Source organism: Salmo salar, chromosome ssa09, assembly GCF_905237065.1.
Source record: "Salmo salar chromosome ssa09, Ssal_v3.1, whole genome shotgun sequence".
Taxonomy (NCBI): Eukaryota; Metazoa; Chordata; class Actinopteri; order Salmoniformes; family Salmonidae; genus Salmo; species Salmo salar.
Genome location: NC_059450.1, coordinates 2539017 through 2683195, shown reverse-complemented (window position 1 = coordinate 2683195; position 144179 = coordinate 2539017). Strand labels below are relative to the sequence as shown.

At 43.7% G+C, this 144179-nt stretch overlaps 2 protein-coding genes across 6 annotated transcripts; one reads left to right on the top strand and one right to left on the bottom strand.

The window, feature by feature from the left end:
- The first annotated feature begins 107 nt into the window (after positions 1-107).
- Positions 108-49898, top strand: LOC106610611 (GTP cyclohydrolase 1). The gene is given in 8 exon segments (XM_014210015.2): positions 108-369; positions 371-398; positions 401-643; positions 17958-18067; positions 31543-31598; positions 47852-47883; positions 48252-48336; positions 48818-49898. Coding segments are annotated over 8 exon segments (774 nt in total). The 5' UTR covers positions 108-276; the 3' UTR covers positions 48945-49898.
- A 10360-nt stretch (positions 49899-60258) lies between these two features.
- On the bottom strand, positions 60259-143856 carry LOC106610612 (protein Smaug homolog 1). Of its 5 annotated transcripts, XM_014210016.2 has the most exons (14): positions 143569-143856; positions 139871-140487; positions 96004-96585; positions 85680-86033; positions 83733-83843; positions 82275-82384; positions 81798-81884; positions 80552-80795; positions 79791-79876; positions 79503-79621; positions 78496-78697; positions 74867-74993; positions 62677-62760; positions 60259-60871 (listed from the first exon to the last, which is right to left on the bottom strand). In XM_014210016.2, exons 2-14 carry the CDS (start codon positions 140064-140066, stop codon positions 60843-60845), a joined length of 2331 nt encoding a protein of 776 aa, XP_014065491.1. In that variant the 5' UTR covers positions 140067-140487; positions 143569-143856; the 3' UTR covers positions 60259-60842. The 5 variants fall into 5 exon arrangements, with proteins under 5 accessions (XP_014065491.1, XP_014065492.1, XP_014065494.1 ...); XM_014210017.2 differs by lacking the exon at positions 83733-83843; XM_014210019.2 differs by lacking the exon at positions 85680-86033.
- Between the last annotated feature and the right edge of the window lie 323 nt (positions 143857-144179).

Below are 144179 nucleotides of genomic sequence, written 5' to 3'. Positions count from 1 at the left end.
GAGCAGTGCATGTTCTCCATCTGTTTACCGCAGAAAGAACGTGACGTACTCAAAATGCTCGACCAATAGGAATGCACAAGGATTAGATATTTATAAAGCCAGTGGGTACTACCAACGCGTGCTGTTTCAAATCATTTTACACGTTCAGCTGCAGCCAGTGTACTCGGTAGGTGCGCTCTAAACAAAGCTGAGTTTGCGAAGCGAGAACACTGGAAAGCGCATCTTCCAAGACAGAGAAAAGGTGAACGTGAAGGGACCTCTCGTCAATTCTGATCTATGGAGCGCTCAAAACAGAGTCACGAAAATCAAGCTGACAGTAGACCGACTACAAACGAAAGTTCTCTAAACGGACACTTTGACGGCTTGGTAAAAAAAGACACCCGGAATGTGGGATGTCAAGTGACGGGGACCGCCGGTGAGTCGAGTTCGCACACAGGGTCGTCAGTCGTGGAAAACTGGAAGCATGAGCGCACCCGAAGTATAGAAGACAACGAGATGAGCTTGCCTAGTCTGGCAGCTGCCTACACCACTATTATCCGGGGACTCGGGGAAGACCCGCAAAGACAGGGACTTCTCAAAACTCCGTGGAGAGCCGCAACTGCCATGCAGTTCTTCACCAAGGGATACCAGGAGAAAATAATAGGTGAGTCAGTTCGGAATGCCCTTTTTCAAAACTCCAATATTGTCAACAATCTCCTATGTTGGCAAAAAAGTGACATCTCACCATTTAATTTACCTGAGATTTACATGTGGTATTTAGATGTCATTGACTTGGTTACCTAACTCTCATCTAAGACCTATGCAAATATGACATTTTATGGTGCTTATCTGACCATTACCCATCTGTATACAGTACCAGTCAAAAGTTTGGACACACCTACTCATTCCAGTGTTTTTCTGTATTTGTACTATTTTCTTTATTTTGCTATTTTCTACATTGTAGAATAATAGTGAAGACATCAAAACTATGAAATAACACATATGGAATCATTTCGTAACCAAAAGTTTTTAACAAATCAAAACCAGATTCATGAGGTAGTCACCTGGAATGCATTTCAATTAACAGGTGTGCCATGTTAAACATTAATTTGTGGAATTTATTTCCTTCTTAAAGCGTTTGAGCCAATCAGTTGGGGAGGGATGGGTATTATACAGAAGATAGCCCTATTTGATAAAAAAACAAGTCCATATTATGGCAAGAACAGCTTAAATAAGCAAAGAGAAACGACAGTCCATCATTACTTTAAGACATGAAGGTCAGTCAATCCGGAAAATGTCAAGAACTTTGTTTTTGGGAGTGCACTTGAAGAAATTTTCAATCAAGCGCTATGATGAAACTCTCATGAGGACCGCCACAGGAAAGGAAGACCCAGAGTTACCTCTGCTGCAGAGGATACGTTCATTAGAATTACCAGCCTCAGAATTTGCAGCCCAAATAAATGCTTCACAGAGTTCAAGTAACAACACATCTCAACATCAACTGTTCAGACGAGACTGCGTGAATCAGGCCATCATGGTCGAATTGCTGCAAAGAACCCACTACTAAAAGACACCAATAATAATAAGAAGTCACTTGATTGGACCAAGAAACACGAGCAATGGACATTAGACCGGTGGAAATCTGTCCTTAGGTCTGAGTCCAAATTTGAGATTTTTGGTTCCAACCGCCATGTCTTTGTGAGACGCGGAGTAGGTGAACGGATGATCTCCGCATGTGTGGTTCCTACCATGAAGCATGGAGGAGTAGGTGTGATGGTGTGGAGGGTGCTTTGCTGGTGACACTGTCAGTGATTTATTTAGAGTTCAAGGCACAGTTAACAATCATGGCTACCACAGCATTCTGCAGCGATACGCCTTCCCATCTGGTTTGCGCTTTGTGGGACTATCATTTGTTTTTCAACAGGACAATGACCCAACACACCTCCAGGCTGTGTAAGTGCTATTTGACCAAGAAGGAGAGTGATGGAGTGCTGCATCAGATGACCTGGCCTCCACAATCACCCGACCTCAACTCGATTGAGATGGTTTGGGATGAGTTGGACTGCAGAGTGAAGGAAAGGCAGCCAACAAGTGCTCAGCATATGTGGGAACTCGTTCAAGACTGTTGGAAAAGCATTCCAGGTGAAGCTGGTTGAGAGAATGCCAACAGTGTACAAAGCTGTCATCAAGGCAAAGGGTGGCTACTTTGAAGAATCTAAAATATATTTTGATTTGTTTAACACTTTTTTTGTTACTACTTGATTCCTTATGTGTTATTTCATGGTGTTGATGTCTTCACAATTATTCTACAATGTGGAAAATAGTAAAAATAAAGAAAAACCCTTGAATGAGTAGGTGTGTCCAAACTTTTCACTGGTACTGCATATAAACACTCACAGGACAGAACTTCATACATTCAATTAAATTTGTTGTTTTTGTGAAGCTGTACAATATTTATTATAAGAGCTACAGATTCATATTTAGTGCTGAGCTGTACAAAATAGTAAATCATTATTGGCACTGGAGAGACCGAATTCACTCAAATAATAAGAAATATTAAATTGACCAATGTGATTTAGGCAGTCAAGTAGATAAAGACTACATCAAGAAGGAAGGATGCACAATTATGTTCATCATACATTTATAGACAAGTAACCCAACCCTACTAGAAATATGGTGTTGTATCTCAGATTCTCAATTGATGTACTTTCCCCCCATCTATCTGTAAAATCCCCCTGTCTACACAATACCCCCATCCCTCCATCCTTACAAAATAAATCATGTGCACATCCAGGCTAAACAAATCCCCTGGTCATCCTGACCAGACCATATTGGTTCTCTTTTCCACGGTTGGGACTGTTTTAGTGGTGGAGCTGGGGAGCTGCCCCTCTGAATATTATTACCCCTCACCCTACCCTCCTCTCATCTGGAGTTGGTTTCATGTGGAGCACTTTGAGGCTCTGTGTATTACATTTTGGGAGAGAGACACACACAAGGAATGTGTTAGTAGCGCTCTCTGGCTCTCCGGAGCATAAAAACATGCATCTGGAATAGCTTGAGAATGCTTGGAACCTGCCTGGTTTATATGTACTCAATGCTCTTTCCTCCCTGTTTGAGGTATGTGTGGTTTGGGAACATGAGGGGACGAACCAAACTGTAAACCCTGCAAAAAGTGAAGAGTCGTGATGTGTGTGTGTTCAGCACAGACATCAGTGGTCTTCTCCCCCTTTTTGGATTGGCTCTTATTTTGCACCACCCCTTTGTTTAAACGCGCAATGCGGGACTAGCACATGCCGTGTGTGTGTGCCGTGCATATGTGTCTTCATGAGTGTCTTCAATAGGGCCGGGACTATACCAGTATAGCGATACGGGTTAGTATCATGGAAAGGAAACAAACCTCATTATGTTGTCATCCAGAGTCACATTTATTTATTTTCCAAGCACTCAATGTTTTTAAAGGAGCGAAGAATTGTCTGCTTCTTGTTATTTAATTTTTTTTCGCGATACTGGTATCGTCCCGGCCCTAGTCTTCATGTGTGCATGTGTCTGTGTGTGCTCATGAGTGATTAGGGAATACAGGAAGTGAGTTTGAATGATTCAGCACTGGATCTTCCTACTCCAACAGTGGACACACACACTATTTGTAAAAAATTCTCACTTTGTTACAGAATTTCCACTTAAAATCCTTTTTTCTGACCAAGACTGTCATTTTCATGTGCTAATAAAAACATTCACTCATGTTTGATGTGCAAGACAGGGTGTGTAAAGGAATGAAAATCAATCCCTATGATGCTCTGTCCTTATTTTCATATAGTGCATTATACAGTTAGGGCATTATGAACAGGCCTTATGAATCTAGTTGCATTGTTTATATGCTATTGGGCAGTTATTAGCACCTATGTCATGCATGAAGAATAGCTCGTAAGGTGTTATAAATGTGCTTATAATACATTGAAGTGGGTATTCATAGGAAGTGTTACTGTTCATATTTATATGATCCTATGTATGCATGATGCCATCTTCATAATGCATTATAAGCAAACACTAACACATGAATACCATGTGCTTATAAAGCATTGTTTAGGAATTATTACCATTCATGTTTATGTATGATGCTAACACTCACAGGCCGGCTCATATCCTGTGGCAAAAATGAGGGGACATGAACAGGTATAGGCCAATCAAAACTATTGACTTTAAACAAAGAAGAAGGAATGAGGCGTGGAAATGTCAATGTACGGTGTAGTTAAGGTGCATGAATCTGTGTGAACATGACTGAGTGGAAACTAAGTAAACCTACAAGGGAACCAACAAAACAGGATCATACCTGGAGGAGCAGAGAGTGGTTAGTGAAGCAGTTAAATACCCTGAGCCCATGTGGCTCCAATCACACCAGCTCCAATCACTAACGACCCTCTGCCTGCAGGAGGAACCGCCCCTGCACTGCAGAGGGGCCGTGACACCCCCCTCCTTAAAATGGAGCGTCCTACCCTTAATTACATCTAAACGTTCCGCTAGCGGAACACCTGCTCCAATATTAAATGATGGGCGTGGCGCAAAATACAAAGTCCTCGAAAATCCGAAAACTTCCATTTTTCAAACATATGACTATTTTACACCATTTTAAAGACAAGACTCTCCTTTATCTAACCACACTGTCCGATTTCAAAAAGGCTTTACAGCGAAAGCAAAACATTAGATTGTCAGCAGAGTACCCAGCCAGAAATAATCACACACCCATTTTTCAAGCTAGCATATAATGTCACAAAAAACAAAACCACAGCTAAATGCAGCACTAACCTTTGATGATCTTCATCAGATGACACTCCTAGGACATTATGTTATACAATACATGCATGTTTTGTTCAATCAAGTTCATATTTATATCAAAAAACAGCTTTTTACATTAGCATGTGACGTTCAGAACTAGCATACCCACCGCAAACTTCCGGTGAATTTACTAAATTACTCACGATAAACGTTGACAAAAACAATTATTTTAAATATTATAGATACAGAACTACTTTATGCAATCGCTATGTCCGATTTTAAAATAGCTTTTCGGTGAAAGCACATTTTGCAATATTCTGAGTAGATAGCTCGCCATCACGGGCTAGCTATTTTGACACCCACCAAGTTTAGCCCTCACCAAACTCAGATTTACTATAAGAAAAATTGGATTACCTTTGCTGTTCTTTGTCAGAATGCACTCCCAGGACTTCTACTTCAATAACAAATGTTGGTTTGGTTCCAAATAATCCATAGTTATCCAAATAGCGGCGTTTTGTTGTGCGTTCAAGACACTATCCGAAGGGTGACGCGTTTCGTGACAAATTTCAAAATATTCCATTACCGTACTTCGAAGCATGTCAAACGCTGTTTAAAATCAATTTTTATGCGATTTTCCTCGTAAAAAAGTGATAATATTCCGACCGGGAGTCGTTGTTTTCGTTCAAAGACTGAAAATAAAAACATGGAGTCTTCTCGTGCACACGCCCCCAGTCTCATTGTTCTCAGATCGACCACTATCCAAATGCGCTACTGTTTTTCAGCCATGGCCTGCAAAGTCATCATTCACCGTTCTGCCGCCTTCTGGGAGCCGTAGGAAGTGTCACGTTACAGCAGAGATCCTCAGTTTTCAATAAAGAGAGTGTAGAAGGCCAAGAAATGGTCAGAGAGGGCACTTCCTGTAAGGAATCTTCTCAGGTTTTGGCCTGCCAAATGAGTTCTGTTATACCACAGACACCATTCAAGCAGTTTTAGAAACTTGAGTGTTTTCTATCCAAAGCTAATAATTATATTCATATTCTAGTTTCTGGGCAGGAGTAATAATCAGATTAAATCGGGTACGTTTTTTTTATCCGGCCATGAAAATACTGCCCCCTATCCATAACATGTTAACCCAAATTACGACCCAACATATTTAAAACAATCCAATCCCCTAGCTGACTGTCCGTCCTCAAACTCAGCAGCCCTGGTACCTGGGGAGCAATTTAAGAGAAAAGAGGTGCAGACAGCCCGCAGGGGTCAGCAGAGAGAAAATACAAACTAGGCTAAAGGAGCACGGGACAGAGCATCAGCAATGATATTATCCTTACCACTAATGTGTCTAATATCGAGGTTGAATGGTTTCCCAACGCATCAGGCGCTGGTTGGGATTTTGCAGGGACTTCAGAAAAATAAGTGGGTTGTGGTCAGTGAACACAGTTATAGGGGTTAAACCAGATCCAGACCTCGAAGTGCTGTAAAGCCCAAATGAGACCTAAAGCCTCCTTTTCAATTACAGAATAGTTTTGCTGATACTTACTAAATTTCCGGGAAAATAAACTGACTGGACACGCAACATTGTCATCATTTTCCTGGAGAAGCACAGCCCCAGCACCGATTTGACTGGCGTCTACCTGCAATTTGAAAGGTTTCCCAAAATTTGGTGCTACCAACACAGGTGCCAAACACAAAAGAGCCTTAACTGCATCAAATGCCTCTTGACACTGGGTGGACCAGAAATTCCACCTTGGCCTTCAACAGATTGGTCAGTGGGGACACTACTACCGAAAAGTTTACAGAAAGCACGGTAGTAACCCGCCATTCCCAGGAAGTGCATCAGTTCTTTCTTTTTGGAGGGCTGTGGGAACTGCTTCACAGCCTGGACCTTGGCTTCCAGGGGACAGACAACACCCTGACCAACAACCTTGCCTAGGTATGTGACTGTTGCTTTGGCAAACTCACACTTTGCCAAATTGATAGTCAACCTGGCCCACACCAGTCTTTCGAACAGGGCTTGCACTTTACAGACATACTCCTCCCAAGAGTCTGAGTAGATGATCACGTCGTCCAAATACATGGCACACCCTTCCAGACCTGAGACCACCCGATTCATCAGCCTCTGGAAGGTGGCTGGAGCATTCCGCAACCCGAAAGGCATCACTGTATAAGAGAACAAACCAGATGGAGTTATAAAGGCAGCAATCTCACAAGCTCTTTTGGTAAGGGGTACTTGCCAATAACACCTTTAAAAGATCAAATTTGCTGACATACTTTGCTGACCCAACTTGATCAATACAGTCCTCCATCCTAGGAAGAGGGTAAAGGTCTGCTTTAGTAGCATTGTTAACTTTCCTATAATCAGTGCAAGGTCTGAAAGTGGAATCAGACTTTTTGACCAGAAGACAGGGTGAAGCCCAATTTGAATAACATGGCTCCGCAATACCATTGTCCAACATATACTGCACCTCTGTTTCCAATTGAAGTCTCTTCTCCTGAGATGCACGATAAAATCTGTTTGATAGGCTTAGCATCTCCGATGTCTGTCATGCTCAATTAAATGGGTTTTCGATAGTGTCAGAAAACAAAACAGGGTAGCTTCTAATAAGAGCTACCAATTCATCACGTTTCTCAGTCTAAATGATCTACCAAAACAAAGGTTTTTCAAAGTCTGGGAGTTTTTCAACCGACCTTGTAAGACCTCATCCGAAACCCTAACTACCTCCTCTTCCCCCTCCACAAAGTTAAAGCCACAAGATGCAGTGACTGGAGCAGCAGTCAACGCTGACCTCACCGCTGGAGTGCCTTCCACTTTGCTTAGATCACGGGAGTGATAACATTTTAACAGGTTCACATGGCTTACAACCAGGTTTGGCTTGCTTGTGCGCTGACACGTATGACAAGTTAATAAACTGAGCTACATCCCGCTTTAAACGTGGCCAGAAAAAAAATAACGGAGTATGCGATTATACATTTTACGAACACCCATATGACCTGCCACATCACCATGTGAAGTTTGCAACACTTTATTTTGCAAAGTAGTAGGTACAACTATTTGAAACACTGGTTCTCCTAGACCCTGATCATAGTGTGGAACCCATTTCCTAACCAACAGCCCATCAAGAAGAAAATAACACTGAGCACTACTCCTCACCACTGAATCAGGAACAACTTTATCAAACAGATCATCCAAAGTAGTATCGGCCTTTTGCTCAGCTATCAATGAATCTCTAGAACTAGTCAACTGTTCTGTCTGGAGTTTGACTGGCAACTCAAGACTTTCTGGCTTACTGTCAACCTTATTACGAGAGGCAGCGCAGGTAACAGCACAAACTGGAAATACCTCAGGAGACACAGTTGCGATCTGAAGATACCCTTGCTGGGGACACTGAAGGTTGCTTCTTAAAGATGTTTAGTTTGCCATCTGCCCACACCTTACTACCTGCCAAGTCATTCCCCAAAATCATGTGGACTCCCTCTACTGGCAACTGGGGTCTAACCCCAACATCTACATCACCCTCTACCAGACCACATTTTAGGGTAACTTCATGTAAAGGAGAAGAGAATGGAACTAAACCCATACCACGTACCATTACACATCTGCCAGTATCAGACTCCTTAGAGAACGGCAAAACAGATTCCAGAATAAAATAATCTAAAGCTCCAGTGTCTCTTAAAAGATCTTGATTGAAACATTTTGGTTGCCATCTACCAGGGACACTACACCATCTGAAATAAAGGCTGAAATATCAGTGGGAAGACTGAGAATTAAACTCAACTAGTGGCTGAAAAAAACTCACCCTGGTGGTCAGAGGCTGTAACAAAAGCTGCCATCACAGCAGGTTTAACTTGACCTGACTTTTTTGACTTAAGAAGAGGACAATCTTTCTTCCAATGTCCTTCAACTAAACAGTAGCGACAGGCATTAGCATTAACCGGTGCTTTAAGTCCTCCAGACCCAAACTTCTGCTGAGGCCTTTGGAAAGAAGCTCCAAAAAAGTGACCTACTATTCCTAGAAGTAAAGTTATTTTTATGGTACATGTCACTGTTTGACTCAAAATGGCTTTTATGTGTTGCCTGTACTCATCTGCAAGGACTGCTGCATCACTTGGAGACTTAACTATGTTCATTCATGTATGTAGCAACCTGGTCAGACAGAATTTCTGAACTGTTCTAACACAATCAAATTAGACAGACCCTCAAAAGTACTAACTTCAGAAGCAGTACACCAACGATTAAATGCAGAAGTCAAATCACAAACAAACTCAGAATAGGTTTGTGAATCTAACTTTTTTTCTTTAACAAACGTTGACGATATGCCTCTGGCACAAACTCGTAGACCTTCAGAACTGCTGATTTAACTTTAGCATACACTTTACCGTCAGCTACACTCAGTGCTACAAAAGCCTCACGTGCTTTACCTGTAAGTACACATTGCAACAACATAGTCATATCCAAATCTGACCAAGATCTAGCTTCTGCAATACGCTCAAATAAAGCAAAGTATCTTGATCTGACTCATCAAATCTAGGCAACAAACGAAGAGTCTGTGAAACATCAAACTGTGGTAGTCCTTCTGGTCTATTAGCGCGATTGAGAAATGCTATCTCCAACTGCATTTGCAACGGCTCCCACTGCTGCTCAAAAGTTAAAGGGCTAGACTGAAAACTTGTACCTTCACTACTAGCAGACTGACCCCAAACAACACCCATTTCCCTAAGACCCTGCTTTAATTTAGCTTTAACAGTCTCTTTAATTGTTTTATCAACAATCTCAATCTGATAATGTTCTGAAATTTCAATTAACTGCTCCTTAGTACACAACTCTAAGGCTACCTCTGAAGGAGCTTGAACAAAACCACTGAGAATGGAAGACATTTTCCTCAACCAATACAACTATTACAAATGCTCCCAAAAAATACACAACTCACCTGCAGTCAGTCTGGGTTCAAGGACAGGAGCCACACCCCACTATCCTCCAAAAAACAACTAACTAACTGGCCCTGGTCTTCGTGCAGTCACAAGTGGTGGGGTTTTATGCACACAAAACCAGTGGAGTGGTAAAGACAACCAGAACTGGCGGCCCCCCCATAACCACGGAGGTGCTCCCGAGCCGATGTAGGGGAAAAGGAAGAGGGAAGCTCTACCCACGTTCACTGCCACCTAAAACAAAAACACCGCAAGCCTCCTATTGACACTCGCTGATAAGCCTGAACAGGAGAGGACTCCCACTTGAACAAAAACCCAGAGTGAATTGTTAACCAAATTTAGCTACCAAGCTAACTGAACACTTGGCTCTCAATGCTCTCTTCAACAATTGGCCCAACCAAAACATCCCCTCAACCAAGCAATTCATTTGGCAAACTAAACTAACCCAAGGTAACTATAAAACAAGTCAAATAAGCCAAATTACAAATAAACAAAACATATCAATAAGGCAGACAATCTAGACAAAACCTTAACCAACTATGACAAAATGTTAAAGTAAACTAAAATCCTAAAGTACAATTAACTTCAACTTACGGATGAGCCCCCACTTGTCACAGGCCGGCTCATAGCCTGTGGCAAATATGAGGGGACATGAACAACAGGTATAGGCCAATCAAAAGGTTCTTTATTGTAAACCAAAAAACTATTAACTTTAAACAAAGAAAAAGGAATGTGGTGTGCAAATGTCATAATGTAGGTAAGGTGCATGGATGCATGAATCTGTGTGAACATGACTGAGTGGAAACTAAGTAAACCTACAAGGGAACCAACAAAACAGGATCATACCTGGAGGAGCAGGGGGAGAGAGAGTGGTTAGTGAAGCAGTTTTAAATACCCTGAGCCCAGGTGGCTCCAATCACACCAGCTCCAATCACTAACGACCCTCCTCTGCCTGCAGGAGGAACCGCCCCTGCACTGCAGAGGAGGGGCCTTGACAACACACATGACCTTCCAAGAAAAATCTGAATGACAGATCCTTCAGAAGTGCATTTGAACAGAGGCCTGTAAGCAATATGCATGATCTCTCCTTTCACCTAATTAGGAGGTATCCTTCCATGTGGACTCCTCTTTTATAAAGAAAGAAAAGCCCACACTAGGAGCCATTCATTGAGATTGATGGAGGAGTGGGAGGCTGTGTAATACTGTCATTATCTCAGTCACTTGGGAAGACTGGCCTCAGGCTTTAATGTTGTCATTAGGTGTTGAAGTGAAGGGGCAGGGGGAGGACGGCACTCCTTCAGGGGGTTGAGAGAGAGTGGGGGACGAGGGAGAGAAAGGGATAGAGGAGAGAGCAAAGACTGGGAAAGGGAGAGACTGTGAAATGGGTAGGGAGAGGAGAGAAGAGGATGAGAGGGAAAGGGAGAGCGTGAGAAAGCTGAGTATGAGCCAACACGGCCACCAGCCCTCTCAACCCCTCTGCTTGACATTGAACAATTTGAGGTGTAACCATAGAGACTCATTGTGTGTGAGGTTGTTTGTGTTGGTGTCATAATGTTTGTGATTGTGCATGTGTGCCTGCGTGCGTGTTTGTGATTGTGTGTGTTTGTCTGAGATGACTTGGGGAGATGCTGATTTGGTTTCCTGTTCTTTTCCTGTGTGTGTGTGTGCATCAGAATAGTGGTGGCTGCATCATGTTATGGGTATGCTTATAATCGTTAAGGACTGGAGAGTTTTTCAGGATACAAAATCAATGTAATGGAGCTAAGCACAGGCAAAATCCTAGAGGAAAACCTGGTTCAGTCTGCTTTCCACGAGACACTGGCAGATGAATTCACCTTTCAGCAGAACTATAACCGAAAACACAAGGCCAAATCTACACGGGAGTTGCTTACCAAGAAGACAGTCAATGTTCCTGAGTGGCCGAGTTACAGTTTTGACATAAATCTGCTTGAAAATCTATGGCAAAACCTGAAAATGGTTGTCTAGCAATAATCAACAACACATTTGACAGAACTTGAAGAATTGTAATAAAATAATCAGCAAATGTTCCACAATCCAGGTGTAGAAAGCTCTTTGAGACTGACAGAGAAAGACTCTGCTGCCAAAGGTGCTTCTATACAGTATTGACGAGGCTATGAATACTTATGTAAATTCGATATTTCTGTATTTCATGTTCAATAAATTTGCAAAAATGTACAAAATATTTTCACTTTGTCATTATGGGGTAATGTGTGTAGATGGGTGAGTTTTTTTTATTTAAACCATTTTGAATTCAGGCTGTAACGCAACAAAATGTAAAATAAGTCAAGGCATATGAATACTTTCTGAAGGCATAGGTCTAAACATGCATAGTCCGTCATCGAAACTTGGTTAGATGGTGATGACACTTAAAACACCCTACGATGTATGGAGAACCTATTACCGTTTTATTTTGTTGTTGTTAGCCATGATCTCATCATCATGGCACCCAAACCTGGCAGCTGCTGCTCATTCAGGCAACGAGACGACAACACTGCAACAACCCCGCAGGGCCGTGAAGCAACAAGTCAGACAGTTGGCTTACCACAGAAACGTTCCTCCCAACCTCCGTATATAGGTGACCAGGAAATTAAAAACCTCAGTCAGGGAGAAAGGAGGGCGCGTCCCCACAAACCGATATAACCGTTAGATTTATTTAAACAATTATATGAGCTCCGCTACGAGGGAAAACAAAACAAAGAGTGGTAGGCCTATATGGGGTCGAGACATAATTACAGTGTTTGCCAGAGAGAAACAACAGTATTTGCCCCCTTTCTGATTTTCTCTATTTTTGCAACCAAAACCTAATATTAGATAATTGGAACCCGTGTGAACAAATAAGACGATGTTGAGACTTACATAATTTAAATTAATTAAATAACACCCAATGCCACTGTGTGAAAAACCAATTGTCCCCTTACACTCAATAACTGGTTGTGCCACTTTTAGCTGCAATGACTGCATTCAAACGCTTCCTATAGATGTTGATCAGTCTCACATCCCTGTGGAGGAATTTTGGCCCACTCTTCCATGCAGCACTGCTTTCACTCAGTGACATTTGTGGGTTTTTGAGCATGAACCACTTGTTTCAGAAGGTCCAACATTTCAATTGGATTTAGGTCTAGACTTTGACTTGGGCATTCCAGAACCTTGAATTTGTTGCTTTTCAGCCATTCTAATGTAGACTTTCTTGTCTGTTTTGGTCATTGTCTTGCTGCATGACCCAGCTGGCTTCAGCTTTAGCTCACGGATGGATGGCCTGACATTCTCCCTGGATGGGACACCAGATGCTGTTGGAAGTGGTGTTGGAGGGCCAATAGGAGGCACTCTTATCGCTGGTCATCTTTAAAAAATTTTTTTTATCCCAATTCTGAGATTACATTTTTCCCAGGACATTCCCCAGGACATTGCCCTGTGTAAGGTGCCGTCTTTCGGGTGGGATGTTAAACGGATGTCCTAACTCTCTGTGATCACTAAAGATCCCATGGCACTTGTAGGGGTGTTAACCCCGGTGTCCTTACTAAATTCCCAATCTGGCCCTCATACCATCATGGCCACCTAATCATCCCCAGCTTCCAATTGGCTCATTCATCCCCACTCCTCTCCCCTGTAACTATTCCCTAGGTCATTGCTGTAAATGAGAATGTGTTCTCAGTCAACTTACTTGGTAAAATAAGGGTTAAATAAAGTAGAGCGCCACCATTAGGTCAATTTTTTTTATTTTGGAACAGTGACATATTTCAAACCTAGACTTTCAAATCTCTTATTCCCCAACATGGGTACAATTGGGGGTTTTGCCTTGTGAAAGCCTAACACTGTAAGATCATATTTTATAACATAGCCAGTCATCTTGGCAGTAGAACAAGCTTTCAAATCATTCCCACCTGATCCAGATTGCGATTTAGAATAGACCGTTTTGGATTGTGTGATGGCAGGGTTGTGTTCCAAATGAAACAACGACAAGTGTAGTTGCTCTAGTTCCTCAACGGCACAGCTAGGAGAGTTCAAAAAAGTACCTTTTTATAGTTGAAGACTTTTCTTTGAGTCATAAAAGTGCTGATTAGGAACTGTGCACACTTTGGAGAGGTGTGTGTGTGTGTGTGTGTGTGTGTGTGTGTGTCCACTTGGGGACACCAGTTAGTCCTCTCACTCAAACCCTTGTAATTGTTTTGGTCTTATGTTGCACCTACTCCACATTTTCCAGGAATAGTCTTATCATAGTACTGAATATATCCAGAGTATTTTCAGATTTCTTTATCAACAAATGCTTCAAAAAGTAAATTAAATGTAAAATGCACACAAAATCAACAGTGTAATGATTGGATTCAGTCTTGTCAGGTGAACTGTTGTGTACTCACCTTTTGGTCTAATAATTTCCCCATTATCTCCAAACTGTTCCCTTTCAAATGCTGCCATGGTTATGCATATGCTTTTAATATTTCTTCTGTAAGAATAATTTCAATTTAGCCCTAGAGGTCTTCAAGGCTGACCTTTTTTACAAGGAGCACGTGAAAAATAGAGGTGCACACAAAGATATTAAGGAGCGCAATAAAAAATATTTGCGATATTCATTTCTTAATTTTTCTAGGCACACTGGTGCTCCTAAACTAAAATTCCAGGTCGCACAGTAAAATATTTAGGAACATATATATGAGTAAAATGGTCAAGCTCTGTTCTGCATGGAAGTGTGTCTCTCGCTCACTCAAATGCTAGGCCTACTATAGGTCCTATTTCCGCAACATTCAAATGTACAAACATTATTGATTTTGATTTTAGCGTGTATTGATGGTTTAACGAGACATCAGCTGGTGATAATATAGTGCCGTCGATAGTTGCAGGAGGCCCGTTGTTATTTGATTATATTCCAATTGGCTACATTCTGTAGGCTATCCGCTAGCCTAATCAATGTCACATAATGAAAGGTGTGAAAACCGATAATGGGCATCTGTGTTCCCATGGCTGATTTGATGAGCTGATTTGGGCCCTCAGTTGATTGACAGATGTAGGCCTACTGTAAAACAAACTTTCCTCCAGTGTGGATGCTCGTCCACTTTTGATAGTTAGGCTACAGTATGTATAATTTGTCAATATAGTTTTGGTCTTTGGTGTGATTGAAAGCCTGTATTGTTTGGCTTTAATATTTCATTTTGTAAAGCTGTCAAGGTGTTTATGCATTTGAGCTTATCCAAAGGCGATTTTGTTGAGCTGTGACACTTTTTTGTTTGATGTGTAAATTGTCAGACTATTCATTTTACTTCTTGAAAATAGTGAAATAAATGCAATTAACTTGTGGGCCTAATGAAGGCTCAGCCTGGTCACTATCGCAAACTCTTGAGACTCAGAGCGTGCTGCTTAGACCACTGTGCTACAGCAATTCACAATGCTTTGGCAAGTACTAAGAATACTATGAATACTGAGGATACATGGGCGGGTTGTTTTGTATTATTTTGGTTAACGCTTTACTTGACACCCATAACCATGTCATGATATGTCATAACACCTGACCTAACTTGTCATAACCTGTTAAAATATGGTCATAAGACTGTCATGGCACATATATTTAGACCTGTTGTGATATACTCTATATTGTGTTATTTATGGCTGGTTATGACACCTACATAAGAGTGTGTAAACCTACCACAGTAGTTATTTTATGACTGGTTAAAGGTCTTACTCACATCGGCTACAGAGACCGTGATCACACAGTCGTCCGGAACAGCTGAGGCTTCATGTATGCTTCAGTGTTACATGCCTCGATGGAAGCATAGAAGTTGTTTAGCTCGTCTGCTAGGCTTGTATCGCTGGGCAGCTCATGGCTGTGCTTCCCTTTGTAGTCTGTAATAGTTTGCAAGCCCTGCCACATCCGACGAGCATCGGAGCCGGTGTAGTACGATTCAAACTTAGTCCTGTATTGACGCTTTGCCTGTTTGATGGTTCATCGGAGGGCATATGGATTTCTTATAAGCTTCCGGGTTAGAGTTCCGCCTCTTGAAAGTGGCAGCTCTGCCCTCTAGCTCAGTGCGGATGTTGCCCGTAATCCATGGCTTCTGGTTGGGGTATGTACGTACGGTCACTGTGGGGATGATGTCATCGATGCAATTATTGATGAAGCCAGTGACTGATGTGGTGTGCTCCTCAATGCCATTGGAAGAATCCCGGAACTTATCCCAGTCTGTGCTAGCAAAACAGTCCTGTAGCGTAGCATCCGCTTCATCTGACCACTTTCGTATTGACCGAGTCACTGGTGCTTCCTGCGTTTGTTTTTGCTTGTAAGCAGGAATCAGGAGGATAGAATTATGGTCAGATTTGCCAAATGGAGGGCGAGGGAGAGCTTTGTACCCGTCTCTGTGTGTTGAGTGAAGGTGGTGTAGAGTTAAAAAAGAAAATATATATATATATATATTTTTTAATTTTAATTTATTTACTATTTATTTTTTTACCTTTCTGGTTGCACATTGAACATGCTGGTAGAAATGAGGTAAAAACGGATTTCAGTTTCCCTGCATTAAAGTCTCCGGCCACTAGGAACACCGCATCTGGATGAGCGTTTTCCTGTTTGTTTATGGCCGTTTATGGCTCATGGAGTGCGGTCGTAGTGCCAGCATCGGTTTGTGGTGGTATATAGACAGCTACGAAAAATACAGATAAACTCTCTTGGTAAATAGTGTGGTCTACAGCTTACCATGAGATACTCTACCTCAGGCCAGCAAAACCTCGGGACTTCCTTAGATTTTGTATACTAGCAGTCATTTACAAATATACATAGACCGTCACCACTTGTCTTACCAGAGGCCGCTGTTCTATCCTGCCGAAAAAGCTTAAAACCCGCCAGCTGTATGTTATTGACGTCGTCGTTCAGCCACGGCTCGGTGAAACATAAGATATTGCAGTTTTAATGTCCCGTTTTTAGGATATACTTGATGGTAGTTCGTCTATTTTATTATCGATCGATTGTACGTTGGCTAATAGGACCTTCTCTCAAGAGAGAAGCACGAAATTTAACTTCACTAAACTTTCGACAGTTTTCCACTTTAGTTAACACTATCGACGTTTTCACTCTACTGTGGAAATTCTGATCAAATAAACACAATATTAGACACTTTTAATGTAATATAACAAAACAAGCATGATTTAGCATGCTAAACTAACTGTGCAAGAGATTTTCTTGTAGGCAGAGCGCATTGGAGTAGGATTCTATTGCATTGACAGGCACGACTAGACTCGGGCACATACTCTACACAGACCTGTGCGCCATAACCAATCAGTGCTGCAGTAGGCCTATATGCAAATAGCCATTGGCATTTATGGATCTGTGCCATTTATCTTTGAACTGGACTGTGTTTAGTCATGAGTAGTTGTGCTTGTTTTGAGATCAAAGTGAGAGCTGTGTGTAGCCACCTGTGCACATTTGTTCATATTCTTTGCTAATTAGTGAGTTATTAGCCCAGTTATAGCTAATTTCTAGACAGTGGGGGAGTTTGCCTTCAACAAGTGCACAAAATGTGTGTTTAAAAGGGCAAGTGTTGTATTTTGAGACGTCTTGAATAAGCTAAGTAGCCAATAGGCAGAGGGTAGCATAATTTGTCTGATTCTTTGTAATAATGGTATGGGAATAATAATGAATTTTAATTTGTTAATTTTAACATGTTAAAATGTTATGGAGTGTTTTTTTTCTCCATTGTTTTTGATGGTAGGCTACCCTGGTAGGCCTATATTATGATCAAATAGCCACAGTTGTCTACTTGGCCACTGTTAACTTTAATTTAAAGAGGGTACAGCCTCAATGTTCACAGTAAATGCGCGCTGGAAGTTTTCACAAAGTTCAAGTTTGCACTCTGCAGACCTATGTTCAGATATTCAAATTTACCCCTGCGACGAAAGATGGCACAACCAGTTATTGAGTGTAAGGGGGCAATTACTTTTTCACACGGCGGCATTGGGTGTTGCGTAACTTTTGTTTATTAAATAAATTAAAGCAGTATCAATATGTTGTTATTTGTTCACTCAGGTTCCCTTCATCTAATATTAGGTTTTGGTTGAAGATCTGATAACATTCAGTGTCAGAAATATATGCAAAAATAGAGAATCAGAAAGGTGGTAAATACTTTATCACGGCACTGTATGTCATATGGGATGGAGGGAGAGTGATTTAGGTTGGGGGGGCTGTCTCATCTGAGTGTCTCGTCAAGGGTCTCGAAGCTTTATGGTGTCGACTCGATGGCCCTCGCACTCATCCGTCTCACTCTCATTTTCTTTTGCTTCCGCAGATGTACTGAACGATGCCATCTTCGACGAGGACCACGATGAGATGGTTATCGTGAAGGACATCGACATGTTTTCCATGTGCGAGCACCACCTGGTGCCCATCTTTGGCAGGGTAATATCACACACACACACACACACACACACACACACACACACACACACACACACACACACACACATGCCCCTATCAGCACCACAGATCCACACCAGTCCAAAGGTGTACAATTTAATCACCAGTTATGGAGTATCTCTTCCAGAGGTGAGACCAAGTCATTGTTATACAAGTCACAAGTAAGTCTCAAGTCTTAGCGCTCAAGTCAAGTCCCAAGTCAAGACAGGCAAGTCCGAGTCAAGTCTCAAGTCCTAAACTTTGAGTTTTGAGTCCTAAACAAGTCATACTGTGCTCTTCACCAAATGTAATACCATTTCATATTTTCAACAAGTGTAATAGTATATTACATTTACGCAAATCATGAATGCTTTTAAAAATTTCTATATATTTATTACTTTCCAAATAAACGTTATATTTCCATGGAAATACATGGGTAGCCATGAGAAAGATACACCCCCCCAATAGTGATTGACTATTGAGGATTGTTATGGGGCGCAATCGGGTGATGTAGGCTTGTACACAATCATCCAACCTTAACACACACACACTCTCTGTGTGGTTACAGTAGGCTAACGTATGTCAATGGTTTTAGGAACAGCAGTAACATCAGGCAGGATTTAGGCTACCAACTGCCTAGCCAGTTGTAGCTCAATCTTGGGTACAACGATCACGTTCCCGGACTGACTGACTGTGTGGAGGCTCATTGATTTAACGTTACGCTAGCCTACATGATACACCAGTAAAGTAATAAAATATATAGCTGTCGGCTATATTAGCCACGACTTACCGTTCTTTGTGCAGCTTCAAATGTCAAACAAAGCTGGAAATTGTTGCGCCTCCGTCTGTAATTTTCTTCCCGCATGTTTTGCAAGTTGCAATCCGTTTTTTGTTGATACAGCGTCGTCTTTATATCCGAAAATAATAATTTTGGGCATCATCTTTCCAAGGGCTCCATCTGAATTCACCCGTCGATGTTCCTCTGAACTGCCACGCACAACTTTTTCTCAGCTGGCACAATTTGATTGGCTGCTGTCCGATTCAAACTGTAAGCCATTAAATGAAGAGTTGATGCGCTGCACACTTTTTTTTTAATAGCATAATTTATATATATATATATTTTATATTTGGGCTTCGGGAGGGTATCAAGTCAGGTCGAGTCATAAGGTCCAAGTCAAGTCACGAGTCATTGGTGTTAAAGTCAAAGTCGAGTTGCAAGTCATCATATTTGTGACTCGAGTCTAAGTCATGTGACTCGAGTCCACACCTCTGATCTCTTCTACTTTGGATTCATCACACATAACCCAAAAGGTACATTACTCAGTGGGAGATATTTGGCACATTACATTATTTTCTGATCAGTTTTTATGTATCTCTTTGGTACTATTTTCACGTGTGTGGTACATTTTCACAACTCTTAGTACAAAACTCCAAACTGGTCACACTTATAATGTAATGAGAACATTGGTTTAATCACCAAAACACAACATAATGACATCTTTTCAATGTAGTCATTTTAACTACCAGTTAATCCAAAAACAAACAATGTAAAATACGTCTTTCAAATCGCCCTTAGAAGTGCTGAAAGTGGGCCTCCCGAGTGGCGTAGTGGTCTAAGACACTGCAGTGCTCGAGGCGTCACTACAGATCCGGGTTCAAACCTGGGCTGTGTTACAGCCGGCCGCGACCGAAAGACCCACGAGGCGACAATACTGTAAATTACAATAGATTACACCGTTTTCACATTAGGCAATACACTTACATTACCAAGAAAATGTATAATTTCCATAATATCTATACAATGTGTAATCAAAGGTGTGATCAATGAAGACATCCTCTAAAATCATTCTTGCAAAAAAACGGATATAATTGCAACATAGGTGTACTGTCTGAAATTAAATGAAACAAATTAATGAAAATAAAACAATGTTCAGCACGCATTCATTTGCATCAAGCCTGTCTTAATCATTTGGCCATAAATTGTCATCCCCTTCACCTTGACAGGCCTGATCAATTTCATTGAGTTTCACAATGAGGTGTGCAGCGTTGAAGGATCCAAGTAATGGCCTATGTCCTACCACACCATCTTCAGAGATAGCTGCGCACATAGAGATGTTTCCCCCAAGTTGTCCTGGCACTTGGACGGTCGCCCGTACGCTCATGGCGCTGAGTTTTGGCCAGGTTGAAGCCCACTTCGTCAACAAAGATATGCTTGTTATGGTTCACAGCAGTATCAAGCACCATCACCCTCTAAAAATATATTTTGGTCAGTTATTTTTACAGTATAGTTCCAATATGAAATTGTGACGTAGCATGTGCATTAAATAGTAACAGTAATACAGTATATAGTGTGGTACCTGAAAATACTCGGCCTGCAGTTGTTTCACCCGGTCGCTGTTTCTCTCAAAAGGCACCAGGAAAATGTGTTTCCTAGATACCTGGTTCCTCTTCAAAAGTCGTGCGACTGTTGATAGGCTGATGGATGCCACATTGGCAAAGGTGTCATCGTTCTCTTCAATGACCTGCTTTATTTCAGACAGCCGTACGTCATTCCTGGCCCTCACTGTTTCCACCACTGCCCACTCCTGCTGGTTGGTCAGCACATGGCCACGGCCACCACCATGGGGTCTTCTGTCAATTCTGAGGGTAGAACAGAGTCTACTGTCTATAGATCATACTGGAAGAATACTGTGAAATGTTTTGTGAATTTACATGCATTATAATATGTCAATTACTGTATATGTAATGATAAAGCATAGTGCCTATCCTGCAGATTTACCTGTTTTTTTTTGTTTGTTCTCATGATCGAATTGACAATTGATCTTTTCAGATTGGGGTAAACTAATCTGGCAGCCTCTGCTATGGTAAGGCCTCTGTTTATTAGACACAACAGTTCCCTGCCATCTGGCTCCCTCTCTCTGATGTCCACCTCTTTGACAGTGCCCATGCCTACTTCTTTGACCTCTTTGATGGGGCCCATGACCACCGCTTTGACCTCTTTGATGGGGACCACCGCTTTGACCTCTTTGACAGTGCCCATGCCCACCTCTTTGACCTCTTTGATGGGGCCCATTCTCAAAATCTATATATAGTAGACAAACCAGTTTAAAATCTATCGGTTTACCAAACAGTTAAGTGATTAACCATTAAGCACAGTTGGATTAGGTGATGGTCAAATGTATTTAAACATATGAGAAGAGAATCATATGAAAAGTATTGTGAACATTGCATTGTGAAAGGCAATTACTTCATATGAAAGGTGTTTCTAGATGAAGGTTTGGTGAAAAGGTTACTGTGTGATGTCGTGTGTTGTACTTGTGAAAATAGTACCAAAGCGATAAAAAAACTCAAAGACGTCAAATAATGAGATTACAACCTCACGGTCTCTGCTACAACCAGAAAAACATATTTTGAATTCCTTTTACAACCAGTAAACAACCTGACCATGATGTCATAGAAGTCCTTTGAACCTGTTTTTCCTGCTGGGTAATACTGTATGTTTAATCACTGAAAGTGGTAAAGTGGAAATGTTGTTCACAAAACAGTCAGGCGGTTTTGTGGATTTTCTATCTAACGCCATCCATTTACATTACATTTAAGTAATTTAGCAGAAGCTCTTATCCAGAGCGACTTGCAGTAGTGAGTGCATACATTTTCATACTGGCTAATGATGCCCAATGGCGACCCATCATTCAGTTTTGAGCCCCACCTGTTTTGCATGTTATTTTGGCATTAATATGTGTCACTTATTAGTTTGCAAACAATGTGAAAAAGTAATTGAGTTATTAAAGCCGCATACGAACATTCTCTTTTTTGCTTTCTTGAGGAAAGCAGCTCCAAAATGCAGGTGTTTCAGCCTAGCTCAGTGCTTTCTGTGGTGGTGGGACAGCCAGTGGAAAATACAGAGGGTATGGGTTGGTAATGTTCTCTAGTTGCACCGTGATTGGCTCAATGTCTGTCACTCATGGGGACACTATGTCACCACAAAATATATGGGGAGAGCTCGATAATTCAAGCCACTTGGGTGCTACCAGAGTTATATTAAAAGTGCCCATCAAAGAAGGCTCAAGGTCAAAATCACCCTGTGGCGTACTGCACTAGCTTCGAATAGTCCCCGCGATATGCATCTTTTCAGGGAAGCCAGGAACCAATACACACAGTCAGTTAGGAAAGCAAAGGCTAGTTTTTTCAAACAGAAATTTGCATCCCGCAGCACCAATTCCAAAACGTTTTGGGACACTGTAAAGTCTATGGAGAATAAAAGTACCTCCTCCCAGCTGCCCACTGCACTGAGACTAGGAAACACTGTCACCACTGATTAAATCCATGATAATCGAGAATTTCAAAAAGCATTTCTCTATGGCTGGCCATGCTTTCCACCTGGCTACCCCAACCCCGGCCAACAGCTCTGCACCCCCCGCAGCAACTGGCCCAAGTCCCCGCCGCTTCTCCTTCACCCAAATTCAGACAGCTGATGTTCTGAAAGAGCTGCCAAATCTGGATCCCTACAAATCAGCTGGGCTCGACAATCTGGACCCGGTCATCCCCCTCTTCAAAGGGGGAGACACACTCGACCCAAACTGTTATAGACCTATATCCAGGGCAGGTAGTTTGCACCCGGTGATGTGTTGTACAGACCTCACTACCCTCTGGAGAGCCTTCCGGTTATGGGTGGAGCAGCTGCCGTACCAGGCGGTGATACAGCCCGACAGGATGCTCTCGATTGTGCATCTGTAAAAGTTTGTGCTTTTGGTGACAAGCCGAATTTCTTCAGCCTCCTGAGGTTGGAGAGGCGCTGCTGCGCCTTCTTCACCACGCTGTCTGTGTGGGTGGACCATTTCAGTTTGTTTGTGATGTGTACGCCGAGGAACTTAAAACTCTCCACCCTCTCCACCACTGTCCCATCAATGTAGATTGGGGGCTGCTCCCTCTGCTGTTTCCTGAAGTTCACGATCATCTCCTTTGTTTTGTTGACATTGAGTGTGAGGTTATTTTCCTGACGCCACACTCCCTCACCTCCTTCCTGTAGGCCGTCTCGTCGTTTTTGGTAATCAAGCCTACCACTGTAGTGTCGTCTGCGAACTTGATGATTTGAGTTGGAGGCGTGCATGGCCACGCAGTCATGGGTGAACAGGGAGTACAGTAGAGGGCTGAGAACGCACCCTTGCGGGGACCCAGTGTTGAGGATCAGCGGGGTGGAGATGTTGTTACCTACCCTCACCACCTGAGGGCGGCCCGTCAGGAAGTCCAGGACCCAGTTGCACAGGGCGGGGTTCAGACCCAGGGTCTCGAGCTTAATGACGAGTTTGGAGGGTACTATGGTGTTAAATGCTGAGCTGTAATCGACGAACAGCATCCTTACATAGGTATTCCTCTTGTCCAGACGGGTTAGGGCAGTGTGCAGTGTGATGGCGATTGCGTTGTCTGTGGACCTATTGTGGCGGTAAGCAAATTGGAGTGGGTCTAGGGTGTCAGGTAGGGTGGAGGTGATATGGTCCTTGACTAGTCTCTCAAAGCACTTCATGATGACGAAAGTGAGTGCCCCAGGGCGGTAGTCATTTAGCTCAGTTACCTTAGCTTTCTTGGGAACAGGAACAATGGTGTCCCTCTTGAAGCATGTGGGGACAGCAGACTGGGATAAGGATTGATTGAATATGTCTGTAAACACACCAGCCAGCTGGTCTGCGCATGCTCTGAGGACGCGGCTGGGGATGCCGTCTGGGCCTGCAGCCTTGCGAGGGTTAACACGTTTAAATGTTTTACTCACGTTGGCTACAGTGAATGAGAGCCCGCAGGTTTTGGTAGCGGGCCGTGTCAGTGGCACTGTATTGTCCTCAAAGCGAGCAAAAAAGTTTTTCAGTCTGTCTGGGAGCAGTCATCATCATGAATCACGTGGACAATCTACTGGCAAATGCTTTTTAATCCTTGTCATATGAAGAGAAATTATAGATAAGTATCGGTGCCATTGGACATAAACATTACACAAGAAGTTTGAAATCGCAAATTCAACAATGAGTGGTTTGGAATGAATCAGTGGCTAACTGCAAGCTTTGTAAAGCGATCACTAGCTGGCTATTCAGTGGAGTGGGTGTGTGGTCCAAGTCTGGGTTTAAGGGTCTCTTTTCCAAGCTTAAATGGATAAACATTCAACACCATGGGCATTGGCCATGCTGTCAATCTAGCATGACCTTTGTCGCATTAAATACAACTGGAAACTCAGAATTGGGAAATCTCAGACTTCAGTGAGTTCAAGACAACTAGGAACTCTGGGGGGGAAAACGAGCTTTGACTGGGGAAAATTAGTTTAGAACAGTCATCCAACTCAGAATTCCAAGTCGGGAACTCAGACCTCTTTCTCGACCTCCGACCTGAAGATCAGTGACGTCATGATTCAACCTTGTTTTTTTTTTTGTAAGTTCCCAGTTCTCTTCAAAGCACCATAAATCCAGAGAATGCCTGCCTTTAATTACAAAGTTTGATGACAAAATTTGCCTACAAGGACCGCCGCGCCACCTTCCTGTTCAAGTGAGCACAGCACATCAAGGTGAGTCCAAAAATGTATTGTAGGCTGCTGCATAAATTGTCATTTTCCAGGGGGATGTGTATCCTGTAGCTAAGAAAGTAATACAAAGTGTATGTTATGTAGTAATCTGTTTGTAGCCCATGTGCCTCACCCTAATTATTTGGGCCTTTGCCCCCTCATAATTTAGCCTACTGTTCTGACTTGGTGGTGCCTGTTTTGGAGAAATGTAATCATTGAATATTGTAAGAGCTTTCATTGTCTGCTTATATGCCCCCTTTATTTATCCTACGGTTCTGACTTGGTGTACAAGAAGAATACTGTAAGAACGGCCCATGTTCTGAATTCTGTCGATGTACATTTCAAAAGTGCTGAACAAATAGTTATATTGACTACGTTCGTCTTAGCTCGCTCATTAACCTCTATGGGCTAGGTGGGACGCTTGCGTCCCACCTACTCAACAGCCAGTTGAATCCTGTGGCGCGTTATTCAAATCCTTAGATATGCTATTACTTAAATTTTTCAAAAATATGACTATTTTACACCATTTTAAAGATAAGACTCTCGTTAATCTAACCACACTGTCCGATTTCAAAAAGGCTTTACAACGAAAGCAAAACATTAGATTATGTCAGCAGAGTACCGAGCCAGAAATAATCAGACACCCATTTTTCAAGCTAGCATATAATGTCACAAAAACCCAAACCACAGCTAAATGTAGCACTAACCTTTGATGATCTTCATCAGATGACAACCCTAGGACATTATGTTATACAATACATGCATGTTTTGTTCAATCAAGTTCATATTTATATCAAAAACCAGCTTTTTACATTAGCATGTGACTAGCATTCCTACCTTTGTTGTCTTCGTCAGAATGCACTCCCAGGACTTCTACTTCAATAACAAATGTTGGTTTGGTCCAAAATAATCCATCGTTATATCCAAACAGCTGCGTTTTGTTCGTGCGTTATAGACACTATCCTAAAGGCTAAATAAGGGTGACGAGCATGGCGCAATTCGTGACAAAAGAATTCTAAATATTCCATTACCGTACTTCGAAGCATGTCAACCGCTGTTTAAAATCAATTTTTATGCCATTTTTCTCATAAAAAAGCGATAATATTCCGACCGGGAATCTGCGTTTAGATAAACAGACAAAGGAAAACAAAGCATTCGGTCGAAGCGGGCACGCGCCTAAGCCCATAGTACTCTGAGTGGCCACTTGCCAAAAGCGATAAAGTGTTTCAGCCAGAGCCTGCCTCGATATCGTTCAACGTTTTCCCGGGCTCTGAGACCCTATGGAAGACGTAGGAAGTGTCACGTTATTGCACAGATCCTGAGTCTTCAATAAAAAGAGCCAAGATGAAACACTACTTCTCAGACAGGCCACTTCCTGCTTGAAATCTTCTCAGGTTTTGGCCTGCCATAGGAGTTCTGTTATACTCAGACACCATTCAAACAGTTTTAGAAACTTTAGGGTGTTTTCTATCCAAAGCCAATAATTATATGCATATTCTAGTTACTGGGCAGGAGTAGTAACCAGATTAAATCGGTAGGTTTTTTATCCAGCCGTGTCAATACTGCCCCCTATCCCCAACAGGTTAATGTTTAATTATGCCATAGTTTGTACATCTCAATTGTCAGTAGAAGCCACATTTGTTAACCTCTCTAGGGTATGTGGGACGAAATCGTCCCACCTACTCAACAGCCAGTGGAATCCCGTGGCGCGTTATTCAAATACCTTAGAAATGCTATTACTTCAATTTCTCAAACATATGACTATTTTACACTATTTTAAAGACAAGACTCTCGTTAATCTAACCACACTGTCCGATTTCAAAAAGGCTTTACAACGAAAGCAAAACATTAGATTATGTCAGCAGAGTATCCAGCCAGAAATAATCAGACACCCATTTTTCAAGCTAGCATATAATGTCACATAAACCCAAACCACAGCTAAATGCAGCACTAACCTTTGATCTTCATCAGATGACAATCCTAGGACATTATGTTATACAATACATGCATGTTTTGTTCAATCAAGTTCATATTTATATCAAAAACCAGCTTTTTACATTAGCATGTGACGTTCAGAACTAGCATACCCACCGCAAACTTCCGGTGAATTTACTAAATTACTCACGATAAACGTTCACAAAAAACATAACCATTATTTAAAGAATTATAGATACAGAACTCCTTTGTGCAATCGAGGTGTCCGATTTTAAAATAGCTTTTCGGCAAAAGCACATTTTGCAATATTCTGAGTAGATAGCCCAGCCATCACGGCTAGCTAATTTGACACCCACCAAGTTTGGCCCTCACCAAACTCTGATTTACTATTAGAAAAATTTGATTACCTTTGCTGTTCTTCGTCAGAATGCACTCCCAGGGCTTCTACTTCAATAACAAATGTTGGTTTGGTTCAAAATAATCCATAGTTATGTTCAAATATCCTCTGTTTTGTTCAAGACACTATCCGAAGGGTGACGCGCCCGACGCGTTTCGTGACAAAAACATTCTAAATATTCCATTACCGTACTTCGAAGCATGTCAACCGCTGTTTAAAATCAATTTTTATGCGATTTTTCTCGTAAAAAAGCGATAATATTCCGACCGGGAAACCCTGTTTACGTTCAAAGACGAAAAAATAAAAACATGGTGTCGCCTCGTGCACGCGCCTCAGTCTCATTGTTCTCTGATCGACCATTATCCAAAGCGCTACTGTTTTTCAGCCAGGGCCTGCAAAGACATCATTCAGCGTTTTGCCGCCTTCTGAGAGCCTATGGGAGCCGTAGGAAGTGTCACATTACAGCAGAGATCCTCAGTTTTCAATAAAGAGAGTGTAGAAGCCCAAGAAATGGTCAGACAGGCCACTTCCTGTAAGGAATCTTCTCAGGTTTTTGCCTGCCATATGAGTTCTGTTATACTCACAGACACCATTCAAACAGTTTTAGAAACTTTAGGGTGTTTTCTATCCAAAGCCAATAATTATATGCATATTGTAGTTTCTGGGCAGTAGTAATAACCAGATTAAATCGGGTACATTTTTTATCCGGCCGTGCAAATACTGCCCCCTACCCTAGAGAGGTTTTAAGCAGGTCAGCCATATCAGCAACGTTTTTTAAAAGGGCTGTAAATGAGGCTGAATTAACTGTTTCGCTGCCATACAAGGCTCCGCTGATAGCCAGGTGTAGCAGTGGTAAGGATTCACTCTATGGTGCTGAAAAGACAGCTTTATGTAGGCCCTAACAGTTTGTGGGCACCGTTTGTCACCGTTATAGTGCAATTAATGTGTTGTATAGTGGCTTTGCTGGCATGCATCTAAACATTTTTGGGGGAGTTTGCCCCACCAAGATTTGCATGCTAAAATCGCCACTGATGATGCCACAATTGTGAGAGGAGTTTTTGTCTACTGATGAGCCTGTAATTGAGCCCAGCTGTGATTAAACTACTGGTAAATACAAATGGCCCGCAGCACTGACCAAGGTTGTGTTCCAAATGGCACCCTATTGCACTACTTTTGACCATTGCCCATAGGACTCTGATAAAATGTAGTGCACTATATTGGTGAAAGGGGTGACCTTTGGAACGCCATGCAAATCAGATGAAATCCCATTAGCGGGGATTCAAGTGAGACATGCTTGCCTCTGGAAATTCTCCTGTTTGACATTTAGTACCGTAGACCTAGCATCTTGCCCTCTATTCTCCCCTCATCTTACCCTGCAGGTGTTTGCCATTTAAGACAAAGAGGGAGGCAATTTATACTTTCACATCCCTTTCACGCCTGCAAATGGGCCATGATGATAGAGGGAGCAAGCGTTACACATACACACACAGACTGTGACTTTTTCGCTTTGTGCTGTGTGTGTGTTTGTTTGTCAGCAGCTGGCTGTCAGAAGGCCACTTTGTTTCCGTTCATCTCCTTCCCCCGCTGATAGCTCCCTGTCGTCGTCACAAGCGCTAGTCGCCTCTTATCCACGCACTCATCTATTTCCCTGCACGTCTATCCATGCTGCCCGCTGAGTGCTATAATGACTCACCGATTTCTCCCCGCCAACTGAAATATGGAGCCGTTTGGTGCTCTTTTTTTTTCATTTTCGTCACGCCTCCAGTCAGTCAGTTGTCTTTTAATAACGATGTTAATGTTTGTCATCACCTCGCGACAAGTTGATATTGTTTTTCATTGCGTTTGGCTTTAATCTATACCTTTACACCGCATACCTTTGAAAAACCACGAAACCCATCTCTGAACCCTACTTTGAATCAAACTTGAATCCCCTCTTTTCGAAGTGAAGTGAAAGTGTTGTTTATTTACCCAGTTCAGAAATGCGCTTTTTAAAAGTGCAGCAGTGAGCCCGAAAGGAAGAAGCTGAAGAGCTTGGACCAAGATAGTTAAATGACGCCGTCTTTATCACAACCAACCAGAAAGAGGGGGGGGGACAGGAGAGGAGGATAAATCCTTGCATGCATGCCCTTTCTCTCAGCCTGTTTCATCAAATTGCTGCTGACATTTGAATGGAGGATGGAGGGTGAGGGGTGCCACTTAGCCTCCCAGTCATACGCAGAAGCAGGCTCAACCAGTTGGATGGGGAGGAGAGTCTCAATCTGCTTTCTAATCTTCTATCTGTTGCTTATTTATCCACGGGCAGACATGACTCCCTTACCTCCCCTGCACTCCTCCGATGACCTTTAGGTAACGTTGCCTTTTGTCTTGGCGTCTTATGATTCATGTCTTTACATGCCTGTCATGGTGAAACACAAATGTTTAGCTTGCCTTCATACTGTATGATGCAGTGGCGGTCAGTGCCGTTTATGATGAGAGAGGATGATTTTTTTTTTTTTATGAGCACGGCCTTATTTCTATTACAGCGTGTTGGATGACTGTCATTCATATTCCATTCACCCAGTTCAATGCAACATCGATAGGTTTAGGCTACTACATAATACTCTAATTTTCCCTATACCCATCATGAGGTTGAACCTAGCCTATGAATTAAAGTTTACAACGTAGGTGCACACAGGTCGAGAGAAGAATTTGAGATTGTAATGCACTAGTTAGAAGTGTCGGAGTCAGGCGCAGGACACATGGATGAGTGTAAACAAAATACGTGTTTACTAAAATGCATGAATAAACTTCTTCCATTTCCAAAACAGGAAACAATCACCGACAAGACAAACAGGAAATGCAGAGAGTTAAATAATAAACATAATTAGGGAAATCAAAAACAGGTGTACACAATAAAGACAAAACCAAACGAACAGTGAAACATCGATCGGTGGCAACTAGTAAGCCGGTGACGTCGACCGCCGAACGCCGCCCGAACAAGGAGAGGGGCCGACTTCGGCGGGAGTCATGACAGACAGTGACACATGTCAATACCGCCTTGCACACTTGCTTGCACCTAGCTTATCTAGGGTGTAATCATTAGTCCAACAGTATATTGGACAAATTCAAGTATTTCTATCCATGTTTCGTTTGCTCGACAGAATCAGCGGAATGAATACACCCCTGATCACGCATAAGGGTTTGTTTTCATAAGAGGTTGTTTTCATTCTAGCCTCTTCACTCTCCTCTCACCTTTTCCCTTGGTTTGTGGACTTCAATGAACAACACATCAGCTCTATTTGACCAGGTGAAAAAACCTTTCCAAGCCCAAACCATGTCATAACCGCTACACACAGCCTACATCGTTGTCCCCATATCAGCTAAAGTAACGTTCTAGTCAACATAGCTAATAGAACTAATGTGTTAGTAAACCCGCTACAATCATATGGTAACATTAGTGTATAGTCAGTAAGCAGATAGACCGGCGGGCCCTGGTGGCAATAAATTAATTAAACCAAAAGCTTACCTTGACTTGGAAGAGTTCCAGTGTTGTATTGGATAGTCATAGCCAGCTAGCTAACATAGCATCCCTCTGTTTGAATGTTTGGGTGTTTGAGTATCTAAACTAGCCAGCTGCATTGGCTAGCTAAGTAAGTGAAACTGAAAGTTTTAAAAAATCTCTCTCTCTCGCTCGCTCGCTTCTCCTTCATTTTTGAAGAAATTCATTTGTTGAAAACTGTTCAACTATTGTCCTTCTCTCTCTCTTTGAGTGAACTACTCACCACATGTTATGCACTGCAGCGCTAGCTAGCTGTAGCTTATGCTTTCAGTACTAGATTAATTCTCTGATCCTTTGACTGGGTGGACAACATGTCAGTTCGTGCCGCAAGAGCTATGATAGGTTGGAGGACGTCCTCTGGAAGTTGTCATAATTACTGTGTAAGTCTATGGAAGAGGGTGAGAACCAAGAGCCTCCTAGGTTTTGTATTGAAGTCAATGTACCAACTGACCAGGTGAATCGAGGTGAAAGCTATGATCCCCTATTGATTTCCCTTGTTAAATCCACTTCAATCAGTGTACATGAAGGGAGGAGACAGGTTTAAGAAGCCTTGAGACAATTTAGACATGGATTGTGTATGTGTGCCATTCAGAGGGTGAATGGGCAAGACAAAATATTGAAGTGCCTTTAAACGGGGTTTGGTAGTAGGTGCCAGGTGCACCGGTTTGTGTCAAGAACTGCAACGCTGCTGGGTTTTTCACGCTCAACAGTTTCCTGTGTGTATCAAGAATGGTCCACCACCTGAAGGACATCCAGCCAACTTGATACAACTGTGGGAAGCATTGGAGTCAACATGGGCCAGCATCCCTGTGGAATGCTTTCGACACTTTGTAGAGTCCACGCCCCGACAAATTGAGTCTGTTCTGAGGACAAAATGGGGGGTGCAACTCAATATTAGGAAGGTGTTCTTAATGTTTTGTATGCTGTACATTGACATACCAGTTGGGTCTGTCTTGGGAATTGCAGAATTTGGGGCAACATGATTTGCTGTCTGTGGTTGTGGATATGCTATAATAAGGATCTTGGATATCACTAATGACAGACATGGTCTCTCTTTTCTCCCCCAGGTCCACATAGGCTATCTCCCCAATAAAAGGGTGCTGGGCCTCAGCAAGCTGGCCAGGTAAGAGAGTATGGACAGTTTAACAGTTTGTTTGCTATTGTTGTCAAAGATATAACAAAACATTTAATGGGTCAGCACTCTGCACACAAAAAGATGTCGCAAAAAGCTTACCTAATTTTTCGTTTTTCTAAATAATGTTTACCGGTTCAGGGATAGCATACCCAAACGTTTCGACTTAATAAGGATCCGCCCCTTTTTTTCAATTTTCGTCTAAAATGACATACCCAAATCTAACTGCCTGTAGCTCAGGACCTGAAGCAAGGATATGCATATTCTTGATACCATTTGAAAGGAAACGCTTTGAAGTTTGTGGAAATGTGAAATTAATGTAGGAGATTAAAACGCATTAGATCTGGTAAAAGATAATACAAAGAAAAAACATGGGTTTTTTTGTATTTATTTTGTACCATCGTCTTTGAAATGCAAGAGAAAGGCCATAATGAATGATTCTAGCGCAGGCACAGTTTAGACTTTGGCCACTAGATGGCAGCACTGTATGTGCAAAGTTTTAGACTGATCCAATGAACTATTGCATATCTATTCAAAATGTTGTATCAATACTGCCCAAATGTGCCTAATTTGTTTATTAATACATTTTCAAGTTCATAATTGTGCACTCTCCTCAAACAATAGCATGGTATTCTTTCACTCTAATAGCTACTGTAAATTGGAAAGTGCAGTTAGATTAACAAGAATTTAAGCTTTCTGCCCAAATCAGAAATGTCTGTGTCCTGGGAATTTTTGTTTCTTACAACCTCATGCTAATTACATTAGCCTACGTTAGCTCAACCATCCCGAGGTCGGGACACCGATCCTGTAGAGGTTTTAATACCCTTCTTCAGTGTGTAAGTATTGTTAGCTATTTAAATTCTTGTCAATATACCAGGGAACCGACCAAGTTTCCGAATTCATATGACATAAAATAATAACAGGAAGGTTGAATATTGTGATATTGGAGGGATTGGGATTACCTAGACTTGTGCAGTATCATCATGTGTGAATATGTAATCTGTTCTTCGAGAGTCCTTCAGACAGTACAGTACGGTCACTTATTAAATAATAGGAACTAGAACACTTAGCGGTGACGCGTCTGAACTAAGAACCTGACTCATGTTGTAACTCAGAGTAAGCTGGTCCTGGGTTTAGTGGGTTAGTGGTACATTAGCTTCTACAATGTAGCATTCGCATAACATAGTTTTAGCATAGCGCTAGTGTTTGCGGTGGGGCTGTTTAAGTGGAGAGGCTGCTCATGGTGGAGCTGTAAGCTGATTAGGAGTGTGTAAGTGACAAGCGAGGACTCTGATCCCACCTGACCCCAATACCTGAGCCCCTTTCACTAACGCCTATTCTTACTTCCCTTCCCTGGCCTGGAGTCTCACTAACGGACATCTCACCAGGCACGCACGCAGACAGTCACGCATGCAAACTTTAAGCACATGGTCTTATACACTCTGTTAGCACACAAGCGGATACCCCAGTGCTTACACAAACACATAGACCACATAACACAATATATTTCCAAATCACAAAGATACCTCCAAGGGATGTGATTGACAATACCTGTATAGTGGAGTAATATTTGTATATATGTGCATATTATACATTTCCTTCAGAAAGTATTTACACCCCTGGACTTTTTCTACATTTTGTCGTGTTACGGCCTGCATTTTTACTTGGTTAGATTTTGTGTCACTGTCCTACACACAATACCCCATAATGTCAAAGTGGAATTATGTTTTTTGAAATGTTTACAAATTCATTAAAATGTAATAGCTGAAATGTCTTGAGTCAATAAGTATTCAACCCCTTTGTTGTGGCAAGCCTAAATAAGTTCAGGCGTAAACATGTGCTTAACAAGTCACATAATACGTTGCCTGGACTCACTATGTGTGCAGTAAGTGTTTTTTGAATTACTACCTCATATCTGTACCCCACACATGCAATTATCTGGAAGGTCCCTCAGTCGAGCAGTGAATTTCAAACACAGATTCAACCACAAAGACCAGGGAGGTCTTCCAATGCCTCACAAAGAAGGGTACCTATTGGTAGATGGGTAAAAATAATAAATCAGACATTGAATATCCCTTTAAGCATGGTGAAGCTATTAATTACACTTTGGCTGATTTATCAATGCACCTTTCAAACTAAGATATATTTTTCTACTAACTTAAGCATCACGCCAACTTTTTGCCTACTTTTGCCGGCGACAAAGCCTCTATTTTTATTTCTGCCAACCGACCTAGTCATGATTGTGGTAAAGTTCTGCGAACGGCTTAGTATGAAATGTAGCTGTAATGCTGAGGCTGCATTGGCACGCACTACACTCTTAAACTCTTGAAGGTTGCTAGGCAGTGCCCGTTATCCTCCTTCCTCCTGTAAACTTTGCGAGGCATGTCACTTCACCCATCTCTTCGCATAGCCCACCCCATACACTGTTTTACATTTACATTTTAGTCATTTAGCAGACGCTCTTATCCAGAGCGACTTACAGTAGTGAATACATACATTTAATTTCATGCATTTTTTTTTGTTTGTAGTACTGGCCCCCCGTGGGAATCGAACCCACAACCCTGGCGTTGCACACACCATGCTCTACCAACTGAGCTACAGGGAAGGTTTTCTTAACCACAACAAGGTGGACCCATAAATAATTAATAAATATCACCGAATGACGAAAATATTGGAATAAAGTAGGCTAATGCAATTGAAGGCATCAAATTGTTGCTTACTGAAACTCCAAAAGTCATCCAATTGTTATGATACATTTGAAGCAGTAGCTTACCCGCGTGTTCACCTATTTCAGCACCTTTTCGCGCTGCTTTGAGACAAGTGTGAGGACTCGTCTTGATAAATCAACCAATGTCAGATTTTTGTTTTCATTGGATCTCCATTTGGATATAGGTTAGGCTACATTTAGGCTGTAGAAATGTTAGCTAAGTTGAGGTGAGTACTGCTAATGATCCTCTTTAGTTGGCTCATGTATTAGCCCTGATCACAACATTTTGACAGCATGTTATGTAGTTTAACAAGTGGATTATTTTGCTCTTCACTCTCAAGTTGCTGAGTAGTCTAGGTCTACTTCCAACCAAAAGCCTGTGACTCATATTTATCAATGTGATTTTGTTTCACTGGATCTCCGTTTGTATATTTGGTTAATTCTCTGGCTGGGTAAATAAGTGGAGGTGGTACAGCTCATCTATTTGTTTTCTCATCTATCACTGATCAGAAACATTTTGCATGCAACAATGTTGCATAAATCAAGTGTACAGTTGAAGTCGGAAGTTTACATACACTTAGGTTGGAGTCATTAGAACACGTTTTTCAACCGCTTCACAAATTTTGTGTTAACAAACTATAGTTTTGGCAAGTCGGTTAGGACATCTACTTTGTGCATGACACAAGTCATTTTTCCAACAATTGTTTACAGACAGATTATTTCACTTATAATTCACTGTATTATAATTCCAGAAAATGATGTCATGGCTTTAGAAGCTTCTGACATAATTTGACTCAATTGGAGGTGTACCTGTGGATGTATTTCAAGGCCTACCTTGAAACTCAGTGCCTGTTTGCTTGACATCATGGGAAAATCAAAAGAAATCAGCCAAGACCCTTTAAAAACAATTGTAAACCTCCACAAGTCTGGTTCCACGTTCATCTGTACAAACAATAGTACGCAAGTATAAACACCATGGGACCACGCAGCCGCCGTACCGCTCAGGAAGGAGACGCGTTCTGTCTCCTAGAGATGAACGTACTTTGGTGAGAAAAGTGCAAATCAATCCCAGAACAACAGCAAAGGACCCTGTGAAGATGCTGGAGGAAACGGGTACAAAAGTATCTATATCCACAGTAAAACGAGTCCTATATTGACATAACCTGAAAGGCTGCTCAGCAAGGAAGAAGCCACTGCTCCAAAACCACCATAAAAAAAGCCAGACTACGGTTTGCAACTGCACATGGGGACAAAGATTGTACTTTTTGGAGAAATGTCCTCTGGTCTGATGAAACAAAAATAGAACTGTTTGGCCATAATGACCATTATGTTTGGAGGAAAAAGGGGGAGGCTTGCAAGCCGAAGAATACCATCCCAACTGTGAAGCACGGGGGTGGCAGCATCATGTTGTGGGGGTGCTTTGCTGCAGGAGGGACTGGTGCACTTCACAAAATAGATGGCATCATGAGGAAGGAAAATTAAGTGGATATATATTGAAGCAACATCTCAAGACAGCAGTCAGGAAGTTGAAGCTTGGTCGCAAATGGGCTGTATGTGGACTTTCCAACAAGACAATGACCCAAAACATACCTCAAGATCCACACAGAAATGGTTCTGTGACAACAAAATCAATGTTCTGCCATGGCCATCTCAGTCGCCGGACCTCAATCCAATCGAAAACCTGTGGGCTGAGTTGAAGAGGGCAGTTGATAAGCGCAAACCCAAGAGTGTGAAGGATCTCGAAAGGATCTGCATAGAGGAATGGTCCAAAATCCCTCCAAATGTGTTCCTTAACCTTGTCAAACATTACAGGGTTCCATTGAAACATTAATAAAGTACAGTATTTTTCACATGTTGGTATTTTGAGTTTCTCTATAATTATATTGTTTATATTTGTTAAAGTATTGTTTGTGCATTGCCAGTCAGGTGTGCCAGTAATTTTGGAGCCCACTGTAAAACAACACTTGGCGAGTAACTGAAAGGCCTTTCTATTTATTGACAGAGTGCGCCTGTCCGATGGTGGGAACATGATTCAATCGCGCTGATCTGGATCTAAATGGAACAAGAAGACGTATGCATATTGTCGGCCTATAAGTATTTTTGCAATATAAATATGATCGCTAAGATTGTGATAGCCAGCTCGTTTTACGCCATGTGTACACAGTTGACAGGCATAGGGTAAAGGCACTTCTCGTTGTGGCTGCACTGTGGATCTTATTCCTTTCATTTCTGACGTTGTGATAGACATTTAATCCGTACCATTATAACCAATGCACAGCAGGACGCATGTATATCGTCGGCCTACAAGTTATTTTTGTTTGCAGTAGAAATATAATCACTAAGATTGTGATGATAGCCAGTTCGTTTTACAAGTGTGTGTGTGTGCACAGTTGACAGGCATAGGGTAAAGGCACTTCTCGTTGTGGCTGCACTTTGGATATTATTCATTTCATTTCTGACGTTGTGATCGCCATTTCATCCGAAACATTATTACCGATGCACAGTTGTCTGATTATGCATATGGAATAAATGCACTTGTAAATAGTCATGAAAATGTACTATTTTCTTAGCACCCCCACGTATTGGTCAAGCCCCAAATTAGCACCCGGAGAGAGAAAATCCTGGCGCCGTGCCTGGAGTGTAATGTTTACTGTTCATTTTTGTTTATTATCTACTTCACTTGCTTTGGAAATGTTAACATATGTTTCCCATGCCAATAAAGCTCTTGAATTGATACTCTCAATGTAAGACCCTGTAGGCTATGCCTGCTCCCTAACAAAGCAGAGTAGGATCGAAAAAGTATGGGCTTGCCTTGGGCTCTGTTTCAATATAACTTTTTTATATGACAGTGGTTCCACACGTTGCCGTGATGCAAGTTGTGTGGGGAAAAATATAATTTGTATTTTATTCTGTTATGTTTCATTATATTCTTAGAATACTATAAAATATGTGTGTTGACTGTGGTCAGGGTAGCCTAAGCGGGTCTTGTCTGTTTAATGAACATAATAACGATTGATTTCATGTGCATGACACTGCCATGTAGCATATAGGCTGTACAGACCAGTGACATAATTCAACTCACAATATGCCAGTCTATTCTTTTGAAAATACATTTTATTAGTCTTATGTTTCTGAGGACTTGCCTAAAACCAATGAATAATGGGATTATTTGTGATTCAATTGATCTATTAAAATAGGCGCCTACCCACATTGCCGCCCCACGTCTGCTCCCACTCCTGTACTTGCTGGCATGTGCACAGGAGATACAAAAGGCTTATCCCGGTAAGAATGTGGTAAAAATGGGACTGTATGAATTAGGCTCTAAAAAAACATTGCCATATATATTTTTTTACTAGCCAAATACAGTAAAGTCTGCCTGTAAAGGGTACCAGTCACTACAAAGATACAGGCGTCCTTCCAAACTCAGTTGCCAGAGAGCGAGGAAACCGCTTAGGGATTTCACCATGAGGCCAATGGTGACTTTAAAACAGTTAGAGTTTAATGGCTGTGATAGGAGCCAACAATATTGTAGTTACTCAACAATATTGTAGTTACTCCACAATGCTAACCTAATTGACAGAGTGAAAAGAAGGAAACCTGTACAGAATAAAAAATATTTCAAAACATGCATCCTTTTTGCAATAAGGCAGTAAAGTAATACTGCAACAAATGTGGCAAAGCAATTAACTTTTTGTCCTGAATACAAAGTGTATGTTTGGGCAAATCCAATACAACACATTACTGAGTACCACTCTTCACATTTTCAAGCATAGTGGTGGCTGCATCATGTTATGGGTATGCTTGTAAACCTTAAGGACTGGGTAGTTCAGGATAAAAAAGAAACGGAATGGAGCTAAGCACTGGCAAAATCCTAAAGTGAAAAACTGGTTCAGTCAGCTTTCCACCAGACACTGGAAGATGAATGAATTCACCTTTCAGCAGGACAATAACCTAAAACACAAGGCCAAATCTACACTGGAGTTGCTAACCAAGAAAACAGTGGATGTTCCTGAGTAGCCGATTTTACAGTTTTGACCTAAATCTGCTTGAAAATATATGTGAACACCTGAAAATGGTTGTCTAGCAATGATCAACAACCAATTTCACAGAGCTTGAAGAATTTTAAAAAGAATAATGGGCAAATGTTGTACAATCCAGGTGTGCAAAGTTTTTAGAGACTTACCATAAAAAGACTCACGGCTGTAAACGCTGCCAAAGATGGTTCTAACATGTATTGACTCAGGGGGTTGAATACTTATCTAATCAAGATATATTACATTATTTATTTCAATTTTTTTTACAAATGTTGGAATTTTTCTTCCACTTTGACATCAGTGTTTTGTGTAGATTGTTGGCAAAAACAAATGACACCTAAATCAATTTTAATCACACAAAATGTGGAATAATTCAAGAGGTGTGAACACTTTCTGAAGGTACTGTATATACCTCACATGCGACCCATGATAAGACTATGCAATTAGCTTATTAAAATGTTTATCGGAGAGAGAAAAAGTGTATTTTACTAGCGCATGTCAGGAACAAAAAAAGAGAAAGAGACAATGAATCTGAGAACCCTTTATAACATCTGAGTAGTTGACCAATAGCATTACTGTTGAGTTAACTTCTAATCAGTTATCAGACCTACAGGATGTAAAGACAACAGAACCTCTCCTCCTCGCTTATCTGCGTTGTTTGTAACTTTTTTTTTGTTGCTCTTTTTGTACATAATGTTGCCGCTACCGTCTCTTATGACTGAAAATAACTTCTAGACATCAGGACTGCGATTACTCACCACGGACTAGCAGAATCCTTTTTCTTCTTTCACGACTCTGACGAGCCCGAGGCGAAGGATATACAGCTCCCTCGGGAACAGGCCCTGACCCCAGTGATCTGAGGGATGAGGAGAGGAAGAAAGAGAGGCTGGAGAGCGGGCTGCCTTCTGAGAAGTCGGAGGCGATCGAATAAAGCCCCACTCCCCTCAATTCTGCTCGCAAACATGCAATCTTTGTACAATAAAATGGACGAGTTATTGGGAAGATTAAACTACCAACGGGACATTAAAAACTGTAACAGCTTATGCTTCACGGAGTCGTGGCTGAACGAAGACAATATCAACATACAGCTGGCTGGTGATACGATGTACCAACATGATAGACCAGCGGCGTCTGGTAAGACAAGGGGCGGCGGTCTATGTATTTTTGTTAACAACAGCTGGTGCACAATATCTAAGAAGTCTCGAGCTATTGCTCGCCTGAGGTAGAGTTTCTCATGATAAACTGCAGACAGTTTTAAAAAAAAAATCTTTGTAGCTGTTTACATACCACCACAGTCAGAGGCTGGCACTAAGATAGCATTGAATGAGCTGTATTCCGCCATAAGCGAACAAGAAAATGCTCACCCAGAGGCGGCGCTCCTAGTAGAAACGGAATGCAGGGAAACTTAAATCAGTTTTACCAAACCTGGACCACCTAGACTCCACACACAAAGATGCATACAAAGCTCTCCCTCTCCCTCCATTTGGCAAATCTGAGTACACCACATCAGTCATTGGCTTCATCAATAATTGCATAATTACATACCCCAACCAGATGCCATGGATTACAGGCAGCATCTGCACTGAGCTAAAGGCTAGAGCTGCTGCTTTCAAGGAGCGGGATTGTAACCCGGAAGCTTATAAGAAATCCCGCTATGCCCTCCGACGAACCATCAAACAGGCAAAGCATCAATACAGGACTGGGATCGAGTCGTACTACACCGGCTCTGACGCTCGTCGGATGTGGCAGGGCTTGCAAACCATTACTGACTACAAAGGAAAGCACAGCCGTGAGCTGCCCGGTGACACGAGCCTACCGACGAGCTAAACTACTTCTATGCTCGCTTTGAGGCAAATAACACTGAAACATGCATGAAAGCACCAGCTGTACTGGAAGACTGTGTGATCACGCTCTCCACAGCCGATGTGAGTAAGACCTTTAGACGGGTCAACATTCACAAGGCCGCAGGGCCAGACGGATTACCAGGACGTGTACTGTGAGCATGCGCTGACCAACTAGCAAGTGTCTTCACTGACATTTTCAACCTCTCCCTGTCTGAGTCTGTAATACCAACATGTTTTAAGCAGACCACCATAGTGCCTGTGCCCAAGAACACTAAGGTAACCTGCCTAAATGACTACCGACCCGTAGCACTCATGTCTGTAGCCATGAAGTGCTTTGAAAGGCTGGTCATGGCTCACATCAACACCATCATCCCAGAAACCCTAGACCCACTCCAATTTGCATACCACCCCAACAGATCCACAGATGATGCAGTCTCTATTGCACTCCACACTGCCCTTTCCCACCTGGACAAAAGGAACACCTATGTGAGAATGCTATTCATTGACTACAGCTCAGCGTTCAACACCATAGTGCCCTCAAAGCTCATCAATAAGGTAAAGACCCTGGGACTAAACACCTCCCTCTGGAACTGGATCCTGGACTTCCTGACGGGCCACCCCCAGGTGGTAAGGGTAGGTAACAACACATACGCCACGCTGATCCTCAATACAGGGGCCCCTCAGGGGTGCGTGCTCAGCCCCTTCCTGTACTCCCTGTTCACTCATGACTGCACAGCCAGGCATGACTCCAACACCATCATTAAATTTGCCGATGACAGAACAATGGTAGGCCTGATCAACGAGACAGCCTATAGGGAGGAGGTCAGAGACCTGGCCGTGTGGTGCCAGGACAACCTCTCCCTCAACGTGATCCAAGACAAAGGAGATGATTGTGGACTACAGGAAAAAGGAGACCGAGCACACCCCCATTCTCATCGAGGCTGCAGTGGAGCAGGTTGAGAGCTTCAAGTTCCTTGGTGTCCACATCACCAACAAACTAACATGGTCCAAGCACAATATGACAGTTGTGAAGCGTGCACAACAAAACCTATTCCCCCTCAGGAGACTGAAAAGATTTGGCATGGGTCCTCAGATCCTCAAAAGGTTCTACAGCTGCAGCATCGAGAGCATACTGACTGGTTGCATCACTGCCTGGTATGGCAACTGATCGGCCTCCGACCACAAGGCACTACAGATGGTAGTGTGAACGGCCCAATACATCACTGGGGCCAAGCTTCTTGCCATCCAGGACCTCTATACCAGGTGGTGTCAGAGGAAGGCCCTAAAAATGGTCAAAGACTCCAGCCACCCTAGTCATAGACTGTTCTCTCTGCTACCACACGGCAAGCGGTACCGGAGCGCCATGTCTAGGTCCAAGAGGCTTCTAACAGCTTCTACCCCCAAGCCATAAGACTCCTGAACATCTAGTCAAATGTCTAACAAGACTATTTGCATTACCCCCCTTCTCTTCACACCACTGCCACTCTCTGTTGTCATCTATGCATAGTCACTTTAATTAACTCTACCTACAGTCGTGGCCAAAAGTTTGGAGAATGGCACAAATATCAATTTTCACAAAGTCTGCTGCCTCAGTTTGTATGATGGCAATTTGCATATACTCCAGAATGTTATGAAGAGTGATCAGATTAATTGCAAAGTCCCTATTTGCCATGCAAATGAACTGAATCCCCCCAAAACTTTTCCACTGCATTTCAGCCCTGCCACAAATGGACTAGCTGACATGCCAGTGATTCTCTCGTTAACACAGGTGTGAGTGTTGACGAGGACAAGGCTGGAGATCACTCTGTCATGCTGATTGAGTTAGAATTAAAGACTGGAAGCTTCAAAAGCAGGGTGGTGCTTGGAATCATTGTTCTTCCTCTGTCAACCATGGTTACCTGCAAGGAAACACATGCCGTCATCATTGCTTTGCACAAAAAGGGCTTCACAGGCAAGGATATTGCTGCCAGTAAGATTGCACCTAAATCAACCATTTATTGGATCATCAAGAACTTCAAGGAGAGCGGTTCAATTGTTGTAAAGAAGGCTTCAGGGCGCCCAAGAAAGTCCAGCAAGTGCCAGGACCGTCTCCTAAAGTTGATTCAGCTGCAGGATCGGGGCACCACCAGTACAGAGTTTGCTCAGGAATGGCAGCAGGCAGGTGTGAGTGCATCTGCACGCACAGTGAGGCAAAGACTTTTGGAGGATGGCCTGGTGTCAAGAAGGGCAGCAAAGAAGCCACTTCTCTCCAGGAAAAACATCAGGGACAGACTGATATTCTGCAAAAGGTACAGGGATTGGACTGCTGAGGACTGGGGTAAAGTAATGTTCTCTGAATCCCCTTTCCAATTGTTTGGGGCATCCGGAAAAAAGCTTGTCCGGAGAAGACAAGGTGAGCGCTTCCATCAGTCCTGTGTCATGCCAACAGTAAAGCATCCTGAGACCATTCATGCCTGGGGTTGCTTCTCAGCCAAGGGAGTGGGCTCACTCACAATTTTGCCTAAGAACACAGCTGTGAATAAAGAATGGTACCAACACATCCTCTGAGAGCAACTTCTCCCAACCATCCAGGAACAGTTTTATGACGAACAATACCTTTTCCAGCATGATGGAGCATCTTGCCATAAGGCAAAAGTGATAACTAAGTGGCTCGGGGGAACAAAACATCGATATTTTGGGTCCATGGCCAGGAAACACCCCAGACCTTAATCCCATTGAGAACTTTTGGTCAATCCTCAAGAGGCGGGTGGACAAACAAAAACCCACAAATTCTGACAAACTCCAAGCATTGATTATGCAAGAATGGGCTGCCATCAGTCAGGATGTGGCCCAGAAGTTAATTGACAGCATGCCAGGGAGGATTGCAGAGGTCTTGAAAAAGAAGGGTCAACACTGCAAATATTGACTCTTTGCATCAACCTCATGTCAATAAAAGCCTTTGACACTTATGAAATGCTTGTAATTATACTTCAGTATTCCATAGTAACATCTGACAAAAATATCTAAAGACTCTGAAGCAGCAAACTTTGTGAAAATTAATATTTGTGTCACTCAAAACTTTTGGCCACGACTGTACATTTACATACATATTACCTCAACTAACTGGTGCCCCCGCACATTTACTCTGTACCGGTACCCCCCTGTATATATTGTTATTTTTTACTGCTGCTCTTTAATTGTTGCTTTTCTCTTATCCATATTTTTTGACACTGCCCTGTTGGTTAGGGGCTTGTAAGTAAGCATTTCACTGTAAGTTTATTTATATATATTGTTTTCACTGTATTCGGTGCATGTGACTAATAAAATTTGATTTGAGATGAGGGAGTTGGTGAGATTATGCAGAAATGGCTGACTTCCTAAAACAACACAAAGGAAATTCTTGCATACAGTGTAAAGATTCACTTTGGGGGCTCCCCTACATAATCCTTCCTTGAACACATCTAAGTCTGCATCAGACAGAAGAGTGCAACCTTCAAGCTATCACTTCGTAAGTGTCCTTTTGGAGGGTAGAATTTGTTTTCTTTAGACATGCAAATGTCCTTAGGTAACACCTTCCTGCAAGCAAGCGAGGAAGGAATGCTCCTATTCTTTTTCGTATGAGCAAAATAACTAAAAGTTACTCAAAGATATCACAGATTAATTCACATTTCAGTTAACATAAAGTCTGTTGATCTGATTGGATTGGTCAATAGCAATTTCAGATGTGGTTTTATCAAGCCAGTCAGATGAATATACAGCAAAATATATAAAAAAATCACTGCATCATAAAGACAGTATATTTTAAAATAAAACTCAAACTCTCCTCCATTTGAGAGAGAATGAATTCACCTTGAAAATTAGAAAATAAATAAAAGAACCAGAATTTTGAAATAATCAAGAACAATTCTTGAAGTTACATAGAAATTCTGGTTCTTAAAAAAATGATTAGTTTTTATTTATACAACGGGTGGGTCTAATGCTGATTGGTTAAAACCGCATTCCAGCCTGTGTTACCCCCGGCTAAATCTATGACGTTAAAATGCCTATTTACTCTGTTCCATCTGATTGTGCAATCCACTCTCTCATCAGCCTCGCCAAGCAGCGTATAATCTTGATCTCCACTATAAAAAGCATCTCGACATTATCTCACATTTCTTTTAGACTAACATTTAGTTTTCAACAGCGGAGATTCGTATAAACCTTGCGGTCTGCCTCTCCGACATTTACAACATTGTTTCAATATTCAAATTCTGTCTCCAGCTGTCCCATAGTAATGAACGTGTCAGGACGAGACGGACAGGCAGGCAGTGTTTCTCAGCAAGGCAAAATTATGAATCAACTGGCATAATTTTTATGGATATATGCAAAGAAATTTCAATTGAAAAAAGGTACAGAATTGTGATTGTGTTAGCTGTGTTGTTGGCTTGCTCCACTGAACAACAGTGTCCTAACGAGAGAGCACATTTTCTATGTCAGGCGAAATTGCACCTCATTAGCTCATTTGTTATGGATGTATCCAAATGTCACTAGAAAAGAGCTCAAACGAAATGCAAATGCAGCTACTTTACTGTTATTCTGGCTGCACTTTTTGACGTCACTAGTTGGCTAGCAAGCAAGGGATAAGAACGTTGCCAGCCAGTACGGTTGTATCACATGTATCACACTCCGTGATTTGGAGTCCCGTAGGGTGGCGCACAATATGCCCAGCGTCGTCCAGGTTTGGGCGGGGTGGGCCGTTATTGTAAATAAGAATTAGTTCTTAACTGACTTGCCTAGTTAAATAAAAATGCATTTTAAAAAGTATGCAATGGAGCATTTAGAACGAACGATTGGATCACGTCCTTAGATATAGAACAAAAAGAATGAACGAGCCAATAGAACAAATGACCAGCCGGCTTGGAAAGCAACCTTAGATTTGTGTCAGGACTACATCTTGTGGAAGGATGAAATAGTATGAATACATTTCTCAAAAGAACGTTTTAAATAAAAATGTCAATTATTATTTGAATATGTTGGTAACCCGTTGTATAAAAGTGATAATGCCATCTCGGGCCTAACACCCATGCCAATATATCCTCCAAACACTGGCTTCTTGGGCATTATGACTTAAATATCGGGAAATCGAATGGAATAAACTCCAATTTAGTCCAAAGTATTCGTAAGATATATCAAGTCAGAAGTTACCATTTACTGTAGTGGGGTAATATTTGATATGTGTATATCACTAGGCTACCTGGGGTGGCAGGTAGCCTAGTGGTCAGAGCGTTGGGCCAGGAACCGAAAGGTTGCTAAATCGAATCCCCGAGCTGACAAGGTATAAATCTGTCATTCTGTCCCTGAACAAGGCAGTTAACACACTGTTCCTAGGCTGTTATTGTAAAGAATTTGTTCTTAACTGACTTGCCTAGTTAAACAAAGGTTCAATTTAAACAAATAATTTTAAAATCATATATACCTCACATGCGACCCATGATAAGACTATGTAATTAGCCTATTAAAATAAAGATGATTTAGCAATGCGCAAGAGACTAAAGTTGAGTTACAGTAATAGGCATTCAAGAAATGTCTGTGAATGGAATTCTAAATACAAGTGTATTTAATTACTTTGTAAAATGACTGAAATCATATACTGTACAAGTAACACACATTACAAAACATTTATTCTAGGCATGATCAGAGAGGGAGAGAGATACAGTAAGTCATAGCCTGAAAGGCCATGCCCCAAGAGTCCATGGGGTAGAGAGAGAAAGAAAGAGAGTGTCTCACCAGCACAGGTCAGGAACAAAAAAGAGGGAGAGACAATGAATCTGAGACCCCTTTATAACATCTGAGTTGTTTGGATTCAAAATTGGAGTTGTTGACCAGTAGCATTACTGTTGACTTAACTTCCAATCAGATGTCAGACCTACAGGGTATAAAGACAGCAGAACCTCTGCTTCTTAGAGGTGAGACAAGAGGGGGTTGGTGAGATTATGCAGAGAAGACTGACTTCCTAAAACAACACTAGGGGATTATTGCATACAGTGTAAAGAGTCACTTTGGGGGCTGGGCTGTCCTACACCTGCAGTACTTTTTTTTTGTAGAGTACACTTGAGGTATAGGCCTCTATGAAGTTAACTCAGTTTGGCTTTGCATCCCCCCCCAAAAATGAATGAGCTTCTTTGAGATGGATGCAACACCTTTCTACCTTCATATCGATGCATCTGCCCATTTGAAAGTCTTCGTAATCCTCTTGTTCTGTGGCATTTTGCTGCGCAGAGTGACAGAGCTACAGCGATAGGAGAGGTCATGTTTGGAAAAGAGCATTGGGTCAAAGTGGAAGAGATGTCAGACTATAACGAGGCTAGCGTGACCCGCCCCTCCTACTCACGTTGACTCACTGGTGGTTTGAACGTCCAACTGGTTCTCAGTATTAGTAGCTAAGTTTCAATCCAATTGGTGAAAGATTTTCATGCAAATATAAAAAAATCTACATAAAAACAATGTGCATTTTCCCACCAGAGATGTTTCCATCAAATTGACTTGTTGCGGATAAAAGGCTGTGCGTGACGATGTGGTGCACATAAAAAGAAAATGGGGAAAGAGTAAGAATAATGTCTGCACTCACTACTGTAAATCAATCTGGTTAAGAGTGTCTGCTAAATGACTAAAATGTAAAAAATTATAATAACTTTTGCTGTTAAATAGCCATGTACTGAATATAATTTTTATATATTCGGTACCTGCTCAGTTCTTGGCACGTGCGCTCCAGCCAACGGCTTCATCACAGATACAGTGCGGGTGTAGCCTACGTGATGAGATTATTATGGACAAAAGAGCAAGATTATTTTTATTTGTCAAACGGCAGCCAAGCATCAATCATGTCATCAGAATAAGATCCTTGATAGTTATTGGAAATGAGCATCACGCTCATCACTGTGCACTTTCAACCCCCAGTGAAGTATTTCATCTGTAGCCTAAAACTGCATATTTTCCTGAGTCATAGTATGAGGACCACACAAACATACCATCTCATGACTCCAAGTTTACGTCGATATAATGGTTATTATATCAATATTGGCTCATAAATATAATTTTACAGACACAAAAAGATCCCATCATGTCTAAAGTATTTTGTTTTGTCGACATTTGGAAAGTTTACCGACAGGCCTGTGGTGAATGTTGACTTGGGGCTTATTTAAATCAATCAAGTCATTTCAGAATATTCTCAATAAAATGCAAAAAGCAGTTTCTTACCACCATATACATAAAAAAATCACAAAGTTATTATTGGTTGTGAAGAAACACTGTAGCAGATAAACTCCTATTTTAGATGGATCATCCAATTTCACAGTCATTGTGTATGCACAAATTATGCATAATCATTGCTGTGATGGATTTTATGTCTACTCTTTAAACACACAAATTACAACAGCACACTTGTAAAAGCGCAATATCTTAGGAACTTCAACCTGTCCGAACCAATACAAAACAACCTATTTGACTGACACTGTAAAATGCGACCTCTGTTGTGAAGAGCTCCCATGTCTCTCTCTCGTCTCCACTCTGTCCCTGAAGAATGTGTAATCCCTCTTTGTCTATATAAGCCTCTCTGTGCCTCTCATTGTAAATCCTGCCACTTGGGTTTTTCCCATGTAATCCAAGTATTTCATCCTGCCTTTTCCCCTCATGTCTCCCCAGGATTGTTGAAATCTACAGCCGTCGACTGCAAGGTACTTCCATACGTTTTAATAATCAATTTATACACTTGATAGTTGACAGACAATAAAATGAGCTGCACCTAGAGCTTTTGTGTATTTTTGTTTTATGTAACACTTTACATTAAGTTGTTCTTATACCTGTACACTTACACTGTAATTACTACAGTAATGACATGTGAGTAATTCCATTAAAATTCTAGAACCTTTTGGAGATGGTCAGTTGGTTGACTGGTAACAGTGCTGTTGTTGGAACCTAGAACAAACCTTACCAATAACCTGCCATGAACCTACCATGTCATGGGCGATGATGTCAGAGGTTTGACTTTGCTCTTTGACATTCTCTGACTTGGACCTTGTTTTATTGGTCTGTTCTCTTTCAGTTCAAGAGCGGTTGACCAAACAAATCGCTGTGGCGATCACTGAAGCTCTGCAGCCTGCTGGAGTGGGCGTCGTCATCGAGGCAACGTATGTCTCTTTCTCCCTTTTTTTGTTTTTACACTCACCACTGATATTAACAGGCCCATACATACAGACATTAAAGATACACTATGGAATTTTAGTTGCTAATCGTTTGTCCATTTTTTTTCTGGAATGTAGGCTGGATGGTGCATACACATAAATGAATATTAATACATTATCTCACAAATCCTTAGGAAAACAATATGCTTTTGCTCACAAGGTGTGCTCTTTCTGTTCAATGTGTTCATTTCTGGACAATATTTCTGTCCATTTAGGTGTACCCCCATAGGTAAAAGTACCTTATTGACTTTTTAAAATGATGCAATAATGGCAGTCAAAATACAAACACGCACAAATGAAACCAAAGATAAAGGGAGAGGCGATATCTGGACAATCTTCAATGTGTCATTAACAGAACATTTGCCATACACCCAAATCTAATAACTATAACAGTAATGGATAATGATGCCTTTCTTCCTGCATGCAGTCACATGTGCATGGTGATGAGGGGGGTGCAGAAGATGAACAGCAAGACTGTGACCAGCACCATGCTGGGGGTGTTCCGGGAGGACCCCAAGACACGGGACGAGTTCCTCACCCTCATCAGGAACTGAGAGGGACGGCTGGCCCACAAACCTGCTGCCCAGCCCAGCGCAGCGCAGACCCCTCTCCCTGTCGCCTGCCTGGAGCTAGAGCCGTCCACACAGTAGTTTTGGTACGAAGCCTAGAGTCCGGGCTTGCAAAGTGTGTGTTTGTCTATCCCTCCACCCCCTTCCAAATAATCACACACGTCACATGGTCGCATGACATAGCTGTCTTGTGTTTGTATCAAATCAAAATCAAATGTATTTATATAGCCCTTCTTACATCAGCTGATATATCAAAGTGCTGTACAGAAACCCAGCCTAAAACCCTAAATAGCAAGCAATGCAGGTGTAGAAGCACGGTGGCTAGGAAAAACTCCCTAGAAAGGCCAAAACCTAGGACTTGACAGTCTTGACATTCTTGACAACCTAGGACATGACAGTGTACATGACAGTCTTACTAAACGGTGTCTGTCAGGTGGCTGGCTTAACCTAAAAATGAATAGTTTGGATCAATGATTAGTGTTTCTTATGGTTGCTTAAAATTTAAAGGACTTTGATCCTGTTAAACATTTTTTTTGTAACTTTTCATTATTTTGAACCTCCAAGTACGGTAAAGATACTTACACCTACGTAGAAACATGCTAACATTAAAATCAATGTTTTTTTTAGAAACATTGTTTTATTCTTTACTTCTTTCCTGATATATTTTTGCAAGATATCTTTATCCAAAGTAAGCTAGGCCCAGGCCCATATGTCAGTTTTACTTTTTTATTTATTTTATTGGACTTTTATTTAACTAGGCAAGTCAGTTAAGAACAAATTCTTATTTACAATGACAGCCTACCAAAAGGCAAAAGACCTCCTGCGGGGACGGGGCCTTGGATTAAAATATATATTTTTTAAATACAGTGAGGGAAAAAAGTATTTGATCCCCTGCTGATTTTGTACGTTTGCCCACTTACAAAGAAATGATCAGTCTATAATTTTAATGGTAGGTTTATTTGAACAGTGAGAGACAGAATAACAACAAAAAAATCCAGAAAAACGCATGTCAAAAATTTTATAAAATTATTTGCATTTTAATGAGGGAAATAAGTATTTGACCCCTCTGCAAAACATGACTTAGTACTTGGTGGCAAAACCCTTGTTGGCAATCACAGAGGTCAGACATTTCTTGTAGTTGGCCACCAGGTTTGCACACATCTCAGGAGGGAATTTGTCCCACTCCTCCTTGCAGATCTTCTCCAAGTCATTAACCTCTATGGGCTAGTCCCACCTACTCAACAGCCAGTGTAATCCCGTGGCGCGATATTCAAATACCTCAAAAATGCAAAAACTTCAATTTTTCAAACATGACTATTTTACACCATTTTAAAGACAAGACTCTCGTTAATCTAACCACACTGTCCGATTTCAAAAAGGCTTTACAACGAAAGCAAAACATTAGATTGTCAGCAGAGTACCCAGCCAGAAATAATCAGACACCCATTTTTCAAGCTAGCATATAATGTCACATAAACCCAAACCACAGCTAAATGCAGCACTAACCTTTGATCTTCATCAGATGACCACCCTAGGACATTATGTTATACAATACATGCATATTTTGTTCAATCAAGTTCATATTTATATCAAAAACCAGCTTTTTACATTAGCATGTGACTAGCATTCCCACCGAACACTGCCGGTGAATTTACTAAATTACTCACGATAAACGTTCACAAAAAACATAACAATTATTTTAAGAATTATAGATACAGAACTCCTCTATGCACTCGCTATGTCCGATTTTAAAATAGCTTTTCGGTGAAAGCACATTTTGCAATATTCTCAGTAGATAGCCCGGCATCACAGGGCTAGCTATTTAGACACCCAGCAAGTTTAGCATTCACCAAAGTCAGATTTACTATAAGAAAAATGTTATTACCTTTGCTGTCTTCGTCAGAATGCACTCCCAGGACTTCTACTTCAATAACAAATGTTGGTTTGGTCCCAAATAATCCATTGTTATATCCAAATAGCGGCGTTTTGTTCGTGCGTTCAAGACACTATCCGAAAGGGTAAATAAGGGTTACGAGCATGGCGCATTTCGTGACAAAAAAATTCTAAATATTCCATTACCGTACTTCGAAGCATGTCAACCGCTGTTTAAAATCAATTTTTATGCAATTTTTCTCGTAAAAAAGCGATAATATTCCGACCGGGAAATCGTTTTTTATTACAAAGAGAGTGAAAGTAAAAGCATGCTATACATTTTTGACATGTGTTTTTCTGGATATTTTTGTTGTTATTCTGTCTCTCACTGTTCAAATAAACCTACCATTAAAATTATAGACTGATCCTTTATCAGTGGGCAAATGTACAAAATCAGCAGGGGATCAAATACTTTTTCCCCCCACTGTATATAAACATAAGACAAAACACACATCATGACAAGAGAGACAACACAACACTACATAAAGAGAGACCTAAGACAATTGACTAATAGTATGCATTTAAACTTGCCTTGAGCCAAACTTATTCAAAAGTGCCAAGTGCCCTTTTCACATGGCATCATATTCCCGCTCAAGCCAAATGCATCAAACCCATTCGTCAAACAATCAACACTTTGGTCAATCTGTCAGCCGGTTACAAGGCTCAGTCCTGGTCTACTGTAATTATCTTTAACTAGTAAAGGAAGGAGAGCAAAATGCTCGCTTTCAAATTTGGTAGCCACCGCTTTAAATACAGCATACCGCACCCTGCACCTTGGGGGAACTAACAATGATGGCTTTCTGAGGGTTACTGAATAATATCCTCTACAGGATCGGTGTCCCCCCGCGGGACGGTTGAGCTAACGTAGGCTAATGTGATTCGCATGAGGTTGAACAAGAACATTTCCCAGGACATAGACATATCTGATATGGGCAGAATGCTTAAATTCTTGTTAATCTAACTGCACTGTCCAGTTTACAGTAGTTATTACAGTGAAAGAATACCATGCTATTGTTTGAGGAGAGTGCACAGTTATGAACTTGAAAATGTATAAATAAACCAATTAGGCACATTTGGGCAGACTCGATACAACATTTTGAACAGAAATGCAATGGTTCATTGAATCAGTCTAAAACTTTGCACATACACTGCTGCCATGTATTGGCCAAAATCTCAATTGCGCCTAGATTCTATATTGGCCTTTTTCTTGCATTTCAAAGATGATGGAACAAAAAACACATGTTTTTTTCTTTGTATTATCTTTTACCAGATCTAATGTGTTATATTCTCATACATTAATTTCACATTTCCACAAACTTCAGTGTTTCCTTTCAAATGGTCTCAAGAATATGCATATTCTTGCTTCCGGTCCTGAGCTACAGGTAGTTAGATTTGGGTATGTCATTTTAGGCAAACATTGAAAAAAAGGGTCCGATCCTTAATTAACTGTGGTGTTCAAATTATGTGAGGTGATGTCGCTGTTAGTTTTGCAGTTGTTCTATAACCAAAGGACCAAGGTTTCCAAGGGTGCAGTTAAAGTGACTGGACGATAACTGGCTAGTGCAATGAAGGATGATCAGATGGGACTAAAAAGTGTACATTTTAGGTCATCCTGTCTTAATATGGACACCCTACATTATTCGCTAATAGTCTCACTCACTATTGTAGTTATTTGTTGAAAATGTCACAATAGTACAGATTCACAGACGTGTGACTGATATAGTCTGCTTTCTCTGTATCCCCCAAGTGGGTATTTCGCCATTCAGAGAGGATTTCTATTGGGCACCCCTTTGTATCTCTCTGTAAGTCATGTAGGTCTATGTGCGTGGGTATTTGTTTGCGTTGGCCAGCCCAGTATATATTCTGCTGTCCATCTGCCTTACTGATTTTTCGCTTGATGCGTAGTGTTCACTTCCGACGATGAATTTGAAGAGACTAGACGCAAAGGAATCGGCTGTCTCCACTCATCTCTTGGTAAAGAAACACGTTTTACTCTCTTATCCTTCTCATGTCAATTCTGTTACACTTCTAAATATCTACGTATGTCAGTGTATAAATGTTTCAGAATTGTAGTTAACTTTTTAAATGTAAAAAATATGCTGCAGTTTAGAGTACAGTACATCCCTCTTTGCTACGTCACACATATTGTATGTATGCAATTTCATGTATTATCTCAGCAAATTAGGGATATTAAAATATAGTAACCTATATAAAAATGGTAAATAGGTATAGTAGCAAGGAACATATATGCTGACGAGCGGTATATTTTTTTATTTATTGGAAATATATAATACTCATATTGAAATGGGAAGGTTTTAACCAATGTGATTTGGTCATTGGAGTTGTGTGTGTGTGTGTGTGTGTGTCGGGGGCTGGAGTAGATGAGCGCTATAGTCAGACAGCTCCTGCATCGTCTCTGTGGCCTTCTTTAGAAGGATTTGTTCTTTGGGTTCCTTTACTAATGTCGTTTACATTACACTTCTGTGTTCATTTGAAAGAGTTTTCAACAAAGGAAAATAAATCTGTATGTGTGAACTAGGAACATGGGTACTGTGCTCTTATTTGTAAAGCCCCGTTTATACCTGGTGGTAACATGCCTGTCCTGATCTTGTCCACATTCTGATTGGGCTCACATTTTTAGACTGGTCTAAATAATTAAAATAACTGGTTGTGATCACAGGATGCTAGCATAATATAACCGGTGCTTAATGCTGTGTTGGTAACCAAGTGGGAATTTACAAAATACGACTGGAAAAATCCACTTGAATAGCCTTTCAACTGATAATTACTAGCGGGGAACTCGTCAATCATCCTGTGCTCCTACTGCTCCCACATGCTGACCCCTGATCTCACATACTAAGGAAATTACCTCTAACTACATTTTTGGCAGTTAAATGCAACAAAACATTATTTATGAAAAGCAATATTTATTTTATTTAACCTTTTTATTAAACTTGGCAAGTCAGTTAAGAACAAATTCTTATTTACAATGATGGCCTACCGGACGACGCTGGGCCATTTGTGCATCGCCCTATGGGACTCCAAATTATGGCCGGTTGTGATACAGGCTGGAATGGAATCAGTCTGTAGTGACACCTCCAGCACTAAGATGCAGTGCCTTAGACCGCTGCGCCACTCGGGAGCCCCATATACAGTATACTGGACAAAAATATAAACACAACATTAAAGGGTTGGTCCCATGTTTCATGAGCTGAAATAAAAGATCCCAGAAATGTTCCATATGAACAAAAAGCTTGTTTCTCTCATGTTGTGCACATCCCTGTTAGTGAACAATTCTCCTTTAAGATAATACATCCACCTGATAGGTGTGTGATATCAAGAAGCTGACTAAACACCATGAGGACTATTTCTGTCTGTCATAAAGCCCTTTTGTGGGGAAAAACTCATTCTGATTGGCTGGACTGGTCCCCCAGTGGGTGGGCCTGGCTCCCAAGTGGGTGGACATATGCTAACCCATGGCTGCACCCATAGATTAGAACCTAATGAATTTATTTCAATTGACTGAAATCCTTATATGAACTGTAACTCACAAATCTTTGAGCATGTTGCGTTTATATTTTTGTTCAGTATAGTAATATGGTTTTTGAACACATTCTCAGTTCCCCCTCACACTGTCAAAACCACTATGCAGATGTCGGCTAAAGCGGATCGGATTGAATAGAGCCCTTAGTTTATGGTTTACACAGCTTGTTGGCCATTAGCCAATCAGCATTTCTCAACGAGTTCAAAGCACACGTATGCATCCCACCTCCCACTTGGTTACGAACGCAGCACAAGACACCCAGATAACTGAACATTGTGTTCACTTGCTATGGAGGTGCAGGGATTTGTTTTTGAGAATGAGTCAGCTTTTTTTAGCTGGTGTTGTGAAGAGCAGTACCCTCCATAACTGGAACCCGTCTCTTGGCAACAGGTTTTATGAATGTGCTTCAGCTCCTCTGATTCGTGGAATTTTTGGATGAGCAGCCAGTAGAATCGTCTCCTGCTATGGTGTGACCTCCCAGAATGCAAGACGTATCGCTTTCATTAGAAATTGAATTGAGTAAAAAAATTACAATTATCCAGACAGTTTTACAAGTTATTCTTTAATACTTTTTTTTGTCTGTGGTTATCACAAAGACGTCAAGCATTTTAACACAGACCCCACAAAACAAAACATTCAGTATCTTCCGCTCTCCCATTCTGACTACATGGCAACCACTCTCCCATAGACAAAAACAAACACGCAAATACATTTACACAGAGGAGTCTCCATAGATCCATGTAGAACAGGACAGATGACCATCTACACTTGTTCTCACTAGCCAAACCCTGCCCGATGCAAGTAGCCAAGTTACAGGAACACAGAACCTGAGACAGGCTTTTGGCCAGGCATCAGGGCCGAATAACAGCAGCCTCCATTGGATCGGGCCATGCCATTTCGCAGCATTTCTGGTATATTTGAGAAGACGTATTTTACAGTTACAGCATGACGCGCTTGCACACACTCACACACATACATCTGTTTGTTGTACAATTCATAACTTCATATCAGCATTGAAAAGTACCTACAGAGTACAGAAACCAAAAAATATGCTGACAACAATGCTTCCATATTGTTGTCTGAAAACGCGACACCAACAAGACAAGTTTCAAAATGTCCTCGAGGAGCTCGTATGCAGTTTGGAGGATGCCACCATTGTAACTGTCAACATAGCTCTAACTGGGTTGCTTCATGTAATAATATTACAGTTTTCTAAAGTCCATATAAAATAATTTACATTTGGGGTAAATGTCTCGAGTACAAAAAAGGCACTGCCATTTGTTATTCAAAATATGACTTCCCAGCCTTGTGCATGCATTTCTAAAATTACCCCCCCCCCCTTCTTTTCTTGTTTTTTTGGGGGGCTTTTGAGTTTTATTCTTAAACATAAACAATTTTTAAAATATATATGTAAGCCTGCAGTCAATACAGGATATTGGCTCTTTGATAAACAAATGAAAAGCACAGTAACATGGTAGAACCTTTGTTACAGTATGGATGACTTTGAGTTTTCACCCCCCCCCCCCAAAAAAAAATAAATCTCGCCATCGAATAATTAAGCGATATTTAATGTGCAGAGTCTATGACAAAAAAAGAGTAAAAAAAAAAAAGTGTCAAGTCTTCATTTACACGAAAAGAAAAATAATATATTTGGAATATTATCATCTAACTGTTAATACTGCAGTGTGTACAGCAGCTCTCTCTCATCTCAGAGGGGAGGAGCCCTATAGAGTTTGGATGCACTTTGGAAAATAAAAAAATAAAACCTTTGAGGAGTCAAAGTCTGATCCACAGCTGCAGTAATATATGAACGACATTGACTCCTCTTCTGTTTACCGCCTCAACACTCTCTCATAGGCACATACTGTAGTGTACACGACATGCAAACACACAACCTCATGGGCACTAGTGAGCGTGTACATCCCACCCTAGCATGCTCTATCCCCTGCCCTGCAGTTGTTGCCAATCTTATGGATGGGCTACTTAGCTTAGCCTTCCACTGTGATGTCATCAAGAACCACACAGGTGGTGGTTAGCTTAGTAGGCACTGGTTGACCATTCCCATATGGCTAGCCCTGGACCTTCAATACTCATAGCCAAAGTCTATTAGCTGACAAAGTAGGAAGGGCCTTATCCCACACAAATAACCCCAGATGAACCACGTCTCTTGGCAATGTGTCAAAAGGGTTGTCACCCTCTATCCAGTTTGTTTTGCTGGTGGCTGGATCAAAAATGGAACTTTGCAAAGAGAGCATCGAGGGGTAACATTTCTATAAAAGAGCACACACAGTATTCAGTCATTTGGCCAACCAGGATATAATAAGCATTCACAAAGCATCAGAAAAAACACACAAATCCCAAGAAAACGCCGGTTGTGCCTCTTTCCTCCACTATCAAAAACAACAATTTGCGATTATAATGTAGTTCAAAACAAAAATAACTATTATTTGAGATGTACTTATGGTCACCAGCCATAGTAAGTTAATACATATGGTACTTTAAATAATACATCTATATGAATACAATAATCAACTCTGCAACAGTAATAGAAAAGAATAAAAAATAAATAATGATTTGAATCTGCTAATAGTATTGATTCATATGGCAGTGACAAGTGGCTCTAACTACCATGTACTGTGTATCCACTGATGCTGCCACTAAATATTTTCCAAGCCATGCCACAAAAGGGTCCATGCCAATTCATGCTTTATGCACCATTCACCTTCCCAGTTAAGGCCATGCGTTTTTAGTGAGTGCACTTCCTGAAGCAGTGACGTTTGGCTGACTGAAAAGTCAGTGACATTTTGTCAATAACAGGTTACAGGTTTGACTAGGTGAGGTTGTCAGTTGTCAACCCTACCTTTTGACAATATGGTTCAGTCCAAGAACTTCAGTTCAATGTGCACTAGGGGAGTGGGCTGTAGTTCTTGTGGCAGAGAAAGGGGGGTTCTCCGCCACCAAGAAAGGGTGCATTTGGCATGAATCTTGTTTCATCTCACTACTCGAGTTCACCTCCCTTTCTCTGAACTGCAAAACCCTGAACTTTTTCTTTCCTAACACTTTGCTTCTCCCCACTGATGAAGGTCTATGGCACATACTTGGCATTTCTATTGCTGCACCTATTGGAATTGTTATCGATGGATTAGCTGTAGTAAAATATCATGGCACCAAGTGCAGAACAAGAAAACAAGACTCTTTTTAAGAATAAAAAAAATTACAAAATAACCCTCACAAAAACACAATTTTGAATCGCTCCAAATTGATTCCAACTTGGGAAAAACCAACCAGGATGCCCATTCAGGCAAAAAACATCAGCATGACCTTCCATGCACAAAAAACCCATACAGAGCCAAACTGTTATAACTAAACTTTTAAGAGCTTATTTTAACATTAACCTACCCTTATAGTCTGTCATGCAGATAACAATGAACAGAGGATACATATAAAGACTATAAAACAGCAAGAAATCAAAGTGCCTGGCTGTCGGTAACTGCTTTTGGCCACCAGGTGGAGGTAAGTACTAAAAAGAGAGCAATCTCGGGGAGTAAAACTACTTTTAAACCCTTGCAATGCTGCTTGAGGGAAAGGAAACCTCCTCAGCAACCTTCTCATTCACTATGGCTACTTCCTGATTCTCCTGTCCTCTGTATACATCCCTGGTTAGCATTTTCTCCTTCCTCCTTGATTCAGAACATCTTTGACCGTCTCTTACTTCCTAGTAAGATTGGGAGCATACAGCATTCAGCGCTATATCATCTACCCTGGACTGAAAACAAACAAGTAATCCTCATTCTAGATCACAACAAGACCCATTGAAAATACTCCAGACCCACACTCACTAGCCCTAATTATAGACTAGGTCACACAACATTGTGCACCTGTTATAGGAACTTCGCTCCAGACAAAGCCCAAGCAAATGAACAGCAACTTTCAATGCATAGTCTGCCGGTACAAAGGCTAAAATAAAAAAATATATACACACTACCATTCAAAAATTTGGGGTCACTTAGAAATGTCCTTGTTTTTGAAAGAGCACATTTTTTTTGTCCATTAAAATAACATAAATTTGATCAGAAATACAGTGTAGACATTGTTAATGTTGTAAATGACTATTGTAGCTGGAAACGCCTCACAAGTTCTCAACTGACAGCTTCATTAAATAGTACCCGCAAAACACCAGTCTCAAAGTCAACAGTGAAGAGGCGACTCCGGGATGCTGGCCTTCTAGGCAGAGTTGCAAAGAAAAAGTCACATCTCAGGCTGGCCAATAAAAATAAAATATTAAGATGGGCAAAAGAACACAGACACTGGACAGAGGAACTCTGCCTAGAAGGCCAGCATCCCAGAGTCGCCTCTTCACTGTTGACGTTGAGATTGGTGTTTTGCGGGTACTATTTAATGAATCTGCCAGTTGAGGACTTGTGAGGCGTCCGTTTCTTAAACTAGACACTCTAATGTACTTGTCCTCTTGCTCAGTTGTGCACCGGGGCCCCCACTCCTCTTTCTATTCTGGTTAGGGCCAGTTTGCGCTGTTCTGTGAAGTGAGTAGGACACATCGCTGTACAAGATCTTCAGTTTCTTGGCAATTTCTCGCATGGAATAGCCTTCATTTCTCAGAACAAGAATAGACTGATGAGTTTCAGAAGAAAGTTATTTGTTTCTGGCCATTTTGAGCCTGTAATCAAACCCAGAAATGCTCATGCTCCAGATACTCAACTTGTCTAAAGAAGGTCAGTTTTATTGCTTCTTTAATCAGAACAACCATTTTCAGCTGTGCTAACACAATTGCAAAAGGGTTTTCTAATGATCAATTAGCCTTTTAAAATGATAAACTTGGATTAGCTAACACAACGTGCCATTGGAACACAGGAGTGATGGTTGCTGATAATGGGCCTGTGTACGCCTATGTAGATATTCCATTAAAAATCAGCTTTTTCCAGCTACAATAGTCATTTACAACATTAACATCTACACAGTATATATATATATATATACATATATATATATACATATATACATATATATATATACATATATATACATATATATATATATATATATATATATATATACATATATACATATATACAACATATATACACACACACACACACACACACACACACACACACACACACACACACACACACACACAGGTATATATATATAATATGTCATTGGCCGGTGTAAAAGATGAGTTTACCCTGAACTTTACCACAACTCTGCTAGGCTATTTTCCTCTGTCTTGTTTCAAATCAAAGTCCCTGCCCCTGACATGAATCCATCATCGCTAAAGTCCTCTTCTCCTCCTTCCAAAACACTTGGCAGAGACCATCCTGTGTTTCTCCACTTTCATTTCCCCTCCTCCCATCTCTCCTCATGCCTCTCTTTTCCTTCTACACACCTCCGCCGCATCCCTCTCTCTTTTTAGCGTTCTCATTTTCACACAGTTTGGCTCCTGGTAAAGGAACAAAAAGCAAAAAAACAAACAATGAATAAGTCTGTGGTAATAATGATAGCTACTGTGGGACGTTAGCCTATAAAGCGACTAGTACGGGTAGTATGTCACTGCTTTCCAAAAAGTTACAACAACAAAAAAATTCAAGAGATAACATTCATACCTGAAATGTAGAAATGTTTCGGTACCCTTGATAGTAGCATCTTGTGTAAACAATACATGTATAAATGCTTTTTTTTTCTTCCTGTCACCTATACAGAGCATAGGGTTCTCCCAAGCCTTTTGAAAAATGGCCTCCCTAAAACTCTCCCAAACAGTGGGAGGAAAAGCCAAGGCCTCTCTCACAAAGTGTCCCACATTGTTTACTTGGCTTGTTTGTTTTTGGCTCAGTGACACTGGGAGAAATGCTGACTGGTGTGAACTGGTGTGGGAATTGTGTTACTGGTCTGTAACTGGGACTGGAGGTGAGGGTAGAGAAGGGAACAGAGTCTGGAACTCTGTAGCATGTACTACAGTACCCATAATGCACAACCCTCCCCATTTTAGCCCAGGGCCATTCGGTTGTTGGCTGATGCCGACCCAAGTGATGCTACAGTATATCTCCCACAGCTCGGCAGAGTGCACTCCTCAGGCACTGTTGTGGGTAGTTATACTGGGTGCGACACTGTGAGGAGAGGAGTCTGTACTGCCTTTCTTATCTGTCACTGAAGCCCAGATTCTTATGAGGGTGCTGGGGCATAGCTGTGTTTTGTCGAGATGGTAACATGCCAATTTACTGCTGTTTAATCGTGGCGTGATTTGGAGCTCGCCCACCCCCCTGGTTGACCTCTCCCATTGGCTGTGGGGGCACCTGATGGGCAGGTGGGGTGGGGGGGGGGGGGGATTTTGGGTGTTCGGCGAGCCTCCTGGGACCAGCTCAGTCTCTCCTGGTCTCCTTCAGGTCCTCCTCTCAGATGGTGGATGTGCGGTCGACTCCATCTAGACACACAGAATCGAGGGACACGGGACAAACCATCACATATGAATGAGAATGACACAACTGGACAAATATAGATGGAATGTTTCAAAGACAAAAAAACAACTGCTGCATCTTGACTGGCTGGACAAACAGAGGACCAAATGGTTGTCCCGGGGTGTGTCCCAAATGGCACCCTATACCCTAAATAGTGCACTACTTTAGACCAGGTCAATGTTCAAAAGTAGTGCACTATAAAGACAATAGGGGGCCATTTGGGACATGGTCCCAGTGGTTCAGACAGAGTGAGTGAATAGTCAGCTGAAAACCCTGCATTACTACATTCATCAGGGTTATGTGCTTTGCAGTACTGTAGCACTAGTTGAGCTGGGTATACGTGCTGGATGTGCTTCTACACAGCAAATGTGTGTGTGACCAGCAGTACCAGAAACCAGAGGCAGTCATTGGGGGAGGTTAGAGACCCATGATGGACTTTCTTTGGGTCTTCGGGCTTTAGAAATGCACTATATAAATCCTATGCATCATAATGCACCCTATAGACCAGGGTGCATTACCTACAAGCGGTTTCATAAAGACTTACTATTACTGGAGTTCCTGTGTGTGGCCCAGGGTCTCATGACATGGGCTGCATCCCAAATGGCACCCTATATAGTATACACTACACTGGTCAAAAGTAGTGCACTATAAAAGGAATAGACTTCCATTAAAGTCATATATAGGCACAGTTTCAGATGCACCCCTAGCCCTTACACCCGGCGCAAGTAAGCAAAATGCTAATAACTCCACCTTTCCCTCTGATAGGCTAGATGAAACTTTCACCGTATTGGATATACATCCTTTCAGATCTACAGAACAGCCTAGAAGGTTAGGGGCTGGAAGCATGCCAATTAGGGAAATTACTTGACAACTTTCTGTCAAATTGGTCAAAAGAGGAGAGAGATTTGATCATTATTAGAGCTGGACGTGGTATTGCTGTATTTGAGCATGTCAGAGCTTTCTATTGGACATCACTTACTCTATTTGTAAAGAAAGGCTCAGGGGCATTCCATTCACCATGAGTACTTTCCTTCTAATTTCTATTCCGTCCATTCAGTATGTTTCAGAGAGGAGAAGGGGCGTAGGGGTATAGCAGAGAGGAAGGGTCCTGTCTGAGACTGGCATTCCTCAGCTTCCCACCTCTACTCTGGGATTGTGTGTGTGGGCGTGTCCAGTCCACGCAAAAACACACACACACACACACACACACACACACACACACACACACACACACACACACACACACACACACACACACACACACACACAATGCGCTGCTTGTCCACCTCAGCTCTGCGCCGAGCACTGAGGGCTACTGTCTCTGCGCTGGTGAGGCCGGGGAGAGAAAAAAACAGCCCCTTTATTCAAAGCTCAACTCCACTTATAATGGGAACGGTTACTGCATTTATCCAGCTCCCTTCCCGTCTCCTCCTCTCCTCGCAATACGTGTGGATTCATTGTGAAGTCACACCCTGGCTACAGGCAAACGTGGGTTCAAATATTATTTGATTAGCTGGAATTCCAAAGTTGTCTGTTTTTTCTGTGCATGTGTATATGCTGTGTAGACAAAGTAGTAAAGTACTGGAGTGTGTGTGTGAGAGAAAGAGCGACAGAGAAAGTGTGTGTGAATCTGTGTGTGTGTGTGTGAGCGCTCGTTTGTATAAACCAAGGGGTACAGTAGATTGACACAGTAGTGTGTGTGTGTGTGAGTATTGACAAAGTCCAGTAGTAACTGGAGTGTATGTGTTCATGGTAGTTGTGGTGCTCTTACCTCCCAGAGCGTGCTCCGTCATACTCAGACACAGAGACTCCAGCCGGTTGTTGATGTCTGGTTCAGTCACCGGCACCTGAAGATCTGGAGAACACCACCATGTTACAACAACATACACACAACCAACTACCTGGAGATCAACACCACCACCTTACAACAACATACACACAACCAACTACCTGGAGATCAACACCCCCACAATGTTACAACAACATACACACAACCAACTACCTGGAGATCACCACCACCACATTACAACAACATACACACAACCAACTACCTGGAGATCAACACCACCACCTTACAACAACATACACACAACCAACTACCTGGAGATCAACACCCCCACAATGTTACAACAACATACACACAACCAACTACCTGGAGATCACCACCACCACATTACAACAACATACACACAACCAACTACCTGGAGATCAACACCACCACCTTACAACAACATACACACAACCAACTACCTGGAGATCAACACCACCACAATGTTACAACAACATACACACAACCAACTACCTGGAGATCAACACCACCACGTTACAACAACATACACACAACCAACTACCTGGAGATCAACACCACCACAACGTTACAACAACATACACACAACCAACTACCTGGAGATCAACACCACCACAATGTTACAACAACATACACACAACCAACTACCTGGAGATCACCACCACCACATTACAACAACATACACACAACCAACTACCTGGAGATCAACACCACCACCTTACAACAACATACACACAACCAACTACCTGGAGATCAACACCACCACCTTACAACAACATACACACAACCAACTACCTGGAGATCAACACCACCACAATGTTACAACAACATACACACAACCAACTACCTGGAGATCAACACCACCACCTTACAACAACATACACACAACCAACTACCTGGAGATCAACACCACCACCTTACAACAACATACACACAACCAACTACCTGGAGATCAACACCACCACCTTACAACAACATACACACAGTGTGACGGCCCTGAATGTTTCTGAACCGTCTCAGTGCTTCTCCTTCCAATAGGGCGCTTCCCCTTTAATTCCCAATTAAATAGCCAGCATCAGCTGCGCAAAAGTGGAGTTGTGATGGAAACGTGAATGAGGATGTGTTCAACCCTCAGTTCTGAAGCGTCTCTCTTCCATTTGTTGTGTTGCTTTAAAAGTGTGCTTTGTGTAGCCTAATAGCAAGTTTTACCCAGTATCGGATCCACCGTTGCGTCCGTGGACTACACCTCTCCGTTGTTTTTCCGTGGCCTTTCTCCGCTGGAGATCTGTCGGCGGATTGGCTTGTCTGACTGACCACAACCTTATGTATACGGTATTTCATTTGTTTTGGTGTGATGATTTATGTAGTTAGTTGTAGTTGAGGATTTACTAAGATGTGATACGCTTTATAGTTGTGTGATAAAATATTTGTTCTTTTGATTGTATGATTGACACTGGGTTTACGCTATACTGGGATGAACGGACAAACATTGCGTGACTAAGGTCACTTGAGTTCCCTGAACTTGTTTACCGGGCTGGACTCTTTTTAGGCCTGAGGTACAGGACATTTCTGGAGGAACTAGAGCTGTTTAAAGCTCATTATTGTATATTGTTATATGTTTGTGTGTGATCATTTGTTAGTAATACAACCACGCAAAAGAATACAGTTGTTTTGTAAGTTATTTCCAATGTTTTAAGGGTTTATGAAAAGTGTATTTCCATCCTGACTTTTACATGAGTCCTTTGTATTGGTGTAGACTTGACGGACCAGATGGGACTCATTCCCTCCCAAACTAAAAGGAGAAACCAATATTTTCTCTGGTAGGCACAACCTACCTGGCACCCCGATAATTGATAACCTCAAGTCAAAACCGTTACAACAACCAACTACCTGGAGATCAACACCACCACCACGTTACAACAACATACACACAACCAACTACCTGGAGATCAACACCACCACAACGTTACAACAACATACACACAACCAACTACCTGGAGATCAACACCACCACAACGTTACAACAACATACACACAACCAACTACCTGGAGATCAACACCACAACGTTATAACAACATACACACAACCAACTACCTGGAGAACACCACCACAACGTTACAACAACATACACACAACCAACTACCTGGAGATCAACACCACCACGTTACAACAACATACACACAACCAACTACCTGGAGATCAACACCACCACAATGTTACAACAACATACACACGATCAACACCCCACAACGTTACAACAACATACACACAACCAACTACCTGGAGATCAACACCACCACGTTACAACAACATACAAACTACCTGGAGAACACCACCACAATGTTACAACAACATACAAACTACCTGGAGAACACCACCACAACGTTACAACAACATACACACAACCAACTACCTGGAGATCAACACCACCACATTGTTACAACAACATACACACAACCAACTACCTGGAGATCAACACCACCACAATGTTACAACAACATACACACAACCAACTACCTGGAGATCAACACCCCCACAATGTTACAACAACATACACACAACCAACTACCTGGAGATCAACACCCCCACAATGTTACAACAACATACACACAACCAACTACCTGGAGATAAACACCACCACAATGTTACAACAACATACACACAACCAACTACCTGGAGATCAACACCCCCACAATGTTACAACAACATACACACAACCAACTACCTGGAGATCACCACCACCACGTTACAACAACATACACACAACCAACTACCTGGAGATCAACACCACCACAATGTTACAACAACATACACACAACCAACTACCTGGAGATAAACACCACCACAATGTTACAACAACATACACACAACCAACTACCTGGAGATCAACACCCCCACAATGTTACAACAACATACACACAACCAACTACCTGGAGATCAACACCACCACGTTACAACAACATACACACAACCAACTACCTGGAGATCAACACCACCACAATGTTACAACAACATACACACAACCAACTACCTGGAGATCAACACCACCACATTGTTACAACAACATACACACAACCAACTACCTGGAGATCAACACCACCACAATGTTACAACAACATACACACAACCAACTACCTGGAGATCAACACCACCACATTGTTACAACAACATACACACAACCAACTACCTGGAGATCAACACCACCACAATGTTACAACAACATACACACAACCAACTACCTGGAGATCAACACCCCCACAATGTTACAACAACATACACACAACCAACTACCTGGAGATCAACACCACCACATTGTTACAACAACATACACACAACCAACTACCTGGAGATCAACACCACCACAATGTTACAACAACATACACACAACCAACTACCTGGAGATCACCACCACCACGTTACAACAACATACACACAACCAACTACCTGGAGATCACCACCACCACGTTACAACAACATACACACAACCAACTACCTGGAGATCAACACCACCACATTACAACAACATACACACAACCAACTACCTGGAGATCAACACCATGTTACAACAACATACACACAACCAACTACCTGGAGATCACCACCACCACCTTACAACAACATACACACAACCAACTACCTGGAGATCAACACCCCCACAATGTTACAACAACATACACACAACCAACTACCTGGAGATCAACACCACCACGTTACAACAACATACACACAACCAACTACCTGGAGATCAACACCACCACAATGTTACAACAACATACACACGATCAACACCCCCACAACGTTACAACAACATACACACAACCAACTACCTGGAGATCAACACCCCCACAATGTTACAACAACATACACACAACCAACTACCTGGAGATCACCACCACCACGTTACAACAACATACACACAACCAACTACCTGGAGATCAACACCACCACATTACAACAACATACACACAACCAACTACCTGGAGATCAACACCATCGTTACAACAACATACACACAACCAACTACCTGGAGATCACCACCATCACCTTACAACAACATACACACAACCAACTACCTGGAGATCAACACCCCCACAATGTTACAACAACATACACACAACCAACTACCTGGAGATCACCACCACCACGTTACAACAACATACACACAACCAACTACCTGGAGATCAACACCACCACAATGTTACAACAACATACACACAACCAACTACCTGGAGATCAACACCCCCACAATGTTACAACAACATACACACAACCAACTACCTGGAGATCACCACCACCACGTTACAACAACATACACACAACCAACTACCTGGAGATCAACACCACCACATTACAACAACATACACACAACCAACTACCTGGAGATCAACACCATGTTACAACAACATACACACAACCAACTACCTGGAGATCACCACCATCACCTTACAACAACATACACACAACCAACTACCTGGAGATCAACACCCCCACAATGTTACAACAACATACACACAACCAACTACCTGGAGATCACCACCACCACGTTACAACAACATACACACAACCAACTACCTGGAGATCAACACCACCACAATGTTACAACAACATACACACAACCAACTACCTGGAGATCAACACCACCACGTTACAACAACATACACACAACCAACTACCTGGAGATCAACACCCCCACAATGTTACAACAACATACACACAACCAACTACCTGGAGATCAACACCCCCACAACGTTACAACAACATACACACAACCAACTACCTGGAGATCAACACCCCCACAATGTTACAACAACATACACACAACCAACTACCTGGAGATCAACACCACCACAACGTTACAACAACATACACACAACCAACTACCTGGAGATCAACACCACCACGTTACAACAACATACACACAACCAACTACCTGGAGATCAACACCACCACAACATACACACAACCAACTACCTGGAGATCAACACCACCACGTTACAACAACATACACACAACCAACTACCTGGAGATCAACACACCCACAACGTTACAACAACATACACACAACCAACTACCTGGAGATCACCACCACCACAATGTTACAACAACATACACACAACCAACTACCTGGAGATCAACACCACCACAATGTTACAACAACATACACACAACCAACTACCTGGAGATCAACACCACCACAACGTTACAACAACATACACACAACCAACTACCTGGAGATCACCACCACCACGTTACAACAACATACACACAACCAACTACCTGGAGATCAACACCACCACGTTACAACAACATACACACAACCAACTACCTGGAGATCAACACCACCACAATGTTACAACAACATACACACAACCAACTACCTGGAGATCAACACCCCCACAATGTTACAACAACATACACACAACCAACTACCTGGAGATCACCACCACCACGTTACAACAACATACACACAACCAACTACCTGGAGATCAACACCATGTTACAACAACATACACACAACCAACTACCTGGAGATCAACACCACCACGTTACAACAACATACACACAACCAACTACCTGGAGATCAACACCACCACGTTACAACAACATACACACAACCAACTACCTGGAGATCAACACCCCCACAATGTTACAACAACATACACACAACCAACTACCTGGAGATCAACACCACCACGTTACAACAACATACACACAACCAACTACCTGGAGATCAACACCCCCACAATGTTACAACAACATACACACAACCAACTACCTGGAGATCAACACCCCCACAACGTTACAACAACATACACACAACCAACTACCTGGAGATCAACACCACCACGTTACAACAACATACACACAACCAACTACCTGGAGATCAACACCCCCACAATGTTACAACAACATACACACAACCAACTACCTGGAGATCAACACCACCACATTGTTACAACAACATACACACAACCAACTACCTGGAGATCAACACCATGTTACAACAACATACACACAACCAACTACCTGGAGATCACCACCCCCACAATGTTACAACAACATACACACAACCAACTACCTGGAGATCAACACCACCACGTTACAACAACATACAAACTACCTGGAGAACACCACCACAACGTTACAACAACATACAAACTACCTGGAGAACACCACCACAATGTTACAACAACATACAAACTACCTGGAGAACACCACCACAACGTTACAACAACATACACACAACCAACTACCTGGAGAACACCACCACAACATACACACAACCAACTACCTGGAGATCAACACCACCAATGTTACAACAACATACACACAACCAACTACCTGGAGATCAACACCACCACAACGTTACAACAACATACACACAACCAACTACCTGGAGAACAACACAATGTTACAACAACATACACACAACCAACTACCTGGAGATCAACACAATGTTACAACAACATACACACAACCAACTACCTGGAGATCAACACCACCACCTTACAACAACATACACACAACCAACTACCTGGAGAACAACACAATGTTACAACAACATACACACAACCAACTACCTGGAGATCAACACCACCACATTACAACAACATACACACAACCAACTACCTGGAGATCAACACCACCACAATGTTACAACAACATACACACAACCAACTACCTGGAGATCAACACCACCACATTACAACAACATACACACAACCAACTACCTGGAGATCAACACCACCACAATGTTACAACAACATACACACAACCAACTACCTGGAGATCAACACCACCACATTACAACAACATACACACAACTGTGACGACCCTCCCACTCTGTCTGCCGTATGTTCTCTCTTTGTTCTTGTTTCCTTATTAGGATGCCGGTGGGCGGAGTTGGAAGGGTCGTCAGCTAGATGGGAAACACCTGGGCTCGGGTGTGTCCCAGGATAAATAGACCTCTTCCAGTCATTGGGGAGACTCTCTCCACGCAGACACCTTGTTGTTTTTGGTTGTGCTAGTTGTGGTATCTAATAAATATATATTTTTGATACTCCCTGTCTCCACGTTGTCTCCCTTTTGTTGCGAACTCTGCGCCGGTTCGTAACACAACCAACTACCTGGAGAACAACACCACAATGTTACAACAACCAACGTTCACGCAATTTACTATGGAAGGGTATACTACAAACAGAATCAATGAGTTAGCTAGATAACTTTGATAAACAACCAGAAATAACTATTGATTTTCTGGTTCATTAAGAAAGTGGAAGAACTTGACTGGCCTGCACAGAGCCCTGACCTCAACCCCATCGAACACCTTTGGGATGATTTGGAACACCGACTGCAAGTCAGGCCTAATCGCCCAACACCTATGCCCGACTTCACTAATACTCTTGTAGCTGAATGGAAGCAAATCCCTGCAGCAATGTTCCAACATCTAGTGGAAAGCCTTACCAGAAGAGTGGAGGCTGTTATAACGACAAAGGGGGAACCAACTTCATATTAATGCCCATGATTTTGGAATGAGATGTTCGACGATCAGGTGTCCACATACTTTTGGTCATGTAGGGTATGTGATCAAAAACAAACGTAAGCAAGATTGAAATGATGATGTTTTAGTGAAATGTATCTGTTTGGGCTTCTTGTGCAGTCTACAAATGATTTGTAATTATGTTCCGGTCCCCTGACCATCCAGTCAATAATAAGTCGTCCCGCGGCTGAATGGAGTGGTTGATCCCTGATCTAAAGGTCTCAATCCTATAATACCTTCACTTTTCCTGACATCACCACCCCCAGTTGGCAACGGACAAGAGGGTATTATTGTGGGCTCCAAATCCCTGTCTCATAACAATCACTTCCACTCTACCACGCCGCTTGTGCCGTTCTTAATCTGATTACACTACACCGCCAATTAACCAACTGTCTCCATATTACACCCCTTAAATACAATACCCAGTCATTGGGTTATTCGCACCGGGGTGGTTTCGCATGCGTGTGGTGTGTCTACTTCTCAAGTCTAAAGTTACCTGTTCTGCCACAAGGGGGACCCCCAACCTCCCAAAAAACCTTAGAAGTGACAGAGGGTCAAATGCTTACTTGCTAGCCGAGCAGCCCCCTTACTTCAGCTGTGAGCTCCTATCACGGGGGGGGATATCTAGGCTAACGTTCTTTAGCTGCTACTGCCTGCCTTGCCCAGGGCGGCTGTGAAAATCCCTTGGGGGTATAGAGAAGAGCGGAGTTAGGCACTCGCCGCCCCTCGGCTAGACAGACAGAACAGTCCGCCACCGGCTATTTTTAGGTCTCAAATCCTGTCCCCCTCCACACACACACACTCGTGTGCTCACATGCTTGTGCGCATTTTTTTGTTGTTGAATTTATAGAATCAATAATTTAAAGAAGGGAGAGATGGAGGGTGAGAGTGAGAGAGTCCTAGCTTTCCAGGCAGCTACATACTCTGGCCACCTCAGAGCATGTGCAGTATATGTGTGACTCAGAGAGGGAAAGAGAAAGAGAGTCAGAGAGAGGCCGAGAGCGAGAGCGGCCGAGAGCGAGAGAGGCCGAGAGCGAGAGAGGCCGAGAGCGAGAGAGGCCGAGAGCGAGAGGCCGAGAGCGTGAAGAGAGAGGCCGAGAGCGTGAAGAGAGATCCCGAGAGAGAGAGAGGCCGAGAGAGAGAGAGAGAGGCCGAGAGAGAGAGAGGCCGAGAGGCCGAGGGCGAGAGAGAGAGGCCGAGGGCGAGAGAGAGGCCCAGGGCGAGCGAGGGCGAGAGAGAGAGGCCGAGGGCGAGCGAGGGCGAGAGAGAGAGAGGCCGAGAGAGAGAGAGCGAGAGAGAGAGAGGCCGAGGGCGAGAGAGAGAGAGGCCGAGGGCGAGAGAGAGAGAGGCCGAGGGCGAGAGAGGGCGAGAGAGAGGCCCAGGGCGAGCGAGGGCGAGAGAGAGAGAGGCCGAGGGCGAGAGAGGCCGAGAGCGTGAAGAGAGAGGCCGAGGGCGAGAGAGAGGGCGAGAGAGAAAGAGAGGCCGAGGCCGAGAGAAAGAGAGAACGAGGACGAGAGAGGCCGAGGGAAAGAGAGGCCGAGGCCGAGAGCGAGAGAGGCCGAGAGCGAGAGATGAGAGAGAGAGAGAGGCCGAGGGCAAAAGAGAGGGGGCGAGGGCGAGAGAGAGAGAGGCCGAGGGCGAGAGAGAGAGAGGCCGAGAGCGTGAAGAGAGAGGCCGAGAGCGTGAAGAGAGAGGCCGAGGGCGAGAGAGAGGGCGAGAGAGAGAGAGGGCGAGAGAGAAAGAGAGGCCGAGGCCGAGAGAAAGAGAGAACGAGGACGAGAGAGGCCGAGGGAAAGAGGCCGAGAGCGAGAGAGGCCGAGAGCGAGAGACGAGAGAGAGAGAGAGGCCGAGGGCAAAAGAGAGGGGGCGAGGGCGAGAGAGAGAGTGGCCGAGGGCGAGAGGCCGAGAGAGAGGGCGAGGGCGAGAGAGAGAGGGGCCGAGGGCGAGAGAGAGAGGCCGAGCGAGAGAGAGAGGCCGAGAGAGAGAGAGAGGCCGAGAGAGGGAGATGCCGAGCGAGAGAAAGAGAGAGGCCGGGCGAGAGAGAGAGGCCGGGCGAGGGAGAGGGCGAGAGAAAGAGAGGCCGAGGGCGAGAGAGAGAGAGGCCGAGGGCGAGAGAGAGGGCGAGAGAGAGAGAGGCCGAGAGAGAGAGCGAGAGAGAGAGAGAGGCCGAGGGCGAGAGAGAGGGCGAGAGAGAGAGAGGGCAAGAGAGAGAGAGGACGAGAGAGAGGGCGAGAGAGAAAGAGAGAACGAGGCCGAGGGCGAGAGAGGCCGAGAGCGAGAGGCCGAGGGCGAGAGAGGGGCCGAGGGCGAGAGAGAGGGCGAGAGAGAGAGAGGCCGAGAGAGAGAGCGAGAGAGAGAGAGAGGCCGAGGGCGAGAGAGAGGGCGAGAGAGAGAGAGGGCGAGAGAGAGAGAGGGCGAGAGAGAAAGAGAGAACGAGGCCGAGAGCGAGAGGCCGAGGGCGAGAGAGGGGCCGAGGGCGAGAGAGAGAGAGGCCGAGGGCGAGAGGCCGAGAGAGAGGCCGAGGGCGAGAGGCCGAGGGCGAGAGAGGGGCCGAGGGCGAGAGAGAGAGGCCCAGGGCGAGAGAGAGAGAGGCCGAGAGAGGCCGAGGGCAGAGAGAGGCCGAGGGCAGAGAGAGAGAGAGGCCGAGAGAGAGAGAGGCCGAGAGAGAGAGAGGCCGAGAGAGAGAGGGGCCGAGGGCGAGAGAGAGAGGGGCCGAGGGCGAGAGAGAGAGGGGCCGAGGGCGAGAGAGAGCGAGGCCAAGGGTGAGAGAGAGGCCGAGGGCGAGAGAGAGAGAGGCCGAGGGCGGGCGAGAGAGAGAGAGGCCGAGGGCGGGCGAGAGAGAGAGAGGCCGAGGGCGAGCGAGAGAGAGGCCGAGCGAGAGAGGCCGAGGGCGAGAGAGAGAGAGGCCGAGTGCGAGTGAGGCCGAGGGCGAGAGAGGCCGAGAGAGAGAGAGGCCGAGAGAGAGAGAGGCCGAGGGCGAGAGAGACCGAGAGAGAGAGAGAGAGGCAGAGAGTGAGAGAGGCCGAGAGAGAGAGAGGCCGAGGGCGAGAGAGCCCGAGGGCGAGAGAGAGAGAGGCCCAGGGCGAGAGAGAGAGAGGGCCAGGGCGAGCGAGGGCGAGAGAGAGAGAGGCCGAGGGCGAGAGAGAGAGAGGCCGAGAGAGGGGCCGAGAGAGAGGCCGAGAGAGAGAGAGAGGACGAGAGAGAGGCCGAGAGAGAGAGAGAGAGGACGAGAGAGAGAGAGGACGAGAGAGAGGCCGAGAGAGAGAGAGAGAGAACGAGAGAGAGAGAGGCCGAGAGAGAGAGAGAGAGGCCGGGCGAGAGAGAGTGAGGCCGAGAGAGAGAGAGGCCGAGAGAGAGAGCGAGAGAGAGCGAGAGAGAAAGAGAGGCCGAGAGAGAGGGCGAGAGAGAAAGAGAGGCCGAGGCCGAGAGAGGCCGAGGGAAAGAGAGTCCGAGAAAAGAGAGGCCGAGGGCGAGAGAGGGGCCGAGGGCGAGAGAGAGAGAGGCCGAGAGCGAGAGAGAGGCCGAGGGCGAGAGAGAGAGGCCGAGAGCGAGCGAGAGAGAGGCCGAGAGAGAGAGAGGCCGAGGGCGAGAGAGAGGCCGAGAGAGAGAGAGGCCGAGAGAGAGAGAAGCCGAGGCCGAGAGAGGACGAAGCGAGAGAGAGAGAGGCCGAGGGCGAGAGAGAGAGAGGCCGAGGGCGAGAGAGGCCGAGGGCGGGAGAGAGAGGCCGAGGGCGGGAGAGAGAGGCCGAGGGCGGGAGAGAGAGGCCGAGGGCGGGAGAGAGAGGCCGAGGGCGAGAGAGAGAGGCCGAGGGCGAGAGGGAGGCCGCAGCGAGAGTGTGCGAGAGCGAAGGGAATGTGTGCCAGCCACCCTGCACAAAGAGACTCATTGTAACAGTCTGCTGACTCTTCCCTCTCTCCGTTCTTCCCTTCCTCCGTCACATACTGCTGCATTCCCTCTTTCCCCCTGAAACTACCCTCCCCCTTCTTCCTCTCCATTCTAAAAAAGGGGGGATACACTTTGGTTCACCATGAAAGACAGAGGAGGAAGTCCCCGCTGTCACATTGATGTCCATTTTGTCCTGCGGCTACAGCATCCAACTGTTACCGAGCAGAGCATTGACTTGAATGGGAATGTCTGTTCTGGTTATTCTATTTTTATGAGCCTGGCGGCCAGCATTGGGGGTAATGGGACCAGTGTATCAGATGCTGTAATGCCACACACACACACACACACACACACACACACACACACACACACACACACACACACACACACACACACACACACACACACACACACACACACACACACACACACACAACAACAGTCTTGGGTAAAGCTCCCTGCAATACATCATCATCCTCAACACACTGCATTTAACGCACCAGGAACAACATCTCTCAGCAGGTTAACAAAGAGGAAGGTACTGAGGATGCTAGGCTGCTAAGAGTTTATGGAGACAGATGTCGACACAAAAAAGGAGAGAGAGGGAAAGAAAAAGACAAAGTGTGAGTTCGAAAAAAAAGAGGGACAGGGTAAGGTAGAGAGAGAAAGGGTTACCTTGTACAGTAGGGTAACGTGTAATAGTGTAACTGTGTGTAGGTTTCTCTTACCAGACTGCTGGAACATGACCATGGTGTGTGGCGTGGTGTGGACAGGCAGGGAGCGGGTCCTCTGCACTGAGCTGTGGGTTCGGCTGGGCATGCTGTTACTGCCCCCGGGGTTGGCGAACCAAAGACCCTGTTGGACAAACTGATAGTCAGACAGGCAGCCACAACAGACCGGTAGGCTGGATACTCATATCTTTGGATCATTACAGACCGAGACTCACACACACACTCCAGTATATCTTTGGATCATTAGAAACTGGCACAACAACCCTAATAATGGGTGCCACAAATCTAACCACTAACAGACATTGCTGGGAAATATGTTAACAGTGGCAGTTCATCCACTAAGGCGTTAGGGGCTGGCTGTGCCCCACTTGTGATTGGTCAAAAAAAATACCCCCACACACACACACATACATACATACATACATACATACATACATACATACATACATATACACACACATATACACACACATATATACACAAATAGTGTGGTTAATTTGTGTACATTTTACAGTTTCAAATATGTCAGTCTGGTTACCTATCCTCTGCAACAGCGTTCGAACTGCTGCCCAGTGCTTGGATTACATTGCTTGTTATTGGGGGGGGCACTGAGATTGCAGGATTTCATCACATGATTTTCTTGTGTATTAGGTACTGAACAGATGGAGCGGAGCATAAGAGAAGACTGCAATGAACTTGTAAAATAATCATGACAGTCATTGGAAACCAGGGACCTGAACCAGACGTTCACATACCGTCATACAGGGGGGGGGGGGCAGGTAGCCAAGTGGTCAAAGCGTTGGGTCAGTAACCGAAAGGTTGCTAGATCGAATCCCCGACCTGACAAGGTAGAAATCTGTCGTTCTGCTCCTGAACAAGGCAGTTAACACACTGTTCCTAGGCCGTCATTGTAAATAAGAATTTGTTCTTAACTGACTTGCCTAGTTAAATAAAATAAATACATTTATTTATTATTTTAAATACAGTCAAAGGACAGTGGGATATGCTCGCTAGAACCTTCTTGCGGATCTGGTAGGATAAAAAAAAACAAGTCTCTGTGCCCCCTCCCTGCATTAGATGCTAGCTAGTGGACACTAGCTACTGGCAAGCTAGCATACAGGTAGATAGCTTGCTAGCTGGCATGCTCAACAAGTCTAACTAAAGTTACTGGCGAATGCATTATGCTTGTGACATTATGCTAGCTTGCTATCCCCTGTTAGAGGAAAAAATCTGAACTTGTTCTTGTTGCGTTTTCCCTGTGCTTTTGTTAACGATGCACTCAGGTGCTGGCTGCGAGCTGCTCGTTCAAAAAAATATATCTATTTTGGTTATCAAATACCCCCCGCCCCAGGTATTTAGCCAATCAGCGGCCGCCACTGTATGTTAATGACCCTACGACGCCACAGTAATATGACAAACATCCCACACCTTGGCACCCAGGGAATTGTAGTTTCAGATCCTTAGACAAACTACCGAGTGCACAAGACTTAATGCTTGTAAAAATGTTCATTTATATTGATTTAATTCTTATACACACACTTGACTGCAGAATGACTTCTAGGCGAATGGTACCGCGGTAGCACTAAATGCACAGGAGAGGCTACCTGTTGGAGAGGCTACCTGTTGGAAGTATACAGCTTAAATCATGTGCAATGTACATTTTGGTTCAACTCTGATAAAAATGGACTCGCATACATTTTCCTAAAATCAGTTTAATTGGGACTTTATCACGTAACGAAATGCACACCCGGGGGGGTGGCTTTATAAGTGTGTAAAAACTGGGGCGGGCACCCCAGAAGTGTTACCTCTCTAGCCTATAACTACTGAGCCGTTATACAGTCAACCTTAGATTCTTCTCTCCCCGTTTAGCCTCAAACTACTGACACTAACTGCACGGATTCCTCTCTGTAACCTGCCTATTATACATTCAACCTCTCTCTTCTCCTGCTCCCTCTACACGCTCTCTCCCCTAACCACTCTCTCCCCCACTCCCGCTCTCCTTACTCCCTCTCTGTCCGTCTTGCTCTCCCCCTTTCCCCGGCCCTCCCGTACAGAGGGCCAGCGGAAAAAAAGGAAATGCCTGTGCACTGTTCTCACTGCCTGACGAGCTCATTCTCTCTCTCTCTCCGCCCTCCCTCCCTCTCTCCCGGTCGCCCATCCCCCTTCACCACCAACTCCCTAACTATGACTCACCCTCGCTCTCTCCTTTCTTTTAATACACACCTTTCGATCCTGTCCAAACAAACTGTCCGACGGAGAGAGTGTGCGAAATGTGGAGGAAGCGGTTTGGAATTTCCTCCCATTGTAAGGATGCCTAGAAAAATGCTGAATGGGAGCAGAGCAGACGTGTGCGAGTGCCATGTTATCACTGCTGCCGACTAGAGGACCGTTCCACTCAGCAGTAGTGATGTAGGGCCTGTGGAACGCATTTGACCAGACCTATGAGTTACAGCCACTTCACCCAACACTTTGCTGTTGAATTTTTCCCCCTTATGGTTGTGTGTTTCTATGACTGTTTTTTACAACTCTGTATTTCACAGGGAGGGATCATTCGTGACAGATGCTGAAAGAGGGAAAATGTGGCTAGGTTTGGACTTCTTCTCTGTGTGGTGGGACGATTCCAGACACGTGATCAAGTAGTGGTTCTCTCACTCTTTCCTTTCTCCAGTTATTATATTATCCCCCAATGCATATTTAAGCAATAAGGCCAGAGGGGAAAGAAGATACCTAGTCAGTTGTCCAACTGAATGCATTCAACTGAAATGTGTCTTCTGCATTTAACCCAACCCCTCTGAATCAGAGAGGTGCGGGGGGGCTGCCTTAATCGACATCCACGTCATCGGCGCCCGGGGAACAGTGGGTTAACTGCCTTGTTCAGGGACAGAACGGCAGATTTTTACCTTGTCAGCTCGGGGATTCAATCCAGCAACCTTTCAGTTACTGGCACAACGCTCCTACCCACCAGGCTACCTGCCGCCCCTAGGAGGTGTGGTATATGGCCAATATACCACGGCTAAGGGCTGTTCTTACCCACGACGCATTGCGGTAATCAGTTTATCATAGCAATAGGTGACCTCAGGGTTTGTGATATATGGCCAATATACCACAGCTAAGGGCTGTGTCCAGGCACTCCGCATTGAGTCGTGGTGGGGAACAGCCCTTAGCCGTGGTATATTGGCCATATATCACACCCCCTCGGGCCTTATTGCTTAAATACACAGCTCCTCTTGAGACTGAGAAGACAACAATGCTTTTTCATCTGGGGCCCTTTGTATCACGACCCACTACTGTAGCAAACCAAATTGACGCTGACGAGGATTGTTTGTCTTTTCATTGAGAGGTAGACTAACTCCACAATATGACATCACGAACAAATCCACTCAGATCTACATGAATGCCCAAAATGGAGATACGTGCGCTAACTTCACACATTGATGCCAATCGGAGACTTGAGCACGCCGCTATGTGGGCAGGGGCTAGGAGAACATTCCCAACTATCATCTTAGTCCAAAGGGAGACTCCGCAATCTGGCATCACCAAATAAATAAAACACCAATTGCCTGGGCTATGGGTGGAGGCCAAGTGCCTATTGGCTAGGAGAAAGTTAAAGTCAGAAGTGTCTCCACCTGTCGTCCCTGCTTGAGGCCAGTGGGGGTGCTGCTGGTGCTATGTGGCGTGGGTCCCAGCAGGCCCGGCCTGGCACCGGGCAGGCTCCGTGAAGGCATCTGGAACTGGCGCAGGCTGCGACGGGCCGCCGACACGCTGCTGCTGCCCCCCACGCAGCCCGCCGTAGGGAGAGAATTGGACTGGCTGAAGCCCCGGCTACTGCTGCATGGGAGGAGAGAATGCTCTGATCATCATTTGACCTTTTTCCCAATATTTTGTAGACCATTAGGAATTACATTTTACATTTTAGTCATTTAGCAGACGCTCTTATCCAGAGCGACTTACAGTAGTGAATGCATACATTTCATTTCATGCATTTTTTTTGTACTGGCCCCCCGTGGGAATTGAACCCACAACCCTGGCGTTGCACACACCGCGCCAGCGTCGCCCTCTCTCCCCGCGCCAGCGTCGCCCTCTCTCCCCGCAAGCGCACCAGCGTCGTCAGCGTCACCCTCTCTCCCCGCGCGCGCGCCGGCGTCGCCCTCTCTCCGCTGCGCGCCGGGCGTCGCCCTCTCTCCGCGCGCCAGCGGCGCCGGGCGTCGCCCTCTCTCCCCGCGCCAGCGGCGCCGGGCGTCGCCCTTCTCTCCCGCGCCAGCGGCGCCGGGCGTCGCCCCTCTCTCCCGCGCCAGCGGCGCCGGGCGTCGCCCCTCTCTCCCGCGCCAGCGGCGCCGGCGTCGCCCTCTCTCCCCGCGCCAGCGGCGCCGGGCGTCTCTCCTCCGCGCGCCAGCGGCGCCGGGCGTCTCCCCTCCGCGCGCCAGCGGCGCCGGGCGTCTCCCCTCCGCGCGCCAGCGGCGCCGGGCGTCTCCCTCCGCGCGCCAGCGGCGCCAGCGTCACCCTCCGCGCGCGCCAGCGTCACCCTCGCGCGCGCCAGCGTCACCCTCCGCGCGCGCCAGCGTCACCCTCCGCGCGCCAGCGTCTCCCCTCCGCGCGCCAGCGTCTCCCTCCGCGCGCGCGGTCTATAGCCTACCTCCTCTGCGCCCGGTAGCCGGCCATGTCCAAGAGTGTCTTCCTAGGGAACGAACGGATCAGCTTCTGCACCTGTTGTTTCCACGACAACAGTCGCTTCTTCTGCGTCTCCGTGAATGCCTGCGGGAGGAGAGGGGGAAGGAGGGGTTGCAGGGCCAAAGAGAAGGCGAGAGCATGACTCAGGGTTTTTCAGAAAATATAGAGACGTGCTAAATAAGGGTCTGAAGAAGTGTATAAAGGAAAGTCTTGTCAGTCAGGTGTGTATGTATGCGTGTCTGTGCGTGTATACCTCGTGAAGAAGGCACTTGTCAATGAGCTGCAGGTAGGAGCTGATGTTCTCTTCGTCCGGCCTGGACACCAGGAGCTGTGTGCAAACTGGAGAGAGAAAGAGAGGAAAGAGTGAGGCCAGGGGACTTTGATGACACAGAGGGGGTTTGAGCCAAGAGGAAAGCTCAGGGGAAACCTGGCCCCACTGATTTCCATCTTCCACATTTGTTCTGATATGGCCACTGTTTGCTCAGCACATAACACTGACATGGTAATGGAGAGGAAGGGCAGTCAAGAAACCAAAAGGCCCCATACTAGAATGTTCCTTATACCACCCTTAAAGGGGCAATTTACTCAAAAAGTTTTTCATTAGTCCACTTTTGATGCAGTCCCAAAAAGTGTGAATGTCAGCATTAAAGTTTAAGATATATTGCTTTCAGTCTCCTGCTGCCCAAAACGAAGTAAACGCAAAAAGCCTATAATGTTGTCTTTTTCGTCATCAGACTTTTCCAGGAAGTAGACACAGGCTTTCTATCAGGCTAGCTCTGACACTCATGTGCAAAATAATGATATTTTGAGACCACATCGATGGTGGATTGGTGAGCAAGAAATTATTTTTTTCTCTCGATTTAAATACCCCTTTAATATTGACCACATTGTGATCCCAGGTGTTCGGTTTCTTTCAGTGCAGTCTCTCAGCAGCACCTACATCAAATGTGTTGTGCGTACGACAACGTTTACGTCAACTTCACTTCCCAACCTATGGGACTAGATCCTCTGTACCTTTGCCCATGACGCGGGTGAACTGGCCGGGGATGTCCCCCTCAGCGATGAGGGTGGTCCCCGTCTCCCCTTCCCCTCCCGGGGCGGCGCTGCTCTTCCCCTCTGGGCTCAATAGGGGCCTGTGTGCGGTCGAGGAGGGCGAGCTGGGGGACGACTCATCGCTGGCCACCGCCTTGATGGGCGTCAGGATCATCTGGTGGAGCTCGGCGAGAGGGCCACGCAGGTTACCGCCCTCCAACACATCCTGGGAGAGAGAGGGAGAGAGTGAAGGGGAAAAATAATACAAGAAAGTGATAGAGAGAGAAAGTTGAGAGAGTGACGAGAGAATAAAGGAATGAGAAAGGAGAGAGAGGTCACAAAGATGAGGGAAAAGAGAGGAGTGAAAAGAAAGGAGAAGGTAGGTATAGCAGGGAGAAAGTCAAATCAGCATGATCGATATGAAGGCGCTTCTTTAACATCGAAGACACACATCAGCGGCTTGTACGCGTGGAGGCCTGGAGATGCTAAATGTGTTTATGCTAATTAATGGTCATTTACCGCGAGACCACATTAAGCTGCAGACAAAATGTCATGACCACAGCCCTAGATGTTACCAAACATTTCCGGACCGTTACAGTAAGGGAGGCAATTATGCATAGTCCTATTCAGAGGAGAATCATTCTAGAAGTCTACGTCAGAGTCCTCTCTACACCAGCAGCTGTCAGGTGGGCGACGGGATACCAGCCATGAGATGACTAGGGAAAATAAAGTAGTTCCAAAAATACACGCATGTTTCGCTCCTATCCTGTCTGCTTCTCAAAGTGAAAGGAGAGCTTCCCTCACTTGGACATCTTCCTAGTATTGTTTTCACCAGTCTTTTCCACGACGTGCAGATGGAAGGGAGAAGTTGAACAGAGGAAAAAGAGAACGAGCAACTGTCCTAACTTCAGTTGACTGACCCTTTAGAAAGGAAGACAAAAGCTGACCACAGTTGTCCTCCTATTTCACTCAAGCCCAATCCCAAGTCGACCCCTAGACCCTATGCACTCACAGATCTGAGAGGATTTGACTGGTGTAAGCAATATGGTAATAGCTCCACTTGTTCACAACGATATTGCTTATACTGTACCTATCAAATCCTCTTAGCTTGCCACAAGTACACAGGGTGTAGGGTTTAGAGGTTGATTTGGGATTGGGCCTCCAGACATTGCAGAAGCTTTGTGACAATTCACTCAACCTAATAAAGTTGACAACTTTCACCGCTGACCTTCTCTAGGCAACGCAGCATTTTCTGACGCTCCTTCAGTTTCTGAATGCTGATCACTATCTTGTGCCGTGCCCCTTTGGTGACATTCTGCAGGAGAAAAACACCATTTCACTCTTTCAACATTCCTTCATCACACACACACCAACGACATGTTAAAATACACAGTGAAACTAATAATGAATTACTCAGTGTTGAAACTGAAAATATCTATCACTTTACTTAGAGCCTGCGGTTATAATGCTTTATAACTTGTTATAAGCATGAATGAGCCGTTATAACGTCTTATTTGTAATGCTTAAAATACCGGTTCATGTCTATCAGCTCTTTTATGAAGACAACTTTGTGGGAAAAGTACAGTACTAAAAACTGAAGGCAATGACTTTCAATGCCCTAACATTTGCTGTTACATTCCTAGTACATTTTCCTTAGGTATTCCCATAGTTAGAATAAGCCATCTATGCTCTGGTTACTACTGACCTGTGATTCCAGCTGCTGTTCGGTCAGTGACATCATCTCGTCATACGTCATGGTGGAGAAGAGCGCCGCATATTTGTGGAGACGGAGGCTTTTCAGCCAGGCTGGCACATCTGTAGGCACACACACACACACACACACGTCAGACCAATGTCACATGTCTAGGGCACAGCTGGAGTAAGTCAGGGAGTCAGTGTAATGGCACTGACCTATGACATCACAGATGGGGTAGTGTCCTCCTTTCTGGTAATCCCTCTCACCATTAAAACTGGCCTAATGGCTCAGGGGTGTCCCAAATGGCACCCTGCTCCCTATTAAATACTTTACTTTAGACCAGGGCCCATAGAGCTCTGGTCAAAAGTAGTGCACTATATAGGGATAATGTGCCATTTGGGAACCTGCAACTCTAACCTTTCCTGTCAAAGCTGTGACGTAAACATTGATACAAGAGACCAACTCATATTTTGGTCGCTAGCTGAGAGAGTTTTGGTTCTATGACCATTAGTTGACTAGAAGCGTAAAAAGAAAAACTATAGCGCTTGCTATGGTTGTTGTGTGGTGAGAGTGCAAATGTCAATTCACTTAGCGGTCTTTCACTTTACTGCTTTAAATCATGTTTCATTGCCACTTCATAATTGGTAACATTGAATTTTAACAGTGTACTTCACACCAGGATGCAAACGATAGGCTCTAAACAAAGAATAAAGCCTTCTTTCAAAATCTTTGACCCTAAGCAAAGACTTAAAAATCTAGAAACCGCCACTGTTAGCAGGATGGACCGTTCAGGACCCGTATTCACAAAGTGTCTCAGAGTAGGAGTGCTGATATATAATCAGTTTGCGTTTTATATCGTAATAAATAAGAGTATACGGACAGGAGGACGGACCTGGTCCTTAATCAGCACTCCTGCGCTGGACACGTTTGGAATATAGGTGATGGATGGAACGCTTCGGGGGAACTAATATTATATATATATATATATATTAGCAATGCTTAGTAATCTCTATTCAAAGAACTCTGGTGGGAGTTGACTGTAAATATGCTGGTGGTTTTTATTAACTTTCCCCCCAACAACACAAACAGGCGAGTCATCTCACTCTTCCTGTAGATAGCTAAGGTGAAGTTAAGTTCAGGGTCATGTTCATTAGGCACCCAATGGAAGAAAATGGACTGAAACAGGGAGGGACTACCTGGACTATGAAACACAAATGTTCCATTTCAGTTGCAAAACGTTTTCAAACATTGTGTGCCCTAATGAACATGACCCAGAAGACGACTTGGACGCTATGTCAGTTATCTTTAGATTTTACTTATCAGAGGGGGATGTGGTGCCAAGAAGCGTCACTGTACTGTATGCCGGCAGGCAGGGACTGTTCCGATTTGAATGTCAGTCTGGATAAGGGGAATTTGCTGAACTTATACGTGTTAATGGTAGTGAGGGTCAAGCAGTGTTTCCCCTACCATTGTAAAGCTGGGGCAGGCCCCCCTGCCCAACTCTGTTGGTCCCCAGAGGGCCTGGATGTTGCTTTGGGGGCCTTTGCGCCACGCCTGGACAATAATCTAAGGGAAAGACTGGGGTAAAGAAGTGGGGAAACTTGTGAAAATGCTTCAGCCGGCATCAACTATAAAGCCCCCGATTGATGTTAAGTGATCAGGTCACACACACACCATTTATGGAGTGATATTAATTCCAACATACATTTGATCTGAATTCATTCATCTTGAATTTGTATTCATAAATTGAATCAACTTGTGCAATGCAAAGTAAAAAAAAATGATTGAGTTCAAATTCAATTTCTGAACACAAATTCTAAAATGATTAAATTCGTATAACATTTGTGTTGGCACTAATATCACCCCATACACCTTTCCTCACATACACTTTTCTCAAAACCAAATAACGAAACAATTCACACAACTATCCCGATGAAAAACCAACAGCGGCTTGAAACGAGAGGTAAGAAGTCTGATCACTCAAACAAAACCATCATTTTCATGATGTCCCATACATTTGGCTTCAGGGTTATATGGGGTGTATGAACCAGATGTCACTGTATCTCCGTGTCATGTCCTGAGACTGAGCATGCGACAGGCTCTAAAAGAAAGCCACCCCTGAAAGATGTCATCGGAGACTGACTGGAGCATGTTTGCTTGTGTCCTGGCATGTTTGCTCCTGTCCTGTCTGTGCCCCGCCGTTGCTACTGTAGTCAAGACTTATCCGAGCCCTTAACATGAGCGGCAGTGGTGCATAACAACTTAAAATACCACGCGGCAGGTGTCTTGTTTCCTGTTGCCACGTTCACTCAAATATGTGCACAGACAAGACATCAGAGATAGGTCTAATAAGTGATGAAACCATAGAATGTGATATATTGAACTATGTACAAAAAAAAACGAATCCACAAAGTACCATTGATGTGACCAATGTGGTGCTTTTCTGTAGGCTACATTCAGTATTATGTGACAACAGATGGGATGTTCATTTCTAAGAAAGGGAAGCTGGGGGAAGGGGTGGCTTGTGAACACCTGGAAAAAAGCAAGTTGCTTGTTTGGCCCGAGGACAAGGTTGTAATTGGGGGGGGGGGGCAACCAAACCAATCAAAGAGGTTACCAGGGGTCATGAGTGATCTTTCACAAAAAATAAATAAATAAATAAATAAATAAATAATAATAATAATAAATGGCCAAACAGGACAGGTCGATTCACCCTGCGAGAAACCACATTTCCTTCTCTTCCTTTCTGGGAAATAATCCCTCACACACCAAACATACGGTTTGAAAGGAGTTTCTGGAAAACCTTATGGGAGAATCTCAATTGCATACTCGTCGCGTCCGCTCTCCTCACCTCTTTTCTCAATTTATAGTGTAGTGATCTGGTCATTCATAAATTTAAAAAAAATTCAGTTGGAACAGAGCTTTTGTCCTGGTCTGAGGAGAGTTATTGTTAAAGAGGTGTTCTAGGGAGACTTTCAATTGCATACTCCTCATGTTCTCTCTCCTCGTCTCTTCCTCAAAACCCATTGGAGGAAAAGGTCAGAGTGGAGGGAAATTTGGCTTTCTCATCCAATGGGTTTTGACAAGGAGGCGAGGAGAGGGTACACGAGGAGTATGTAGTCGTGTCTCCCTAGGACACCTCTTCAACAATAACCTCCTCAGACCAGGACAAAAGCTCTGTTCCAACTGACATTGCGACTGATATTTAGAAGTTTTAAAATAATGACCAGATCACTACACTACAAATCGAACCCACAACCCACAAGATTGGTCACCTCAAAACAAACAATCGATGAGGGACATGCTGAAGTGAACACCCTCCACTCCCCTAGCCCCCAGCCCCCATGGCTGCCTCCTCCATTGCTACTCTGTCCACTGCGCCTACGCATGAAAGCGGTGGAGTACCGAACTCACCCCTCATGCAGCTGCCCTCCTCGTGGAATGTGCTGCTGCGGTGCAAGCCTCCTCCATCCTCCAGGTGCTCACTGCCGCCGCTGCCTGACGACGCTACGCTGTTCTGAGGGGAGAGGGGAGCGTGGTGAGGGTCGGTGGGGGCCAGCCCCAGCCCTCCTCCTCCTCCTCCTCCTCCTCCTCCCCGGGGACCGCGCAGGTCCTCCTGGGAGAGCCAACCATGACCCAGACCCAGGCCCAGGGCTTGGCCGCCCGACGAGGAGGAGGAACTGGCCAAGGAGCTGCCGCTCATCGGGGGGGTGAGGGACACCGAGCGCTTCAGGGGGCTGTGCTGCCCGCCGCCACCGCCGGACAGGACTGCAAGATACACACAAGAGACAGGGGGGAGGGGGAGGCCCAGACTGTTAGAAAGGGGCTCAGCGGTCTGTCTAGCATGATACTACTAGGACAACACACTGTGTTAGCTAGAGAACTAGTAGGGACATATGGACATGGTGAGGCCCAGACCAGACATGAGCCTTAGCCCCCTGCTCAACTTTGATACTGTAATCAATGTATTGATGACAACAACCATTCACAATACACGGTTCCCCAGCCAGAAGTCCCTGTCTGCACCAGAGGGAAGTAGGCTAGTGGTGATGGAGCTCTAGTGAGTGGTGAAAGCAGCTTTTCAGTCAGAGCGTCTGGATTATGGAACACACTGTCAACCAGTGAGAGAGAGAGTACAGTACCTTCGCTAGCTTTCAGGAAAGCCTGAAAAAGTGGCTGAAGACAAACCAGTCATGTTAACATGAAGACACTTCGACTCTTAAGATTTCAGATACTGTAGGACCAAGGGACATATAAACACTGATGTAATATTATAATTATAGTCTATTGTTGTGTGTGTGTGTGTAGTTGAAGTCGGAAGTTTACATAAACCTTAGCCAAATACATTTAAACTCAGTTTCACAATTCCTGACATTTACTCCTAGTAAAAATTCCCTGTCTTAGGATCACCACATTATTTTAAGAATGTGAAATGTCAGAATAATAGTAGAGAATGATTTATTTCAGCTTTTATTTCTTTCATCACATTCCCTGTGGGTCACAGAGCTGGTGTAACTGGGTCAGGTTTGTAGGCCTCCTAGCTCGCACACACTTTTTCAGTTCTGCCCACAAGTTTTCTATAGGATTGAGGTCAGGGCTTTATAATGGCCACTTCAATACCTTGACTTTGTTGTCCTTAAGCCATTTTGCCACAACTTTGGAAGTATGCTTCCGGTCATTGTCCATTTGGAAGACCCATTTGCGACCAAGCTTTAACTTCCTGACTGATGTTGTGAGATGTTGCTTCAATATATCCACATAATTTTCCGTCCTCGATGCCATCTATTTTGTGAAGTGCACCAGTCCCTCCTGCAGCAAAGCACCCCCACAACCGTGCTTCACGTTTGTTCTTCAGCTTGCAAGCCTCCCCCCCTTTTCCTCCAAACATAACAATGGTCATTATGTCCAAACAGTTCTATTTTTGTTTCATCAGACCAGAGGACATTTCTCCAAAAACTATGATCTTTGTCCCCATGTGCAGTTGCAAACTGTAGTCTGGCTTTTTTATGGCGGTTTTGGAGCAGTGGCTTCTTCCTTGCTGAGCGGCCTTTCAGGTTGTGTCGATATAGGACTCGTTTTACTGTGGATATAGATACTTCTGTACTTGTTTCCTAAAGCATCTTCACAAAGTAGATATCCTAACCGACTTGCCAAAACTAGTTTGTTAACAAGAAATTTGTGGAGTGGTTGAAAAACTAGTTTTAAATGACTCCAACCTCAGTGTATGTAAACTTCCGACTTCAACTGTGTGTGCGATTAGAGAGATAGAGAGACACAAAATGTGAAAACCCCTTTCAAATTAGTGGATTCGTTGCTGACAGGTGTATATATAAAAAATAAAATCGAGCACACAGCCATGCAAGTGACTTTCAACGTAGCACCATCATAGGTTGCCACCATCAAATTTCTGCCCTGGTCAACTGTAAGTGCTGTTATTGTGAAGTGGAAATGTCTAGGAGCAACAACGGCTCAGCAGCCACACAAGGCCACACAAGCTCACAGAAAGGGACTGCCGAGTACTGATGCATTTAGCGCGTAAAACTATGTTCTTGGTTGCAACACTCACTACCGAGTTCCAAACTGCCTCTGGAAGCAACGTCAACACAAGAACTGTTCGTTGGGAGCTTCATGAAATGGGTTTCCATGACAGAGAAGCCACACACAAGCCTAACATCACCATGCGCAACGCCAAGCGTCAGCTGGAGTGGTGTAAAGCTCGCCGCCATTGGACTCTGGAGCAGTTGAAATGCGTTCTCTGGAGTGTTGAATCACGCTTCACCATCTGGCAATCCGACGGACAAATCTGGGTTTGGCGGATGCCATGAGAACGCTCCCTGCCCGAATGTATAGTGCCAACTGTAAAGTTTGGTGGAGGAGGAATAATAGTCTGGAGCTGTTTTTTATGGTTCGGGCTAGGCCCCTTAGTTCCAGTGAAGGGAAATCTTAATGCTATAGCATTCACTGACATTGTGGACGATTATGTGCTTCCAACTTTGTGGCAACAGTTTGGGGAAGGCCCTTTCCTGTTTCAACATGACAATGCCCCCGCACACAAAGCGAGGTCCATACAGAAAAGGTTTGTCGAGATCGGTGTGGAAGAACTTGACTGGCCTGCACAGAGCCCTGACCTCAACCCCATCGAAAACCTTTGGGACGAATTGGAACGCCGACTGCGAGCCAGACCTAATCGCCCAACATCAGTGCTCGACCTCACTAATGCTCGTTTTATACATAGATATGTTAATAGTGTGTTACATTGTAGCATTGTATTGATGTACTGATGTTGATGGTTCTCCGCCCAGGGACGACAGATGAACTTTTGCTATAGCTAAATCTGGTGCAATGGCATGTTGTACATGGTCCCTGACAAATAAACAAAAAAATAAGCATGCTGCATGCTCAAAGTTGTGTGGTTAGGGGGCTAGCTACTGCGGGTGGGGTGGTGGTGGCGTAGGGTGTTGTATAATGAGAATCAGAATCCCGCGTTGAGTCGACACAGCCTGCCTTGTGTTCAAACGGTTGTCTACCTTCTAACTCCTACCTTCTAACAACATTTCTGTAGTTAAGACAGAGACCTAGAGAATCACTCCTGATTAAAACAAACTTTCCCTCCTAAAAACTGATCCGAGGGCAGCTGGTTTTGAAACATCAGCTTTCGCATTTAATAAACTGTTCCCAGGCCAGCCTCTGTGGAACTACATGGCAAAAGAGGCCGCTGGGCAAAGGGGCGGCAGGTAGCCTACTGGTTAGAGTGTTGGGCCAGTAACCGGAAGGTTAGACTGAATCCTCGAGCTGACAAGGCAAAAATCTGTCGTTCTGCCCCTGAATAAGGCAGTTTACCCACTGTTCCTAGGCCTCATTGTAAATAAGAATTTGTTCTTAACTGACTTGCCTAGTTAAATAAAAAAATAGAAGCCAGGTCACACAACTTGTCCCATTTGACCTGTTCACCGGACGTGCTACCTGTCCCAGACCTGCTGTTTTCAACTCTCTAGAGACAGCAGGAGCGGTAGAGATACTCTCAAAGATCGGCTATGAAAAAGCCAATTGACACTTACTCTTGAGTTTCTGACTTGTTGCACCCTCGACAACTACTATGATTATTATTATTTGACCATCCTGGTCATTTATGAACATTTGAACATCTTGGCCATGTGCTGATATAATCTCCACCCGGCACAGCCAGAAGAGGACTGGCCACCCCTCAGAGCCTGGTTCCTCTCTAGGTTTTGGCCTTTCTAGGGAGTTTTTCCTAGCCACCGTGCTTATACACCTGCATTGCTTGCTGTTTCGGGTTTTAGGCTGGGTTTCTGTTCAGCACTTTGAGATATCAGCTGATGTAAGAAGGGCTATATAAATAAATTTGATGAGTGAGTGAGTGAGTGAGTGATAGAGAGATAGATAGATGTCACAGACCTTCCAGAAGAAGCTAGAGCGGGCACACTGGCTGAGAAGGCAAATGAGATGATGTACAGGAGAGCGCTTTGTGCCGCCCGCCAGTCTCTTTCTCCCCCTATATGCGGCACCACTAACTGTGTTGGTCTGGCTATGTATAGGACTTCACGGGCTGATTTAAAATAGGTTCCCAGCTAACATTACAAGCTCCAGTCCCTAAATATTAGCCATTTTCCTTACATACAGACTCTCCACAAAGGCTACCTTACATGGGTAAGGGATGGGGCTAGGGAGGTACAGTGCGGTAAAAGATGGGGAGGAATGATTTTATGGGAAAATTATTATACCAAAAGGTGAGGACAACAATTCACCTGACAAGACTGAATCCAAAGATTACTCTGTTGATTTTACGTGTATTTTACATTTACTGTACTTTGCCGCATTTCTTGATAACTATATCTGAAAATACTCTGGATACCATGATGAGAATATTCCTGGAAAATGTGACTCGTTTCAGGAAACTAGTCATATGTCGCACGTCACTACTTCACAGGAAAACATGTTTTTGAAACCGTTTTTTTGGCAGAAATGCCTTTTGGAACATGTGAACTTTCATGTGCCTTAATAACAAACTTGTAATGCCATTTGTAAATACGGATACATTAACTTACAAGCCTAGTTGGTTTAGCCACAGAAAAAGTCAGAAACCGTCACACTAACCATGATTGGCTGAGATAGATGGGCTGGACATCGCGAGAGATGAATTAAAGAGATATCCATAGATTAGAGCCTAATTACTTCAATTGACTGATTTCCTTATATGAACTGTAACTCAGCAAAATCGTTGGAATTGTTGCACTTTGCGCTTATATATTTGTTCAGTATATTATATGACTTGTTAAGCACATTTTTACTCCTGAAATTATTTAGGCTTGCCATAAAAAAAAGGAGTTGAATACTTATTGACTCTCAATATTTCAGCTTTTAATTTTTTTATTACATTTGTAATAAATTCAAAAAACACAAATCCACTTTGATATTATGGGGTATTGTGTGTAGGCTAGTGACCCCCAAAAATATTTAATCCATTTCAAATTCAGGCTCTAACACAACAAAATGTGAAAAAAGTTGAGGGGTGTGAATACTTTCTGAAGGTACGGTATAGCATGTTACTGTACAGCCACTGTGTTCCAATTTAGGAGTTTATCAGGGTCCAAATCTGACATTTTCAACCCGTATACGAGTAAAAAAAAAAAGGAAAAAAAAGACAAAAATGAAACAATACCAACATTAGTTGTCAACTGTATCTGTATGGAATTACAGTGCCTATATAGTCTACACATCCTTTCAAAATGTTCACCTTTTGCGAATGGGTGGAGCTTATAGATCTTATGGGAAACTTGTTTCTCATGAGGAGATGCATATATGTACAAAATGTTATGACTGTAGCTCAAACAGGACAGGACATATTTTCTTGTTCAAAGTTTCAGATGATTACTTTAGCACCCCACTTGGGCCATCAGTGTAATTTTGTAAATGCTGGATCTCTCTCTCCATCTCATCCAAGTTTTGTAAAAATCGGGCCAGTGGTGTCCGAGATATCATGTGTGACCATGCAGGTTGTACACAACACAACTTTCAAAATCCTAACATCGCTAAACTACACATTAAACAGTCTTTCCTGTGTTTTTTTCTCTTACCAACGTAGTGGCCCACTTAATGATTATTATTTTTTATTTCACCTTTATTTAACCAGGTAGGCCAGTTGAGAACAAGTTCTCATTTACAACTGCGACCTGGCAGGTTGTACACTACACGACTTTGGTGGGTCACACACTACAAGATTCTTGAGGATGAGGATACCATGATGATACCACGTTGTCTTGTGAAAACAATGTGATATGATTAGATCGTTAACGTAGCTAGAACGACCCCTCTCAAACGTTTTCAGTCAGGCATTCACGCTTGCCATACATATTTGAAATATCTAGCAAACATTTTGAATAGAATAAAATACTTGTGAACTTCAGAGCTGTAATGATTTGACCAGTTGGCAAGTACAAACGCATACTAGTAATCGCTTCTGCTCGAGTCTACACATTCTTGGTGATGCGAAAATGTAATCATCTCACTGGCTTATTCTATAGTGAGCTCTCATTGGCTATTGCTCTCAAAACGTCGATGCACATCTCACACTACAAGAGCAATGCAGATTTTGTGCCAATGAAATCAACCATGTTTGAAAAAATCCGGACTTCTGGGACTGCTCAAAGACGGGATCGGTAGCACTCAGATTGCGTCTCTAACCCGCTCACGTTAAACAAGCGTCGATGAAGACCGCGCACCCTGAGTAGTCAACGACATGGGTATTTTGTCTCCGATTCAAAAAGTTGTCTGGGACAGGTAAATAAGGGCCAAAATCGTGTTGTGTACACCCAGCTTAATGTACAGTTGTGGCCAAAAGTTTTGAGTATGACACATATATTAATTTGAGTCTGCTGCCTCAGTTTTATGATGGCAATTTGCATATACTCCAGAATGTTGTGAAGAGTGATCAGATGAATCTTAAAGTCCCTCTTTGCCATGCAAATTAACTGAATCCCCAAAAAACATTTCCACTGCATTTCAGCCCTGCTACAAAAGGACCAGCTGATATCATGTCAGTGATTCTCTCGTTAACACAGGTGTGAGTGTTGACGAGGACAAGGCTGGAAATCACTCTGTCATGCTGATTGAGTTCGAATAACAGACTAGAAGCTTCAAAAGGAGGGTGGTGCTTGGAATCATTGTTCTTCCACTGTAAACCATGGTTACCTGCAAGGAAACACGTGCCGTCATCATTGCACAAAAAGGGCTTCACAGGCAAGGATATTGCTGCCAGTAAGACTGCAGCTAAATCAACAATTTATCGGATCATCAAGAACTTCAAGGAGAGCGGTTCAATTGTTGTGAAGAAGGCTTCAGGGTGCCCAAGAAAATCCAGCAAGCCCCAGGACCGTCTCCTAAAGTTGATTCAGCTGCGGGATCGGGGCACCACCAGTACAGAGCTTGCTCAGGAATGGCAGCAGGCAGGTGTGAGTGCATCTGCACGCACAGTGAGGCAAAGACTTTTGGAGGATGGCCTGGTGTCAAGAAGGGCAGCAAAGAAGCCACTTCTCTCCTGGATAAACATCAGGGACAGACTGATATTCTGCAAAAGGTACAGGGATTGGACTGCTGAGGACTGGGGTAAAGTCATTTTCTCTGATGAATCCCCTTTCCAATTGTTTGGGGCATCCGGAAAAAAGCTTGTCCGGAGAAGACAAGGTGAGTGCTACCATCAGTCCTGTGTCATGCCAACAGTAAAGCATCCTGAGACCATTCATGCGTGGGGTTGTTTCTCAGCCAAGGGAGTGGGCTCTCTCACAATTCTGCCTAAGAACACAGCCATGAATAAAGAATGGTACCAACGCATCCTCCGAGAACAACTTCTCCCAACCATCCAGGAACAGTTTTATGACGAACAATGCCTTTTCCAGCATGATGCAGCACCTTGTCATAAGGAAAAAGTGATAACAAGTGGCTCGGGGAATAAAACATCAATATTTTGGGTCCATGGCCAGGAAACTCCCCAGACCTTAATCCCATTGAGAACTTGTGGTCAATTCTCAAGAGGCGGGTGGACAAACAAAGACCCACAAACTCCAAGCATTGATTATGCAAGAATGGGCTGCCATCAGTCAGGATGTGGCCCAGAAGTTAATTGACAGCATGCCAGGGCGGATTGCAGAGGTCTTGAAAAAGAAGGGTCAACACTGAAAATATTGACCCTTTGCATCAACTTCATGTAATTGTCAATAAAAGCCTTTGACACTTATGAAATCTTGTTACTATGGAATACTGAAGTATAATTACATCTGACAAAAATATCTAAAAGACACTGAGGCATCAAATTAATATTTGTGTCATTCAAAACTTTTGGCCACGACTGTACATACTAACATACGTATGACCGTATGGAGACAGATCCATAGACCCTCCCCTCCCACCCAATTTCATTGTGGGGGAAGAATCATTTTTAGGGTCCAGTCTCCAAATTAGGGACTTAAGCAATGGAATATTTCTATACAAACTTTCTCGCCATAATCTACAACTCCTTTGTTTATAAACACACACACACACACACACACACACACACACACACACACACACACACACACACACACACACACACACACACTTTATTTAACTAGGCAAGTCAGTTATTTACAATGACAGCCTACCCCAGACAAACACTCCCCTAACCTGGACAACGCTGGGCCAATTGTGTGCTGCCCCATGGGATACAGTCCAGCATCGAACCAGGGTCTGTAGTGACGCATCTAGCACTGAGCTGCAGTGCCTTAGACCGCTGCTCCACTCGGGAGCTGCAAAAATACTTTTAAATATATCAGTATTTTTGCAGCTCCCGAGTGGCGCAGCGGTCTAAGGCAGTGCAGCTCAGTGCTAGAGGCGTCACTACAGACCCTGGTATTTCCTAGATGGGGATTCCTAAACACTTCTTGGGTAGCCTAGAACAGTCCAATGGTTGAAATGGTCGAATATAAAATCAAACTAGAGAAAATAACTTAATGTGGGTATAAGCTAAAATTCTTTCTAACCTAACCACTTTGGCTGACAGTAAATTTACTTGCGTTGGGGTGAGGATTACTAGGGCCACATTCAGTCAGCAAACATTGTGGATTGTTGCAAATAGAATAGAGCTGACATGATTCTACATATCAGGCATGTTTGTTGTACGTGACATATCTCTATCTGAACGTTCTACAAAGTTGTGCCCAACCCAAATTGCGTTCAGCAATTCAGACAACATCCTGGCTGATTGGCTGGCTAATCCCACAGTGACCGACCATTGGCTAAAAGAAGGGCAACTCTAGGTTCGAGTTGTGAAATCGTTCCTTTGTGCTATGGACATACTGCTGAAACTCCCAAGCCTAGTCAAAAATAAAAGAGGATCTTGTGCAGGGCCCGGAGCTTTAAATGTGTCCTTATTTATATCCTCAGCTGTCTCCTTCATTGGAGAAGAAAAAAAAATACCATTGCATTCTTCGGCTGGAAATATCCTGCTCTAACCACAGATATGTTCAATCTGAATGGCTTTGGGGTGCTGGAGCACAGTAGGGCCTACAAACCCACCTACCGCTTTAGACTTCCACACGGTGGGTAGACATTTTTCTTTCCTTTGTCAGAGGTGGCTACTGGCTGGCTTGGTTTGTTTGGAGTCTGTTTACCCTTGTGACGGCCTGACCTCATTGGCTCCCGATATGGCCGATCTAGAATGTTCTAGTACTAAAAATCTAATCAAATTTGATTTGTCATATGCTTAGTTAACAATAGGTGTAGACTAACAGTGAAATGCTTACTTACAGGCCCTTCCCATAACGCAGAGAGAAAAAGTTAGAGAAAAAGAACAACATGAGAAACTAGGGAAGGAATAACCTGGATGATGACAGATAATGGCACCTTTAGACCTACAGGGTTAGGGTCAGGCTTGGGTTTAAGTCCTATTAGAAATCATTGCCGATAGAAATATCACAAATAGAGCTGACATGATTCCTTATTCTCCATATCAAAGAGGCATAATATCTCTATCCGAACTACATGAACATTCATTAAAATACTTCAGCTGGGCTTGATTGAGCTTGCCTGGCCCAATGGAACCAATAGAAGTCACAAAACTGCAAAACCCGGACACCTGGCACTCCAGACAGGATAAAGAAAAAACAAAGAGTATTAGAAATATTTCAAATAGTATTTTTACCCAGGTCTGGTCAAATGGGAAGACCCTTTATTTGAAACGATTGCTAATACACTAAAGAGGTGTAAAATGTCATTCTAAATCACACTAAACTATAATTTCAAACAGTCCGGAGGTGAGTTAAGTCCCTTTAATAAAGACCACCCTCTTGTCAGTAGCGTTCAGGAACCCTGATTAAGCACATGCAACTGCTGAGCATGCTGCTAAGAGTGCGAGTCTTCAAAAACAACCATAAGTGGTGGAGGAGGCCACGGCTCGACACGGCTTCCTTTCCTCGTCTCCTTTCATTCACCACAACTGATGGTGAAAAGCCTGGGTAGCTTTTCAAACTTAACGACTTGCTCTTTACAGGATAAGCCAGAATACTACTGTAATGCAAACAGGGCTTTATGAATACAATTTGATTGATTGATTGGACTGCTTTCAGATCAGTGCTGATCCAGAAAGAAAGTAAACCAGGAGAAGACACGAGGAAAGGAAGCTATGTCAGACTTTTGGGACGTAACCTACAAAAAGCAGGAAATCGAAAAAGAAAGAGCCACTCACTGCTGCCGCCCGTGCCAACCGTGTTGATACTCCCAGGCACCGACGAGGACGGGTAGAGCGCCAGGTGCCCGCCATTCTCACACCCTCCATGCCCCTGCTGCTGTTGGTGCCAACCACTGCCCAATCCCGAGTCCCTGGACCCCTGCCAGCCGTTGAGCCTATCATCCGAGCCGTAGCGCTGGTGGTGGTATAGCTGACCCAGGTGGCTCCCTGAGGAACTCCAACTGGACCCTGACAAGGAGTGTGTCGAGGGGGGCGTCTGATGGAGTGAGGCCGGGACGGGGGGTGGCCGTTCCAACGAGTCGCCCCGGGCAGCGGCGCGCTCCTCCAGGTGGTTGAGCCAGAGGGCGAGGGCAGCGCGGTCGTCCAGCGAGGTGGCCGGGTGGATGAGGGCATAGGAGAGGAGTTGGCGTGACTCTTCGAGGTGGCGGCCATGGTCGATGGTGTGCGCCAAGATGCGGGGGAGAAGGCGCATGTACTCGCCCTTGGCTTCAACGTTGCCCGGCTTGAGCAGGGGCAGGTGGGTGAGGACCAGGGAGATGACACGCTCCTTGGGCTCGCCCTGCCACTGGCTGATCACCACTGGAGGAGGAAGAGAGAGGAGGGGAGTGGAGAGAAAAAAAAGAGAGAGGAAGGGTTAGTACAGCAAAACATAACCGTGGCTTTTTCAGGATGGTGCAACACTTTGAATTTTGCAGATAGCAATGTGTGTGGGACGATCCCTTATCCAGCAAGTCAGAACATCAATTCTGTTCCACACAATATCTTTCGGTGGAAATGTTCTGTAATTGCCTTTTGCACTGGGCTGAGTGAAGCCCGGGATAGACCCATGGCGTTTGTATTAGCTCGTTCTCTAAGGAAAGAGGCAGGGTGGATTTGGCCTTCAGCTTGATAGAACTCCAGGCAAAGCCTCTCTCCACATCTCAACAGATTCTCAACGTATCCCCAACATATTGTGGGAGCTGGAAGAAAAATAAGTACTTCAGTTATTCCAAAACAATTATGTTGTGGGAGCTCTTGCTTTTGCTTGTAGGAAATCCAGATGCCTTACCCCCCCCCCCCCACCCTTAAACAGGACTTGACAGGAACATAAAATAATCTATAACCTGTTTACAACCACACATGGCGGTGGGCAGACGGAGAAAGCAAGGGGTGGATGGAGGAACGAGAGGCGATGAAGGACAAGATCGATTACGAGGTGTCACTTTTTATTTTGTTAAAATCGCAAAGTTCAAACTGTTTAGAAGTGCATCCCTCCTTCCTCTAAGTAATCACGGATTAGAAATGAATGGACAGGTGAAAGCCATGTGGTATTTCCCTCTAGTTCACATGTCCAATCACGCCTAAATCAGTGATAACATCAAGGAAGAACGGACAATAGAAGGAATATCTAGAAGTCAAGAGTGGGTGGGTAGTTAGTTGAGCCCTAGGCAGTGTGGTTGCTATACCTACCCTGTGGAGTCGTGGAGCCTATTGTTGTCTCAGCACTGCAGCCGTGAGAAGCATGCGTCTCAGAAACATTGCGTCATTCCTATCAGATTGGGACAGAGGCTATACATACTTCCGGGTCGAAGCTGTGGGGCTCCGGTCTGACCGCCACCGAGAATAGAGGAGACTGTATTGTAAGAGTAGAGGATACTGCAGTCAGCCCAGGGGTTAACTTCCTGTTTAGGGATCGGGATGTATGCATGTTTGTGTGACCCTTTACGTCATTGGTCAAACATAACAGGCCGGGCAGATGTAGGCTACTGTAGTCCTCATCTCTAATTCTGATACATGACGAGAGGGAATAAATAAATGCTACAGTACACAGTATTCTCCAGAGGTCACAGCTTTGTCACAGAAACAAAGGTCGTGTCCCAAATGGCACTCTATTCCCTATATAGTGTATTCCTTTTGACTAGGGCACATAGGTCAAAAGTAGAGCACTATATAGGTAGTATGGTGCCATTTGGGACACGTCCTGAGTCCGGAGGCTTGTTTGGGAATGAGGCAAGGCAAACTCCTTGTTTAGAAAGCACACAGATGTCACCTAATGGGGACCACAGGCAGGCGGCTCTGTGGCCTATGATTAAGTATCCCCTTCGGTAGCTAGGGCTTTTTTTTTTGGCACTGCCATTTTTAAAGTTCACGCGCCCTGACGGCAAGAGAGACAGGAGGTAGAAAGGGATAGAGAGAAGGAAGAAGACAGGGAGAGAGCGACGGAGGGAAAGAGGTGAAAGAGAGGCAGTGTAAGGAAAGGATGAAGAGGAAAGGAGAGATTGCGAGAGAAAAAGAGAGCAACAAAATAGTGGGAAAGAGAGAGGGAGTGAGCGTGAGAGGACACCTACCCAAAATCCTCTAGAGGAGATGTAATCTTTTCAATCAGAAGACATGTACGCAACAACCATGCCCAGGGATAAAACACTCAAACCTGATTCTACACTGCTTGCTTCAGGACCAAGTAAAGATGAAATTGGGATTTTATCTCTGGAAGAAGGAGCACCAGCATGTATTCGAGACCATCTACAGTATCTACAGGTGTCAACAAAAGGGCAGGGGGCAGCAGGTAGCCTAGTGGTTCGAGTGTTGGACTAGTAACCGAAAGGTTGCTGGATCGAATCCCCGAGCTGCCATGGTAGAAATCGGTTGTTCTGCCCCTGAACAAGGCAGTTAACCCACTGTTCCCCGGTAGGCCGTCATTGTAAATAACAATTTGTTCTTAACTGACTTGCCTAGTTAAATAAAGGTTCGATTTTAAAAAGATAACCAGGGAATGAGGAGATGTAGGTCTATTTCCCCATATAGTGGTGCCCCAGTGCTGTACCTACTGCCTATGTATGGCTCTGCTGGGCCAAAGGCCCAGTTTATCTGGTAATCAAGTCCTCATGACCCCCAGTAACGCCCCTCACTTGAGTGAGTGCGCACTTGACTTGGCCTGAGCTCCCCCTCTCCCTTTATTGCTTTCACTATCCACCGACTCTCCAATCCACCGGCTGCCCTACGGTCGCTCTCAGTCTACTATGCTCCTCCACTCCCTCTCTTTTCATCCTTCTTTACTTGGCCTTCTTTTCCCTCCACCTTCCCTTTCTCCTCCTCATTCTCATCCACTCCCCCCTCTCTCGCTTTCTCTCTCTCTAGGGGGTTAGTTGTGCATGGGAGCAGCAGGCAGCTAATACAATAGCCTACTCATCTCTGGGATTCTCACTTCCTCCCTCCTCCTCCCTGCTCTCCCCCTTCACATCCTCCCTGTATTCACATATAGATGACATCCAAAAACAGCTTGAGACCACAAGTCTTCCTCCCTCTAAGTGTCAGTTTGAATCATCTATTCCTTGCCTGTCCGGTAAGAAGAGCAACATTGATCACACTTTATTGAAATGGGATTATGTTACGTGCATTTTTGAACGGGTATCCATTCATCTTGTACTGTGTGACACACACAATCAACAATGTAGAATACAAAAGTTCTCTCTCACACACACACACACACACACACACACACACACACAGACACAGATCTGAAATCACAGGACAGGTGAAAAGCAATATGGAAACCGTCCTCCGGGAATTTGCTTACACATCATCATTACAGTACAAAGGTAAGAAGACGAGACTCTAATACCACTAGAGATGCACCCCCGGGGGTTGGAAAGAACAAGAGTCAACAACAGCTGGACGAGTCTCAGTGGATGAGAACGCTTCCTTTACAAAAGAGAGGGAAACAAGGAGAAAGAGAAACCTGCCCAGACATTGCCTGTCAAGAGGTCAGTTTACAGCGTTCAGAGGTCAAAGTGTGGTCACTAGGATAGGGAAACAGGCCACTAGTAAACACAGAGGAATGCAACAAGGAGGGAGAGTTCTGAAGTCTGTGGAAGACTTCTCCTCTGCTTTCCTCCTCCCTCTATCCCCACCCTCGCTGACCCCTCAGGGTAGTGTTAACCTCATCCAACTCCAGCAGAAAAAGGGAGAGAGATGAAAAAATGTAAATAAAAAGCAGAGCAGACACTGTTGAGGGGCTGTAGAAGTAGAAAGGAAACAATGAGATGCCGCTCCTTACCACCCCTCACTGGGCCTGAGTAATCGCTCCCTCAGTCTCTCATTCCTACTCATTTTTGTCCCTCCCGCTGAAAGATGTCAGTCTGAGTTCCACACTCTCTGTCCTCCCCAACCTAACTCTGAGGGTGTGGTGACTGGCCTTAACAGAGGGAGAGGTCATTTCTGGGAATGTGCGGATCACATTCACAGTATCTCCCAGCCCCCCGTCCAGTCAAAGGATTACCCTCCTTCAGTCAGTCGGACTTGGGCCTGTTCTCTCAACTAGACAATGCTGTGTTGCCTGGTGAACTCTACGTGGCACACCGGCCCAGCAAACAAAACACTTTTTCCGCTGTCGCAGAGGGTGTGGCTTTCTAAAATTCCTGCATTGGGCCATATTTGGTTTCTTTCTCTTCAGAAAGAAACCACATTTTCTCCCCAAAATATGATAAAAGAAATGTAATACAAAAATTATGCTAAATGAATATAGGGGAAACACTGGGAACAGGGTGTCATTTGGACCAGCGGCCATGGCACTCATCAAAAAGGGTGCGTCCTTCGCTCAGTGTATAAATACAGCCGTGTTTTTCCACTTGGGCCACTTTGCAGAGGCATGTGGTTCTCGCACTTCCTGGGCTCAGCCCAACTGTCTCCCTGCAAGTCTGGTGCCACAAACCCCACGGATGATAGAGAAGAGACAGTTGCCAACCAAAGAAATAAAAAAATCAGGGTTAAAGGTTCCAAGCTCTTTCTTTGGAATAGATTCCTATGATACAAAGCCCTCATACAGGTCACCACAGGAAGGAAAAGGTTTGTCATCACCACCAACACCGTAGATCATTTTACTTGCCGGCAGAGTAGAAATGACAAAGAGACAGACAACTCTAAATAAAATAGACTCTTCAAACCCACTCCAAAATAAATGGATGCCTATAGATAGGGAGGTCTCTGCTTTAATAGGATTACAAAAACAAACTTGGGAGTTTTCAAACGGTCGTCATGGCAGTGGTAAGCCAGGTTGTAGGCTAGGCTACGTCACATTTCAACCAAAAAAATATCCCGCACTGTATGTCAGAGTCTGACCTGGCTTCACCACCAGATGGTCCAACTTCGCTCAAGCTGCCTGAGCTGTGGCAAATGACACATCTTACAGTGGTTGGCTGTCCTTCATAAACAAGCCACAGCTTTGGTTTCTGACCTCACACAGAGACAGGGAGAGGTATAACGTCGAGAGAGAGAAGTGGTCACTGGGTCCATGCCAAACCCATTACATAGCCAACTAACTGTTCACAGGAAGTGTCTCCTTCGAATTAAATCAAACTTTGAGACATCAAATGACAGAGGGTTGGATGTAAATCCAGCAGCTCGGGAAGCATAACTTCTGTACAGATACAAGACAGACAGCCACTTCTTAATTCCTATACCTGGATGGACAATAGATTATGTCGAGTCACTGTGGAAAATTAGTTACACAAGTGATTTTTATAATTGGCTGAGATGACACACACACACAGGGAGAGATTGTCGGACACATGATTCCCCTTGTTCTAAAAATAGGCCTGGTCAACATCACACACAGTCCCAACAACGCCGGGCGGGAGAGAGATAACACCCTATTTATACGAGACCAGAAGAGCACATCAACCGAAAAACAGCCAGCCAGCCACCACACATTGCGTGTACACCAAACACTCCACACAGCCCCAAAAAATGCCATTATTAGCCCGCCACTCTACCCCCCCCCCACCACCACAATGCTTTGGGCCACCATCCACCCAGCGCTGCCTGTTTTCCATCTGAAGTTTACTTCATGGCAGAGTTTGGAGCCAGGTTTATGGGGCCTAAGCCTACAGGCCTGTTTTCATCCTGTCAGCAAAACAAACAGGTCCCGGGCCCTATGTGCCCGCCGTGGTACTGGGGGCCTTTTTATAGTGTTGAGTCAATAGGGGGCGACTCGTTCCGTTCAACACAGCGTATTCCTGTAACATTTGCCTTCACAACGTGAGGTTTAGCATTTAGCCACAGTTACACTACATGTCCAAAAGTATATGGACAAACCTTCATATTAATGGATTCTGCTTTTTCAGCCACACCCGTTGCTGACAGGTGTATACAATCGAGCACACAGCCATACAATCTCAATAGACAAACATTGGTAGCAGAATGGCCCGTACCAAAGAGCTCAGTGACTTTCAACGTGGCACTGTCATAGGATGCCACTTTTCCAACAAGTCAGTTCGTCAAACATTTGCCCTGCTAGAGCTGCCCCGGGTCAACTAAGTGCTGTTATTGTGAAGTGGAAACGTTTAGGACTAACAACAGCTCAACCGCGAAGTGGTAGGCCACACAAGCTCACAGAACAGGACTGCCGAGTGCTGAAGCGTGTAAACATCGTCTGTCCTCGGTTGCAACACTCACTACAGAGTTCCAAACTGCCTACGGAAGCAACATCGGGAAAGAACTTTTCGTCTGGAGCTTCATAAAATGAGTTTCCATGGCCGAGCAGCCGCACACAAGCCTAAGACCACCATGCGCAATGCCAAGCGCCGGCATCTCTTTCTGTCTTTCTCTCGGAGGACCTGAGCCCTAGGACCATGCCTCAGGACTACCTGGTATGATGACTCCTTGCTGTCCCCAGTCCACCTGGCCGTGCTGCTGCTCCAGTTTCAACTGTTCTGCCTGCGGCTATGGAACCCTGACCTGTTCACCGGACGTGCTTGTTGCACCCTCGACAACTACTATGATTATTATTATTTGACCATGCTGGTCATTTATGAACATTTTAACATTTTGACCATGTTCTGTTATAATATCCACCCTGCACAGCCAGAAGAGGACTGGCCACCCCTCATAGCCTGGTTCCTCTCTAGGTTTCTTCCTAGGTTTTTGGCCTTTCTAGGGAGTTTTTCCTAGCCACCGTGCTTCTTTCACATGCTTTGCTTGCTGTTTGTGGTTTTAGGCTGGGTTTCTGTACAGCACTTTGAGATATCAGCTGATGTACGAAGGGCTATATAAAAATAAATTTGATTGATTGATTGATTGTGTAAAGCTCACCACCATTGGACTCTGGAGCACCTATCTGGAGCGATGAATCATGCTTCACAATCTGGGTTTGGTGGACGCCAGGATAACGCAACCTGCCCCAATGCATAGTGCCAACTGTAAAGTTTAGTGGAGGAGGAATAATGGTCTGGGGCTGTTTTTCATACTTCGGGCTAGGCCCTTTAGTTCCAATGATGGGAAATCTTAATGCCACAACATACAATGACATTGTAAATGATTCTTTGCTTCCAACTTTGTGGCAATAGTTTGCGGAAAGTCCTTTCCTGTTTCAGCATGACAATGCCCCCGTGCACAAAGCGAGGTCCATACAAAAATGGTTTGTCGAGATCGGTGTGGAAGAACTTGACTGGCTTGCACAGAGCCCTGACCTCTATTCCATCGAACAGCTTTGGGATTATTTGGAACGCCGACTGCGAGCCAGACCTAATCGCCAAAAATCAGTGGCCGACCTCACTAATGCTCGTGGCTGAATGGAAGCAAGTCACCACAACAATGTTCCAACATCTAGTGGAAAGCCTTCCCAGAAGAGTGGAGGCTGTTATAGGAGCAAAGGGGGAACCAACTCCATATTAATGCCCATGATTTTGGAATGAATTGTTTGACGAGCAGTTGTCCACATACTTTTGTCATGTAGTGTATCTCCCTCAGAAAAGCTTGCTCAAAAGTGCAAGAGGAGGAGTTTGGAAGTTTAATCAAGCCAGCGGACAGAGAAAGGGGGGAAAAGCAATGAAAAGTGTCCCAGAAAGAAAAATAGTCATAATAATTTGGTGGGTGCTTATATATTTGTCCTATTTCACAAAACGTTTATTTTTTTTGCATATACAAACTCTGCCTGAGACACCCTCGCAGAGTGGGGTCACGGCCAAAGTGGTTGGTCTGTACTTTTACCCACACAGAGAGAGAAAAAAAACAATACTGAATTGGGCCATGGCAAGAGACCCACTGCGCGCACCTACACCCACGACCAACAACTCAACAGGATTTTCCAGGTGTGGAAAAGTAGGGCAAAACTTACAAAATGTCAACTTTGGAAAAGGCAATTCAGAATGAGACGAAAGACCAAGAAGGGGGGGTTGGAAGCCTTTCCAGAAAAGAAGAAGGAAAGAAAGATGAGAGGGGGGAATGAAAGAAAAAAAAAAGGGAAAAAGGTTTCCCACCCATATCCTTCCTTTCCCGAATGGACTCTCCAGCTCAGCAGTGAGGAATGCGCTGGCATACCACAGGTCCTAGCTGAAGAATGCAGTTTCCGAGCTGATGCTGCATCCCCAAACCGGCGCTGGTTAGACAGAGTTTCTCTTTGAAACCCCCCCCCCCCCCACACACACACACACACACATACACTTGCTCCAGCCATCTGTAGCCCCAGCCCCTACTATAACAAACAACCAAACAACTTCTAATATGTTCCACAGAATGGAGAGGGAGAGAAAGAAGAAAAGTGGGGGACAGAGAGAGTAGGCTATGGGGGATGGAAAAAAAAATGGAGGTACTACCCGTGATCCAATACAAATAGAAGGCTTCCCTCTCATTCTCCACCATTGACACATGTACCTGAAAAGACTGGATAAGTTACTACAATCTAACTTTCACCAGAAAGTTTGTTCCATATCAGTGGTTGTTGGGAGGAAAACGGACAAGGGAGGGAAACTAACATACACCAGAATGTAGGGACAAAGCCAATGTACAGTACCAGTCAAAAGTTTGGACACACCTACTCATTCAAGGGTTTTTCTTTATTTTTACCATTTTCTACATTGTAGAATAATAGTCAAGACATCAAAATTATGAAATAACACATATGGAATCATGTAGTAAGCTATGGCTGTTCCTCAAAGTCCCTCCGTATGGTTATTCAGTTCAGCTGTCATCCAGCTGTGAGCCCCTGATAGTTCGAGAGAGACAGACTCCGTTTCTAAGTATAGCAGCAGGCAGGGCTGGCTTCCCGAAAGTATACTGAGCTGACACGCTAACTTGGGGTGAGGTTTCTCCTAAGAAAGACCAGGGCTGAGGGAGGGAGGCAGGGAGAGAGTGTGTGAGTAGGAGTGAGCTCATCATAGGCCTCCCGCCTGGCCCACCCTCTCCACAAGCAGTGGCGGTACGCTGCAGGGCTGGGTCGACAGGCAGACAGGCACCCACAGGCCCAAAACCCAGAGACTTGCATCGCCTCGGATCCGGGTGAAAGGTGAGGTAGGAGAATGTGTGTGTGTGTGTGTGTGTGTGTGTGTGTGTGTGTGTGTGTGTGTGTGTGTATGTATGTGTATGTATGTATGTATGTATGTATGAGTGAGAGAGAGAGAGGAGATGTGAAGAGGGCAAAAAAAAAGAGGTTAACAAGGGCTGGAGAGAAGAGAACGCAGGAGGGATGGAAAGAAAGTGAACAACTAAAGAAAATAAAAGTGAGCGAAAGAAAGAGGAAGAGAAAGAGTAAAACAGAGAGAAAAGACTTAAAGTCCTGGCCTGCAGCACTTCTAAAAGAGCCAGCCAGCTAGGCAGGAAGAACTGTACTTTAGTGACCAGGATCCCTGCTAGGCTAATCTGAAGGCTTCAGCCCCTGACTGACCCACTGACACAGAGGTAATGAGCAGACAGACACGGCCCTGTCTAGAGCTCACACAGAGAGGAGAGGGAAGGAAAAAGAGGGGGAGAGGGAGGAGAGTGAGACCATGTGTGAAAGAGGAAGACATTGTGAGACAGGATAGGAAGAGAATTGTTTGTACTATTTTATAGTAAGAACAATACAATTTAACATAGCTGAATAAAATGAAGGATATTATTCCCCAAACGATTTCCGAGGGAGTGCGCATTCTGTGTTGAGCAGTTAAAAGAAACAGGTCCTCCTTTATGCTTCATTTAGAGTTATTCATGTAACTTTAGTTGTTCTACAAACGTTGGGCTAGATGTTTAGATGTTTAATACATTGTAAGGCTGCATGATGAGACTAATGATGATTTGAAAAAAAGTCCCATGAAAAACAAGCGTTTTGCTGCGCAAGCTTCATCAGTCTCGCACTCACAATTTGACATGCACTTGATAATACAAGCACTTGACAATCCCCCACACCCATCAGACTATTCTCAACTTAATCTGTTTTTTTACATAAAGCCTACTAACATGCTGTATGTGTACTGAATTTGTATGCATTTAGAATGTCCCACAACAACCAAAAAAACGTAATCCGTAGCCTGTACTGGAATAGCATATGGAGGTTAGGCCAACCTGCAGTTACGTTTTTAATATGCCAGGTAGGCTACACCATTTGTAAATTTGAATATGTCCGTAAGCACTCCAGCCAACTGGTCTGCGCATGCTGTGAGGACAAGTCCAGGGATGCCGTCTGGGCAGGCAGCCCTGCGAGGGTTAACACACCTAAGTGTCTTACTCACATCGGCCACGGAGAAGGAGAGTGGGCCGCGTCGGTGGCACTGTGTTATCCTCAAAGCGGGCGAAGGTGTTTAGCTTGTCCGGAAGCAAGACGTTGGTGTCCACAACGTGGCTGGTTTTCCCTTTGTAATCCGTGATTGTCTGTAGACCCTGCCACATACGTCTAGTGTCGGAGCTGTTGAATTGTGTCTCCACTTTGTACTGATGTTTTGCCTGTTTGATTGCCTTACGGATGGAATAACTACACTGTTTGTATTCAACCATATTCCCAGTCACCTTGCCATGGTTAAATGCAGTGGTTCACATTTTCAGTTTTGCTTGAATGCTGCCATCAATCCACAGTTGCTGGTTTGGGTAGGTTTTAATAGTCACAGTGGGAACGTCGCCTATGCACTTCCTGATGAACTCAGTCACCGTGTCCATGTATAAGTCAATGTTCTTCTCAGAGGCTACCCGGAACAGATCGCTGTCCGCGTGATCAAAACAATCTTGAAGCATGGATTCCGATTGGTCAGAACAGTGTTGATTAGACCTTAGCACGGGTACTTCCTGTTTCAATTTCTGCCTATAGGAAGGGAGGAGTAAAAAGGAGTCGTGATCTGATTTGCTGAAGGGAGATCGGGGGAGGGCCTTGTAGGCATCCCGGGAGAGGGAGTAGCAGTGATCGAGCATTTTGGCAGCGCAAGTACTACAGTCAATGTGTTGATGCAACTTTCATCAAATTTGCTTTCATAAAATCCCCAGCTACAATAAATGCGGCCTCGGGATGTGGTTTCCAGTTTGCACAAAATCCAGTGTAGCTCGAGGACCGTCGTGGTAACGGCTTCAGGGGGAATATACACGGCTGTGACTTTAACCAAACATAATTATCTTGGGAGGTAATATGGTCGGCATTTGATTTTGAGGTATTCTAGGTTGGGTAAACAAAAGGAGTGGAGTTTCTGTACATTATCACAATCACACCATGAGTAGTTAATCATGAAACATACACCACCACCTTTCTTCCTCCCGGAGAGTTCTTTATTCCTGTCTACGTGATTTACTGAGAACCCCGCAGGCTGTATGGATGGGGACAGTATATCCGGAGAGCCATAACTCCATGAAAGAGTATGTTACAGTCCCTGATGTCACTCGAAGGAGATCCTCGCCCTGAGCTTGTCTACTTTACTATTCAGAGACTGAACATTAGTGAGTAATATACTCGGAAGCGGTGGATTGTAAGCACGCCTCCTGAGTCAGACTAGAAGTCCGCTCTGAATACCTCTTCTCCGCCAGCGGCGTCTTGGAGCAGCCTCTGGGATACGTTCAATTACCCTGGGGGGGTACAAACAATGGATCCATTTCTGGAAAGTTGTATTCCTGGTTGTAATGCTGGTTAGTTACCACCGCTCTGATATCCAAAAGTTCTTCCCGGTTGTATGTAACAACACAAAAAATGTTCTGGGCTAATAATGTAAGAAATAACATACAAAAAACAAAATACTGCAAAGTTGCTTAGGCGCTAGAAGCAGAGCTGCCATGTCTGTCGGCGCCATCTTGCTTTAAGCTTTCACCATCTGGCAGTCCGACGGACAAATCTGGGTTTGGCGTATATCAGGAGAACGCTATCTTCCCCAATGTGTGTCTATGTGTCCTAACCTATACAGCAGGCAGACAAGTTTGCTATTTGATCTATCATAGTAGCAGGCTAACAAGAGGCAGCAGCAATATAAACGATCAGACCTAAACAGAGAAGAAGTGAAAGTGATCGGGTGAAATTATGAAGCGACTGGACAGAAATATACAGCTTCACTCTATCCAATCAGAACATACAGCCCACCCTTCTCTTTACAGACAGGCAGACTAGCCAGTTGAGTTATTTAGACCATGTAACACCTCACTTGACTGACATGAGAAAGAATCATGCTAGCCCCCCAAAATATATATTTTTTCTCCGATCACGGATAATTACAAAAGAAATACTGTCATAATCGTCTCCAGAAAATTGCCCATTTCTGTTACAATACTCGTTTAGTCCGACGACTCGGCACACCTCTAGAAGCTACCATAGCATATTTGCCAGCTTTAACTAGTCAAGGTTAGAAAACTAGCTAGCTAGCGTTCTAGCCAATCCAAAAAAACAGATTGCATGGAAAGTCTATTCTGTAGATGGTAGCTAGCTAGCCTAGTTGGTAGGCCCAACAAAAACACCAGCTAACGTTTGCTATCCAACTAGAAAACAGCATAGCCAGCTATGCTAAATCGTCCAGCAGAATTCATTTATCCAGAAAAAGAAAACTAATTGCATGGAAAACCTCTCTCTCCTGTGTTGATGTTTTTGACCTACAACACTTTGTTTCTTTAGCGACAATCTTTCATGTCTGGATTTTGCACACTGACCTTCTCGACCCCGTTCTTTGTGCACTGTTACATGACATCAGTGTCAACATGTGGGCACGTTTGAGGTCGTCGTTATTTAGAGCGTAGATGGGTAGATCTTGGCATGATGCCTTAATTCCTGGGATAAATATATAATTGCACATCCCATCCAAAAGTGAGAATGTTCCTCAACAGTGAAACCCTTGTAAGGTTACATGATTCAGCCAAGCTTAATAGGCTTACAATGACAAGCACGAATGACTCACAATTTTAACCATAACTTTTTATTGTGTCAACATTTTTTTTTATTGACGGTTAAAGTAATTGACCCATTGTCAAATGCACCATTAAATGATTGAAATAAAGTATTTATTTGATGTTAACCATTTGTGAACCCATTTTTGCTATTGTGCCTGGGCATCAGACTCCAGAGCCCTTTATTGCAGAGTTGTGCCAATGAGGTGGTCTGTTTTCAATTTGCTAAAACTTATGTGCTTTGGGCAGGCTGAAATATGGTGCGTTGGGACGCCATCAGAAACTTTAACATTTGTAACAAGCATGGTAACAGGCATTTGTTGTTACACCGCTGTAATTACAGAATGCAATTACAGTGTAACTATAACACTTGTTCCAGTGTAACTACATATGTAACTGCACTGTAATAAGGCCCCCTTAAAATGAAGTGTTACCAGGAATAAGTCAACTAAACTCCTGTCTGAAAGGGAATATGTGTTTCCCTCGAAGTTCCATTTATGACCTCTAATCCTGTCCCGAGCATTGGAAATAGTAGCGTAGCCGCGCAGGAGCTAACTATCTATTGAACTCAGCTGGAAGGACAACAAAATGGGAAACACCTGCTTCTGTCACTAACCCCCAGATCCAGCATGCCAGCGTCCTCTGTGTGTGTGCACGCGTTCTCTGTGTGTGCGTTTGTGGTCACCTATTGTTGAGCCAGTGACGATAAGCTACACACTTTCAGGATGCTCTACTTCCTCTTCCACGAGGAAGAGGAAAAGGAAACGCATCACTGCTACCTAAAAGTAGTATCCCTGTACATAAGTGTGCTATATTCCTTTCCCCTTTCACGTTTGACGAGTGCTTTCCCAGAGAGTGACAATGCACATGACGATATGCACATGTCACTAACGAGAATTGTATAGGAAGCGTATTAAAAATAATTTAATTGATAGCAAACCAACCTGCTTTCATCAGACAGACATTGTATGTATCAAGTATTGTAGCAATAAAGCACAAAGTAACTATTCCCTTCCTAATGACATCAAGTCAATTTCTAGAAGTAATTGAGTCGTTCATTGATATCCTTACCATCGCAACGGAAACCCAAGTCAAAAACATACCCTCCTCTGCTCTCCCGTCACCCCTGGCAATGAGGAGGAGGCGGGTCTAGAACTGAGCAGTATTACCCTGGCAAGTCTGGAAGGTGGCTGTAAAAGCAATGTGAACAGAGGGAGCCGGCTGCACTCAGTGACTGCAATTCCAGTCTACCTGTTGGAAACGGCTGCTGTGGCTGTAGTGGACTATTTTGTTGTGTGGCTCAGAATGTCGCAGTCCTAGCTATGCCCGGAATGCTAGCCTCAAGTCCAACCCAATTGGAGAAGCCCCACAGCTCTATTTAAGGAAATGGCTGGGGCCCATTCCGCCCCCACTCTCGACCCAGACTCATTTGGAGAGGTATGATAATTATTTTCCTCTCTGGAAGAAAGCTTGATTTCCGTACCTGCTGAGAACGGCGGGAGAAAAAAAAAAAATAAAAAAAATAAAAATAGACTAAGTAGTTGGATACTTCCGCATAGGTTAGATAACCATGCTGGTCAAGCGTGCAGGCACTCGCACGGATACGTTCTATTCCCACAGATGTGCCCTCTCAAGGGCTGGCTAATGTGGCATTACCAAGATGGGTCAACCAGGAGCAAAAAGGAATAAGACCCCAAAAATGACCCAGTCAAGACGTCAGTTGAATGGCAAGGCTTTATGACGCACAGCAATGTACTGTATAGTGTAGTAGTATAATACTGTAATAATAGTGGAATCGGCACTTCAGAGGACACCACTGCACAGTGCAGTGGGCTCAAACAGAGGTGAACCTGTGAATGTCTATATAAAAACTCAGCAAAAAAGAAACGTCCTCACTGTCAACTGCGTTTATTTTCATTTACTTGTGTAAATATTTGTATGAACATGAGATTCAACAACTGAGACAAACTGAACAAGTTCCACAGACAAGTTCAACAGATATTGAATAATGTGTCCCTGAACAAACGGGGGGGTTAACTTTTAGACTATTGATACCGACAGAATAAGAACAAGTCTTTGATATTAATTATTAGGCCACCAGCTGTATTAAGTACTGCAGTGCATCTCCTCCTCATGGACTGCACCAGATTTGCCAGTTCTTGCTGTGAGATGTTACCCCACTCTTCCACCAAGGCACCTGCAAGTTCCCAGACATTTCTGGGGGAATGGCCCTAGCCCTCACCCTCCGATCCAACAGGTCCCAGACGTGCTCAATGGGATTGAGATCCGGGCTCTTCGCTGGCCATGGCAGAACACTGACATTCCTGTCTTGCAGGAAATCACGCACAGAACGAGCAGTATGGCTGGTGGCATTGTCACGCTGGAGGGTCATGTCAGGATGAGCCTGCAGGAAGGGTACCACATGAGGGAGGATGTCTTCCCTGTAACGCACAGCATTGAGATTGCCTACAATGACAACAAGCTCAGTCTGATGATGCTGTGACACACCGCCCCAGACCATAACGGACCCTCCACTTCCAAATCGATCCCGCTCCAGAGTATAGGCCTCGGTGTAACGCTCATTCCTTCGACGATAAACGCAAATCCGACTATCACCTCTGGTGAGACAATACCGCGACTCGTCAGTGAAGAGCACTTTTTGCCAGTCCTGTCTGGTCCAGTGACGGTAGGTTTGTGCCCATAGGCGACGTTGTTGCCGGTGATGTCTGGTGAGGACCTGCCTAACAACAGGCCTACAAGCCCTCAGTCCAGCCTCTCTCAGCCTATTGCTGACAGTCTGAGCACTGATGGAGGGATTATGCATTCCTGGTGTAACTCGGGCAGTTGTTGTTGTTGTTGTCCTTTATCTGTCCGCAGGTGTGATGTTCGTATGTACCAATCCTGTGCAGATGTTGTTACACGTGGTCTGCCAGCTGTCCGTCCTGTCTCACAGTACGGACATTGCAATTTATTGCCCTGGCCACATCTGCAGTCCTCATGCCTCCTTGCAGCATCCCTAAGGCACGTTCCGTAGATGAGCAGGGACCCTGGGCATCTTTCTTTTGGTGTTTTTCAGAGTCAGTAGAAAGGCCTCTTTAGTGTCCTACATTTTCATAACTGTGACCTTAATTGCCTACCGTCTGTAATCTGTTAGTGTCTTAACAACCATTCCACAGGTGCATGTTCATTAATTGTTTATGGTTCATTGAACAAACATGGGAAACAGTGTTTAAACCCTTTACAGATCTGTGAAGTTATTTGGATTTTTACAAATTATCATTGAAAGACAGGGTCCTGAAAAGTTTAGAACTGTAGAGTGACACATATCAGACCAACCACACAAAAATACAGTGAGACACAGAGGGTGGACACACACGACTGTCGTGTCTTTGGGGTACCATTAAACTGAAGACATGTTTATCAATTAACTCCCTGTAATTATTATCACGCGATTAAACTGATTAATCGTTTAATTGTAATTAACTAGGAGATCGGGGCACCAAGGAAAATATTCAGATTACAAAGTTATAATTTTCCTAATATAACTTTCCTATATTATAACATATTCTATTATAGTATAGGCCGATTATCTTCTGGTTTAAATGGTGCATTTTACCTCGCGTCCAGTCTCATTCCAAACGTCGTAAATTGTTGTATCTGCACAAACCCAGTCTTTACTAAGAGTCATCCATACATCAATTGTCTTAAAATCATTTATTTACTGAACTAATTAATTCACATAAAGTATACAAACAGTAATTATCGTCACAAAGAATTGGTAGAGTAATGTGCCCTAAAACAGGCATGGCTGGTGTCTTGTAGAACAATGGGTCATAAAATGTTCAGCTGAGGAGGTACACAGAGTCTCTGTCTGTCTGTCTGTCTGTCTGTCTGTCTGTCTGTCTGTCTGTCTGTCTGTCTGTCTGTCTGTCTGTCTGTCTGTCTGTCTGTCTGTCTGTCTGTCTGTCTGTCTGTCTCTCTCTCTGTCTCTCTCATGTCGTCATAGAATGGATGTTTCGTTGGTCTTCACGTTCAATGATATAATTTACTTAGCTGCAGACTAATAATTAATATCAAAGAATTGTTCTTATTCTGTCGGTATCAATAGTCTAAAAGTTAACCACGTGGTATAGTTCACTTTCAGTAGAGTACTTGGATGGTCAAACCTATTGGCCAACTCGCAATGGAGTGGAGGCCGGGTCTGGAGAAATGTAAATCAGGGTATAGTTTTATAGTGAACATGTCACATGACGCCTGGTCCTGTCTGTGTCCCTGGGGGCGTGCCGATGACGGAGTTAAGCTTGGTACAGAAATATAATTCTATCACATTAACATCAGTACATAGCATCTCAATGTATTACAAATAGCTTTATCCTTATTAATACATTCTATACAACCATGTGGATGCAAGTCTCAAGGCTGAGGCTATTATATAAACCGTTTTATGGTAATATGGCTATATTGTCTCTTCTGAGTATCACAAAATTGTACCAAGCGGACCAGTTCGTAGCTGGATTCTTCACCAATCTTCCATACCTTCTCCAGAACACAAATGTTGGAATAATTTCCTGTGTCTCTCTATGGGACCCCCCTGTGTCTCAATTGGGCCATGTGGTTGTAAGATTCTCCTCTGGAATTTTACAACCCCCTCACACAGGGCCTGGGTGGGGGGAGGTAGGTTGGGGGATGGTGCAAGGGTGGAGGGGATCAACTGTCCTCCCTGTACTCAGAGGCCAACGTCATGACACAACCCTCTAGAGAAGTGTGTAAAGCACAGAGCAAAGGTGAGCGTGCAGTAACAGCTCATCTTGAACGCTGCAGTGACCAAATCGGTTGAACTGCATTCGTGTTTGTATGTGTGTTTATGTCTGTGTGTAGCTGTGTGTGTGTGTCTAATAGAGTCCACGCAGTGCAGATTCCAGCAGGATTGTGAGGTTGAGAGTTCCTGCACACTGCACAGACCTGAGAACATGGCATGAACCCAGGAACCAGGCTGAGCATAGGACAAACCTACAGTACAATATGGCCATTCACTGTTCACTGCGGACAAAGGAACAGTCAAAGACAAGACCGTTCATTGGTCAGTCTGGTACCATTGTCATCGCCTGGTTACAGCACCACTACCTGACAATTTTTTATATTAAAGCAAGTACATTGTTGGCTATAACAGAACATTTTTAAGTCAACTCTAACATGACAGATGTTAGTTGCAGGAAAGCTTCTTGAGCTGCTATCCAAGTGGCTACTCCTGGCTAACGTCACTGTCCCGAGGCATAAATTAGCCTGGAGCTAGCCTATGCTAGGCCCATCTCCCGGCTAGCTGAAGAGGTCCATCAGCCACTTCCTTGGGCTACAATACCTATTTTGCCAATTGGCCTGGGCCCCTTTTACTGCCAATACGGAGCCCCGCCGATCCTTCACGACTGGTCTACCGACGTAATCCACCCGAGGGGGTTTTCAACAGGCTCCTCCGTCGCGACGTCCCCTGAATGCCTATCTGCTAACCTGCTATCCCCCACTGTATTCACATCCTAGCCTTGTATCTATTCTTCCGTGCCCAGAAACCTGCTCCTTTTACTCTCTGTTCCGAACGCACTAGACAACCAGCTCTTATAGCCTTTAGCCATACCCTTATCCTACTCCTCATCTGGTGATGTGGAGGGTAATCCAGGCCCTGCAGTGCCTAGCTCCACTCCCATTCCCCAGGCGCTCACATTTGTTGACTTCTGTAACCGTAAAAGCCTTGGTTTCATGCATGTTAACATTAGAAGCCCCCTCCCTAAGTTTGTTTTATTCACCGCCCTAGCACACTCTGCCAACCCGGATGTCCTAACTGTGTCTGAATCCTGGCTTAGGAAGGCCACCAAAAACCCAGAAATTTCCATCCCTAACTATAAACATTTCCCGACAAGAGAACTGCCAAAGGCGGAGTTGCAATCTACTGCAGGGATAGCCTGCAGAGTTCTGTCATACTATCCAGGTCTGTGCCTAAACAATGAGCATCAACTTCTATCTTCAGAGCTCGTACTGTTAGGTGACCAAAACTGGGACATGCTTAACACCCCGGCCATCCTACAATCTAAACTAGATGCCCTCAATCTCACACAAATTATCAATGAACCTACCAGGTACAACCCTAAATCCATAAACCGGGGCACTCTCATAGATATCTCATAGATATCATCCTAACCAACCTGCCCTCCAAATACACCTGGTCTTCAACCAGGATCTCAGCGATCACTGCCTCATTGCCTGCGTCAGTAATGGGTCTGCAGTCAAACGACCACCCCTCATCACTGTCAAACGCTCCCTAAAAAACTTCAGCAAGCAGGCCTTTCTAATCAACCTGGCCCGGGTATCCTGGAAGGATATTGACCTCATTCCGTCAGTAGAGGGCGCCTGGTTATTCTTTAAAAGTGCTTTCCTCACCATCTTAAATAAACATGCACCATTCAAACATTTTTTTAACCGGGAACAGCCCTTGGTTCACTCAAGACCTGACTGCCCTTGACAAGCACAAAAACATCCTGTGACGTACAGCATTAGCATCGAATAGCCCCCGCGATATACAACTTTTCAGGGAAGTAAGGAACCAATATACACAGGCAGATAGGAAAGCAAAGGCTAGCTTTTTAAAACAGAAATTTGCCTCCTGTAGCACAAACTCCAAAAAGATCTGGGACACTGTAAAGTCTATGGAGAATAAGAGCAGCTCCTCCCAGCTGCCCACTGCACTGAGGCTAGGAAACACTGTCACTACCGATAAATCCACGATAATTGAGAATTTTAATACGATTTTTTCTACGGCTGGCCATGCTTTCCACCTGGCCACCCCTACCCCGGTCAACAGCTCTGCACCCCCCACAGCAACTTGCCCAAGCCTCCCCCATTTCTCCTTCACCCAAATAGCCGATGTGCTGAAAGAGCTGCAAAATCTGGACCCCTACAAATCAGCCGGTCTAGACAATCTGGACCGGCTCTTTCCAAAATTATCCGCCGCAATTGTTGCAACCCCTATTACTAGCCTGTTCAACCTCCCTTTCGTATCGTCTGAGATCACCAAAGATTGGAAAGCTGCTGCAGTCATCCCCCTCTTCAAAGGGGGAGACACACTAGACCCAAACTGTTACAGTCCTATATCTATCCTACCCTGCCTTTCTAAGGTCTTTGAAAGCCAAGTTACCAAAACAGATTACCGACCATATCGAATCCCACCGTACCTTCTCCGATATGCAATCTGGTTTCCGAGCTGGTCATGGGTGCACCTCAACCACGCTCAAGGTCCTAAATGATATCATAACCGCCATCGATAAGAGACAATACTGTGCAGCTGTATTCATTGACCTGGCCAAGGCTTTCGACTCTGTCAATCACCGCATTCTTATCGGCAGACTCAACAGCCTTGGTTTCTCAAATGACTGCCTCGCCTTGTTCACCAACTACTTCTCAGAGTTCAGTGTGTCAAATTGGAGGGCCTGTTGTCCGGACCTCTGGCAGTCTCTATGGGGGTTCCACAGGATTCAATTCTCAGGCCGACTCTCTTCTCTGTATACATCAATTGATGTTAGTGGAGAACACCCTGTCGTTCTCCACTAATATCAAGGCGGTGACCCGATCCTGTAGGTTCATGCTCTACAACATTCGCAGAGTACGACCCTGCCTCACACAGGAAGCGGCGCAGGTCCTAATCCAGGCACTTGTCATCTCCCGTCTGGATTACTGCAACTCGCTGTTGGCTGGGCTCCCTGCCTGTGCCATTAAACCCCTACAACTCATCCAGAACGCCGCAGCCCGTCTGGTGTTCAACCTTCCCAAGTTCTCTCACGTCACCCTGCTCCTCCGCTCTCTCCACTGGTTTCCAGTTGAAGCTCGCATCCGCTACAAGACCATGGTGCTTGCCTACGGAGCCGTGAGGGGAATGGCACCTCCGTACCTTCAGGCTCTGATCAGTCCCTACACCCAAACGAGGGCACTGCGCTCATCCACCTCTGGCCTGCTGGCCCCCCCATCTCTGAGGAAGCACAGTTCCCGCTCAGCCCAGTCAAAACTGTTCGCTGCTCTGGCACCCCTATGGTGGAACAAGCTCCCTCACGACGCCAGGACAGCGGAGTCAATCACCACCTTCCGGAGACACCTGAAACCCCACCTCTTTAAGGAATACCTGGGATAGGATAAAGTAATCCTTCTAACCCCCCCCCCCCTAAAATATTTAGATGCACTATTGTAAAGTGGTTGTTCCACTGGATATCATAAGGTGAATGCACCAATTTGTAAGTCGCTCTGGATAAGAGCGTCTGCTAAATGACTTAAATGTAAATGTCGCTCTTGCCGCTGGTGATTCTCTGATCCACCTCTACGCAGACGACACCATTCTGTATACTTCTGGCCCTTCTTTGGACACTGTTAACTAACCTCCAGACGAGCTTCAATGCCATACAACTCTTTCCGTGGCCTCCAACTGCTCTTAAATGCATGCTCTTCAACTGATCGCTGCCCGCACCTGCCCCGCCCGTCCAGCATCACTACTCTGGACGGTTCTGACTTAGAATATGTGGAGAACTACAAATAGCTAGGTGTCTGGTTAGTTTATAAACTATCCTTCCAGACTCACATTAAGCATCGCCAATCCAAAATGAAATCTAGAATCGGCTTTCTATTTCGCAACAAAGCCTCCATCACTCATGCTGCCAAACATACCCTCGTAAAACTGACTATCCTACCGATCCTTGACTTCGGCGATGTCCTTTACAAAATAGCCTCCAACACTCTACTTAGCAAATTGGATGCAGTCTATCACAGTGCCATCTGTTTTGTCACCAAAGCCCCATATACTACCCACCACTGCGACCTGTATGCTCTCGTTGGCTTGCCCCCCCTCGCTTCATATTCGTCGCCAAACCCACTGGCTCCAGGTCATCTATAAGTCTAGGTAAAGCCCCGCCTTAGCTCACTGGTCACCATAGCAGCACCCAGCCGTAGCACACGCTCCAGCAGGTATATTTCACTGGTCACCCCCAAAGCCAATTCCTCCTTTGGCCGCCTTTCCTTCCAGTTCTCTGCTGCCAATGACTGGAAAGAATTGCAAAAATCACTGAAGCTGGAGACTCATCTCACTCTCTAACTTTAAGCACCAGCTGTCAGAGCAGCTCACTGCCCCTGTACATAGCCCATCCAACTACCTCATCCCCATATTGTTATATTTTTGCTCCTTTGCACCCCAGTATCTCTACTTGCACATTCATCTTCTGCACATCTATCACTCTAGTGTTTAATTGCTAAACTGTCATTATTTCGCCACTATGGCCTATTTATTGGCTTACCTCCCTTATCTTACCTCATTTGCACACACTGTATATAGACCTTTCTATTGTGTTATTGACTGTATGTTTGTTTATTCCATGTGTAACTCTGTGTTGTTGTATGTGTCGAACTGCTTTGCTTTATCTTGACCAGGTCGCAGTTGTAAATGAGAACTTGTTCTCAACTGTCCTACCTGGTTAAATAAAGGTGTAAAAAAATAAAAATAAAAGGAAATTAAATGTGGGGAGAGAAGGTTGTGTGTGTGTGTGTGTGTGTCAGGGCGGGTTAGGCGGGAAGTGCTCCCAGTAGAGTTCCTGAGCAGGCCCGGCAGAGTGGCGAGTATGTGTGACGACAAAGGAAGCATCCGGCTGAGACCACATGACGGCAGCACTCAGTGGCCCATTGAGAAAAAAAAACAACTCTACACACAAGTCTGCCCACTTTTCCCTCAGTCTCCAACAAGAAACTACAGGCCTCAGATTCATTGCACAGTCATAGGCTACTATAAGGTAAATATTAGCATAACCAAGAGCGAATACGTTCAATTAGGTGCTTGTCATTCATAAGACAGACATATTTGCCAAAGGTAAAATACACAACCTATTTGCAGTTTGTAAAGATCCTTTGATCTTGCAGCAGTACTAGTGGCCGTTGAGAATACATTAACAGAGCAAAATGGTACTTAAAAAAAAAAAAAATAATAATAAATTTGAACACTGCAAACAGACTAGTCACTCGACAATCAGGTAGACCCTAACAAGTGTCACCTTTCAGCATAACGCTCCCTCTCTAAGACACACACACACACACACCTCTAAGACCCGAACACTGGTTCCTTCGAGAGACTGGATGAGTGAGGTCAATCCCAACCCACCAGAGTCAAAGTCCCCCAGTGTTTCCGCTGCAGTCATTTAAACTGTGGCGTTGCGCCACGCAAGGAAAAATCATTGCCGCCACGGAAAAAAAATATGAAACATACAGTTTGAAGATGCTAGAACAATCCACATTTACTTTCTCTGCATACAAAACAAGTAATGAATAGAAAACTCAGAACCTCATAGTAGAATAGTGTTCTATGAGAGAGATATAGATATATATATTCCTCTCGAGGTGCATTCAAGATACGATTGCCATAGGGAGGGAAACATGCATTCTGATAAGCTGACAATGCACAACAACTCTTGCAATCGCGAGGAAAACAGCAGTTTTAAATGGTCTTTGTTAAAAAGAGGGGGACCCCAGCATTCCATTCCTACTTTATTCATTTCTCAACTCCTAAATATGCACAAAATGCACCATTTCAAACTCAGAGTTTTAGGAGTGACATGTTTAAACATTACTGCTCTTCAATTAGCTGTGAGTGCATAGGGGAGAGTGGGGCAAAATGTAACAGGTGAATTGTAGGGTAATTTAGGGGTAAAATGCCAACCTACCTCAATTTTTTGGGAGTGATTTCAATTGTGATGAGTCATGACATTTTTTGTTGAGCAAGAGTAGTGCTTGGGGTAAAAATGGTGACATGAAGTGGTTTTAGTGAGAAGTACAGGCAGGGGCCATATTACCCCGGATGACAGGTTACCTCAAGTTACCCTAATACGTTGGGATACATTATATTCAGTGTTTATGTAATTTCTTGGGACATAACATTCATCAATAGGATGCTAACTAGTTAAAAGATCACATTTGGGATCAAGCTAATGATTACCCCAATAAGGTAAATGCACCCCATGCTTCAGCCTATTTATTTATAGCCACTATGCTGCATCAGTTGGGCTACAGGTGATCATGCTTATTGCATACCTGATAATATGGTCTATGCATAGAATATATGCATGGTCCAAATATGTAAAAATGTTAACAAATATTTGACCAATATGCTATTGGGCTCATTTCTGGAGGTGGAAATTAGATTTTTGATGGTGTCAGCATTCATTCATTTTGGAGGAGGAGTATGTCCTTTTAAAAAGTCCCCAGAACTGATCTTCCCAGAGCTCCAGAACAAGGGGGAGAGGACCCCCCTGCAACGCTACACATTTTTACAGAGGAAACACTGAAGTCCTCTTGTGCTGATCTTACGAGCAACCATTGCAATGGGCTTGGACTCGCCTGCTGATGTCATCCAGGCTCACCACAACAGTGATGCTGTGTCGGACAATCAGCTGGCTGTCAGGAGAAGTCAGTCAGGGAAAATGGAGGCTGACACCTTAATTCAGTGAGGGGAGAAGGGCATGGCTGGAAGGGATGCAGTCAGAGACAGATTGTGTGTGTGTGGTCGACTGCTGTGACAATTAAGCACATCTTTCCAAGTGTTAAAGCCTCCCCTAAAATAGTTCTCAAACCCAGTTTGCACAACTCTGTACATCAATAGCTCTAATGTACAGTACCAGTGAAAAGTTTGGGCACACCTACTCATTCCAGGGTTTTTCTTTATTTGTACCATTTTCTACATTGTAGAATAACAGTGAAGACATCAACTATGATATAACACATATGGAATCAAGAAGTAACCAAAAAAAGTGTTTAACAAATCAAAATATATTTTAGATGATTCTTCAAAGTAGCCAACCTTTGCCTTGATGACAGCTTTGCACACTCTTGGCATTCTCTCAACCAGCTTCACCTGGAATGCTTTTCCAACAGTCTTGAAGGAGTTCCCACATATGCGGAGCACTTGTTGGCTTCTTTTCCTTCACTCTGCGGTCCAACTCGTCCCAAACCATCTCAAATTGGATTGAGGCCGGGTGATTGTGGAGGCCAGGTCATCTGATGCAGCACTCCATCACTCTCCTCAGTCAAATAGCCCTTGCACAGCCTGGAGGGATGTTTTGGGTCATTGTCCTGTTGAAAAACAAATGATAGTCCCACTAAGTGCAAACCAGATGGGATGGCGCATCGCTGAAGAATGCTGTGGAAGCCGTGCTGGTTAAGTGTGCCTTGAATTCTAAATAAAATCACAGACAGTGTCACCAGTAAAGCACCCACACACCTCCTTCTCCATGCTTCACCGTGGGAACCACACATGCGGAGATCATCCGTTTACCTACTCTGCATCTCACAAAGATATGGCGGTTGGAACCAAAGATCTCAAATTTGGACTCATTTCCACAGGTCTAATGTCCATTGCTCGTGTTCCTTGGCCCAAACAAGTCTCTTCTTCTTCTTGATGTATTTTAGAAGTGGTTTCTTTGCAGCAATTCAACCATGAAGGCCTGATTCACGACAGTCTCCTCTGAAGAGTCGATGATGAGATGTCTGTTATTTGAACTCCGTGAAGCATTTATTTATTTGGGCTGCAATATGAGGTGCAGTTAATTCTAATGAACTTATCCTCTGTAGCAGAGGTAACGCTGGGTCTTCCTTTCCTCTGGCGGTCCTCATGAGAGCCAGTTTAATTATAGTGCTTGATGGTTGTTGCGACTGCACTTGAAAAAACCTTAAAAGTTCTTGAAATTTTACATATTGACTGACCTTCATGTCTTAAAGTAATGATGGACTGTCATTTCTCTTTGCTTAAAGACATTTCACAAATTAACCTGGCACACCTGTTAATTGAAACGCATTCCAGGTGACTACCTCATGAAGCTGGTTGAGAGAATGTCAAGAGTGTGCAAAGCTGTCATCAAGGCAAAGGGTGGCAGCTTTGAAGAATCTCCAATATATATCTCCACTTTTTTGGTTACTATAGGGTGTTATTTTATCATTTTGATGTCTTCACTATTATTCTACAATGTAGAACATAGTAAAAATAAAGAAAAGGTGTGTCCAAACTTTTGACTGGTACTGTACATCAATGGCTCGATTGTCTCCATCACATACAGTATGCTACATAAAGGCTGTTATATCAGCCTGCAGTGGACAGTCAGTCCTGTCCCAGGCCAACCCCATGCTTGGTGCTCTGTGTTCCCAGCTTGTCTTCTTGATGTCTCAGCAGTGCATGCAGTGAGTGCACACATAGTTAGTTGGGTTCTGGATGGCGCCCAAGCCTAGCCCAGCGTCTGTATACAATGAAACGCACTGTTTAATGCCACCAAGAATGTCCAGCTGCCTCAAGAGAAAGGCAGGGCTAGGGGCTATATAGGGAAACATCAAATGCTCTGTGTCTGCTGCTTATTCATCAATGGGTGTTGCCAATGTGTTTCACCTGTCGGACAGAGGGTGGAGAGTGAACGATATTACATGCGCAGTCTCGGACACTAAGTGCTGATACGTTCACACCTTCGGTCAAACCACACAGCTGCTAAAAATGGTTAGCGTGACTGGTAGAAGCAAGGTTTCAGCCGTCGTTGCATAGGTGGGGCACCCCTTCCGTTGGTCTCAACCTAGAAGCTGTGTGCCAGCAGATAGCGGTTTAATTTCAACGGGTTTGGGCCGAACAAAATCAAATCTACGGGGAGGGAGATCACATAGCTCCATTTGGCAGCAAATGGTCTACAATATCTTAACACACCCCTCTGTGCAGAATGCTCAACAGAAATGAGTCTCCCGAAATCCATACCAGTCCACTAGTAACGCATCAAAATAGTCCACAGCACTGAGCACTGCTTCACTTGGAATAACATTTGGCTGCATAAACCATGCAATAAAACTCCTGTTTCTGTAGCATGAGGCAGCTTAAAGTACAACCACACCTCCTGGACAGGACTGCTAGTCTATCGCAGGGCCTTACCCTATCTCCTGAATGCCAAGCAGAGACGCATCAGGTTCTTAGTCTTTGGTAATGACTCGGCCGTGCGTGGATTGAACTCCCAATCTAAAAACCTTACCACAAGTTGGAATCAAGAAGTGAATGAATCATATGACCACAGACAAAATATTGATCCATGTGTAAACCTATTCCTCAAGCAGATGACTCAAAAATCACATCTTTTGTACAAAAATGTTTCCAGGTCAAAAAACATTGTCTGACTTGACGTCAGTACTTTCATTCATGCTCGACTCACACTACAGTAACTTCAAAAAGTATCCATACCCCTTGACTTATTCCACATTTTGTTGTGTTACACCCGGAATTGAAAATGGATTATTTCTCTGACCTACACACAATACCACATAATGACAGTGAAAACATGTTTTTAGAAATGTTTGCAAATTTATTGAAGATGAAATACAGAAATATCATTTACATAAGTATTCACACCTGAGTCAATACTTTGTAGAAGCACCTTTGGTGGCGATTACAGCTTTGAGTCGTCTTGGCTGTATCAGCTTTTCACATCTGGATTTCAGGATTTTCTCAAATTCTTCCTTGTAGATTTTCTCAAGCTCTGTTAAGTTAGATGGGGAGCAGCAGTGAACAGCAATCTTCAGGTCTTTCCACAGATTTCAATGCGATTCAAGAGATGGCGCTTTGCATTCCGGCCAGAAATGTACATTTTTGTCTCATTACACCACAGAATCTTTTGCATTATGATCTCAGTCTTTTACGTGCATTTTTGCAAACTCCAGGTGTGCTGTCATGTGTATTTTTCTCAGGAGTTGGTGAAGTACTGTAGAAATGGTTGTCCTTCTGGTAGGTTCTACCATCTCAGCTAAAAGAACTCTGTAGTTCTGCCTGTTCTTAGTCACCTCCTCGACCAAGGTCCTTCTTGCTCAGTTTGGTTATACAGCCAGCTCTAGGCAGAGTCTGGGTAATTCCATTTGTTTTTCCAATGATTGAGACCACTGTGCTCTTCGAAACTTTCAACATTCTAGAAATTGTTTTATACCCTTCCCCAGATATATGCCTCACCACAATTATCTTGGAGATATACGGACAGTTCCTTGGAGTTCATGGTGTAGTTTCTGCTCTGACATGCACTGTCAACTGTGGGACCTTATATAGACAGGTTTGTTTCTTTCTAAATGTCCAAACAATTGAATTGGCTACAGGTGGACTCCAAGTTGTAGTGACATCAAGGATGATCCAAGGAAATTGGATGCACCTGAGTTCAATTTGGAGTGTTACAGCAAAGGGGTGTGTATACCTGTATTTAATTTTCAAAAAATTTGAACAAATGTCATTATGTTGCATTGTGTAGATGGGTGAGAACTCAGGCTTTAACGACAAAATGGGGAATAAGTGAAGGGGTATGATTACTTTCTGAGGGCATTAGTAGCAGTGTGGTTCCCAATAGTCATTCGGAAGAGCTACAAAGAGAGCTTCCTCAGTCACCATTTCTTTCTTTCAGTGAAGTTGAGATTTTGGGCTGCCGTGAGAGTTGGGAAGGGGAAAAAAGTGATGTTTGATTCCGACTGTTCAGAGATGAGACTAGAAGAGATTTTGTTTGGCAGGTCCTCTGACCCACCATTCCGGAGGTTCAGTAGGAGTTCACAGAACATGGGGCCGAGTGGGCAGAAATAAACTGTTCGCTCATGCGTGGATGCGATGAAATAGTTCGGCACCCAAACGTGAGACAAGCACTCTCTTCTCTCCAGCTAGACGACTGGAAGGTGAGATTTTTTTTATTCTTCAGAAGAGCAGCTGGAAGGAGAAGGAAGGTGAAGAGGATGGTTGAGGCTGGGGAGAGCAAGTCGGGGTGTTAGCCACTGTAGAACGGGGGTGTCTGGGAAAGGGGTGGTAATAGTAGTTTCACCCACTAATCTATACAATTATATGTGGTTCCATCCTGGAGGACATATAGTTTACATATACAGTGCCTTCCAAAAGTATTCACACCCCTTGAATTTCACATTTTGTTCTGTTACAGCCGGTATTTAAAATGGATTAAATTGATGGCCAACACACAATACCCCATGATGTCAAAGTGGAATTATGCTTTAGAAATGTTTACTGACTATTTAAAAATATAAAGCTGAAATGTCTTCAGTCAATAAGTATTCATTCGCATCGAATCGCCCCTGCGATATGCAACTTCTCAGGGAAGTTAAGAACCAATATACACAGTCAGTTAGGAAAGCAAAGGCTAGCTTTTTCAAACAGAAATTTGCATCCTATAGCACAAATTTCAAAAAGTTTTGGTACACTGTAAAGTCTATGGACAATAAGAGCACCTCCTCCCAGCTGCCCACTGCACTGAGGCTAGGAAACAATCACCACTGATAAATCTACGATAATCGAGAAAAAGCATTTTTCTACGGCTGGCCATGCTTTCCACCTGGCTACCCCGGTCAACAGCTCTGCACCACACAGCAACTTGCCAAAGCTTCCCCCATTTCTCCTTCACCGAAATCCAGATAGCTGATGTTCTGAAAGAGCTGCAAAATCTGGACCCCTACAAATCAGCTGGGCTAGACAATCTGGACCCTCTCTTTCTAAAATGATCCGCCGCAATTGTTGCAAGGCCTATTACTAGCCTGTTCAACCTCTTTCGTATCGTCTGAGATCCCCAAAGATTGGAAAGCTGCCGCGGTCATCCCCCTCTTCAAAGGGGGAGACACTCTAGACCCAAACTGTTACAGACATATCTATCCTGCCCTGCCTCTCTAAAGTCTTTGAAAGCCAAGTTAACAAAAACAGATCACCGACCATTTTGAATCCCACCGTACCTTCTCCGATATGCAATCTGGTTTCCGAGCTGGTCATGGGTGCACCTCCCATGCTCAAGGTCCTAAACTATAACTGCCATCGATAAAAGACAGTACTGTGCAGCTGTACTCATCAACCTGGCCAAGGCTTTCGACTCTGTCAAGCACCGCATTTTTATCGGCAGACTCAATAGCCTTGTTTTCTCAAATGACTGCGTCGCCTGGTTCACCAACTACTTCTCAGATCGATTTGACACCCTGAACTCTGATGGCCTGTTGTCCGGACCTCTTGCAGTTTCTATGGGTGTGCCGCAGGGTTCAATTCTCGGGCCGACTCTCTTCTCTGTATATATCAATGACGTCGCTCTTGCTGATCCACCTCTACGCAGACGACACCATTCTGTATACTTCTGGCACTTCTTTGGACACTGTGTTAACAAACCTCCAGACAAGCTTCAATGCCATACAACTCTTTCCGTGGCCTCCAACTGCTCTTAAATGCAAGTAAAATTAAATGCATGCTCTTCAACCGATCGCTGCCCGCACCCGCCCGCCCGACTAGCATCACTACTCTGGACGGTTCTGACTTACGTATTTGTAGATGTCCACATATTCTAGGTGTCTGGTTAGACTGAAAGCTCTCCTTCCAGACTCACATTAAGCATCTCCAATCCGAAATTAAATCTAGAATCGGCTTCCTATTTCACAACAAAGCCTCCATCACTCATGCTGCTAAACATACCCCCGTAAAACTGACTATCCTACCGATCATTGACTTTGGCGATGTAATTTACAAAATAGCCTCCAACACTCCACTAAGCAAATTGGATGCAGTCTATCAAAGTGCCATTCGTTTTGTCACCAAAGCCCCATATACTACCCACCACTGCAACCTGTATGCTCTCGTTGGCTGGCCCTTGCTTCATATTCGTGGCCAAACCCACTGGCCATCTATAACTCTTTGCTAGGTAAAGCCCCGCCTTATCTCAGCTCACTGGTCACCATAGCAACACCCACCCGTAGCACGCACTCCAGCAGATATATTTCACTGGTCATCCCCAAAGCCAACTCCTCCATTGGCCACCTTTCCTTTCAGTTCTCTGCTGCCAATGACAGGAAAGATCAGCAAAAAAAATTTTTTAAAATTAAAAATAAAAATCACTGAAGCTGGTGTCTTATAGCTCCCTCGCTAACTTTAAGCATCAGTTGTCGATCATTGCACCTGTACACAGCCCATCTGTAAATAGCCCACCCAACTGCCTCATCCCCATATTGTTATTTATTTTTTCACCCCAGTATCTCTACTTGCACATCATCATCTGCACATCTATCACTCCTGTGTTAATGCTAAACTGTAATTATTTTGCCACTATGGCCTATTTATTTACTTACCTCCCTAATCTTACTACATTTGCACACACTGTAAATAGATTTTTCTATTGTGTTATTGACTGTACGTTTGTTTATTCCATGAGTAACTCTGTGTTGTTGTTGTTTGTGTCGCACTGCTTTGCTTCATCTTGGCCAGGTCGCAGTTGTGAATGACAACTTGTTCTCAACTGGCCTACCTGGTTAAATAAAGGTGAAATAAAAAATACACAAATTCAACCCCTTCCTTGTGGCAAGCCTAAATATGTTCAGGAGTAAAAATGTGCTTAACAAGTCACATAAGTTGCATGGACTCACTGTGTGCAATAATAGTGTTTAACATGATTTTTGAATGACTGCCTCATTTCTGTACCCCACACATACAGATAATTGTAAGGTCCCTCAGTCAGTGAGTTTCTAAACACAGATTGAACCACAAAGACCAGGGATGTTTTCCAATGCCTCACAAAGAAGGGCACCTATTGGTAGACGTTGAATAGCCCTCAGTCACTACAAAGATACATGCGTCCTTCCTAACTCAGTTGCTGGATGGGAAGGCAACCGCTCAGGGATTTTAAAACATTTACAGAGTAATGGCTGTGATAGCAGAAAACTTGAACAACATTGTAGTTACTCCACAATACAAACCTAAATGACAGAATGAACATAAGGAAGCCTGTACAGAATAAAAATATTCCAAATCATGAAGCTTGTCTGCAATAAGACACTAAAGTAAAAGTGCTAAACTTGTGGCAAAGAAATTAAGTTCATGTCCTGAATACAAAGTGTTATGTTTGGGGCAAATCCAACACAAAAACATCACTGAGTACCACTCTTCATATGTTCATGCTGCATCATGTTATGGGTATGCTTGTCATCGGGCAAGGACTAAGGAGATTTTTTTTTAATCCTAGAGGAAAACCTGGTTTAGTCTGCTTTCCAATAGACACTGGTAGACAAATTCACCTTTCAGCATGACAATAACCTAAAACACAAGGCCAAATATACACTGGAATTGCTTACCAAGATGACATTGAATATTCCCGAGTGGCTTAGTTACAGTTGACTTAAATTGTCTTGAAAATCTATGGCAAGACTTGCAAATGGTTTCTAGCAATGATCAACATGACAGAGCTTGAAGATTTATGTTTTATAAATGTGCAAATATTGTACAATCCAGATGTGCAAAGCTCTTAGACTTACCCAGAAATATTCAGCTGTAATCGCTGCCAAAGCTGATTCTAACATGTATTGAATCAGGGGTGTGGTTACTTATGTAAATGAGATCTTTCTATATTTAATATCCAATACATTTGCTAACATTTCTAATAACATGTCTTCACTTTGTCATCATGGGGTGTTGTGTGTAGATGGGTGAGAAACTTTATTTATTTCATTTTAAATTCAGGCTGTGGAATAAGTCACAGGGTATGAATAATTTCTGAAGGCACTGTATCAAAATTACTTTTATAAAAATCCAATATGGCAACCAGAACTTCAGGGTTTTGCAATAATAATGATTTGATGCTGGTCACTAGTGCACCGACTTATACAATACACTATTGCCCTGGTAGAATAAAATAGCACCCCACAAATACAACAAGATATTGAAGCTGTCCTAACATAACTCCCTATTATTTTTCCTTCATCATAATTTCCTAAACCATTACTTTTTTTATTCCATTGGAAAGCCCCATTATATCCCCTGCGTTCATGCTCTTACTTCCCAACTATGTTCCATGTCCACATTCCTAGACAATATCCCCATCACCGGAACCCATTTACAACGTCAGCAAGGAATGCTGTTTTCCGTCCATGCTTTTTCCATCAGCGGTAGTAGGCTTAGTGAAGGCAGGGGGAGTATGATGTCTGAAATGAGGTGACCAACAGCAGATGATTATAGGCTACAACATGCAGTGAACCAATCAATTGGGAAAGGTGGTAAGAGATAAGCCTGGTGCCAGGTCTGTTTGTGTCATCCCTTAGCTGGGATCGCAATGACCACAGGAGTTGGCAAAACACCACATACAGAACCAGGCAAAAAAGGAAAAAAAAAGATCAGACATGACCACTTCCTGAAGAGTCCTTCTATAGGGAGAGTGTGGTCCTCACAAAGGCTACTCTGACAGCCAGGTCCTCCTAATGTTACATGACAGCTCCCTGAGGTGACTATGCCATCATGTCTTTGCCACACTGAATTATCCTTGTCTCCACCACTTCTCAATGAGCGAGTGGCGCTACCAACACTTGACCAATCCAGCTAGATGTCCCCTGCGGTACTACATTGGAGAATGTGTGCGATGGCACTGCAGACAAAATCTCAAATGTGACAGCCCTCCATTCTGTCCATAAAAGATGATGCTCTTAGATGGAACTGGACAAGAGTGCCATTGCTTCTTAGTCCTGACCAACAGAGCACCTGTTCAGTTTGAAGTGGATATTCCTGGACGTATAGACACAGCTATTAGCCTAAATATTAATAGGCTGAACATGACAGTGGAGGAAAAATAGGATAATGGGACGTGTAGGTGTTGCATCAGCTCTCTTTTTCAATAAGAAAACTAGGTTTGCTGTGCTAAAGACACAGATCGGGAGATGGCAGAAAAGGGAGAGATACTGAGTATGAAAGAGGTAGAGGGAAGAGGGTTAGTAGAAATAGAAAGGAATAGAAAAAACACACACATGCCTGAGCGGTGAGTGCCACAGAAAAGCTGCCTGTACGTTAGCCACCCGCCCTTCCTGCCTCCTCTCTACCAGTCAGTCCACAGTGAAAAACACTCCAATGAAGTCAGTCATTCATAACAGTAGCCCCGCTGTCCTCACCCAACCCCACCCCCCTACCCTGTCCTGCTCTGCAGTTCGCCTCTGGGACAGAGGGGGTAGAGAGGGGTAAACACTAGAGGTTTTTACAGGTCCAAAAAGTTGGACCCATTCCGAAATGGAACTGGGGCTTTCCCACCCGAACCCAATATGCATAAATATTAGAGGTCGACCGATTATGATTTTTCAACGCCGATACTGATACCGATTATTGGAGGGCCAAAAACCCCCGATGCCGATTAATTGGAAGATTTTTTTGGGGGGGGGGTTATTTATTTATAATAATGATAATTACAGCAATACTGAATGAACACTTATTTTAACTTAATATAATACATCAATAAAATCAATTTAGCCTCAAATAAATAATGACGATTGCTCAATTTGGTTTAAATAATGCAAAACAAAGTGTTGGAGAAGAAAGTAAAAGTGCAATATGTGCCATGTAAAAAAGCTAAGGTTTAAGTTCCTTGCTCAGAACATGAGCTGGTGGTTCCTTTTAACATGAGTCTTCAATATTCCCAGGTAAGATTCAGGTTGTAGTTATTATAGGACTATTTCTCTCTATACGATTTGTATTTCATATACCTTTGACTATTGGATGTTCTTATAGGCACTTTAGTATTGCCAGTGTTACAGTATAGCTTCCGTCCCTCTCCTCGCTCCTACCTGGGCTTGAACCAGGAACACCTCGACAACAGCCACCCTGGAAGCAGCGTTACCCATGCAGAGCAAGGGGAACAACTACTCCAAGTCTCAGAGCGAGTGACGTTTGAAACGCTATTAGCGCGCACCCCGCTAACTAGCTAGCCATTTCACATCGGTTACACCAGCCTAATCTTGGGAGTTGACAGGCTTGAAGGGGTGGGTATAATTTGTGGAACGTTCCAACAGGAATCTGTTCGAAAAAACGTAAAGTAAAAGGTTGCCAACCAACAACGCATACAAAGTAGCAACGCATACAAACCTAGCTAACTAGCTGCCGAATAGGCATCAACTCACCACGTAGCTTATTCTTAATGTTTGTCCATAGGCAACCAGAGTGAGGACAGACATTTTTCAGAATAAACGTGATGAGTAATAAATAGACCACTCACTACACGGTATCTTATTCTGCCGCTATACAACTTTGTATGCGTTGTTTTTTGGCAACCTTGTTATTTAAGAAGGTTTTGGAATAGATTCCTGTTGGAACGTTCCACAAATTATACCCACCCGGTTTGAAGTCATAAACAGCTTGAAACACAGCGAAGAGCTGCTGGCAAAACGCACGAAAGTGCTGTCTGAATGAATGCTTACGAGTTATGTTTTGTCAATGTTATGTCATAATTACGTAAAATTCTGGCAAATTAGTTCGCAACGAGCCAGGCGGCCCAAACTGTTGCATATACCCTGACTCTGCGTGCAATGAACGCTAGAGATGTGGCACAATTTCATGTTAGCAGGCAATAGTAACTAAATATGCAGGTTTAAAAATATATACTTGTTTATTGATTTTAAAGAAAGGCATTGATGTTTAGGTACATTGGTGCAACGACAGTGCTTTTTTCGCAAATGCGCTTGTTAAATCAACACCCGTTTGGCGAAATAGGCTATGATTCAATGATAAATTAACAGGCACCGCATCGACTATATGCAACGCAGGAGACATTAGATAAACTAGTAATATCATCAACCATGTGTAGTTAACTAGTGATTGTTAAGATTGATAGTTTTTTTATAAGATAAGTTTAATGCTAGCTAGCAACTTAACTTGGCTTCTTGCTGCCCTCGCGTAACAGGCTCCTCGTGCATTGGATTGGATTAGTAACCGGAAGGTTGCAAAAACGAATCCCCCCCTGAACAAGGCAGTTAACCCCTGTTCCTAGGCCGTCATTGAAAATAAGAATGTTTCTTAATCTGACTTGCCTAGTTAAATGAAGGTGTAAAAAAAAAAAAAACAAGTCTAAAAAAAGGCTAAAAAAAATAAATAAATAGGCAAATCGGTGGACAAAATTACCGATTGTTATGAAAACTTGAAACCGGCCATTCCGATTAATCGGTCGACCTCTAATAAATATTTTTGTAAAATATACGAGATCAGTTCCAAACAGACCCGACGACAACTAGACTAGTTCCGTATAGACCTGGTTGGATCCATACCCGGTCTGAGTTGATTTGAGCGAGGGAAGCAGCAGATAAAGTTATTTTTTTAAGCTACTTTATTAACCAGAGCTGATAAAGCGCGAGAGGAGGGAGAGAGAGGTGCCGCTCTAGCAGGCGGGAGAGGGGCGGTGAGTGAGTGACACAAGAAGGGTGTAATTGCAGATCACAATTTGGGGCGTATTCTGATATAGGTGTTTCTTGATATCAAGTTATACTCATTGGTCCGTAGCAGTTTCTTTTGTGTCAGGGACAACAGTTAACAACAGTAGCATTGTAGCTAACCTTAACACTTTTCCTAACCTTAACCTCAGTCTCCTTACCTGCCACGCCAATTCACCTTACCTGCCACGCTAGTTATCCCAACCTGCTATGTAAACAAATCATCTGTGTCGAGAAATCTTCAGTCTCATAACATCAGAACTGACCAATGGCAGGTATCAATGGCCATTCTCTGATATCAGGGAACACCCATATCAAGAAATTGCAGTCTGTAATTACACCACAGTTAAGTGACACAGGGAGGGAGAGACAGCAACCAACCAATCAGACTTGCGCTACAGTAGACTAATAGCTGCCATAGCTAGGTTATTTATCATATGACTACATAGAACCTGTCTTGACTGCATCAAACCGGGAGAAGCTAGTTATGCTAGCTAACGTTAGCTAGCTAGGCTAATTGAGGCTGTAGTGCATACACTTTCTCATCCCCAAGCTACAAATAAAGTAACAACTCCATTCAGAATATTAAGTAGCAGCCTACCTGTTGACTCTTGGTCGTTGTAGCCTATCCTTCTTTAAAACACATAATTCTATAACTTTAATTCCATCTTCCATTGATTAGATAGATCTTAAAATTGTGCCACACACGGAGGCTCTATGACACACCCCTCTTTTTCTCCCCAATTTTAAGATATCCAGTTGGTAGATACGTTCTTGTCCCGTCGCTGCAACACCTGTTCGGACTCGGGAGAGGCGACAGTCGAAAGTAGAGGTCGACCGATTAATCCGCATGGCTGATTTATTAGGGCCGATTTCAAGTTTTCATAACAATCGGTAATCGGCATTTTTGGACGCCGATTACATTGCATTCCACGAGGAAACTGCGTGGCAGGCTGACCACTTGTTACGCGAGTGCAGCAAGGAGCCAAGGTAAGTTGTTAGCTAGCATTAAACTCATATTTTTTAAAAACGATCAATCTTCAAATAAATCACTAGTTAACTACACATGGTTGATGATATTACTAGGTTAACTTCTTTGGGATAGGGGGCGGTATTTTAACGTCCAGATGAAAAGCGTGCCCAAAGTAAACTGCCTGCTACCCAGGCCCAGAAGCTAGGATATGATTATAATTGGTAAATTTGGATAGGAAACTCTAAAGTTTCTAAAACTGTTACAATAATGTCTGTGAGTATAACAGAACTGAAATGGCCTACCACTGATTTCAATGGCTGTCACTTTTATAATAGGGCGAAATCGTGCCAGATTGCAGTTCCTAGGGCTTCCACTAGATGTCTGTCTTTAGAAAGAATTTCAGGCTGGTTTTTGGAAAAATGAGCCAGAAATTGTAGTTTTTCTAGGTGGCTCCCATTTTGGCTGTAGTGTTTCCAAGCATGTGACAGAGCTCGTTCTTTTTTTTTTCTCCGGTAAAGACAATAACGATTCTCCGTCTTAGATTTTATTGTTTATTTGCGTATTAGGGTACCTAAGGTTTGATTATAAACGTTGATTGACTTGTTTGGATAATTTTATTGGTAACGTTTGGGATTCATTTTGTATGCATTTTGAAGGAGGGAAACCGAGTGGATTATTGACTGAAGTGCGCCACCTAAACTGAGTTTTTATGGATATAAAGAAGGAATTTATCGAACAAAAGGACCATTTGTAATGTAACTGGGACCTTTTGGAGTGCCAACAGAAGAAGATCTTCAAAGGTAAGGCATTTTTATATCGCTATTTCTGACTTTCGTGTCGCAACTCCCTGGTTGAAAATGATTTGTTATGCATTTGTGTGCTGGGCGCTGTCCTCAGATAATCGCATGGTTTGCTTTTGCCGTAAAGCCTTTTTGAAATCTGACACCTTGGCTGGATTAACAACAAGTTAAGCTTTATTTTGATGTATTGCACTTGTGATTTCATGAAAGTTTAATATTTATAGTAATTTAATTTGACGCTCTGAAATTTCACCGGAAATTGTCGAAATGGGATGGTAGCGTCCCACTAATCCGCAAGAAGTTAACTAGCTTGTCCTGCGTTGCATATAATCAATGCGGTGCCTGTTAATTTATCATCGAATGAAACGGGGGATGATTTAACAAAAGCGCATTTGCGAAAAAAGCACATTCGTGAAACGATTGTACCTAACCATAAACATCAATGCCTTTTTTTTTTAAATCAATAAACAGAAGTTTATTTAGACTTACACGGAACCCAAACCGGCTGCGCACGTGCGCTATCATGCATACATTTATTTTGTCCCCCTACACCGATCACGACACGCAGGTTAAAATATCAAAACAAACTCTGAACCAATGACATTAGTTTGGGGACAGGTCGAAAAGCATTAAACATGTATGGCAATTTAGCTAGTTAGCTTGCACTTGCTAGCTAATTTGTCCTATTTAGCTAGCTTGCCGTTGCTAGCTAATTTCTCCTGGGATATAAACATTGAGTTGTTATTTTACCTGAAATAAACAAGGTCTTCTACTCCGACATTTAATCCACACATAAAACGGCCAACCGAATCGTTTCTAGTCATCTCTCCTCCTTCCAGGCTTTTTCATCTTTGAAGTTATATGGTGATTGGCATCTACACTTTTACCACGACAACCGGCAAAACATTTCGTCTTTCAATCACCCACGTGGGTATAACCAATGAGGAGATGGTACGTGGGTACCTGCTTCTATAAACCAATGAGGAGATGGGAGAGGCAGGACTTTCAGCGCGATCTGCGTCAGAAATAGGAGTTCTATTTTAGCCCTTGGCATCGCAGACGCTCGTTGGCGCACACGAGCAGTGTGGGTGCAATAATTGAATAACATGGATTTCTAAATTTATTTTGCGACGCTCGTGCACGCGACGTGTCCGGTCTGGTCAGCATGTTAGGATTGCCACCCGTTCAATAAAATACGTAACGGTTACGCATTTGACTGAAAGAATAAACATTTTGTTTGCAAAATTATCGTTTCCGGATTTGACCATATTAATGACCAAAGGCTCGTATTTCTGTTTATTATATTATAATTAAGTCTACGATTTGATAGAGCAATCTGAGCGGTGGTAGGCAGCAGCAGGCTCGTAAGCATTCATTCAAACTTTACTGCGTTTTCCAGCAGCTCTTAGCAATGCTTGATTCACAGCGCAGTTCATGACCTCAAGCCTATCAGCTCCCGAGGTTAGGCTGGCAATAATAAAGTGCCTATTAGAACATCCAATAGTCAAAAGGTATATGAAATACAAATGGTATAGAGAGAAATAGTCGACGCGTCATAATTCCTATAATAACTACAACCTAAAACTTCTTAACTGGGAATATTGAACCACCAGCTTTCATATGTTCTGCGCAAGGAACTTAAACGTTAGCTTTTTTACATGGCACATATTGCACTTTTACTTTCTTCTCCAACACTGTGCTTTTGCATTATTTCAACCAAATTGAGCAATCGTCATTATTTATTTAAGACAAAATAGATTTTATTTATGTATTAAGTTAAAATAAGTGTTCATTCAGTATTTATATATATATATATATATATATAAAAAAACAAAAAACAATTGACCGATTAATTGGTATCGGCTTTTTTTCAGGTATTCCAATAATCGGTATCGGCGTTGGAGAAAAAAAATAAAATCATTAAAAAAAAAAATTTAAAAAGAATAGAAAAAAAAAATAAAAAAAAAAAGATAAAAAAATTGACAAAAAAATAAATTGATAAATCGGTCGACCTCTAGTCGAGAGCCATGCGTCCCCCGAAACACCTGCCAAGCCGCACTGCTTCTTGACAAAATGCCCGCTTAACCCGGAAGCTAGTCGCACCAATGTGTCGGAGGAAACACCGTACAACTGGTGACCGTGTCAGCATGCATGCACCCAGCCCGCCACAGAAGTCGCTAGAGCGCGATGGGACAAGCACATCCAGGCAGACCAAACCCTCCCCTAACGACGCTGGGCCAATTGTGCTTCACCTCATTGGTCTCCCGGGTCGCGGCCGCCTGCAACACAGCCCGGGATCGAACCCAGATCTGTAGTGAAACCTCAAGCACTGCAGTGCCTTAGACCGCTGCGCCACTCAGGGCAGCCTAAAGACCCCTGTTTAGACAGGACAATGCTCAGCCACTTCAAACTTGATCTGATTGCCTGCCCCCCCCGGGTATGGCCTAAAGATTTATTTTATATCGGGGAGGAAATGTTACATACCCCAAACAGCCATGTTTGAAAAGCCAGACTGCTCCACAAAGCAGAAAAAAATATACTAGATTTAGGTTAAATGACTTGCACTGAGCTTCGATCAGCACAGGTCTGATAATGCTCTTACGTAGAAACCCAATGAGGAAATAGCATTGAAATTAAAATCAGCTCTACCCATTAACTCCAAAATAAATAAATAAAAATACATACACACACCGTTCAAAAGTTTGGGGTCTCTTAGAAATGTCCTTGTTTTTAAAAGAAAATCACATTTAAAATAACATCAAATTGATCAGAAATACAGTGTAGACATTGTTAATGTTGTAAATGACTATTGTAGCTGGAAACGGCTGATTTTTAATGGAATATCTACATAGGCGTACAGAGGCCCATTATCAGCAACCATCACTCCTGTGTTCCAATGGCATGGTGTGTTAGCTAATCCAAGTTTAACATTTTAAAAGGCTAATTGATCATTAGAAAACCCTTTTGCAATTATGTTAGCACAGCTGAAAACTGTTGTCCTGATTAAAGAAGTAATAAAACTGGCCTTCTTTAGACTAGTTGAATATCTGGAGCATCAGCATCTGTGGGTTCGATTACAGGCTCAAAATGGCCAGAAACAAAGACCTTTCTTTTGAAACTCGTCAGTCTATTCTTGTTCTGAGAAATGAAGGCTATTCCATGAGAGAAATTGAAGATCTCGTACAACGCTAATTGCAAAAGGGTTTTCTAATGATCAATTAGCCTTTTAAAATGATAAACTTGGATTAGCTAACACAACGTGTCATTGGAACACAGGAGTGATGGTTGCTGATAATGGGCCTCTGTATGTAGATATTCCACTAAAAAAAGAAATCTGCCGTTTCCAGCTACAATAGTCATTTACAACATTAATAACAATGTCTACACTGTATTTCTGATCAATTTGATGGTATTTAATGGACAAAAAAGTGTTTTTCCTTCAAAAACCAGGACATTTCTAAGAGACCCCAAACCTTTGAACAGTAGTGTATGTGCTTATAGATATCTCTCTATTTTAGGTGCTCAAAATAGCAAATCAAATTACTTGAACCTAGTCAAAATCCCAAATCTCTCTGCCAAATCTGAAAATGTAATATCAACGAGTGACTAAAATGAATCCCCCTCTCCCTCACCCCAGTCTCTTTCTCACACACATACATAGTCTTTTGACTTGATGCTGTGACAAGCAGAAAATAAGTTGCATCACTCTATTCAGGGGAACAAGGCAGCCTCTTCACGCAGTGAAATAAGTAGGTCATTGTGGATTCCTTTCATTAGTACAGTACTTTCCAAATAGTTGCGCCTTTCCACTCAACTTGGAGCTTCCAGCTGCAAATTAACCCTGTGAGGGCCACAGGCTTCCATTTCTACCACAAAGACGGATATTATTCCAATTTTCTCACAACTTTAAAAAGAAAATTGACGACAACCACAAGTGTTGAACTTACACATCTAAAATATGCCTGAGCCAATTAGCTTATTAGTTGAGATGATTTAAAAAAAAAAATCCTTTCCATCAACACTTCTGTGTCTGAAGAGATGACTAAAAACATGACAATAGATACGATTCAAACAACTGGCATACACTTGATATCAGTGTAGACAGAGAGCAAAGACAGTCAGTAGTCATTACATTCCAGAAAGACTATGTATAGCCACATAATTGATCCATAGACAACATTGCAGCAGCACTGAAACAATGTTCCATTGCTGGGGGCATTGCCGACTGTCACGCTCAGCTTGTTGAGTCAACGGAAGCAGGGTCGACCACAGGCTGACACAGGTGAGACTGACAGGCGTGGCGAGACCCAGACAAATAGCTAAGTAGCTATAAAACGGTGTTCCTAATAGTCTTAGGTTGTATTTTTATTTGTTTGCACTTTCTTCTTCAGGACTGCTAATCTGAATGGATTTAATACAGTTGGTGAAAACAGCAATGAGAAAATATACCCGGTCCATTTACACATCAATTTTCATGAAGTAAGAGAAACAAGGAAGGCAGATATTCAGAGGTAATGGGATGTACCCATTGAGCAGCCGATTGGCTACACTTCATAGCGTCAAGATCCATAGTCACATGCATGTCCAGTTCACCACCACTGTACAACTACTAGCCTGGTCCCAGATCTGTTCAGCATGACAATGACCATAAGAGTTGGCCAAACAGATATGGGACCAGCCGACTATTAAAACAAGCTCCTTAAAGCAGTATGATCCCAAATGGAGCTAAACTATTCCTATAAACCCACGAGTTGATGATTTGAACCCATCCTAGCTGAGTCTTCTCTGCCTCCTCTGATCTCTGACAGTGAACACTTGACTCGGGCTTGGGAGTGACCCGCTTAAGGGGATATTTGGGGATTTTGCCAAAGAAGCCCTTTATCTATTTCCCCAGTATCAGATGTAACTAGTGGATAGCATTTTTATGTCTCTATGTGCAGTTTGAAGAAAGTTACTAATTGCTTACTCGCGTTAGCGCAACGACTGGAAGTCTATGGCAACACGTCCATATTTATATTGAACAATAAGGGGCCATACTGCATTACAACCTCCTTGTATAACTGGGAGAACACAGTGGAGAGAGAAGCAAGGTGAGGCTAAAAGAGGTAGCCACTGCCCACTATAAACTCTGATGGGAATCCCATGTTGCTGTGTGTGTGCATGCTGTGCATTTATGTGTGTGTAGGAGAAAATTATAACGTATCCATCTTAACAGACGGTTTCTAATCAATGTGTATTAAGGCAGTGCAGACAGACAGTGGTGGTACCAGCTATACGGCTGTAGACATCAGATCAGTACACACACACAGTGTTTTTTCTCATCATCACAGCACACCAGCCAGAGCTCCACTCTATTTTTCATGAGTCAGTTTGGTTGCCAGGGTGTTTCCATAGCCACGTACCAGCCTGATGCAACAAACCAGACCCCCTAACTGATTTATCCCCACAGCAGAGCACTGGAGTCATGTATGATCTGGTGTCCAATTCAAAGATGGTGCGAGGCCAGCTAGTACAATGGCCTCATCGTTACCATGCCACAATACACTGACTGGGCAATGGGCACGGTTAACCCGTCGCTGTCTGTAGAAGTGCGTAAGGCTGTTATAGGGAATGACATACCTTCACATTTGTGTGTGAGTGTTTGTGAAGTGGCATCGGTACCAGAAGCACTAGCCCTTCCCCAACTTCAACAGAGCACAGCCATTGGTAATCATCAACTTCAATGGACAGTCAAGATGGAGATAATGTGTGTCAGTGTGCCTACCTGGGTTATTGGCCTCCCCCTCCAACACGTGGAGCTCGGTGCACTCGGCCAGGCTGTGCTCCAGACACAGCTGCAGGAAGCGGGCCTGGGTCCGCGACACCCGCTTCAGCAGCGACAGCAGAGCCACCGTCTGCTCACACTCATTCCATCCCTTAAACCAGCTTCCCAGGACACCCACCTGGTCGCGAAACATCATGGTCTGGGGAACAGGCACTAAGCAGAACGGGGAAACCAGTTAGAGTGAACCCCCCCCCCGGTGTCACGAGAGAATTAGGTTAACGGAGGTCTTGGTGCTGTGGTGGTTCAACTTTGGTCAAAGCTTGTGTTGTGTTCCTCTGGCTTTCTAGGGTTGGTTGTGCTCTTCTCTTTGCCTGTTTCTGTTGTTGATGTTGAGTGGACGGCAGTAGGTGTGCTTAGTTCAAGTGGCATATCATCATCCGGGCTTTAAGCATTGCAAGTGTAGCTTCAGCTTGAGGGGAGCAAGGTGCTCTCCTTGGTGCATCTGCCAAAGGGCAGGGGTTAACAGTCAGACGGGAGAGTCAGCTTTCTTCCTGCACTCCGCGCTGTCACACCAGCATTACCCTTGTTGCCATTTTCCACAGGGATCCCCCTTAGACCTGAAATTATGGAAATAAATGGTTGAGAGACATGGTCCCACACGCACACACGGCGTCTCAAAACCCATCCAGCAAAGTCTTTACCAACCGTGAAAACCAAACACTGAGGAAATGTGACAGTGCCCGTTGCTTCAGCAAACACTGCTCTCCGCAGACTTGAAATAGACGATTATTTAAAAGAAACTGTTCTCCATTGAAAACCACGATATTAGTGACACCTATTCATTACTGCAAAAAGCCTGTATGTATCATACTTTTCATCTAAAAGTAGTTACGCTCTACCGTATAGATGTGGTATTCACCACCTGGACAAAAAAAATATGATTGTCATGGTTGGCTGCGTGTGAACTACAATTCCGACACTGTGTTTAAATGTTTAGAAATAACCATTCTTTGCAAAACATATGAAAGATAAAAGGGCATAATCAGCAAAAAATAATCTTTCAAATAAAAAAGAATCACTATCTGTAGCAGTTTTGCACAGAGACATACACTGTCTGTGCCCCCAGTTGACGAACTACACTTCCTCCCCAGTTACGCTATAGCCTGTCACATGCTTCCCAGTCAAAGAAGTTAGTGCATATATTAGGACATATTTTTGTGAGGTTTTTGTTAGTTTTGGTGTTCGGCAGGTTTTTCTTCGGGCTGTTCGAGCACACATTTTTCTTGAGGCAAGTCAAGTTCGGTAGCCGAAGTCTACTCCTCTTCCTCAGTGATTGGTCAACAGTGCTTATTCTAGTAGGAGTGGGAACATTAAGTGTTTGTTATCATTCAACGAAAGATTGAAAAATACTGCACCAAACATCTTAGCTAGATGTAAAATTGCACAATTAAGGGTGTTTTCACACTTGGTCCCTTTCAGACAATTTTTATGAACTCTGTGCAGTTCGCTTAATTTTGGGTGAATGGTTAACATTCCAAAAGGAACTCAGACCCCTCAAAAGAGCTCCCAGAAGCAAACAGAACTGAGACGGATCCTTTTTTTAGGGCAATAAGAACACAAAGCTCCAATTACACACACTACTGCAACACCTTTGCCCCTGCCATAACCTCTCACATTGGTGCCACAAGAGATACAATTTTTATGTGCAGTTTTGCGGGAAAAACGTGTGCCATTTTTGGATATTGATTAGCGATTGTCAAAGACGCACAAAAATTCCAAAATATGTGTGTAGTTTTTAGTTCCGATTATTTGTTTGCAATATCTGATCTATAAGAGAGCTTCGTAAGCTGTTTATTCGATTGTGGGGTTTGAATGTTGTGAGAAGACAACATATTTGGTAAGAATCACAAAATACTGTAGCATACAAAATCAATTATAGCAAATAAAAGGGGCAGTAGCCCAGATTAGCTGTACAATTTTCAATTACAGCATTATTTATTCTGTTACCAATAATATTTACATGTCTTCTCTATCTTCTGATTACAATTATTACAAAATGTAAGTAGGCATATCTAGCTGTCCAAAAAACACATTGATGAAATGGCTTGTCCCAGAGTACATTGAGTTAATGTTGGAAAAAGATCTTGGTTCCTTTCAAACATAGCAATATGAATGCAAAGAGGACTCGGACAACAAAAGGGGCGGCAGGTAGCCTCGTGGTTAGAGTGTTGGGCCAGTAACCAGAAGGTTACTGGATTGAATCCCAGAGCGGAAAAGGTAAAAATCTGTCTTTCTGCCCCTGAACAAGGCAGTTAACACACTGTTCCTAGGCTGTCAATGTAAATAAGAATTTGTTCTTAACTGACTTGCCTAGTTTAAAAAAAACAAAATGGGTTACGTGAACTGGCAGTTGAGTCCTCAGGCAAGTGTGAATACAAAGAGACCCCAGTTATTTAGCTTCTTTTAATTTTTTTTACCCAAGAGTACTGTGTGAAAAGGACTGTGTGAAAATACCCCAAGACCTCCTTGACAGATTTCTTGATCATTCAAACTATTTTGAGGAAGTGTTTCTTACTATGTTGTTGCTATGGTGGCTCAAGAGGGACAAACAGTTTTCTAATTTGTCAAGCGAAGGTATTTTGGGAGTAGCCTATGCAAGCACATACGTTCGATTCACCTAGGAGCAAACTGAACCCATGTATGTGGACACCGTCACACACAGGTGTCAGGAGCAAGCGCTGTAACATGGAGATATGGCCGTGTGGGAACACTAACCCTATAAAAAAGGTGTGTAGTAATTTCACCATTTGAATTGAGAATTATTTCTCACCGATATGAAAGATATGTCCTTTTTTCCCCAAAAACTTTACCGCAAGTAATGTGTTTTAACGTTCAGAACAGTAGATCGAAGCCTATCGTCAAAAGGCGCTAAAGGTAGTTAGCGTCTATGAATGAGTTATGTTCAAAGTATCGGTGTGCTGTACTATATGATGAAGCATACATGACTAAATTCCACCACACATCGTTGTGAAAATAGCCTGTAGACTGTATAATCTGTGGACTGCCAACGTCGACGCGACACAAATAACCTCGCATGAAAAGACCGCATTCGTATTCAATGTCGTACGTTAAAATAAAGTCCCCATGTCAGCACTAACGGGTCTCAAAAACGGCCACTTTGCATCATCAGCATTGGGGCAATCATAGCCCCACATAAAGCACCGAGGATAGGCTAGATCATTTGTAAAATGTGGAGGTGATGCGATTCGTCTCGAAGAAAATGAATACTTGGCTCTACATGACATAATTGAGTTCAAATGCGGAGTCTAGAATATTCCCAAAATGTGGCCGATGCATAGCTATGCTACACTGTAAATTCTACACATATTCATACTAGTTTCCATAAACTCCTGCGATCCAGAACCGCGCGTTAACCATTCCGACGCTTATTTATACGCGTAAATATCAACCGTCAATGTCTACAAAATAAAATGTCCAGCTGGATACATTTGTATTCTCCGAGAAAAAGTGTTATTGTATCACTTTTTTTTTTAGGTTAGTAGTTAGCACATTTTCTATATTGCAGGTGTCCCTACTGGACAGCCAACAAGAGAGCAGCTCAAACAAGAGTCTACAAAAATACTCCAGAAGCTTGTTAAAAGTTGCAAAGAAAATTGTTAAAACGTTAGGCTACTCACTTCCAGGCACGGTTGTATCGGTTGTTTTGGTCGCAGGACGGGGAGCGGTGCCCCTTCACTCCGGATCTGTGTGTTTTGCCATCTTGACTAACTATTCTCCCTACAGTTATGCTACTCTTGTTTTACCACAGGCGAGTCTCGGCATTGCTTTCCACATGCTAATAATTAACACGAAGCATTACGTCAGGGGCTTGGCAGCACAAGGAAGCACAAAAATAGAGAATGGAGTTAGGGACAGATCACATAGCCTAACAGCAACGGAGACAACTGACAGGGATTAGCACATTTGTGAAGAAAAAAAGGTTTCCATAGCAAAGTGGACAAAATCAAAACAAAAGTGACGATGTGTATGAATGTAAAACAGGGCGGGAGTTGCCTCAATGTGGCCCTTTCACTTATCTGTACAATACTTTCAACTACATTTATACACATAAAATAATATCGTGTCCTTTTTTTTCTCGAGGTTGATCATTAAGTAGTAGTTGCTACACATACAGTATGAAGAGAAATGATATCAATTAAAGAGGAGTGCCTCCCTATTCATGAAGTTCTTCATTGTAAATGTAGCTCTGATGTGTGCATTCCATCCAGCAGAGGGCCTCACCCTCCAC

Excerpts from the sequence above, each read along its gene's own strand:
- LOC106610612 (XM_014210016.2), bottom strand. The coding sequence starts at position 140,066 with ATGATGTTTCGCGACCAGGTGGGTGTCCTGGGAAGCTGGTTTAAGGGA. Across the intron at positions 81,885-82,274 it reads AACAGCAGCTGGAATCACAG|AATGTCACCAAAGGGGCACG; the intron begins GTCAGTAGTAAC and ends TTTCTCCTGCAG. Across the intron at positions 79,877-80,551 it reads CACCCGCGTCATGGGCAAAG|TTTGCACACAGCTCCTGGTG; the intron begins GTACAGAGGATC and ends TTCTCTCTCCAG.